The following is a 144179-nucleotide window of genomic DNA, read 5'->3' as shown; positions in this document are numbered from 1 at the left end:
CTCGGTTGTTGGAACCCCAACTGACGCCCAGTGTGACAATGGTGTGTTTATGCATAGTTTTGGGTTTGATTATAATGTCCACTACTTTTAAAGATTTTATGTTTTTGACCGCCACTGTTGGACTGATCTTTTCCTACTAGTATTAGATAAGAAATGAAAGAGTGAAAAAGAGACTCAATAACACGCAATCCATGATTTGCTCACTGTGACAAACTGTCATTGTTTATTGGAAGAAGTCCTGATTGGCTCAAAAATGGTGCCAATTTAAAATGACATTTCCTGACCAATTGAGTATGAATCTTTATAGAGTAAGGCTTTCAAAAAATGAGAAACAGTGTCTTCTCAGGGGCCAAAGTTCCAGCGGTGGTGGCAACCTTCATGGAATGATCCTTCTTCGGACAGGTAAGTGCTACTAACAGACGTCGACAAGCAGACACTTCCTGCTACAATACCAGGAATAGAATTTCTCATGCACCAAAATCATCCTAACGATCCTGGGGCTCCATAGAGTCCCACATAAGAAACCCTGCCACACCTCTGAAAGTATTACATTCATATGCACAATGCACATAAAGTGTTATATGACATAGTGATAAATAATTATAGGCAATGGATACGGTTTATATTGTACACAGCTGCAGTATTTTATTGCATTATAACAATATTTGGTAACAGTTACATCATATTAACTACCAAAGCATTTTGTACCTGGTCCAGGTTGCTCTCATCCATCAGTTACCTAAACGCTGCTGCAGTCCTGCTGTTTAAGTCCATTGCCACTCATGGAAGCGCTCACGGGGTCCCAGGTCGTAGAGGAGCTCCAGGTGCTAACAGCAGTTCAAGCAGACGTCTTCATTTCTTCAAAGTCCAAGTTCTTCAGTCTCGTCTTTCAATCGAAAACCACAGTCTTAATTTCTTCAAAGTCCAAGTTATTCAGCCTCGTCTTTCAATCAGAAACCAGTCTTCATTTCTTCAAAGTCCAAGTACTTCAGCCTTATCATGAAATCATTAAACACAGTCTTCATTTCTTCAAAGTCCAAGTTATTCAGCCTCATCTTTCAATCAGAAACCAGTCTTCATTTCTTCAAAGTCCAAGTACTTCAGCCTTATCATGAAATCATTAAACACAGTCTTCATTTCTTCAAAGTCCAAGTTCTTCAGCCTCGTCTTTTAATCATAAAACACAGTTTTCAGTTCTTCTTTACCGTAGTTCTTCAGCTTCACTCTTCAAATCATTTAACCATAGACTCTAATTCTTCCAGTATCTTCAATTTCTCCAATATTCGTGTACAGCCTGATTATTCATTAAAACTACAGTTATCTTCCTACAAAATACTCCTTTTCTTTATGCCCTCCGGACAATGTTAACATTTAGTATGGCTTCCACCCTATGAGGAGGAATTCATTCAGCCACCTCGTTTACTCTCCTCACAGGTAGCTGTCCCTTCAGCCAAAACTCGGTTGTTGGAACCCCAACTTACGCCGAGTGTGACAATGGTGTGTTTATGCATAGTTTTGGGTTTGATTATAATGTCCACTACTTTTAAAGATTTTATGTTTTTGACCGCCACTGTTGGTCTGATCTTTTCCTACTAGTATGAGATAAGAAATGAAAGAGTGAAAAAGAGACTCAATAACACGCAATCCATGATTTGCTCACTGTGACAAACTGTCATTGTTTATTGGAAGAAGTCCTGATTGGCTCAAAAATGGTGCCAATTTAAAATGATATTTCCTGACCAATTGAGTATGAATCTTTATAGAGTAAGGCTTTCAAAAAATGAGAAACAGTATCTGCTCAGGGGCCAAAGTTCCAGCGGTGGTGGCAACCTTCATGGAATGATCCTTCTTCGGACAGGTAAGTGCTACTAACAGACGTCGACAAGCAGACACTTCCTGCTACAATACCAGGAATAGAATTTCTCATGCACCAAAATCATCCTAACGATCCTGGGGCTCCATAGAGTCCCACATAAGGAACCCTGCCACACCTCTGAAAGTATTCCATTCATATGCACAATGTACATAAAGTGTTATATGACATAGTGATAAATAATTATAGGCAATGAATACGGTTTATATTGTACACAGCTGCAGTATTTTATTGCATTATAACAATATTTGGTAACAGTTACATCATATTAACTACCAAAGCATTTTGTACCTGGTCCAGGTTGCTCTCATCCATCAGTTACCTAAATGCTGCTGCAGTCCTGCTGTCTAAGTCCGTGGCCACTCATGGAAGCGCTCACGGGGTCCCAGGTCGCAGAGGAGCTCCAGGTGCTAACAGCAGTTCAAGCAGACGTCTTCATTTCTTCAAAGTCCAAGTTCTTCAGTCTCGTCTTTCAATCGACAACCACAGTCTTAATTTCTTCAAAGTCCAAATTATTCAGCCTCGTCTTTCAATCAGAAACCAGTCTTCATTTCTTCAAAGTCCAAGTACTTCAGCCTTATCTTTAAATCATTAAACACAGTCTTCATTTCTTCAAAGTCCAAGTTCTTCAGCCTCGTCTTTTAATCATAAAACACAGTTTTCAGTTCTACTTTACCGGAGTTCTTCAGCTTCACTCTTCAAGTCATTTAACCATAGACTCTAATTCTTCCAGTATCTTCAATTTCTCCAATATTCGTGTACAGCCTGATTATTCATTAAAACTACAGTTATCTTCCTACAAAATACTCCTTTTCTTTATGCCCTCCGGACAACGTTAACATTTAGTATGGCTTCCACCCTATGAGGAGGAATTCATTCAGCCACCTCGTTTACTCTCCTCACAGGTAGCTGTCCCTTTAGCCAAAACTCGGTTGTTGGAACCCCAACTTACGCCGAGTGTGACAATGGTGTGTTTATGCATAGTTTTGGGTTTGATTATAATGTCCACTACTTTTAAAGATTTTATGTTTTTGACCGCCACTGTTGGTCTGATCTTTTCCTACTAGTATGAGATAAGAAATGAAAGAGTGAAAAAGAGACTCAATAACACGCAATCCATGATTTGCTCACTGTGACAAACTGTCATTGTTTATTGGAAGAAGTCCTGATTGGCTCAAAAATGGTGCCAATTTAAAATGATATTTCCTGACCAATTGAGTATGAATCTTTATAGAGTAAGGCTTTCAAAAAATGAGAAACAGTATCTGCTCAGGGGCCAAAGTTCCAGCGGTGGTGGCAACCTTCATGGAATGATCCTTCTTCGGACAGGTAAGTGCTACTAACAGACGTCGACAAGCAGACACTTCCTGCTACAATACCAGGAATAGAATTTCTCATGCACCAAAATCATCCTAACGATCCTGGGGCTCCATAGAGTCCCACATAAGGAACCCTGCCACACCTCTGAAAGTATTACATTCATATGCACAATGCACATAAAGTGTTATATGACATAGTGATAAATATTTATAGGCAATGAATACGGTTTATATTGTACCCAGCTGCAGTATTTTATTGCATTATAACAATATTTGGTAACAGTTACATCATATTAACTACCAAAGCATTTTGTACCTGGTCCAGGTTGCTCTCATCCATCAGTTACCTAAACGCTGCTGCAGTCCTGCTGTTTAAGTCCATTGCCACTCATGGAAGCGCTCACGGGGTCCCAGGTCGTAGAGGAGCTCCAGGTGCTAACAGCAGTTCAAGCAGACGTCTTCATTTCTTCAAAGTCCAAGTTCTTCAGTCTCGTCTTTCAATCGAAAACCACAGTCTTCATTTCTTCAAAGTCCAAGTTATTCAGCCTCGTCTTTCAATCAGAAACCAGTCTTCATTTCTTCAAAGTCCAAGTACTTCAGCCTTATCTTTAAATCATTAAACACAGTCTTCATTTCTTCAAAGTCCAAGTTCTTCAGCCTCGTCTTTTAATCATAAAACACAGTTTTCAGTTCTTCTTTACCGTAGTTCTTCAGCTTCACTCTTCAAGTCATTTAACCATAGACTCTAATTCTTCCAGTATCTTCAATTTCTCCAATATTCGTGTACAGCCTGATTATTCATTAAAACTACAGTTATCTTCCTACAAAATACTCCTTTTCTTTATGCCCTCCGGACAACGTTAACATTTAGTATGGCTTCCACCCTATGAGGAGGAATTCATTCAGCCACCTCGTTTACTCTCCTCACAGGTAGCTGTCCCTTCAGCCAAAACTCGGTTGTTGGAACCCCAACTTACGCCGAGTGTGACAATGGTGTGTTTATGCATAGTTTTGGGTTTGATTATAATGTCCACTACTTTTAAAGATTTTATGTTTTTGACCGCCACTGTTGGTCTGATCTTTTCCTACTAGTATGAGATAAGAAATGAAAGAGTGAAAAAGAGACTCAATAACACGCAATCCATGATTTGCTCACTGTGACAAACTGTCATTGTTTATTGGAAGAAGTCCTGATTGGCTCAAAAATGGTGCCAATTTAAAATGACATTTCCTGACCAATTGAGTATGAATCTTTATAGAGTAAGGCTTTCAAAAAATGAGAAACAGTATCTGCTCAGGGGCCAAAGTTCCAGCGGTGGTGGCAACCTTCATGGAATGATCCTTCTTCGGACAGGTAAGTGCTACTAACAGACGTCGACAAGCAGACACTTCCTGCTACAATATCAGGAATAGAATTTCTCATGCACCAAAATCATCCTAACGATCCTGGGGCTCCATAGAGTCCCACATAAGGAACCATGCCACACCTCTGAAAGTATTACATTCATATGCACAATGTACATAAAGTGTTATATGACATAGTGATAAATAATTATAGGCAATGAATACGGTTTATATTGTACACAGCTGCAGTATTTTATTGCATTATAACAATATTTGGTAACAGTTACATCATATTAACTACCAAAGCATTTTGTACCTGGTCCAGGTTGTTCTCATCCATCAGTTACCTAAATGCTGCTGCAGTCCTGCTGTCTAAGTCCGTTGCCACTCATGGAAGCGCTCACGGGGTCCCAGGTCGCAGAGGAGCTCCAGGTGCTAACAGCAGTTCAAGCAGACGTCTTCATTTCTTCAAAGTCCAAGTTCTTCAGCCTCGTCTTTCAATCGAAAACCACAGTCTTAATTTCTTCAAAGTCCAAGTTATTCAGCCTCGTCTTTCAATCCGAAACCAGTCTTCATTTCTTCAAAGTCCAAGTACTTTAGCCTTGTCTTTAAATCATTAAACACAGTCTTCATTTCTTCAAAGTCCCATTTCTTCAGCCTCGTCTTTTAATCATAAAACACAGTTTTCAGTTCTTCTTTACCGGAGTTCTTCAGCTTCACTCTTCAAGTCATTTAACCATAGACTCTAATTCTTCCAGTATCTTCAATTTCTCCAATATTCGTGTACAGCCTGATTATTCATTAAAACTACAGTCATCTTCCTACAAAATACTCCTTTTCTTTATGCCCTCCGGACAACGTTAACATTTAGTATGGCTTCCACCCTATGAGGAGGAATTCATTCAGCCACCTCATTTACTCTCCTCACAGGTAGCTGTCCCTTCAGCCAAAACTCGGTTGTTGGAACCCCAACTGACGCCCAGTGTGACAATGGTGTGTTTATGCATAGTTTTGGGTTTGATTATAATGTCCACTACTTTTAAAGATTTTATGTTTTTGACCGCCACTGTTGGACTGATCTTTTCCTACTAGTATTAGATAAGAAATGAAAGAGTGAAAAAGAGACTCAATAACACGCAATCCATGATTTGCTCACTGTGACAAACTGTCATTGTTTATTGGAAGAAGTCCTGATTGGCTCAAAAATGGTGCCAATTTAAAATGACATTTCCTGACCAATTGAGTATGAATCTTTATAGAGTAAGGCTTTCAAAAAATGAGAAACAGTGTCTTCTCAGGGGCCAAAGTTCCAGCGGTGGTGGCAACCTTCATGGAATGATCCTTCTTCGGACAGGTAAGTGCTACTAACAGACGTCGACAAGCAGACACTTCCTGCTACAATACCAGGAATAGAATTTCTCATGCACCAAAATCATCCTAACGATCCTGGGGCTCCATAGAGTCCCACATAAGAAACCCTGCCACACCTCTGAAAGTATTACATTCATATGCACAATGCACATAAAGTGTTATATGACATAGTGATAAATAATTATAGGCAATGGATACGGTTTATATTGTACACAGCTGCAGTATTTTATTGCATTATAACAATATTTGGTAACAGTTACATCATATTAACTACCAAAGCATTTTGTACCTGGTCCAGGTTGCTCTCATCCATCAGTTACCTAAACGCTGCTGCAGTCCTGCTGTTTAAGTCCATTGCCACTCATGGAAGCGCTCACGGGGTCCCAGGTCGTAGAGGAGCTCCAGGTGCTAACAGCAGTTCAAGCAGACGTCTTCATTTCTTCAAAGTCCAAGTTCTTCAGTCTCGTCTTTCAATCGAAAACCACAGTCTTAATTTCTTCAAAGTCCAAGTTATTCAGCCTCGTCTTTCAATCAGAAACCAGTCTTCATTTCTTCAAAGTCCAAGTACTTCAGCCTTATCTTTAAATCATTAAACACAGTCTTCATTTCTTCAAAGTCCAAGTTCTTCAGCCTCGTCTTTTAATCATAAAACACAGTTTTCAGTTCTTCTTTACCGTAGTTCTTCAGCTTCACTCTTCAAGTCATTTAACCATAGACTCTAATTCTTCCAGTATCTTCAATTTCTCCAATATTCGTGTACAGCCTGATTATTCATTAAAACTACAGTTATCTTCCTACAAAATACTCCTTTTCTTTATGCCCTCCGGACAACGTTAACATTTAGTATGGCTTCCACCCTATGAGGAGGAATTCATTCAGCCACCTCGTTTATTCTCCTCACAGGTAGCTGTCCCTTCAGCCAAAACTCGGTTGTTGGAACCCCAACTTACGCCGAGTGTGACAATGGTGTGTTTATGCATAGTTTTGGGTTTGATTATAATGTCCACTACTTTTAAAGATTTTATGTTTTTGACCGCCACTGTTGGTCTGATCTTTTCCTACTAGTATGAGATAAGAAATGAAAGAGTGAAAAAGAGACTCAATAACACGCAATCCATGATTTGCTCACTGTGACAAACTGTCATTGTTTATTGGAAGAAGTCCTGATTGGCTCAAAAATGGTGCCAATTTAAAATGACATTTCCTGACCAATTGAGTATGAATCTTTATAGAGTAAGGCTTTCAAAAAATGAGAAACAGTATCTGCTCAGGGGCCAAAGTTCCAGCGGTGGTGGCAACCTTCATGGAATGATCCTTCTTTGGACAGGTAAGTGCTACTAACAGATGTCGACAAGCAGACACTTCCTGCTACAATACCAGGAATAGAATTTCTCATGCACCAAAATCATCCTAACGATCCTGGGGCTCCATAGAGTCCCACATAAGGAACCATGCCACACCTCTGAAAGTATTCCATTCATATGCACAATGTACATAAAGTGTTATATGACATAGTGATAAATAATTATAGGCAATGAATACGGTTTATATTGTACACAGCTGCAGTATTTTATTGCATTATAACAATATTTGGTAACAGTTACATCATATTAACTACCAAAGCATTTTGTACCTGGTCCAGGTTGCTCTCATCCATCAGTTACCTAAATGCTGCTGCAGTCCTGCTGTCTAAGTCCGTTGCCACTCATGGAAGCGCTCACGGGGTCCCAGGTCGCAGAGGAGCTCCAGGTGCTAACAGCAGTTCAAGCAGACGTCTTCATTTCTTCAAAGTCCAAGTTCTTCAGTCTCGTCTTTCAAGCGAAAACCACAGTCTTAATTTCTTCAAAGTCCAAGTTATTCAGCCTCGTCTTTCAATCAGAAACCAGTCTTCATTTCTTCAAAGTCCAAGTACTTCAGCCTTATCTTTAAATCATTAAACGCAGTCTTCATTTCTTCAAAGTCCAAGTTCTTCAGCCTCGTCTTTTAATCATAAAACACAGTTTTCAGTTCTACTTTACCAGAGTTCTTCAGCTTCACTCTTCAAGTCATTTAACCATAGACTCTAATTCTTCCAGTATCTTCAATTTCTCCAATATTCGTGTACAGCCTGATTATTCATTAAAACTACAGTTATCTTCCTACAAAATACTCCTTTTCTTTATGCCCTCCGGACAACGTTAACATTTAGTATGGCTTCCACCCTATGAGGAGGAATTCATTCAGCCACCTCGTTTACTCTCCTCACAGGTAGCTGTCCCTTCAGCCAAAACTCGGTTGTTGGAACCCCAACTTACGCCGAGTGTGACAATGGTGTGTTTATGCATAGTTTTGGGTTTGATTATAATGTCCACTACTTTTAAAGATTTTATGTTTTTGACCGCCACTGTTGGTCTGATCTTTTCCTACTAGTATGAGATAAGAAATGAAAGAGTGAAAAAGAGACTCAATAACACGCAATCCATGATTTGCTCACTGTGACAAACTGTCATTGTTTATTGGAAGAAGTCCTGATTGGCTCAAAAATGGTGCCAATTTAAAATGACATTTCCTGACCAATTGAGTATGAATCTTTATAGAGTGAGGATTTCAAGAAATGAGAAACAGTATCTGCTCAGGGGCCAAAGTTCCAGCGGTGGTGGCAACCTTCATGGAATGATCCTTCTTCGGACAGGTAAGTGCTACTAACAGACGTCGACAAGCAGACACTTCCTGCTACAATACCAGGAATAGAATTTCTCATGCACCAAAATCATCCTAACGATCCTGGGGCTCCATAGAGTCCCACATAAGGAACCCTGCCACACCTCTGAAAGTATTACATTCATATGCACAATGCACATAAAGTGTTATATGACATAGTGATATATAATTATAGGCAATGAATACGGTTTATATTGTACACAGCTGCAGTATTTTATTGCATTATAACAATATTTGGTAACAGTTACATCATATTAACTACCAAAGCATTTTGTACCTGGTCCAGGTTGCTCTCATCCATCAGTTACCTAAACGCTGCTGCAGTCCTGCTGTTTAAGTCCATTGCCACTCATGGAAGCGCTCACGGGGTCCCAGGTCGTAGAGGAGCTCCAGGTGCTAACAGCAGTTCAAGCAGACGTCTTCATTTCTTCAAAGTCCAAGTTCTTCAGTCTCGTCTTTCAATCGAAAACCACAGTCTTAATTTCTTCAAAGTCCAAGTTATTCAGCCTCGTCTTTCAATCAGAAACCAGTCTTCATTTCTTCAAAGTCCAAGTACTTCAGCCTTATCTTTAAATCATTAAACACAGTCTTCATTTCTTCAAAGTCCAAGTTCTTCAGCCTCGTCTTTTAATCATAAAACACAGTTTTCAGTTCTTCTTTACCGTAGTTCTTCAGCTTCACTCTTCAAGTCATTTAACCATAGACTCTAATTCTTCCAGTATCTTCAATTTCTCCAATATTCGTGTACAGCCTGATTATTCATTAAAACTACAGTTATCTTCCTACAAAATACTCCTTTTCTTTATGCCCTCCGGACAACGTTAACATTTAGTATGGCTTCCACCCTATGAGGAGGAATTCATTCAGCCACCTCGTTAACTCTCCTCACAGGTAGCTGTCCCTTCAGCCAAAACTCGGTTGTTGGAACCCCAACTTACGCCGAGTGTGACAATGGTGTGTTTATGCATAGTTTTGGGTTTGATTATAATGTCCACTACTTTTAAAGATTTTATGTTTTTGACCGCCACTGTTGGTCTGATCTTTTCCTACTAGTATGAGATAAGAAATGAAAGAGTGAAAAAGAGACTCAATAACACGCAATCCATGATTTGCTCACTGTGACAAACTGTCATTGTTTATTGGAAGAAGTCCTGATTGGCTCAAAAATGGTGCCAATTTAAAATGACATTTCCTGACCAATTGAGTATGAATCTTTATAGAGTAAGGCTTTCAAAAAATGAGAAACAGTATCTGCTCAGGGGCTAAAGTTCCAGCGGTGGTGGCAACCTTCATGGAATGATCCTTCTTCGGACAGGTAAGTGCTACTAACAGACGTCGACAAGCAGACACTTCCTGCTACAATACCAGGAATAGAATTTCTCATGCACCAAAATCATCCTAACGATCCTGGGGCTCCATAGAGTCCCACATAAGAAACCCTGCCACACCTCTGAAAGTATTACATTCATATGCACAATGCACATAAAGTGTTATATGACATAGTGATAAATAATTATAGGCAATGAATACGGTTTATATTGTACACAGCTGCAGTATTTTATTGCATTATAACAATATTTGGTAACAGTTACATCATATTAACTACCAAAGCATTTTGTACCTGGTCCAGGTTGCTCTCATCCATCAGTTACCTAAACGCTGCTGCAGTCCTGCTGTTTAAGTCCATTGCCACTCATGGAAGCGCTCACGGGGTCCCAGGTCGTAGAGGAGCTCCAGGTGCTAACAGCAGTTCAAGCAGACGTCTTCATTTCTTCAAAGTCCAAGTTCTTCAGTCTCGTCTTTCAATCGAAAACCACAGTCTTAATTTCTTCAAAGTCCAAGTTATTCAGCCTCGTCTTTCAATCAGAAACCAGTCTTCATTTCTTCAAAGTCCAAGTACTTCAGCCTTATCTTTAAATCATTAAACACAGTCTTCATTTCTTCAAAGTCCAAGTTCTTCAGCCTCGTCTTTTAATCATAAAACACAGTTTTCAGTTCTTTTTTACCGTAGTTCTTCAGCTTCACTCTTCAAGTCATTTAACCATAGACTCTAATTCTTCCAGTATCTTCAATTTCTCCAATATTCGTGTACAGCCTGATTATTCATTAAAACTACAGTTATCTTCCTACAAAATACTCCTTTTCTTTATGCCCTCCGGACAACGTTAACATTTAGTATGGCTTCCACCCTATGAGGAGGAATTCATTCAGCCACCTCGTTTACTCTCCTCACAGGTAGCTGTCCCTTCAGCCAAAACTCGGTTGTTGGAACCCCAACTTACGCCGAGTGTGACAATGGTGTGTTTATGCATAGTTTTGGGTTTGATTATAATGTCCACTACTTTTAAAGATTTTATGTTTTTGACCGCCACTGTTGGTCTGATCTTTTCCTACTAGTATGAGATAAGAAATGAAAGAGTGAAAAAGAGACTCAATAACACGCAATCCATGATTTGCTCACTGTGACAAACTGTCATTGTTTATTGGAAGAAGTCCTGATTGGCTCAAAAATGGTGCCAATTTAAAATGACATTTCCTGACCAATTGAGTATGAATCTTTATAGAGTAAGGCTTTCAAAAAATGAGAAACAGTATCTGCTCAGGGGCCAAAGTTCCAGCGGTGGTGGCAACCTTCATGGAATGATCCTTCTTTGGACAGGTAAGTGCTACTAACAGATGTCGACAAGCAGACACTTCCTGCTACAATACCAGGAATAGAATTTCTCATGCACCAAAATCATCCTAACGATCCTGGGGCTCCATAGAGTCCCACATAAGGAACCATGCCACACCTCTGAAAGTATTCCATTCATATGCACAATGTACATAAAGTGTTATATGACATAGTGATAAATAATTATAGGCAATGAATACGGTTTATATTGTACACAGCTGCAGTATTTTATTGCATTATAACAATATTTGGTAACAGTTACATCATATTAACTACCAAAGCATTTTGTACCTGGTCCAGGTTGCTCTCATCCATCAGTTACCTAAATGCTGCTGCAGTCCTGCTGTCTAAGTCCGTTGCCACTCATGGAAGCGCTCACGGGGTCCCAGGTCGCAGAGGAGCTCCAGGTGCTAACAGCAGTTCAAGCAGACGTCTTCATTTCTTCAAAGTCCAAGTTCTTCAGCCTCGTCTTTCAATCGAAAACCACAGTCTTAATTTCTTCAAAGTCCAAGTTATTCAGCCTCGTCTTTCAATCCGAAACCAGTCTTCATTTCTTCAAAGTCCAAGTACTTTAGCCTTGTCTTTAAATCATTAAACACAGTCTTCATTTCTTCAAAGTCCCATTTCTTCAGCCTCGTCTTTTAATCATAAAACACAGTTTTCAGTTCTTCTTTACCGGAGTTCTTCAGCTTCACTCTTCAAGTCATTTAACCATAGACTCTAATTCTTCCAGTATCTTCAATTTCTCCAATATTCGTGTACAGCCTGATTATTCATTAAAACTACAGTCATCTTCCTACAAAATACTCCTTTTCTTTATGCCCTCCGGACAACGTTAACATTTAGTATGGCTTCCACCCTATGAGGAGGAATTCATTCAGCCACCTCGTTTACTCTCCTCACAGGTAGCTGTCCCTTCAGCCAAAACTCGGTTGTTGGAACCCCAACTGACGCCCAGTGTGACAATGGTGTGTTTATGCATAGTTTTGGGTTTGATTATAATGTCCACTACTTTTAAAGATTTTATGTTTTTGACCGCCACTGTTGGACTGATCTTTTCCTACTAGTATTAGATAAGAAATGAAAGAGTGAAAAAGAGACTCAATAACACGCAATCCATGATTTGCCCACTGTGACAAACTGTCATTGTTTATTGGAAGAAGTCCTGATTGGCTCAAAAATGGTGCCAATTTAAAATGACATTTCCTGACCAATTGAGTATGAATCTTTATAGAGTAAGGCTTTCAAAAAATGAGAAACAGTGTCTTCTCAGGGGCCAAAGTTCCAGCGGTGGCAGGGCCGTCTTTTCATATGGGCTCAATGGGCTCTTGCCCAAGGGCCCCAGGAGTAAAAGGGACCTAGTCTGATAGCTGAGGGTCCCCTCTTTCCAGGGGTACCAGATTTTTGAAAATCGGCCCTGGGGAACCAGAGATAGCAGGCTTCAAAGCAGTGGTCCCCATCCAAACCTGTTAATTGTTTTTCACAGCCAGATATATAGGTTTCTTTTTGCCTTAGAGTTTTTCGGAGGGTATACTCCAAAAGCTGTGACTCCCCCCTTTCAGTGGACACTGGCAGCTTGCCTCTACTATGCCCAGAACCAGAGATATCAGCCTTCAAGCAGCTGTTCCCTGCTCCAGCTCCACACTCCTACTGTAATATGCAGTTTTATATTTTTGTCGGTGGATTGCTCTGGCTTCTAAAGTCTGATCCCCAAGTCCCCAGTACGTCCTGACAGGTGTCCCCAGTATCTCCTGACAAGTGTCCCCAGTACCTCCTGACAGGTGGGACTCTAGTTTTTTTTTTCCCCATTAGAGCTAAGAAATCTACAGTATTTCCAGGAACTGGAGATATCTGCAGTAAAGCACGCTGCCCTGACCCCCGGAAAATGATGAATATTAAGCCCACTCCATTATCCACTCCTCCCCTGTGTATTAAACACCCCCTACCACCCTGGAAGTCATGTACCAGGGCCCCTTCATTCAGCACAATGCCCCCTTCTACAGTTTAGTGTTCTCCTTCCAGCCCCATCTGTGCAGTAAAGGAATAATTAGCAGAAATTATTTCTCCAGGTCCTACTGTACATACTGAGCGAAAGATAGAACCCCCCCTATCCCTCGCGGAACATCAAAGCTGCCGCTGATAGCTCCCCCCACCCCTGCCGCTGGTGGGTGGGTAGGGGCCCCAGTGCATTGCTGTGTCCAGGGGCCCACACTGCTGTTAAGATGGCTCTGAGCGGTGGTGGCAACCTTCATGGAATGATCCTTCTTCGGACAGGTAAGTGCTACTAACAGACGTCGACAAGCAGACACTTCCTGCTACAATACCAGGAATAGAATTTCTCATGCACCAAAATCATCCTAACGATCCTGGGGCTCCATAGAGTCCCACATAAGAAACCCTGCCACACCTCTGAAAGTATTACATTCATATGCACAATGCACATAAAGTGTTATATGACATAGTGATAAATAATTATAGGCAATGGATACGGTTTATATTGTACACAGCTGCAGTATTTTATTGCATTATAACAATATTTGGTAACAGTTACAGTACATCATATTAACTACCAAAGCATTTTGTACCTGGTCCAGGTTGCTCTCATCCATCAGTTACCTAAACGCTGCTGCAGTCCTGCTGTTTAAGTCCATTGCCACTCATGGAAGCGCTCACGGGGTCCCAGGTCGTAGAGGAGCTCCAGGTGCTAACAGCAGTTCAAGCAGACGTCTTCATTTCTTCAAAGTCCAAGTTCTTCAGTCTCGTCTTTCAATCGAAAACCACAGTCTTAATTTCTTCAAAGTCCAAGTTATTCAGCCTCGTCTTTCAATCAGAAACCAGTCTTCATTTCTTCAAAGTCCAAGTACTTCAGCCTTATCTTTAAATCATTAAACACAGTCTTCATTTCTTCAAAGTCCAAGTTCTTCAGCCTCGTCTTTTAATCATAAAACACAGTTTTCAGTTCTTCTTTACCGTAGTTCTTCAGCTTCACTCTTCAAGTCATTTAACCATAGACTCTAATTCTTCCAGTATCTTCAATTTCTCCAATATTCGTGTACAGCCTGATTATTCATTAAAACTACAGTTATCTTCCTACAAAATACTCCTTTTCTTTATGCCCTCCGGACAACGTTAACATTTAGTATGGCTTCCACCCTATGAGGAGGAATTCATTCAGCCACCTCGTTTACTCTCCTCACAGGTAGCTGTCCCTTCAGCCAAAACTCGGTTGTTGGAACCCCAACTTACGCCGAGTGTGACAATGGTGTGTTTATGCATAGTTTTGGGTTTGATTATAATGTCCACTACTTTTAAAGATTTTATGTTTTTGACCGCCACTGTTGGTCTGATCTTTTCCTACTAGTATGAGATAAGAAATGAAAGAGTGAAAAAGAGACTCAATAACACGCAATCCATGATTTGCTCACTGTGACAAACTGTCATTGTTTATTGGAAGAAGTCCTGATTGGCTCAAAAAATGGTGCCAATTTAAAATGACATTTCCTGACCAATTGAGTATGAATCTTTATAGAGTAAGGCTTTCAAAAAATGAGAAACAGTATCTGCTCAGGGGCCAAAGTTCCAGCGGTGGTGGCAACCTTCATGGAATGATCCTTCTTTGGACAGGTAAGTGCTACTAACAGATGTCGACAAGCAGACACTTCCTGCTACAATACCAGGAATAGAATTTCTCATGCACCAAAATCATCCTAACGATCCTGGGGCTCCATAGAGTCCCACATAAGGAACCATGCCACACCTCTGAAAGTATTCCATTCATATGCACAATGTACATAAAGTGTTATATGACATAGTGATAAATAATTATAGGCAATGAATACGGTTTATATTGTACACAGCTGCAGTATTTTATTGCATTATAACAATATTTGGTAACAGTTACATCATATTAACTACCAAAGCATTTTGTACCTGGTCCAGGTTGCTCTCATCCATCAGTTACCTAAATGCTGCTGCAGTCCTGCTGTCTAAGTCCGTTGCCACTCATGGAAGCGCTCACGGGGTCCCAGGTCGCAGAGGAGCTCCAGGTGCTAACAGCAGTTCAAGCAGACGTCTTAATTTCTTCAAAGTCCAAGTTCTTCAGTCTCGTCTTTCAAGCGAAAACCACAGTCTTAATTTCTTCAAAGTCCAAGTTATTCAGCCTCGTCTTTCAATCAGAAACCAGTCTTCATTTCTTCAAAGTCCAAGTACTTCAGCCTTATCTTTAAATCATTAAACGCAGTCTTCATTTCTTCAAAGTCCAAGTTCTTCAGCCTCGTCTTTTAATCATAAAACACAGTTTTCAGTTCTACTTTACCGGAGTTCTTCAGCTTCACTCTTCAAGTCATTTAACCATAGACTCTAATTCTTCCAGTATCTTCAATTTCTCCAATATTCGTGTACAGCCTGATTATTCATTAAAACTACAGTTATCTTCCTACAAAATACTCCTTTTCTTTATGCCCTCCGGACAACGTTAACATTTAGTATGGCTTCCACCCTATGAGGAGGAATTCATTCAGCCACCTCGTTTACTCTCCTCACAGGTAGCTGTCCCTTCAGCCAAAACTCGGTTGTTGGAACCCCAACTTACGCCGAGTGTGACAATGGTGTGTTTATGCATAGTTTTGGGTTTGATTATAATGTCCACTACTTTTAAAGATTTTATGTTTTTGACCGCCACTGTTGGTCTGATCTTTTCCTACTAGTATGAGATAAGAAATGAAAGAGTGAAAAAGAGACTCAATAACACGCAATCCATGATTTGCTCACTGTGACAAACTGTCATTGTTTATTGGAAGAAGTCCTGATTGGCTCAAAAATGGTGCCAATTTAAAATGACATTTCCTGACCAATTGAGTATGAATCTTTATAGAGTGAGGCTTTCAAGAAATGAGAAACAGTATCTGCTCAGGGGCCAAAGTTCCAGCGGTGGTGGCAACCTTCATGGAATGATCCTTCTTCGGACAGGTAAGTGCTACTAACAGACGTCGACAAGCAGACACTTCCTGCTACAATACCAGGAATAGAATTTCTCATGCACCAAAATCATCCTAACGATCCTGGGGCTCCATAGAGTCCCACATAAGGAACCCTGCCACACCTCTGAAAGTATTACATTCATATGCACAATGCACATAAAGTGTTATATGACATAGTGATATATAATTATAGGCAATGAATACGGTTTATATTGTACACAGCTGCAGTATTTTATTGCATTATAACAATATTTGGTAACAGTTACATCATATTAACTACCAAAGCATTTTGTACCTGGTCCAGGTTGCTCTCATCCATCAGTTACCTAAACGCTGCTGCAGTCCTGCTGTTTAAGTCCATTGCCACTCATGGAAGCGCTCACGGGGTCCCAGGTCGTAGAGGAGCTCCAGGTGCTAACAGCAGTTCAAGCAGACGTCTTCATTTCTTCAAAGTCCAAGTTCTTCAGTCTCGTCTTTCAATCGAAAACCACAGTCTTAATTTCTTCAAAGTCCAAGTTATTCAGCCTCGTCTTTCAATCAGAAACCAGTCTTCATTTCTTCAAAGTCCAAGTACTTCAGCCTTATCTTTAAATCATTAAACACAGTCTTCATTTCTTCAAAGTCCAAGTTCTTCAGCCTCGTCTTTTAATCATAAAACACAGTTTTCAGTTCTTCTTTACCGTAGTTCTTCAGCTTCACTCTTCAAGTCATTTAACCATAGACTCTAATTCTTCCAGTATCTTCAATTTCTCCAATATTCGTGTACAGCCTGATTATTCATTAAAACTACAGTTATCTTCCTACAAAATACTCCTTTTCTTTATGCCCTCCGGACAACGTTAACATTTAGTATGGCTTCCACCCTATGAGGAGGAATTCATTCAGCCACCTCGTTAACTCTCCTCACAGGTAGCTGTCCCTTCAGCCAAAACTCGGTTGTTGGAACCCCAACTTACGCCGAGTGTGACAATGGTGTGTTTATGCATAGTTTTGGGTTTGATTATAATGTCCACTACTTTTAAAGATTTTATGTTTTTGACCGCCACTGTTGGTCTGATCTTTTCCTACTAGTATGAGATAAGAAATGAAAGAGTGAAAAAGAGACTCAATAACACGCAATCCATGATTTGCTCACTGTGACAAACTGTCATTGTTTATTGGAAGAAGTCCTGATTGGCTCAAAAATGGTGCCAATTTAAAATGACATTTCCTGACCAATTGAGTATGAATCTTTATAGAGTAAGGCTTTCAAAAAATGAGAAACAGTATCTGCTCAGGGGCTAAAGTTCCAGCGGTGGTGGCAACCTTCATGGAATGATCCTTCTTCGGACAGGTAAGTGCTACTAACAGACGTCGACAAGCAGACACTTCCTGCTACAATACCAGGAATAGAATTTCTCATGCACCAAAATCATCCTAACGATCCTGGGGCTCCATAGAGTCCCACATAAGAAACCCTGCCACACCTCTGAAAGTATTACATTCATATGCACAATGCACATAAAGTGTTATATGACATAGTGATAAATAATTATAGGCAATGAATACGGTTTATATTGTACACAGCTGCAGTATTTTATTGCATTATAACAATATTTGGTAACAGTTACATCATATTAACTACCAAAGCATTTTGTACCTGGTCCAGGTTGCTCTCATCCATCAGTTACCTAAACGCTGCTGCAGTCCTGCTGTTTAAGTCCATTGCCACTCATGGAAGCGCTCACGGGGTCCCAGGTCGTAGAGGAGCTCCAGGTGCTAACAGCAGTTCAAGCAGACGTCTTCATTTCTTCAAAGTCCAAGTTCTTCAGTCTCGTCTTTCAATCGAAAACCACAGTCTTAATTTCTTCAAAGTCCAAGTTATTCAGCCTCGTCTTTCAATCAGAAACCAGTCTTCATTTCTTCAAAGTCCAAGTACTTCAGCCTTATCTTTAAATCATTAAACACAGTCTTCATTTCTTCAAAGTCCAAGTTCTTCAGCCTCGTCTTTTAATCATAAAACACAGTTTTCAGTTCTTTTTTACCGTAGTTCTTCAGCTTCACTCTTCAAGTCATTTAACCATAGACTCTAATTCTTCCAGTATCTTCAATTTCTCCAATATTCGTGTACAGCCTGATTATTCATTAAAACTACAGTTATCTTCCTACAAAATACTCCTTTTCTTTATGCCCTCCGGACAACGTTAACATTTAGTATGGCTTCCACCCTATGAGGAGGAATTCATTCAGCCACCTCGTTTACTCTCCTCACAGGTAGCTGTCCCTTCAGCCAAAACTCGGTTGTTGGAACCCCAACTTACGCCGAGTGTGACAATGGTGTGTTTATGCATAGTTTTGGGTTTGATTATAATGTCCACTACTTTTAAAGATTTTATGTTTTTGACCGCCACTGTTGGTCTGATCTTTTCCTACTAGTATGAGATAAGAAATGAAAGAGTGAAAAAGAGACTCAATAACACGCAATCCATGATTTGCTCACTGTGACAAACTGTCATTGTTTATTGGAAGAAGTCCTGATTGGCTCAAAAATGGTGCCAATTTAAAATGACATTTCCTGACCAATTGAGTATGAATCTTTATAGAGTAAGGCTTTCAAAAAATGAGAAACAGTATCTGCTCAGGGGCCAAAGTTCCAGCGGGGGTGGCAACCTTCATGGAATGATCCTTCTTTGGACAGGTAAGTGCTACTAACAGATGTCGACAAGCAGACACTTCCTGCTACAATACCAGGAATAGAATTTCTCATGCACCAAAATCATCCTAACGATCCTGGGGCTCCATAGAGTCCCACATAAGGAACCATGCCACACCTCTGAAAGTATTCCATTCATATGCACAATGTACATAAAGTGTTATATGACATAGTGATAAATAATTATAGGCAATGAATACGGTTTATATTGTACACAGCTGCAGTATTTTATTGCATTATAACAATATTTTGTAACAGTTACATCATATTAACTACCAAAGCATTTTGTACCTGGTCCAGGTTGCTCTCATCCATCAGTTACCTAAATGCTGCTGCAGTCCTGCTGTCTAAGTCCGTTGCCACTCATGGAAGCGCTCACGGGGTCCCAGGTCGCAGAGGAGCTCCAGGTGCTAACAGCAGTTCAAGCAGACGTCTTCATTTCTTCAAAGTCCAAGTTCTTCAGTCTCGTCTTTCAATCGAAAACCACAGTCTTAATTTCTTCAAAGTCCAAGTTATTCAGCCTCGTCTTTCAATCAGAAACCAGTCTTCATTTCTTCAAAGTCCAAGTACTTCAGCCTTATCTTTAAATCATTAAACGCAGTCTTCATTTCTTCAAAGTCCAAGTTCTTCAGCCTCGTCTTTTAATCATAAAACACAGTTTTCAGTTCTACTTTACCGGAGTTCTTCAGCTTCACTCTTCAAGTCATTTAACCATAGACTCTAATTCTTCCAGTATCTTCAATTTCTCCAATATTCGTGTACAGCCTGATTATTCATTAAAACTACAGTTATCTTCCTACAAAATACTCCTTTTCTTTATGCCCTCCGGACAACGTTAACATTTAGTATGGCTTCCACCCTATGAGGAGGAATTCATTCAGCCACCTCGTTTACTCTCCTCACAGGTAGCTGTCCCTTCAGCCAAAACTCGGTTGTTGGAACCCCAACTTACGCCGAGTGTGACAATGGTGTGTTTATGCATAGTTTTGGGTTTGATTATAATGTCCACTACTTTTAAAGATTTTATGTTTTTGACCGCCACTGTTGGTCTGATCTTTTCCTACTAGTATGAGATAAGAAATGAAAGAGTGAAAAAGAGACTCAATAACACGCAATCCATGATTTGCTCACTGTGACAAACTGTCATTGTTTATTGGAAGAAGTCCTGATTGGCTCAAAAATGGTGCCAATTTAAAATGACATTTCCTGACCAATTGAGTATGAATCTTTATAGAGTAAGGCTTTCAAGAAATGAGAAACAGTATCTGCTCAGGGGCCAAAGTTCCAGCGGTGGTGGCAACCTTCATGGAATGATCCTTCTTCGGACAGGTAAGTGCTACTAACAGACGTCGACAAGCAGACACTTCCTGCTACAATATCAGGAATAGAATTTCTCATGCACCAAAATCATCCTAACGATCCTGGGGCTCCATAGAGTCCCACATAAGGAACCATGCCACACCTCTGAAAGTATTACATTCATATGCACAATGTACATAAAGTGTTATATGACATAGTGATAAATAATTATAGGCAATGAATACGGTTTATATTGTACACAGCTGCAGTATTTTATTGCATTATAACAATATTTAGTAACAGTTACATCATATTAACTACCAAAGCATTTTGTACCTGGTCCAGGTTGCTCTCATCCATCAGTTACCTAAACGCTGCTGCAGTCCTGCTGTTTAAGTCCATTGCCACTCATGGAAGCGCTCACGGGGTCCCAGGTCGTAGAGGAGCTCCAGGTGCTAACAGCAGTTCAAGCAGACGTCTTCATTTCTTCAAAGTCCAAGTTCTTCAGTCTCGTCTTTCAATCGAAAACCACAGTCTTAATTTCTTCAAAGTCCAAGTTATTCAGCCTCGTCTTTCAATCAGAAACCAGTCTTCATTTCTTCAAGGTCCAAGTACTTCAGCCTTATCTTTAAATCATTAAACACAGTCTTCATTTCTTCAAAGTCCAAGTTCTTCAGCCTCGTCTTTTAATCATAAAACACAGTTTTCAGTTCTTCTTTACCGTAGTTCTTCAGCTTCACTCTTCAAGTCATTTAACCATAGACTCTAATTCTTCCAGTATCTTCAATTTCTCCAATATTCGTGTACAGCCTGATTATTCATTAAAACTACAGTTATCTTCCTACAAAATACTCCTTTTCTTTATGCCCTCCGGACAACGTTAACATTTAGTATGGCTTCCACCCTATGAGGAGGAATTCATTCAGCCACCTCGTTTACTCTCCTCACAGGTAGCTGTCCCTTCAGCCAAAACTCGGTTGTTGGAACCCCAACTTACGCCGAGTGTGACAATGGTGTGTTTATGCATAGTTTTGGGTTTGATTATAATGTCCACTACTTTTAAAGATTTTATGTTTTTGACCGCCACTGTTGGTCTGATCTTTTCCTACTAGTATGAGATAAGAAATGAAAGAGTGAAAAAGAGACTCAATAACACGCAATCCATGATTTGCTCACTGTGACAAACTGTCATTGTTTATTGGAAGAAGTCCTGATTGGCTCAAAAATGGTGCCAATTTAAAATGACATTTCCTGACCAATTGAGTATGAATCTTTATAGAGTAAGGCTTTCAAGAAATGAGAAACAGTATCTGCTCAGGGGCCAAAGTTCCAGCGGTGGTGGCAACCTTCATGGAATGATCCTTCTTCGGACAGGTAAGTGCTACTAACAGACGTCGACAAGCAGACACTTCCTGCTACAATACCAGGAATAGAATTTCTCATGCACCAAAATCATCCTAACGATCCTGGGGCTCCATAGAGTCCCACACAAGGAACCCTGCCACACCTCTGAAAGTATTACATTCATATGCACAATGCACATAAAGTGTTATATGACATAGTGATAAATAATTATAGGCAATGAATACGGTTTATATTGTACACAGCTGCAGTATTTTATTGCATTATAACAATATTTGGTAACAGTTACATAATATTAACTACCAAAGCATTTTGTACCTGGTCCAGGTTGCTCTCATCCATCAGTTACCTAAACGCTGCTGCAGTCCTGCTGTCTAAGTCTGTTGCCACTCATGGAAGCGCTCACGGGGTCCCAGGTCGTAGAGGAGCTCCAGGTGCTAACAGCAGTTCAAGCAGACGTCTTCATTTCTTCAAAGTCCAAGTTCTTCAGTCTCGTCTTTCAATCGAAAACCACAGTCTTAATTTCTTCAAAGTCCAAGTTATTCAGCCTCGTCTTTCAATCAGAAACCAGTCTTCATTTCTTCAAAGTCCAAGTACTTCAGCCTTATCATTAAATCATTAAACACAGTCTTCATTTCTTCAAAGTCCAAGTTCTTCAGCTTCGTCTTTTAATCATAAAACACAGTTTTCAGTTCTTCTTTACCGGAGTTCTTCAGCTTCACTCTTCAAATCATTTAACCATAGACTCTAATTCTTCCAGTATCTTCAATTTCTCCAATATTCGTGTACAGCCTGATTATTCATTAAAACTACAGTTATCTTCCTACAAAATACTCCTTTTCTTTATGCCCTCCGGACAACGTTAACATTTAGTATGGCTTCCACCCTATGAGGAGGAATTCATTCAGCCACCTCGTTTACTCTCCTCACAGGTAGCTGTCCCTTCAGCCAAAACTCGGTTGTTGGAACCCCAACTTACGCCGAGTGTGACAATGGTGTGTTTATGCATAGTTTTGGGTTTGATTATAATGTCCACTACTTTTAAAGATTTTATGTTTTTGACCGCCACTGTTGGTCTGATCTTTTCCTACTAGTATGAGATAAGAAATGAAAGAGTGAAAAAGAGACTCAATAACACGCAATCCATGATTTGCTCACTGTGACAAACTGTCATTGTTTATTGGAAGAAGTCCTGATTGGCTCAAAAATGGTGCCAATTTAAAATGATATTTCCTGACCAATTGAGTATGAATCTTTATAGAGTAAGGCTTTCAAAAAATGAGAAACAGTATCTGCTCAGGGGCCAAAGTTCCAGCGGTGGTGGCAACCTTCATGGAATGATCCTTCTTCGGACAGGTAAGTGCTACTAACAGACGTCGACAAGCAGACACTTCCTGCTACAATACCAGGAATAGAATTTCTCATGCACCAAAATCATCCTAACGATCCTGGGGCTCCATAGAGTCCCACATAAGGAACCCTGCCACACCTCTGAAAGTATTCCATTCATATGCACAATGTACATAAAGTGTTATATGACATAGTGATAAATAATTATAGGCAATGAATACGGTTTATATTGTACACAGCTGCAGTATTTTATTGCATTATAACAATATTTGGTAACAGTTACATCATATTAACTACCAAAGCATTTTGTACCTGGTCCAGGTTGCTCTCATCCATCAGTTACCTAAATGCTGCTGCAGTCCTGCTGTCTAAGTCCGTGGCCACTCATGGAAGCGCTCACGGGGTCCCAGGTCGTAGAGGAGCTCCAGGTGCTAACAGCAGTTCAAGCAGACGTCTTCATTTCTTCAAAGTCCAAGTTCTTCAGTCTCGTCTTTCAATCGAAAACCACAGTCTTAATTTCTTCAAAGTCCAAGTTATTCAGCCTCGTCTTTCAATCAGAAACCAGTCTTCATTTCTTCAAGGTCCAAGTACTTCAGCCTTATCTTTAAATCATTAAACACAGTCTTCATTTCTTCAAAGTCCAAGTTCTTCAGCCTCGTCTTTTAATCATAAAACACAGTTTTCAGTTCTTCTTTACCGTAGTTCTTCAGCTTCACTCTTCAAGTCATTTAACCATAGACTCTAATTCTTCCAGTATCTTCAATTTCTCCAATATTCGTGTACAGCCTGATTATTCATTAAAACTACAGTTATCTTCCTACAAAATACTCCTTTTCTTTATGCCCTCCGGACAACGTTAACATTTAGTATGGCTTCCACCCTATGAGGAGGAATTCATTCAGCCACCTCGTTTACTCTCCTCACAGGTAGCTGTCCCTTCAGCCAAAACTCGGTTGTTGGAACCCCAACTTACGCCGAGTGTGACAATGGTGTGTTTATGCATAGTTTTGGGTTTGATTATAATGTCCACTACTTTTAAAGATTTTATGTTTTTGACCGCCACTGTTGGTCTGATCTTTTCCTACTAGTATGAGATAAGAAATGAAAGAGTGAAAAAGAGACTCAATAACACGCAATCCATGATTTGCTCACTGTGACAAACTGTCATTGTTTATTGGAAGAAGTCCTGATTGGCTCAAAAATGGTGCCAATTTAAAATGACATTTCCTGACCAATTGAGTATGAATCTTTATAGAGTAAGGCTTTCAAGAAATGAGAAACAGTATCTGCTCAGGGGCCAAAGTTCCAGCGGTGGTGGCAACCTTCATGGAATGATCCTTCTTCGGACAGGTAAGTGCTACTAACAGACGTCGACAAGCAGACACTTCCTGCTACAATACCAGGAATAGAATTTCTCATGCACCAAAATCATCCTAACGATCCTGGGGCTCCATAGAGTCCCACACAAGGAACCCTGCCACACCTCTGAAAGTATTACATTCATATGCACAATGCACATAAAGTGTTATATGACATAGTGATAAATAATTATAGGCAATGAATACGGTTTATATTGTACACAGCTGCAGTATTTTATTGCATTATAACAATATTTGGTAACAGTTACATAATATTAACTACCAAAGCATTTTGTACCTGGTCCAGGTTGCTCTCATCCATCAGTTACCTAAACGCTGCTGCAGTCCTGCTGTCTAAGTCTGTTGCCACTCATGGAAGCGCTCACGGGGTCCCAGGTCGTAGAGGAGCTCCAGGTGCTAACAGCAGTTCAAGCAGACGTCTTCATTTCTTCAAAGTCCAAGTTCTTCAGTCTCGTCTTTCAATCGAAAACCACAGTCTTAATTTCTTCAAAGTCCAAGTTATTCAGCCTCGTCTTTCAATCAGAAACCAGTCTTCATTTCTTCAAAGTCCAAGTACTTCAGCCTTATCATTAAATCATTAAACACAGTCTTCATTTCTTCAAAGTCCAAGTTCTTCAGCTTCGTCTTTTAATCATAAAACACAGTTTTCAGTTCTTCTTTACCGGAGTTCTTCAGCTTCACTCTTCAAATCATTTAACCATAGACTCTAATTCTTCCAGTATCTTCAATTTCTCCAATATTCGTGTACAGCCTGATTATTCATTAAAACTACAGTTATCTTCCTACAAAATACTCCTTTTCTTTATGCCCTCCGGACAACGTTAACATTTAGTATGGCTTCCACCCTATGAGGAGGAATTCATTCAGCCACCTCGTTTACTCTCCTCACAGGTAGCTGTCCCTTCAGCCAAAACTCGGTTGTTGGAACCCCAACTTACGCCGAGTGTGACAATGGTGTGTTTATGCATAGTTTTGGGTTTGATTATAATGTCCACTACTTTTAAAGATTTTATGTTTTTGACCGCCACTGTTGGTCTGATCTTTTCCTACTAGTATGAGATAAGAAATGAAAGAGTGAAAAAGAGACTCAATAACACGCAATCCATGATTTGCTCACTGTGACAAACTGTCATTGTTTATTGGAAGAAGTCCTGATTGGCTCAAAAATGGTGCCAATTTAAAATGATATTTCCTGACCAATTGAGTATGAATCTTTATAGAGTAAGGCTTTCAAAAAATGAGAAACAGTATCTGCTCAGGGGCCAAAGTTCCAGCGGTGGTGGCAACCTTCATGGAATGATCCTTCTTCGGACAGGTAAGTGCTACTAACAGACGTCGACAAGCAGACACTTCCTGCTACAATACCAGGAATAGAATTTCTCATGCACCAAAATCATCCTAACGATCCTGGGGCTCCATAGAGTCCCACATAAGGAACCCTGCCACACCTCTGAAAGTATTCCATTCATATGCACAATGTACATAAAGTGTTATATGACATAGTGATAAATAATTATAGGCAATGAATACGGTTTATATTGTACACAGCTGCAGTATTTTATTGCATTATAACAATATTTGGTAACAGTTACATCATATTAACTACCAAAGCATTTTGTACCTGGTCCAGGTTGCTCTCATCCATCAGTTACCTAAATGCTGCTGCAGTCCTGCTGTCTAAGTCCGTGGCCACTCATGGAAGCGCTCACGGGGTCCCAGGTCGCAGAGGAGCTCCAGGTGCTAACAGCAGTTCAAGCAGACGTCTTCATTTCTTCAAAGTCCAAGTTCTTCAGTCTCGTCTTTCAATCGAAAACCACAGTCTTAATTTCTTCAAAGTCCAAGTTATTCAGCCTCGTCTTTCAATCAGAAACCAGTCTTCATTTCTTCAAAGTCCAAGTACTTCAGCCTTATCTTTAAATCATTAAACACAGTCTTCATTTCTTCAAAGTCCAAGTTCTTCAGCCTCGTCTTTTTTTTTTTATTTATTTATATTTTTATTGAAGAGAAGTCAAATATGCTGGTACATGACAAACAGGAGATGATGACTCCAAATGAAATATTCAAAATTACATACACGTTATCCCGTGGGGAATAACCAAATGTAACAACAACAGGGAAGTACATCATCAATACCATATATATATATATCGACAACAATTTTTTTTTGTGTTTAAACATAAAAATGAAGAGAAGAATAGAAGGAGAAAAGAAGAGAATAAGAGAGAGAGGGGGAAAGGGGACGGGGGGAAGGGGGAGAGTGGGGGATCATCATAGTAACATACATACAAGGTAGAACCATGTCAAGGGAGGTAGCACCTCCTAACTGCACTCTTTACCAATTTTTCAACTGTGGACAGTATATTACTTCGTTTGCTTGTTGAGAACCATATGAGGGAGGGTATCACACTCCGGCATTAGAGGGCGTAGTATAGGTGAACCAAGGATCCCATATCCTCCTATATTTCTCTGACCTGTCCCGTAGGGAGGCCGTGATTTTCTCCATCATGGAAATATGCCATATTTTGGCTATCAACATGCTCCTAGGGGGGGAAATGGTTTTTTTCCAATTTTTAGCTATCACACATCTGGCGGCGTGTAGAATTTGGAGTGCCAGACTACTCGCCTGGGTGTCAAAGTTGGGCAGAGGTAGGCCCAGGAGGGCCGACCAAGGGCCCAATACTACTTGCGAGTGGAAAATGGAACCAATGAGGGTTTCCACCTGGGCCCAAAACGTGCATATTTTGGGGCAAGACCACCAGATGTGCTTAAAGTCTCCAGTCTGGCCACATCCGCGCCAACATAATGGGGATGACCCGGGGAAAATCTTATGCAGTGTTGCTGGGACCCGATACCATCTAGTATAGACTTTATAGGAATTTTCCTTCACTAAGGAGGAAATTGAGGACTGGGCTACATTTTGCCTGATGATTTCCCATGAGTCCTCTGCAGGGGGTGGGCCAAGGTCCTGTTCCCATTTACGCTCATGGGGAAGTATGTTCGCTGCTTTCAGAGAACGTAGTAAGCTATAGAGTATGGAGATAATACCCTGTCGCATAGGAGAATAAATACACAAACGTTCCAAGGGGGTAAGTTGACGTATGACTTGGGATTTTGAAAGGGAGCTTAGGAAAGAACGAATTTGTAAATACTCATAGAATACAGGTTGGGGGATATCATATTTGTCCCGTAGGGACTGAAGGGAGCACCAGGAGGAACCCTCTATGAAGTCAAACACCAGTCCCGGGCGCGGGCTCAGGTGGAACCATGGGTGGGACCGTAAGGTGGAACCCGGGGGAAATTCCTGATTGTCCCAAATGGAGGTGATGGGCGAGGGGAAAGTGGATAAACCATAATGCCGAATGCAGAAACACCACAGGGAGCAGGTAAATTTAGTGGGAGGGGGACATGTTTGCATTGTCTGGATTGACTTAGTCGGCGTTAGTAGGGAAACCAAATTGGAGACCCCGGCCGCTAGCCGCTCAATTCGAATCCAGGGTAGATGGGGCGCTGGGGAAAACCAGGCGACAGCCTGGCTCAGGTGAGTTGCATGATAATATTTACGAATGTCCGGCAAACCTCTGCCTCCAGCTAGTGGGTCCCGTACCAAAGTAGAGGTCTTAATTCTAGGAGGCTTGCCTGACCATATAAATTTTAGGAAGAGTCTCTGCATTCGGCCTAAGGCCTCAGCGGGAATGCGTACGGGAATTGTTTGAATCAGGTATAAGAGCCTGGGTAGGATGTTCATTTTTACTGAGACTATCCGTCCGAACCAGGCTATAATCTGCTTGTCCCATGCCCGAAGGTCCGACTCTATACACTTAAATAAGGCTGGAAAGTTCTCTGGGTATAGGGAGTCGTAGGAGTTTGTGATGAACACGCCTAGGTATTTAATTTTTTTGGAGCGCCAAGCAAAATTAAAGTTAGCAGCTAGGAGAGATCTGGTATCCTCATTGAGATGCAAAGGGAGGGCCTCAGATTTAGAATAGTTAATACGATATCCCGAATAATGCGAATATAATGATAGGGTTTTAAATAGGTTGGGGATAGAAATATTAGGTGAAGACAGAGTTAACAGAACATCGTCTGCAAATAATGACAGTTTGAACTCCTCGTCGCCTACAGTGATGCCCTTAATATCAGGATTAGCCCTAACCATGCACGCCAAGGGTTCGATGGTCATGGCAAAAATTAACGGAGACAGGGGGCACCCCTGGCGTGTACCGTTATTGATTTGGAAGAGGGGAGAGTCTTTACCATTAACCCGGACCCTGGCAGAAGGGTTGGAGTAGAGTGCCTGTATACCCTGAAGTAGGCTTCCCCCCAGGCCGAACCTACGCAAGGTAGCGAACATGAAAGGCCAAAGTATTTTATCAAAAGCCTTCTCCGCATCAAGCGAGAGAAGGACAGAGGGCAATTTAGCTTTATTGACCAGATGAACCAGGTCAATGGTTCTGCGGGTATTGTCCCTAGCTTGTCGGCCTGGGATGAAGCCCACCTGGTCCGCATGGATCAGACGCGGGAGAACTGAATTTAGTCTCAGGGCAAGAATTTTGGCAAAGATTTTAATGTCGTTATTTAGTAGAGAGATGGGGCGGTAGCTAGCACAGGAGTTGGGGTCCTTCCCAGGTTTGTGAATTAAAACTATGCGTGCCTCTAGAGCCCGGGGTGATAGAGGGTTACCTCTGAGGAAGCCATTGAAGAGCCTACAGAGATGGGGCAGTAGGATCCCTTTAAATTTCTTGTAATACATAATTGACATCCCGTCAGGGCCCGGGGCTTTACCAGATTTCTGAGTTTTAAGTGCGTTATCTAACTCTTCCACAGTTATTTCGGAGCCTAATTGAGAGACTGTCGCCCTGCTCAGTGACGGTAGGTCACACTTATCTAAGAGGGATTTGATCCCCTCCTCGAATCTCGGTGAGGGCGACGAAGGGACTGCCTCCGTGTTATACAATAGCTTATAAAATTCCTCGAATTCACCCAGAATGCGGTCGGGGTCGTGTGTTAGTGTTCCCTGTTTGGTGCGAATAGATAAGATATTTTTTGAGGAGATCTGAGCCCTCAACTTCCTGGCCAAGATTTTGTCTGCTTTATCCCCTTTTTCGTAATAAATCTGGTTGAGGCGTCTAAGGCATTGTTCAGTCTTATGAGACAACAGCATATTAAGTTCACCCCTAACTTTAAGTAGTTTGTCTAAGTCGGCAGGGTTTAGAGAAGACTTATGAACCTCCTCCAAAAGGTGGAGTTGGTCAGAAAGCTCTAAGATCTTTTGGGAGCGCTGTTTGGTGAGCCTGGCCGCAATCTGAATGAAATGGCCTCTAAGGACCGCTTTATGCGCCTCCCACAGGGTCATGTCCGATATACCAGGGGTTTGGTTATCATTAAAATAATCATTCAATGCCTGAGTAATTTGTTGCGGTACATCGGTCTGTTGGAGGAGGGCATCGTTAAGGGACCAAGAGGGGGGGGAAAGAGTGCGAGCCAGCCCAGACAGAGATAAGGATATCGGGGCATGGTCAGACCACGTAATTGGATGAATACAGCATTTCTGGATTCGAGAAGTGAGGTCTCTTCCTACCATAATCATATCAATTCTAGTGTATAGATTATGCACTGGGGAAAAGAATGTGTAATCTTTAACTAAGGGGTCGACCACCCTCCAGGAATCGAAGAGTAAGTGATTTTTAAGTAGGGACTGCAGGGCTCGGGAGTTGCGGGTATGTGTATGGGCCTGGGATGTTGGCAGGGAGCTGGAGCGATCAAGACTAGGATGGAGTATAGTGTTGAAATCTCCCGCCATTAAAATGTCACCTTTCCTATACTGAGCAATTTTAGAATCTAAGGAGGCGAAAAACGAGGCTTGATTGACATTGGGGGCATAGATATTGACCAAGGTGATGGGGACATTATTAAGCTTGCCTACTATAATGAGGAACCTTCCGCGCTTGTCCCTAACAATTTTTTCTGATTCTAAGTGTAGATGAGCGGGGATTAATATGGCGACCCCTCTTTTCTTCTGGGAATGATCACAGGCGTGTATGGCGACAGGATGGCGTCTAGAACGTAATTCAGGGTGGGAAGTACCTTTAAAATGTGTCTCCTGGAGGAATACCAGATCTCCCCCTACCTGTTTCAAAAAGAGAAATAGTTTGGTCCTCTTTTGGGGACTATTGAGACCCTTCACATTATAGGATATTATGTTAACAGACATGATTGCACAGGTGGAAAAAAAAACTCTAATGGCCCAAAGGGCCCATAAATGATCTCCCTGGGGGACAGGGGGGAGAAGAGGAGAGGAGTGGGGGGTAGAGAGAGAAAAGGAAAAAAGGAGGATAGAAACATAAAGAACAATGCAAAATGAAAAGAAATGAACATATATAACGTACCGAGCCAATGACCCATTGTACGTATCGTACGGGTCTGGATGTTTGAGCTCCCGTATGGGGTATTAAGGGAGAGGAATTCTCCCCTATGCTCAAAACTGACTATACTAGCTCGGTGGGGGGTATGGCCTCGAGTATCAAGGGGCCCACCGACCAAATATATGGGGGGAAGGCGACCTGGGGGGACATACCAACAATTAACCGTAATGAACCATTTTTGACTCTCATGAACAAAGAGAACATATGTTCAGATATATGAACACTGTAGCAAGAATTAACCTGTAAACCTCTAAGCTAGTATACAAAGCAGTAGAAAATAACATATAGTAACCCGGCAGTGCAGCTGTGAAGAAATGTTCACGAGGGGTCATGTCTCACAGAGGTTTTTGCCGGGACTGTCAACCAAAGGCGTCGAGGCGCCCGTTGCGGGAGGGGTGAGACTGGAGTACGTTGAAGAACTGGAGCTTCCCGTGTGGAGTCAGGTTTATCAGATTCCGGGGGGGAAAGGTTAAGTCTCAAAAGAAGCCGGTGAGCCTCCTCCCTCGAGCGTGCCAACAATCTCTTCCCATCGAGTTGCACAATAAGGGCAAAAGGGTAACCCCATCTGTAACGGATTTGGTTTTCCCTGAGGATTTGGGTGTACTCCCGCAGGTCGAAGCGCCTCTTAAGAGTGGTAGGGGATAAGTCCTGAAACACCATTAGCTTGTGGGTGTCAAATATACACATGTCTCTATTCCGGGCCGCTGTTAGGATTTTTTCCTTGGTTTTAAAGTAATGACATCGTAGAACTACGTCTCTTGGAGGGGACGAAGTCGAGGGTTTTTGGCGCAAGGCCCGGTGAGCCCTGTCCAGGAGGAACTGTTCCCGCGGGACGTCCGGAAGGAGGTGTTGGAAAAATCTAAGGAGGAAATCTTCCAATTGTGCTGGTTCCACCGACTCCGGAATGTGTTTAATGCGCAGGTTATTACGTCGTGCACGATTATCTGCGTCTTCCTGTTGGTCTTGGAGCAAGTAAATATCCTCCTGCATAACGTAGACTGAGTGTTCCAGTTCCTGCTGGAAAGCAATGACTTCGTCAATTTTTTGTTCAGCGTCATTAGTGCGGGCCCCAAGATCAGATATTTCCACCTTGAGCCCCGAGATGGCTTTATGGATCTCCGAGTGAAAAGCTTGTTTCAGCGACTTCATCTCCGCCAGGATAGAGGAAATGCAATCTTTCATGGAGGGGTCTGGGGCAGATGAATCTTCCTCAGATTCTGAAACCGGGGCGGGCGGTGGGACGGCCGGTATTTTAGTGGAACTAGGCTTCATCTTAGAAATAAAGGAGGAAATTTCCGCAGAAGACGTATTTTTCTTGGCTTTGGACTTAGGCATGATGTGTGACAGTCCCGGAATTAAGAGAGGTCATAGGGCATATCAGAGTAATAGCATAAATAGCTAGTGATCCATCACGAGACAGGAATTGAGAATTCACAGGAACAAGACCCCCATGGTCGCGCCCATATGCAGTCAGCAGCACATTTCTCTGCTAGGTAATAACATAGGAGACTAGAATATATATAGCAGGCGTAGTTACAGGCAGAGACCAGGAGATGGCGCTCACTGGCCTGTGATATTGTAATACAGAAAAGTCCAGCACAAAAGGGGAATATCAAAGGCCTTCAGCAAGTTATATGAAATTTTGATACTGGGGGGGTGTTGGAGCCTTCTGTGGCAGGAGGATGGCACTCTGTTTAGCCCAGTTGCACCTTAAGGCAGGGGGGGGGGGGAGGACCGACGTCAGCAACCGTGATGGTCGTCGAGTGGGGCCTCCCAGCGACCAGACAAGATCCGCAAACCGGGTGCCACCTAGCAGGCCAGGTAAGGAGAGGGCAGAGGGTCTCCAGAGCCCTCAAGCTTAATGTGGCTGGTGGTGCCCCTTATGAGGATTAGAAGGCTGCAGGGTTGGGACTGAGGGCCAGCCTCAGAGAAAAGAAGCTGGTGCAGGTGCGGTGTTGCTGCGGTGCTGTGTCTCCCTCCGGCGTCCAGCACGAGGAGACTGGCAGTGTCCGCCCGCTGGCGTGAAGTGCATGCAGCGGTAGGGGGGAGAGTGTATTGGGGGACCAGCTCACCTCTAGGTGCAGTGGAGGCCGCCGGGTCCCGAGTCCGCCGCTCTGTCCCGGGGTCAGAGGTCTAAAATGGCCGCCGTCTCCGGAGCTCCTGATCTCCGGCGTCCGCACCACGGCCAGTTCCCCGTTCTCCTGCCACCTCCCCCGGCCTGTCAGCACGGGGAGACGCAAGTCAGCTCCCAGGGGGTCCGCGTCGGGGCACTTGAGGGTGCTTCAGGGATGGTGCTGAGGCTCCGTAAGGCCCGCCGCCGCTGGAGACTCCAAAATTTAGGCCCCGGCTTCTGAGTGGTGGGTAGGCCGCAACCCGCAGGAGCCGGGAGACCGGCTCCCCGATTCCGCAGCACTACCCCACCACCGATGAATGTCCCCTCCGTCAGGGGGAACAAGTTTGGAGGGGTTTTTTCAGGCAGGGAGTGATTTTTAAAGGCAAAACTCCTTGATCTCTGAGGAGCTCTCAGAATGTGCTGCCTTTCAGTTCAGCCTCCAGGCCACGCCTCAGCCTCGTCTTTTAATCATAAAACACAGTTTTCAGTTCTACTTTACCGGAGTTCTTCAGCTTCACTCTTCAAGTCATTTAACCATAGACTCTAATTCTTCCAGTATCTTCAATTTATCCAATATTCGTGTACAGCCTGATTATTCATTAAAACTACAGTTATCTTCCTACAAAATACTCCTTTTCTTTATGCCCTCCGGACAACGTTAACATTTAGTATGGCTTCCACCCTATGAGGAGGAATTCATTCAGCCACCTCGTTTACTCTCCTCACAGGTAGCTGTCCCTTCAGCCAAAACTCGGTTGTTGGAACCCCAACTTACGCCGAGTGTGACAATGGTGTGTTTATGCATAGTTTTGGGTTTGATTATAATGTCCACTACTTTTAAAGATTTTATGTTTTTGACCGCCACTGTTGGTCTGATCTTTTCCTACTAGTATGAGATAAGAAATGAAAGAGTGAAAAAGAGACTCAATAACACGCAATCCATGATTTGCTCACTGTGACAAACTGTCATTGTTTATTGGAAGAAGTCCTGATTGGCTCAAAAATGGTGCCAATTTAAAATGATATTTCCTGACCAATTGAGTATGAATCTTTATAGAGTAAGGCTTTCAAAAAATGAGAAACAGTATCTGCTCAGGGGCCAAAGTTCCAGCGGTGGTGGCAACCTTCATGGAATGATCCTTCTTCGGACAGGTAAGTGCTACTAACAGACGTCGACAAGCAGACACTTCCTGCTACAATACCAGGAATAGAATTTCTCATGCACCAAAATCATCCTAACGATCCTGGGGCTCCATAGAGTCCCACATAAGGAACCCTGCCACACCTCTGAAAGTATTACATTCATATGCACAATGCACATAAAGTGTTATATGACATAGTGATAAATATTTATAGGCAATGAATACGGTTTATATTGTACCCAGCTGCAGTATTTTATTGCATTATAACAATATTTGGTAACAGTTACATCATATTAACTACCAAAGCATTTTGTACCTGGTCCAGGTTGCTCTCATCCATCAGTTACCTAAACGCTGCTGCAGTCCTGCTGTTTAAGTCCATTGCCACTCATGGAAGCGCTCACGGGGTCCCAGGTCGTAGAGGAGCTCCAGGTGCTAACAGCAGTTCAAGCAGACGTCTTCATTTCTTCAAAGTCCAAGTTCTTCAGTCTCGTCTTTCAATCGAAAACCACAGTCTTAATTTCTTCAAAGTCCAAGTTATTCAGCCTCGTCTTTCAATCAGAAACCAGTCTTCATTTCTTCAAAGTCCAAGTACTTCAGCCTTATCTTTAAATCATTAAACACAGTCTTCATTTCTTCAAAGTCCAAGTTCTTCAGCCTCGTCTTTTAATCATAAAACACAGTTTTCAGTTCTACTTTACCGGAGTTCTTCAGCTTCACTCTTCAAGTCATAACCATAGACTCTAATTCTTCCAGTATCTTCAATTTCTCCAATATTCGTGTACAGCCTGATTATTCATTAAAACTACAGTTATCTTCCTACAAAATACTCCTTTTCTTTATGCCCTCCGGACAACGTTAACATTTAGTATGGCTTCCACCCTATGAGGAGGAATTCATTCAGCCACCTCGTTTACTCTCCTCACAGGTAGCTGTCCCTTCAGCCAAAACTCGGTTGTTGGAACCAGGGCCGGTTCTATGTTTTGTGGCGCCCCGGGCAAAATATGGGGGCGTGGCTTCAATAGGGGGCGTGGTCAACGCGCTGAAAGAAAAAAGAAAAAGAAATAAAAAGTATACTTACCATCCCCGTTCCTGATCCAGACCCCCTCCGCCGGCGGCGCCGCTCTTCTGCTCTCCTCTTCGATCTATGGGAGAGACGTTATTACGTCTCTCCCATAGAACAGCGTAGACACTAGAGGTCAATTATGACCCCTAGTGTCTGTGCCACTGTGCTGTGCGGTGCGCGATGACGTCATCGCGCATCGCACAGCAAAGGTCCTCTAGACGAAGGGAAACTAGACCGTAGCATCTAGTTTCCCTTCATGGAGAGGACCTTTGCTGTGCGGTGCGCAATGACGTCATCGCGCACCGCACAACTAAGGTCCTCTCAATGAAGGGAAACTAGACGCTACGCGTCTGGTTCCCTTCCAAGCGGGGGGCACAGCAGGGCACTGCGGGGGGCACAGTGGCGGTTCTTGCCCTGGTGCGGCGCCCTCCGGATGGCGCCAGCGCCCTCCGGAAGGCGGCGCCCCGGGCAAAAGTACCGCTTGCCCGTGGCAAGAACCGCCACTGGTTGGAACCCCAACTTACGCCGAGTGTGACAATGGTGTGTTTATGCATAGTTTTGGGTTTGATTATAATGTCCACTACTTTTAAAGATTTTATGTTTTTGACCGCCACTGTTGGTCTGATCTTTTCCTACTAGTATGAGATAAGAAATGAAAGAGTGAAAAAGAGACTCAATAACACGCAATCCATAATTTGCTCACTGTGACAAACTGTCATTGTTTATTGGAAGAAGTCCTGATTGGCTCAAAAATGGTGCCAATTTAAAATGATATTTCCTGACCAATTGAGTATGAATCTTTATAGAGTAAGGCTTTCAAAAAATGAGAAACAGTATCTGCTCAGGGGCCAAAGTTCCAGCGGTGGTGGCAACCTTCATGGAATGATCCTTCTTCGGACAGGTAAGTGCTACTAACAGACGTCGACAAGCAGACACTTCCTGCTACAATACCAGGAATAGAATTTCTCATGCACCAAAATCATCCTAACGATCCTGGGGCTCCATAGAGTCCCACATAAGGAACCATGCCACACCTCTGAAAGTATTACATTCATATGCACAATGTACATAAAGTGTTATATGACATAGTGATAAATAATTATAGGCAATGAATACGGTTTATATTGTACACAGCTGCAGTATTTTATTGCATTATAACAATATTTGGTAACAGTTACATCATATTAACTACCAAAGCATTTTGTACCTGGTCCAGGTTGCTCTCATCCATCAGTTACCTAAACGCTGCTGCAGTCCTGCTGTCTAAGTCCGTTGCCACTCATGGAAGCGCTCACGTGGTCCCAGGTCGTAGAGGAGCTCCAGGTGCTAACAGCAGTTCAAGCAGACGTCTTCATTTCTTCAAAGTCCAAGTTCTTCAGCCTCGTCTTTCAATCGAAAACCACAGTCTCAATTTCTTCAAAGTCCAAGTTATTCAGCCTCGTCTTTCAATCAGAAACCAGTCTTCATTTCTTCAAAGTCCAAGTACTTCAGCCTTGTCTTTAAATCATAAAACACAGTCTTCATTTCTTCAAAGTCCAAGTTCTTCAGCCTCGTCTTTTAATCATAAAACACAGTTTTCAGTTCTTCTTTACCGGAGTTCTTCAGCTTCACTCTTCAAGTCATTTAACCATAGACTCTAATTCTTCCAGTATCTTCAATTTCTCCAATATTCGTGTACAGCCTGATTATTTATTAAAACTACAGTTATCTTCCTACAAAATCCTCCTTTTCTTTATGCCCTCCGGACAACGTTAACATTTAGTATGGTTTCCACCCTATGAGGAGGAATTCATTCAGCCACCTCGTTTACTCTCCTCACAGGTAGCTGTCCCTTCAGCCAAAACTCGGTTGTTGGAACCCCAACTTACGCAGAGTGTGACAATGGTGTGTTTATGCATAGTTTTGGGTTTGATTATAATGTCCACTACTTTTAAAGATTTTATGTTTTTGACCGCCACTGTTGGTCTGATCTTTTCCTACTAGTATGAGATAAGAAATGAAAGAGTGAAAAAGAGACTCAATAACACGCAATCCATGATTTGCTCACTGTGACAAACTGTCATTGTTTATTGGAAGAAGTCCTGATTGGCTCAAAAATGGTGCCAATTTAAAATGACATTTCCTGACCAATTGAGTATGAATCTTTATAGAGTAAGGCTTTCAAGAAATGAGAAACAGTATCTGCTCAGGGGCCAAAGTTCCAGCGGTGGTGGCAACCTTCATGGAATGATCCTTCTTCGGACAGGTAAGTGCTACTAACAGACGTCGACAAGCAGACACTTCCTGCTACAATACCAGGAATAGAATTTCTCATGCACCAAAATCATCCTAACGATCCTGGGGCTCCATAGAGTCCCACATAAGGAACCCTGCCACACCTCTGAAAGTATTACATTCATATGCACAATGCACATAAAGTGTTATATGACATAGTGATAAATATTTATAGGCAATGAATACGGTTTATATTGTACCCAGCTGCAGTATTTTATTGCATTATAACAATATTTGGTAACAGTTACATCATATTAACTACCAAAGCATTTTGTACCTGGTCCAGGTTGCTCTCATCCATCAGTTACCTAAACGCTGCTGCAGTCCTGCTGTTTAAGTCCATTGCCACTCATGGAAGCGCTCACGGGGTCCCAGGTCGTAGAGGAGCTCCAGGTGCTAACAGCAGTTCAAGCAGACGTCTTCATTTCTTCAAAGTCCAAGTTCTTCAGTCTCGTCTTTCAATCGAAAACCACAGTCTTAATTTCTTCAAAGTCCAAGTTATTCAGCCTCGTCTTTCAATCAGAAACCAGTCTTCATTTCTTCAAAGTCCAAGTACTTCAGCCTTATCTTTAAATCATTAAACGCAGTCTTCATTTCTTCAAAGTCCAAGTTCTTCAGCCTCGTCTTTTAATCATAAAACACAGTTTTCAGTTCTACTTTACCGGAGTTCTTCAGCTTCACTCTTCAAGTCATTTAACCATAGACTCTAATTCTTCCAGTATCTTCAATTTCTCCAATATTCGTGTACAGCCTGATTATTCATTAAAACTACAGTTATCTTCCTACAAAATACTCCTTTTCTTTATGCCCTCGGGACAACGTTAACATTTAGTATGGCTTCCACCCTATGAGGAGGAATTCATTCAGCCACCTCGTTTACTCTCCTCACAGGTAGCTGTCCCTTCAGCCAAAACTCGGTTGTTGGAACCAGGGCCGGTTCTATGTTTTGTGGCGCCCCGGGCAAAATATGGGGGCGTGGCTTCAATAGGGGGCGTGGTCAACGCGCTGAAAGAAAAAAGAAAAAGAAATAAAAAGTATACTTACCATCCCCGTTCCTGATCCAGACCCCCTCCGCCGGCGGCGCCGCTCTTCTGCTCTCCTCTTCGATCTATGGGAGAGACGTTATTACGTCTCTCCCATAGAACAGCGTAGACACTAGAGGTCAATTATGACCCCTAGTGTCTGTGCCACTGTGCTGTGCGGTGCGCGATGACGTCATCGCGCATCGCACAGCAAAGGTCCTCTAGACGAAGGGAAACTAGACCGTAGCGTCTAGTTTCCCTTCATGGAGAGGACCTTTGCTGTGCGGTGCGCAATGACGTCATCGCGCACCGCACAACTAAGGTCCTCTCAATGAAGGGAAACTAGACGCTACGCGTCTGGTTCCCTTCCAAGCGGGGGGCACAGCAGGGCACTGCGGGGGGCACAGTGGCGGTTCTTGCCCTGGTGCGGCGCCCTCCGGATGGCGCCAGCGCCCTCCGGAAGGCGGCGCCCCGGGCAAAAGTACCGCTTGCCCGTGGCAAGAACCGCCACTGGTTGGAACCCCAACTTACGCCGAGTGTGACAATGGTGTGTTTATGCATAGTTTTGGGTTTGATTATAATGTCCACTACTTTTAAAGATTTTATGTTTTTGACCGCCACTGTTGGTCTGATCTTTTCCTACTAGTATGAGATAAGAAATGAAAGAGTGAAAAAGAGACTCAATAACACGCAATCCATAATTTGCTCACTGTGACAAACTGTCATTGTTTATTGGAAGAAGTCCTGATTGGCTCAAAAATGGTGCCAATTTAAAATGATATTTCCTGACCAATTGAGTATGAATCTTTATAGAGTAAGGCTTTCAAAAAATGAGAAACAGTATCTGCTCAGGGGCCAAAGTTCCAGCGGTGGTGGCAACCTTCATGGAATGATCCTTCTTCGGACAGGTAAGTGCTACTAACAGACGTCGACAAGCAGACACTTCCTGCTACAATACCAGGAATAGAATTTCTCATGCACCAAAATCATCCTAACGATCCTGGGGCTCCATAGAGTCCCACATAAGGAACCATGCCACACCTCTGAAAGTATTACATTCATATGCACAATGTACATAAAGTGTTATATGACATAGTGATAAATAATTATAGGCAATGAATACGGTTTATATTGTACACAGCTGCAGTATTTTATTGCATTATAACAATATTTGGTAACAGTTACATCATATTAACTACCAAAGCATTTTGTACCTGGTCCAGGTTGCTCTCATCCATCAGTTACCTAAACGCTGCTGCAGTCCTGCTGTCTAAGTCCGTTGCCACTCATGGAAGCGCTCACGTGGTCCCAGGTCGTAGAGGAGCTCCAGGTGCTAACAGCAGTTAAAGCAGACGTCTTCATTTCTTCAAAGTCCAAGTTCTTCAGCCTCGTCTTTCAATCGAAAACCACAGTCTCAATTTCTTCAAAGTCCAAGTTATTCAGCCTCGTCTTTCAATCAGAAACCAGTCTTCATTTCTTCAAAGTCCAAGTACTTCAGCCTTGTCTTTAAATCATAAAACACAGTCTTCATTTCTTCAAAGTCCAAGTTCTTCAGCCTCGTCTTTTAATCATAAAACACAGTTTTCAGTTCTTCTTTACCGGAGTTCTTCAGCTTCACTCTTCAAGTCATTTAACCATAGACTCTAATTCTTCCAGTATCTTCAATTTCTCCAATATTCGTGTACAGCCTGATTATTTATTAAAACTACAGTTATCTTCCTACAAAATCCTCCTTTTCTTTATGCCCTCCGGACAACGTTAACATTTAGTATGGCTTCCACCCTATGAGGAGGAATTCATTCAGCCACCTCGTTTACTCTCCTCACAGGTAGCTGTCCCTTCAGCCAAAACTCGGTTGTTGGAACCCCAACTTACGCAGAGTGTGACAATGGTGTGTTTATGCATAGTTTTGGGTTTGATTATAATGTCCACTACTTTTAAAGATTTTATGTTTTTGACCGCCACTGTTGGACTGATCTTTTCCTACTAGTATTAGATAAGAAATGAAAGAGTGAAAAAGAGACTCAATAACACGCAATCCATGATTTGCTCACTGTGACAAACTGTCATTGTTTATTGGAAGAAGTCCTGATTGGCTCAAAAATGGTGCCAATTTAAAATGACATTTCCTGACCAATTGAGTATGAATCTTTATAGAGTAAGGCTTTCAAAAAATGAGAAACAGTGTCTTCTCAGGGGCCAAAGTTCCAGCGGTGGTGGCAACCTTCATGGAATGATCCTTCTTCGGACAGGTAAGTGCTACTAACAGACGTCGACAAGCAGACACTTCCTGCTACAATACCAGGAATAGAATTTCTCATGCACCAAAATCATCCTAACGATCCTGGGGCTCCATAGAGTCCCACATAAGGAACCCTGCCACACCTCTGAAAGTATTACATTCATATGCACAATGCACATAAAGTGTTATATGACATAGTGATAAATAATTATAGGCAATGAATACGGTTTATATTGTACACAGCTGCAGTATTTTATTGCATTATAACAATATTTGGTAACAGTTACATCATATTAACTACCAAAGCATTTTGTACCTGGTCCAGGTTGCTCTCATCCATCAGTTACCTAAACGCTGCTGCAGTCCTGCTGTTTAAGTCCGTTGCCACTCATGGAAGCGCTCACGGGGTCCCAGGTCGTAGAGGAGCTCCAGGTGCTAACAGCAGTTCAAGCAGACGTCTTCATTTCTTCAAAGTCCAAGTTCTTCAGTCTCGTCTTTCAATCGAAAACCACAGTCTTAATTTCTTCAAAGTCCAAGTTATTCAGCCTCGTCTTTCAATCCGAAACCAGTCTTCATTTCTTCAAAGTCCAAGTACTTCAGCCTTGTCTTTAAATCATTAAACACAGTCTTCATTTCTTCAAAGTCCAAGTTCTTCAGCCTCGTCTTTTAATCATAAAACACAGTTTTCAGTTCTTCTTTACCGGAGTTCTTCAGCTTCACTCTTCAAGTCATTTAACCATAGACTCTAATTCTTCCAGTATCTTCAATTTCTCCAATATTCGTGTACAGCCTGATTATTCATTAAAACTACAGTTATCTTCCTACAAAATACTCCTTTTCTTTATGCCCTCCGGACAACGTTAACATTTAGTATGGCTTCCACCCTATGAGGAGGAATTCATTCAGCCACCTCGTTTACTCTCCTCACAGGTAGCTGTCCCTTCAGCCAAAACTCGGTTGTTGGAACCCCAACTTACGCCGAGTGTGACAATGGTGCGTTTATGCATAGTTTTGGGTTTGATTATAATGTCCACTACTTTTAAAGATTTTATGTTTTTGACCGCCACTGTTGGACTGATCTTTTCCTACTAGTATTAGATAAGAAATGAAAGAGTGAAAAAGAGACTCAATAACACGCAATCCATGATTTGCTCACTGTGACAAACTGTCATTGTTTATTGGAAGAAGTCCTGATTGGCTCAAAAATGGTGCCAATTTAAAATGACATTTCCTGACCAATTGAGTATGAATCTTTATAGAGTAAGGCTTTCAAGAAATGAGAAACAGTATCTGCTCAGGGGCCAAAGTTCCAGCGGTGGTGGCAACCTTCATGGAATGATCCTTCTTCGGACAGGTAAGTGCTACTAACAGACGTCGACAAGCAGACACTTCCTGCTACAATACCAGGAATAGAATTTCTCATGCACCAAAATCATCCTAACGATCCTGGGGCTCCATAGAGTCCCACATAAGGAACCCTGCCACACCTCTGAAAGTATTACATTCATATGCACAATGCACATAAAGTGTTATATGACGTAGTGATAAATAATTATAGGCAATGAATACGGTTTATATTGTACACAGCTGCAGTATTTTATTGCATTATAACAATATTTGGTAACAGTTACATCATATTAACTACCAAAGCATTTTGTACCTGGTCCAGGTTGCTCTCATCCATCAGTTACCTAAACGCTGCTGCAGTCCTGCTGTTTAAGTCCATTGCCACTCATGGAAGCGCTCACGGGGTCCCAGGTCGTAGAGGAGCTCCAGGTGCTAACAGCAGTTCAAGCAGACGTCTTCATTTCTTCAAAGTCCAAGTTCTTCAGTCTCGTCTTTCAATCGAAAACCACAGTCTTAATTTCTTCAAAGTCCAAGTTATTCAGCCTCGTCTTTCAATCAGAAACCAGTCTTCATTTCTTCAAAGTCCAAGTACTTCAGCCTTATCTTTAAATCATTAAACACAGTCTTCATTTCTTCAAAGTCCAAGTTCTTCAGCCTCGTCTTTTAATCATAAAACACAGTTTTCAGTTCTTCTTTACCGTAGTTCTTCAGCTTCACTCTTCAAGTCATTTAACCATAGACTCTAATTCTTCCAGTATCTTCAATTTCTCCAATATTCGTGTACAGCCTGATTATTCATTAAAACTACAGTTATCTTCCTACAAAATACTCCTTTTCTTTATGCCCTCCGGACAACGTTAACATTTAGTATGGCTTCCACCCTATGAGGAGGAATTCATTCAGCCACCTCGTTTACTCTCCTCACAGGTAGCTGTCCCTTCAGCCAAAACTCGGTTGTTGGAACCCCAACTTACGCCGAGTGTGACAATGGTGTGTTTATGCATAGTTTTGGGTTTGATTATAATGTCCACTACTTTTAAAGATTTTATGTTTTTGACCGCCACTGTTGGTCTGATCTTTTCCTACTAATATGAGATAAGAAATGAAAGAGTGAAAAAGAGACTCAATAACACGCAATCCATGATTTGCTCACTGTGACAAACTGTCATTGTTTATTGGAAGAAGTCCTGATTGGCTCAAAAATGGTGCCAATTTAAAATGACATTTCCTGACCAATTGAGTATGAATCTTTATAGAGTAAGGCTTTCAAGAAATGAGAAACAGTATCTGCTCAGGGGCCAAAGTTCCAGCGGTGGTGGCAACCTTCATGGAATGATCCTTCTTCGGACAGGTAAGTGCTACTAACAGACGTCGACAAGCAGACACTTCCTGCTACAATACCAGGAATAGAATTTCTCATGCACCAAAATCATCCTAACGATCCTGGGGCTCCATAGAGTCCCACATAAGGAACCCTGCCACACCTCTGAAAGTATTACATTCATATGCACAATGCACATAAAGTGTTATATGACATAGTGATATATAATTATAGGCAATGAATACGGTTTATATTGTACACAGCTGCAGTATTTTATTGCATTATAACAATATTTGGTAACAGTTACATCATATTAACTACCAAAGCATTTTGTACCTGGTCCAGGTTGCTCTCATCCATCAGTTACCTAAACGCTGCTGCAGTCCTGTTGTTTAAGTCCATTGCCACTCATGGAAGCGCTCACGGGGTCCCAGGTCGTAGAGGAGCTCCAGGTGCTAACAGCAGTTCAAGCAGACGTCTTCATTTCTTCAAAGTCCAAGTTCTTCAGTCTCGTCTTTCAATCGAAAACCACAGTCTTAATTTCTTCAAAGTCCAAGTTATTCAGCCTCGTCTTTCAATCAGAAACCAGTCTTCATTTCTTCAAAGTCCAAGTACTTCAGCCTTATCTTTAAATCATTAAACACAGTCTTCATTTCTTCAAAGTCCAAGTTCTTCAGCCTCGTCTTTTAATCATAAAACACAGTTTTCAGTTCTTCTTTACCGTAGTTCTTCAGCTTCACTCTTCAAGTCATTTAACCATAGACTCTAATTCTTCCAGTATCTTCAATTTCTCCAATATTCGTGTACAGCCTGATTATTCATTAAAACTACAGTTATCTTCCTACAAAATACTCCTTTTCTTTATGCCCTCCGGACAACGTTAACATTTAGTATGGCTTCCACCCTATGAGGAGGAATTCATTCAGCCACCTCGTTTACTCTCCTCACAGGTAGCTGTCCCTTCAGCCAAAACTCGGTTGTTGGAACCCCAACTTACGCCGAGTGTGACAATGGTGTGTTTATGCATAGTTTTGGGTTTGATTATAATGTCCACTACTTTTAAAGATTTTATGTTTTTGACCGCCACTGTTGGTCTGATCTTTTCCTACTAGTATGAGATAAGAAATGAAAGAGTGAAAAAGAGACTCAATAACACGCAATCCATGATTTGCTCACTGTGACAAACTGTCATTGTTTATTGGAAGAAGTCCTGATTGGCTCAAAAATGGTGCCAATTTAAAATGACATTTCCTGACCAATTGAGTATGAATCTTTATAGAGTAAGGCTTTCAAAAAATGAGAAACAGTATCTGCTCAGGGGCCAAAGTTCCAGCGGTGGTGGCAACCTTCATGGAATGATCCTTCTTCGGACAGGTAAGTGCTACTAACAGACGTCGACAAGCAGACACTTCCTGCTACAATATCAGGAATAGAATTTCTCATGCACCAAAATCATCCTAACGATCCTGGGGCTCCATAGAGTCCCACATAAGGAACCATGCCACACCTCTGAAAGTATTACATTCATATGCACAATGTACATAAAGTGTTATATGACATAGTGATAAATAATTATAGGCAATGAATACGGTTTATATTGTACACAGCTGCAGTATTTTATTGCATTATAACAATATTTGGTAACAGTTACATCATATTAACTACCAAAGCATTTTGTACCTGGTCCAGGTTGCTCTCATCCATCAGTTACCTAAATGCTGCTGCAGTCCTGCTGTCTAAGTCCGTTGCCACTCATGGAAGCGCTCACGGGGTCCCAGGTCGCAGAGGAGCTCCAGGTGCTAACAGCAGTTCAAGCAGACGTCTTCATTTCTTCAAAGTCCAAGTTCTTCAGCCTCGTCTTTCAATCGAAAACCACAGTCTTAATTTCTTCAAAGTCCAAGTTATTCAGCCTCGTCTTTCAATCCGAAACCAGTCTTCATTTCTTCAAAGTCCAAGTACTTCAGCCTTGTCTTTAAATCATTAAACACAGTCTTCATTTCTTCAAAGTCCTATTTCTTCAGCCTCGTCTTTTAATCATAAAACACAGTTTTCAGTTCTTCTTTACCGGAGTTCTTCAGCTTCACTCTTCAAGTCATTTAACCATAGACTCTAATTCTTCCAGTATCTTCAATTTCTCCAATATTCGTGTACAGCCTGATTATTCATTAAAACTACAGTTATCTTCCTACAAAATACTCCTTTTCTTTATGCCCTCCGGACAACGTTAACATTTAGTATGGCTTCCACCCTATGAGGAGGAATTCATTCAGCCACCTTGTTTACTCTCCTCACAGGTAGCTGTCCCTTCAGCCAAAACTCGGTTGTTGGAACCCCAACTTACGCCGAGTGTGACAATGGTGTGTTTATGCATAGTTTTGGGTTTGATTATAATGTCCACTACTTTTAAAGATTTTATGTTTTTGACCGCCACTGTTGGACTGATCTTTTCCTACTAGTATTAGATAAGAAATGAAAGAGTGAAAAAGAGACTCAATAACACGCAATCCATGATTTGCTCACTGTGACAAACTGTCATTGTTTATTGGAAGAAGTCCTGATTGGCTCAAAAATGGTGCCAATTTAAAATGACATTTCCTGACCAATTGAGTATGAATCTTTATAGAGTAAGGCTTTCAAAAAATGAGAAACAGTGTCTTCTCAGGGGCCAAAGTTCCAGCGGTGGTGGCAACCTTCATGGAATGATCCTTCTTCGGACAGGTAAGTGCTACTAACAGACGTCGACAAGCAGACACTTCCTGCTACAATACCAGGAATAGAATTTCTCATGCACCAAAATCATCCTAACGATCCTGGGGCTCCATAGAGTCCCACATAAGGAACCATGCCACACCTCTGAAAGTATTACATTCATATGCACAATGCACATAAAGTGTTATATGACATAGTGATAAATAATTATAGGCAATGAATACGGTTTATATTGTACACAGCTGCAGTATTTTATTGCATTATAACAATATTTGGTAACAGTTACATCATATTAACTACCAAAGCATTTTGTACCTGGTCCAGGTTGCTCTCATCCATCAGTTACCTAAACGCTGCTGCAGTCCTGCTGTTTAAGTCCATTGCCACTCATGGAAGCGCTCACGGGGTCCCAGGTCGTAGAGGAGCTCCAGGTGCTAACAGCAGTTCAAGCAGACGTCTTCATTTCTTCAAAGTCCAAGTTCTTCAGTCTCGTCTTTCAATCGAAAACCACAGTCTTAATTTCTTCAAAGTCCAAGTTATTCAGCCTCGTCTTTCAATCAGAAACCAGTCTTCATTTCTTCAAAGTCCAAGTACTTCAGCCTTATCTTTAAATCATTAAACACAGTCTTCATTTCTTCAAAGTCCAAGTTCTTCAGCCTCGTCTTTTAATCATAAAACACAGTTTTCAGTTCTTCTTTACCGTAGTTCTTCAGCTTCACTCTTCAAGTCATTTAACCATAGACTCTAATTCTTCCAGTATCTTCAATTTCTCCAATATTCGTGTACAGCCTGATTATTCATTAAAACTACAGTTATCTTCCTACAAAATACTCCTTTTCTTTATGCCCTCCGGACAACGTTAACATTTAGTATGGCTTCCACCCTATGAGGAGGAATTCATTCAGCCACCTCGTTTACTCTCCTCACAGGTAGCTGTCCCTTCAGCCAAAACTCGGTTGTTGGAACCCCAACTTATGCCGAGTGTGACAATGGTGTGTTTATGCATAGTTTTGGGTTTGATTATAATGTCCACTACTTTTAAAGATTTTATGTTTTTGACCGCCACTGTTGGTCTGATCTTTTCCTACTAGTATGAGATAAGAAATGAAAGAGTGAAAAAGAGACTCAATAACACGCAATCCATGATTTGCTCACTGTGACAAACTGTCATTGTTTATTGGAAGAAGTCCTGATTGGCTCAAAAATGGTGCCAATTTAAAATGACATTTCCTGACCAATTGAGTATGAATCTTTATAGAGTAAGGCTTTCAAAAAATGAGAAACAGGGGGGCGTGGCCTAGCTTGCAAGCTGAGAGGAAGCGTTCTCTCTGAGCTCCTGCTGGCCTCGTCTATAAACCGAATATATAAAACCAATTAAAGGTCCTCAGGCACCTCCAATCAGGTACTCCTGCTCCCCTAAGCACGATACACCAGAGGGGCCAGGTTGCGGAGCCGGGGAGCCCTTCTCAGGGCTCCTGCAGGTTGCGGCCTTCCCCTCCCCAAGAAGCCGGGGACTGTGGTACGACCCCCCCCCTTCCCCCCCCTATCAGAAGCGCGGCTGGACGGATCGAGGAGCTGAAGAAAACGGGCGGACAGGTCCGGTGACCAGAAGGGATTAGACCCGTCACCCCCAACGCCGGAGACCCTCTACTTACTTGAAGGGGAAGCGGATGACGGAGACGGCTCCACGCGGCGGGTGAGTCCCCTCGTGCTGACGCACCCAGGACGGACATCGGAGCTCCGTACCTCCTCGCCCCGCGCCTCCCGCCTCTGCAGCGGCTCTGCGGGATATCACGTCCAGTCCCTGGGCTCCCGCGTACCGTGACCTCCCGGCGGCCCTCAGACCGGGGCCTCGCGCATCCGCCCAGCCCGAAGGGTCCCACGTCGGCCTACTTAGAAGTGAGGCCTCTCTCTCCCCGTCGCTGCACTCTGGAAGGGGCTCCCTGCCACTCATGCCAATCCCCTAGGCCGGTGTCCGGATCAAAACAGAGGCAGCCCGGCAGACTCAGGGGTAGCCCGGAGGCCATCTTGGGAGCAGCACACACCCCATTAAACCGGCTCACTGCGGCTCCATCTGGTCCCTTGGACCTCACTAAGTGCTCCCCTCCTTACTCCGTGGTTCCCACCTCTGCAGCAACACCAGCCGAGGCCTACAGGGTATCGCGAGCAGGCCTTGAGCCCCCGCGTGCTGCGGCCTCCCGGCGGCCCTCAGACCGGGGCCTCGCGTACCCGGCCAGCCCTACGTGTCCCACATTGAACACGACCTAAACGTGCGGCCCCCCCACCCGGTGCGGCACATTATAGGGTGCTCCCTGCTGTCGACACCAATCCCCCTAGGCCGGAGACCAAAACAAAAAGGGAAAAAATAAAAAATTAAAAAAGAAGGGACAGCACGGCAGACCCAGAAGAAATACGGCAGTACTTACCCCAGAAGACCGGCCCACTGTGGCCCTATCCCAACATCTGAACCTCACTCAGTGCTCCCCTGGGAGACCCCCCTGACATCAAACGGCGGGTCAGTTCACTGCCGGGTGGCTGAGGGAATACCTCACTCGGCTCTCACCTCTACCCCCTGAACATCCAACCGTGTTCTATAGGAGCTCTTACGAGCCGGTACTACTAGACCAGGCAGCACCTCGGAAACACCATTACCACTATATCGGTACTATATAAACACCCTGCGGAGTCGTCGACCCCCCCCTGGCATCCACACACACTACGCCGGCAGGGCCTTGGGCATCCCTAAAAGAAATCCCGGTCCCTGGTGGACCCCAAACCTGCTGGAACCTGAGAGCGTACATTCAATGTGCTGAGGCTCGACCATTACCTACAGGACATGGCACGCCCGACTGGGCCCGTCTGACCATCCTCTCCAAAGCGTCTAGCATGTGATCTCGATATGTACTACACTTGGTCTCGTGTGTGATCCTAATGATATAGGAGCTTCCCTCATCCTTCCCAGGTGTTGACAAGTAACCTACCTCACCTCCGCCACTATGCCTAAAGGGGGGAAAAAGCCGAACGCCCATAACCTGGTGGGCTACTTCAAGAATCCTGCTCCATCTTCCACCCGGAGAGCAACCTCACCACCACCCACTCCAGCAATATCTGACAAAGACTCAGACGATGACTCTTCCTCCACTCCCGCCACAAAGGCTGATGTCGCCCTTCTCCTATCCGAGATGCGTAATATTAAAAAATCAATACGTGCAGAAGTACAAGAGGCTATCTCGGGTCTAAAATCGGACGTGGATAACCTGGGCACCAGAGTAGATGCCATCGAAAGAAAACAGGAAGAGCTTATCGCCTTCCAACAAGAATCAGAACAGGAGATATCTCAAATGCGTACGGATGTTATGCTCCTAGCGGACAAACAAGAAGATTTGGACAACAGGGGGCGCCGGAACAATCTTAGAATTCGTAACGTCCCCGAGACGATAGAACAAAACCACCTCACGGACTATCTACTCCGCCTCTTCCGTTCTCTCGCTCCCTCCGTCCCAGACGATATGCTTCTTCTGGACAGGGCTCACAGGGCTCTACGTCCTAGATCCCAAGATGCTAAAACACCAAGAGACGTAATCCTCCGCTTTCATTATTTCGCGGTCAAAGACCAAGTCTACGCCAAAACTAGGAGGATGACGACGAACCCGTTCGAAGTCTCCGATCTCTTGATCTTCCAGGACTTGTCGCCGGTCACGCTGAACAGACGGAGGGAATTAAAAGACATAACCAAAGCTCTAAGAGATCATAATATCCGATACAGATGGGGCTTCCCCTTTGCACTCCAAGTCAGAGCAGATGGTAAATTCCTCTCCGCTAGATCCCCAGATGAGGCCCTTCAACTACTACACCAACTGAACATCTCCGGCCCTCCGACCACCCCTCATCACTCTCTCCCAGTCAACACCTCCCCTTCTCTCACAGCTCCAGCCTCAGAATGGACCACCGTCGGATCTGCATCACACACCTCCCCAGATACATGAATTACCATGTATAGATGTCCAGGATAGGACTTGTGACCACACGAGTCCACAACGGACTACAGGGGGTCTTTCCGCACTATGCCAAGATCCCCATACGGTGCAGAGCCTTGGGTTAAGATAATGTTTACCATTTAATGCCTTGTTGATCCTGTTGTGGGGGGACCTGTCCGGGCCCTCGGGGCCGGGGTTCTTCGTGGCTGGCCGCGTGGGCTTCGGTCCCGGGAGGCCCGTATAGGGTGAGTTTTGTTTTTTCTTGTTCTCCTTTTTTACCTCACACAGGTCTTAATATTATTGTTGTTAATATGCGTTCAGCATGCCATGTTTACCCCCAGTCCTACTAATGCTGTTACCCTCCCCCCCCCCCTTCCCCCCTCCCCTTTAAGCTCCCCTAGCTTATTGTTCGCACTGCGTACATTTAAATATAGTATGATCGCACACGGGACCCGGTCTCCTCTCTGAGCAGCTGGGTTCACCCACCCCCCATTCGACCTTTAGGGTCGACGTCGGACGACCTAGACCTGCGGGTCTGTCTCTCCCTTGGGTCCGACTGACGAGAATGGATTCCCTCCGCCCTTTAACCACTGATGCTAATATATGCTTGTTCTTCATCTGTTCTCCTACCCTCACTCTTCCCTTCTTCCTGATCCTCTTTCCTTTTCCTTCCCCCCTATCTTTCGGAACTCCGCTGGCGCGCTTCCACATGAAAAGTGCTCTGCTCTCAAACCATGGTCCTTAGGATAATCACATTGAACACGAAAGGTCTAAATAGCCCACGCAAACGCTCCCTTTTATTTCAATCCCTTAAGCAACTTAAAGGCGATATCGTTTTCCTACAGGAGACCCACTTCTCAGGTAAATCACACCCAGCACTTAAGTCCAAACACTTCCCGCACACTTTCCATGCTTGCGATCCCATACACAAGAAGAAAGGGGTCTCTGTACTCTTTGCTAATCATTTAGATTTCATCCCTTCTGAAATACTGAGCGACCCTGAAGGCAGATACTTGTTGCTGGTAGGGTTGTTAAACGGGACTCCCTATACATTCCTAAATGTCTATGCTCCAAACCAGACCCAGGCTCCCTTTTTCCACTCCTTAAATAGCCTCTTAGCCCTACACAGACGCGGTAATGTGGTATTAGGAGGGGATTTTAATGTGACTTTAGACAGCGCTCTGGACAGATCTAAACCTCTGCCCAGATCCATGCGCCCCTCACACACGCGCAATGCAACTGCCTTGAACCTCCTGCTGTCACGGCACCTTCTCTTCGATGCATGGAGAGTAAAAGAGCCGACTGCCAAAGACTACACTTACTATTCCCCCATATACGATGTTTACACGAGATTAGACATGATTTTCCTGAGTTCGGAGCCTGCACAAAGTATCATTGACACCTCCATGCACCCCAACACGTGGTCAGATCACGGTCCGGTCACCGTAGATGTCGCAGGCCCACACCCACCCGCTCGCCACCCTATGTGGAGATTGAACGATAGACTCCTTCTTAATCCCCAAACGAAAGCCCACATAGCCGCCGAAATCACCCACTACTTTGAGACAAACACATCCCCGTCTGTCCCCCCTATGTTACTTTGGGACGCTTACAAAGCGGTCATACGCGGATACCTGATCAGTGCCTCCTCTTATAACAAGAAGGCCAGATCCAAACGCATCCGGGAACTCACGGACATGCTTGGCTCCCTCTCACTGAAACACAAAAAAACAGGGTCCGAAACGGACCTCTCCGCCCTATCTGCGGTCAGAGGTGAGTTAAACATGCTCCTGACGACGAAGGTGGAGACCAGCTTGAAGTGGCTCAACCAATCCTTTTACGAAAAAGGAGATAAAGCTGATCGGCTGCTAGCCTCTAGACTCCGGGCTAAACTTACAAGGAATAACGTTATGTCTATCCAGCATCCCTCTGGTGTGAAGACTAGGGACCCCAAACGCATCACTGAAACTTTCTCTCGCTTCTACGAAAAACTATACAACGCCCATAAGACCACTCAGACGAAACCAGACTTTATTGGGGCTATTCGTACCTTCCTATCCCAATGCCATCTCCCTCGTCTAAGCTTATCGGTCTCAGCCGAATTGAATTCGGAGATATCCGAAGAAGAAATTGCCACTGTTGTCAAATCCCTAAAACTTAGCAAAGCTCCTGGCCCAGACGGCTTTACGGCCGCATATTACAAGACCTTTCTCCCCCAACTTACACCTCACCTCTCAGCCCTTTTCAATGCTGTCTTGCAGGGAGCTTCTTTCTCCAAAACGGCACTGGAGGCCAAGATAATAGTCATCCCTAAGGAGGGTAAGGACACATCTATTTGCGCTAACTATAGGCCTATATCATTACTTAACTCAGATATCAAGATCTATGCCAAAATATTAGCTCTCCGTCTAAATAGAGTCTTGCCCCACCTTATCCATAACGACCAGGTAGGATTTATCCCCGGCCGTCAAGCACGAGACAACACGAGACGAATTATTAGCCTGACCCACTATATCAACCTTACACACACCCCTGCTCTCTTGCTTTCTCTGGACGCGGAGAAAGCATTTGACAGAATAGGGTGGCCCTTTATGTTTGAAACTCTTGCACATCTGGGCTTTCAGGGGGAATTCCTTACAGGGATACAAGCCTTATATTCGACCCCTTCCGCTAGGGTATCTATAAACGGAGTACAATCTGACCCTTTGGACATCTCCAACGGTACCAGACAGGGCTGCCCACTCTCACCCCTGATCTTTGCCTTAGTGATAGAACCATTAGCAGCCCGAATCCGAGCCTCGCCCGACATCGGGGGGCTAGGAGTAGGGGACTCTGTCTACAAGATTTCCTTGTTCGCAGATGACGTCCTCCTATCACTTTCCTCACCTCACACCTCTCTGCCGAACCTTTTTACTCTCCTGTCTGAATACGGAAAGTTATCGGGCTACAAAGTCAACTGGTCCAAGACGGAAGCTCTTCCCTTCCACATCTCCCCTCCCCAAATAGCCAACATGCAAAACAACTTCAAATTCACCTGGTGCACCTCTAAAATTCGATATCTGGGGGTCTATATTACGAGCCGCTATGGAGACTTGTTTAAGGAAAATTTCTCGCCTTTGCTTAAAAATCTTAAGGCCGATCTCCATAAATGGCAATCATTAATCATATCTTGGTTAGGCCGTATCATAGCTCTGAAAATGAATATTATCCCCCGCCTCCTCTATCTATTTCAAACGCTACCAGTGAAAGTGCCGGACTCGGTACTGGCACAAATTCATACGTGGTTGCTACGTTTTGTGTGGAGAAATAAAACTCCTAGGATAGGGTTCTCTACCCTCCGCAGATCAGTACAAGAAGGGGGGAGAGGATTCCCAGATATCCGTCTTTACTATCTGGCTACCCATCTCAGCCAAGCGGTTGCATGGTTCGCCCCTATGCAGTCCATACGTTGGCTCCAGTTAGAGAGGACACTTAGCCGCACTCCTCTATCGTCTCTACTCCTATCCCCTCCTAAATCTAGGCCTCCCCATTTGCAACTCCACCCGGTTCTGGAATTCACCTGTCAGATCTGGGACTATTGTACACGCCATTTCCACATGCTATCAGCCCCTTCGGCACTTACTCCATTGTGGGGCAACCCTTCGTTCGTCCCAGGCCATTCCATGACCCGCTCGCACTCATGGTCGACACATAACATCCGCTTTGTTCTAGATGTATTGTCCGAAGGGGCCTGTACACCCTTACCAGAAATCGCGTCAAAATATGACTTCCCGGATGCGAATCCTTTTACCTATCTCCAGGTGAGACACTTTGTCTCGTCCTTAACAAGCACATCCCCATTCCAACCTCTCTCCACCCTGGAGTCCTATTGCTATTACAAACCGCTCGCTCGTGGAATCATCTCCCAACTGTATTCCCTTCTCCAGGTAGGGGATAAGGAGACGACCCCGGCTTTTATACTCAAGTGGGAACAGGACCTTGGCCCGATACCAGATGACTATGATTGGTCAGATGTCTTTGCGGCTGCCGCGAAATCCTCGATTTCAACCCTAGTTAAGGAAAACGCATATAAAATCTTATATCGGTGGTATCTAGTCCCCTCTAGACTTCACAAAATGTTTCCCTCCTCCCAGCCATTGTGCTGGAGAGGATGCGGCGGACACGGCTCTTTCCTCCATATATGGTGGACATGCCCTAAAATCGAGCTATTCTGGGATTCAGTCGCCCACTTGTTGAGTACAGTGCTCCAGACCCGGATATACAAAGATCCTTGGTCCTTTCTGCTAGGCCTCCCCACTGCCAATGCACCTCCGAACTCCGGTAAATTACTGACACAGATCTTGAACGCGGCTAGATGCGCAATTGCCCTAAACTGGAAAAAGAGGGAGTCCCCCCCTATACAACAGGTCATCAACAAAATATGGTACTTCGCAAGCATGGAAAAAAATCACTGCATACCTCCATAACAGATCTTTTCAGTTCCTTCAAATATGGGAACTTTGGTTTGACTCACAGGCCCCCGCACACGGAGCTCGACCCCCCGGGAGCTCGACGGCCCTACTATTATGACCCCTGTACTCTCCTAGCCTGACAAGTAGCTCAGAGGATATCCTCAACATATCCTTTTCGTGTTCCCCGAGTAGCACTTTCCATTTAGTACTAGCGCCATGCGCGTACCAGCGCAAAACGGGGGCGTACCAGCGGCATTTCCCTAACCCTGCCACCTCTCCTCCTACTCTATTCCCTCCCCATCTCCCCTGTCTCTTTTTCTCGCCTCTCAGGTTCTATCTCTTTAGTCTCTACCCTCCTACAGTCATAATTACGAACCTGTGTGTCGGTTCCCACCCATCTGAATAGTCTCTGTCTACCCTGAGACATAACTCTTTGCTGTTTCTTTGCATTGTGGGAACCACATGTTCCTTATTTTAAGGTTATATTTCTGTTATCGGTAATGTAATGTTAGACAGAACAGCCCATCCCATGTAAGGGGGAAGGCTGCAGTAATGTTTGTAACCTGTAAAGTTTATACCCTGAAAATTAAAATAAACAATTAAAAAAAAAAAATAACAAAATGCATATCAGATTAGGAGTTAAACTGTTAAAGTGTCTAGTAGCATTTTAACTCACTGAGGAAGAACTGGGCACAGAAGCAGACGAGAACTCCATATAATAACTTTATGCATGTACTGTAGAATATTTATACTAAGGAGACATCAGTCTGAAATGTGAATAGAAAAACTAATACTTACACTGTGTGGAGAAAAGTGATTGGACACTGACAGCAAATAGATAAATTAGATTTTATTGATGTCAGTACTTTCTAGGTCCACTATGAGTGTGATTACTGCAGACACCCTTCTTGGCAAACTGTCCATAAGTTCCTGGACAACAGCAGGCGGTATGTTTTGCCATTCCACCGTAAGAACAGTGACCAGCTGTGACACTGAAGAAGGTTGAATCGATCTAGAATGTACTCGTCATTCCAATTCGTCCCACAGGTTCTCAATGGGGTTAAGCTCTGGACTCTAAACTGACCAGTTCATCTGGGTTTCCGATTTTTCTGTATACCAGTACAGCGTCATCCTGGAAGCATGACATTTCACAACCTACAATGATCCCCTTTTCAAACCTGGGGGCAGATGTGTTGGGCCTGGAGAACTGATGGGGCGGTGGTGGGTGAGGGGTGATGGCGCACCGGCCAATCGTCTCCAATATGTAAATTGACAGTTAGCGGTTGATTGGCTGGTGTGTTGTCGCCTTGCACTTGTCGCTGCTTTGTCGTTACTCCGGGCTTGATACATCTGCTCCCTGGTTAGCTAATTCCAGCAAGCCATTTTGTAACCAAGTGATCTAATCAGTGCCCCTCTACTCAAAAGCACACCATGTTGCTTGAGCAGTAGAGGGGGGTGTCCAATCACTTTTGTCTACATACAGTGGTGTATTTTGAAATAAAAGACATCAACATATCAGAAAAGGAAAGAAAATGTTACACTTTTCATTACGCAAGGAGAAAAAAACGCACTACAGCAACAGTACCACAGACGATCCATGATAATAAGACCAAATATTGGACAAAGTCACAGTCATACCATACAAATCTGCAGTGTTTAAACAGGTAATGCAAATATTCTAACACAGTCTACGCTGCAAAAACTTCAATTATTTTTTCGTATTTAATCAATTTGCATTAACTACCTTTTCAGATGAGTCGGCATAACACTTTTCTCAATTATAGGGATGACATTGAGGCCAGAATACACAAGAAGGCTTCACAAGTACAAGTAAGAATAGTAACAGTACAGCGTAAAGCACAACAGAATATGTGGGTACTATATAAATAAATGCTAATACATAGTATAACAAAAGACACAACTACAGTAAGCCACAAATCATTTCTAGTGTAATGCATGCTTAATTTTCAGATATTACTGTATACATATCATTGAAGGCATTTTGCTCTTGTATTGTAATGAGAAAACCATTTTAAGAACTCTCATTGGGTGGCACCAAATGATTTCCAACCCAAATATTGTTCTTCTACTGGATCCTGCATTTCATTGTTACATTGTTTTCAATATGTTGGCTAAAGTTTAAAAATGTATAGAAAGAATTCCCCAATGATTGTGCCTGTCTGAATTCTAAATGCAAAATAATTTAGTCCTACGATGCATTAGTGTGAAGTTTCCAGTTTGTGTTTTGTAGTTGTGTATAGTAAACTGTGCTATGGGTTAAAAAAAAAAAAAAAAAATGAGAAACAGTATCTGCTCAGGGGCCAAAGTTCCAGCGGTGGTGGCAACCTTCATGGAATGATCCTTCTTTGGACAGGTAAGTGCTACTAACAGATGTCGACAAGCAGACACTTCCTGCTACAATACCAGGAATAGAATTTCTCATGCACCAAAATCATCCTAACGATCCTGGGGCTCCATAGAGTCCCACATAAGGAACCATGCCACACCTCTGAAAGTATTCCATTCATATGCACAATGTACATAAAGTGTTATATGACATAGTGATAAATAATTATAGGCAATGAATACGGTTTATATTGTACACAGCTGCAGTATTTTATTGCATTATAACAATATTTGGTAACAGTTACATCATATTAACTACCAAAGCATTTTGTACCTGGTCCAGGTTGCTCTCATCCATCAGTTACCTAAATGCTGCTGCAGTCCTGCTGTCTAAGTCCGTGGCCACTCATGGAAGCGCTCACGGGGTCCCAGGTCGCAGAGGAGCTCCAGGTGCTAACAGCAGTTCAAGCAGACGTCTTCATTTCTTCAAAGTCCAAGTTCTTCAGTCTCGTCTTTCAATCGAAAACCACAGTCTTAATTTCTTCAAAGTCCAAGTTATTCAGCCTCGTCTTTCAATCAGAAACCAGTCTTCATTTCTTCAAAGTCCAAGTACTTCAGCCTTATCTTTAAATCATTAAACACAGTCTTCATTTCTTCAAAGTCCAAGTTCTTCAGCCTCGTCTTTTAATCATAAAACACAGTTTTCAGTTCTACTTTACCGGAGTTCTTCAGCTTCACTCTTCAAGTCATTTAACCATAGACTCTAATTCTTCCAGTATCTTCAATTTCTCCAATATTCGTGTACAGCCTGATTATTCATTAAAACTACAGTTATCTTCCTACAAAATACTCCTTTTCTTTATGCCCTCCGGACAACGTTAACATTTAGTATGGCTTCCACCCTATGAGGAGGAATTCATTCAGCCACCTCGTTTACTCTCCTCACAGGTAGCTGTCCCTTCAGCCAAAACTCGGTTGTTGGAACCCCAACTTACGCCGAGTGTGACAATGGTGTGTTTATGCATAGTTTTGGGTTTGATTATAATGTCCACTACTTTTAAAGATTTTATGTTTTTGACCGCCACTGTTGGTCTGATCTTTTCCTACTAGTATGAGATAAGAAATGAAAGAGTGAAAAAGAGACTCAATAACACGCAATCCATAATTTGCTCACTGTGACAAACTGTCATTGTTTATTGGAAGAAGTCCTGATTGGCTCAAAAATGGTGCCAATTTAAAATGATATTTCCTGACCAATTGAGTATGAATCTTTATAGAGTAAGGCTTTCAAAAAATGAGAAACAGTATCTGCTCAGGGGCCAAAGTTCCAGCGGTGGTGGCAACCTTCATGGAATGATCCTTCTTCGGACAGGTAAGTGCTACTAACAGACGTCGACAAGCAGACACTTCCTGCTACAATACCAGGAATAGAATTTCTCATGCACCAAAATCATCCTAACGATCCTGGGGCTCCATAGAGTCCCACATAAGGAACCATGCCACACCTCTGAAAGTATTACATTCATATGCACAATGTACATAAAGTGTTATATGACATAGTGATAAATAATTATAGGCAATGAATACGGTTTATATTGTACACAGCTGCAGTATTTTATTGCATTATAACAATATTTGGTAACAGTTACATCATATTAACTACCAAAGCATTTTGTACCTGGTCCAGGTTGCTCTCATCCATCAGTTACCTAAACGCTGCTGCAGTCCTGCTGTCTAAGTCCGTTGCCACTCATGGAAGCGCTCACGTGGTCCCAGGTCGTAGAGGAGCTCCAGGTGCTAACAGCAGTTCAAGCAGACGTCTTCATTTCTTCAAAGTCCAAGTTCTTCAGCCTCGTCTTTCAATCGAAAACCACAGTCTCAATTTCTTCAAAGTCCAAGTTATTCAGCCTCGTCTTTCAATCAGAAACAGTCTTCATTTCTTCAAAGTCCAAGTACTTCAGCCTTGTCTTTAAATCATAAAACACAGTCTTCATTTCTTCAAAGTCCAAGTTCTTCAGCCTCGTCTTTTAATCATAAAACACAGTTTTCAGTTCTTCTTTACCGGAGTTCTTCAGCTTCACTCTTCAAGTCATTTAACCATAGACTCTAATTCTTCCAGTATCTTCAATTTCTCCAATATTCGTGTACAGCCTGATTATTTATTAAAACTACAGTTATCTTCCTACAAAATCCTCCTTTTCTTTATGCCCTCCGGACAACGTTAACATTTAGTATGGCTTCCACCCTATGAGGAGGAATTCATTCAGCCACCTCGTTTACTCTCCTCACAGGTAGCTGTCCCTTCAGCCAAAACTCGGTTGTTGGAACCCCAACTTACGCAGAGTGTGACAATGGTGTGTTTATGCATAGTTTTGGGTTTGATTATAATGTCCACTACTTTTAAAGATTTTATGTTTTTGACCGCCACTGTTGGACTGATCTTTTCCTACTAGTATTAGATAAGAAATGAAAGAGTGAAAAAGAGACTCAATAACACGCAATCCATGATTTGCTCACTGTGACAAACTGTCATTGTTTATTGGAAGAAGTCCTGATTGGCTCAAAAATGGTGCCAATTTAAAATGACATTTCCTGACCAATTGAGTATGAATCTTTATAGAGTAAGGCTTTCAAAAAATGAGAAACAGTGTCTTCTCAGGGGCCAAAGATCCAGCGGTGGTGGCAACCTTCATGGAATGATCCTTCTTCGGACAGGTAAGTGCTACTAACAGACGTCGACAAGCAGACACTTCCTGCTACAATACCAGGAATAGAATTTCTCATGCACCAAAATCATCCTAACGATCCTGGGGCTCCATAGAGTCCCACATAAGGAACCCTGCCACACCTCTGAAAGTATTACATTCATATGCACAATGCACATAAAGTGTTATATGACATAGTGATAAATAATTATAGGCAATGAATACGGTTTATATTGTACACAGCTGCAGTATTTTATTGCATTATAACAATATTTGGTAACAGTTACATCATATTAACTACCAAAGCATTTTGTACCTGGTCCAGGTTGCTCTCATCCATCAGTTACTTAAACGCTGCTGCAGTCCTGCTGTTTAAGTCCATTGCCACTCATGGAAGCGCTCACGGGGTCCCAGGTCGTAGAGGAGCTCCAGGTGCTAACAGCAGTTCAAGCAGACGTCTTCATTTCTTCAAAGTCCAAGTTCTTCAGTCTCGTCTTTCAATCGAAAACCACAGTCTTAATTTCTTCAAAGTCCAAGTTATTCAGCCTCGTCTTTCAATCAGAAACCAGTCTTCATTTCTTCAAAGTCCAAGTACTTCAGCCTTATCTTTAAATCATTAAACACAGTCTTCATTTCTTCAAAGTCCAAGTTCTTCAGCCTCGTCTTTTAATCATAAAACACAGTTTTCAGTTCTTCTTTACCGTAGTTCTTCAGCTTCACTCTTCAAGTCATTTAACCATAGACTCTAATTCTTCCAGTATCTTCAATTTCTCCAATATTCGTGTACAGCCTGATTATTCATTAAAACTACAGTTATCTTCCTACAAAATACTCCTTTTCTTTATGCCCTCCGGACAACGTTAACATTTAGTATGGCTTCCACCCTATGAGGAGGAATTCATTCAGCCACCTCGTTTACTCTCCTCACAGGTAGCTGTCCCTTCAGCCAAAACTCGGTTGTTGGAACCCCAACTTACGCCGAGTGTGACAATGGTGTGTTTATGCATAGTTTTGGGTTTGATTATAATGTCCACTACTTTTAAAGATTTTATGTTTTTGACCGCCACTGTTGGTCTGATCTTTTCCTACTAGTATGAGATAAGAAATGAAAGAGTGAAAAAGAGACTCAATAACACGCAATCCATGATTTGCTCACTGTGACAAACTGTCATTGTTTATTGGAAGAAGTCCTGATTGGCTCAAAAATGGTGCCAATTTAAAATGACATTTCCTGACCAATTGAGTATGAATCTTTATAGAGTAAGGCTTTCAAAAAATGAGAAACAGTATCTGCTCAGGGGCCAAAGTTCCAGCGGTGGTGGCAACCTTCATGGAATGATCCTTCTTCGGACAGGTAAGTGCTACTAACAGACGTCGACAAGCAGACACTTCCTGCTACAATATCAGGAATAGAATTTCTCATGCACCAAAATCATCCTAACGATCCCTGGGCTCCATAGAGTCCCACATAAGGAACCATGCCACACCTCTGAAAGTATTACATTCATATGCACAATGTACATAAAGTGTTATATGACATAGTGATAAATAATTATAGGCAATGAATACGGTTTATATTGTACACAGCTGCAGTATTTTATTGCATTATAACAATATTTGGTAACAGTTACATCATATTAACTACCAAAGCATTTTGTACCTGGTCCAGGTTGCCCTCATCCATCAGTTACCTAAATGCTGCTGCAGTCCTGCTGTCTAAGTCCGTTGCCACTCATGGAAGCGCTCACGGGGTCCCAGGTCGCAGAGGAGCTCCAGGTGCTAACAGCAGTTCAAGCAGACGTCTTCATTTCTTCAAAGTCCAAGTTCTTCAGCCTCGTCTTTCAATCGAAAACCACAGTCTTAATTTCTTCAAAGTCCAAGTTATTCAGCCTCGTCTTTCAATCCGAAACCAGTCTTCATTTCTTCAAAGTCCAAGTACTTCAGCCTTGTCTTTAAATCATTAAACACAGTCTTCATTTCTTCAAAGTCCCATTTCTTCAGCCTCGTCTTTTAATCATAAAACACAGTTTTCAGTTCTTCTTTACCGGAGTTCTTCAGCTTCACTCTTCAAGTCATTTAACCATAGACTCTAATTCTTCCAGTATCTTCAATTTCTCCAATATTCGTGTACAGCCTGATTATTCATTAAAACTACAGTTATCTTCCTACAAAATCCTCCTTTTCTTTATGCCCTCCGGACAACGTTAACATTTAGTATGGCTTCCACCCTATGAGGAGGAATTCATTCAGCCACCTCGTTTACTCTCCTCACAGGTAGCTGTCCCTTCAGCCAAAACTCGGTTGTTGGAACCCCAACTTACGCCGAGTGTGACAATGGTGAGTTTATGCATAGTTTTGGGTTTGATTATAATGTCCACTACTTTTAAAGATTTTATGTTTTTGACCGCCACTGTTGGACTGATCTTTTCCTACTAGTATTAGATAAGAAATGAAAGAGTGAAAAAGAGACTCAATAACACGCAATCCATGATTTGCTCACTGTGACAAACTGTCATTGTTTATTGGAAGAAGTCCTGATTGGCTCAAAAATGGTGCCAATTTAAAATGACATTTCCTGACCAATTGAGTATGAATCTTTATAGAGTAAGGCTTTCAAAAAATGAGAAACAGTGTCTTCTCAGGGGCCAAAGTTCCAGCGGTGGTGGCAACCTTCATGGAATGATCCTTCTTCGGACAGGTAAGTGCTACTAACAGACGTCGACAAGCAGACACTTCCTGCTACAATACCAGGAATAGAATTTCTCATGCACCAAAATCATCCTAACGATCCTGGGGCTCCATAGAGTCCCACATAAGGAACCCTGCCACACCTCTGAAAGTATTACATTCATATGCACAATGCACATAAAGTGTTATATGACATAGTGATAAATAATTATAGGCAATGAATACGGTTTATATTGTACACAGCTGCAGTATTTTATTGCATTATAACAATATTTGGTAACAGTTACATCATATTAACTACCAAAGCATTTTGTACCTGGTCCAGGTTGCTCTCATCCATCAGTTACCTAAACGCTGCTGCAGTCCTGCTGTTTAAGTCCATTGCCACTCATGGAAGCGCTCACGGGGTCCCAGGTCGTAGAGGAGCTCCAGGTGCTAACAGCAGTTCAAGCAGACGTCTTCATTTCTTCAAAGTCCAAGTTCTTCAGTCTCGTCTTTCAATCGAAAACCACAGTCTTAATTTCTTCAAAGTCCAAGTTATTCAGCCTCGTCTTTCAATCAGAAACCGGTCTTCATTTCTTCAAAGTCCAAGTACTTCAGCCTTATCTTTAAATCATTAAACACAGTCTTCATTTCTTCAAAGTCCAAGTTCTTCAGCCTCGTCTTTTAATCATAAAACACAGTTTTCAGTTCTTCTTTACCGTAGTTCTTCAGCTTCACTCTTCAAGTCATTTAACCATAGACTCTAATTCTTCCAGTATCTTCAATTTCTCCAATATTCGTGTACAGCCTGATTATTCATTAAAACTACAGTTATCTTCCTACAAAATACTCCTTTTCTTTATGCCCTCCGGACAACGTTAACATTTAGTATGGCTTCCACCCTATGAGGAGGAATTCATTCAGCCACCTCGTTTACTCTCCTCACAGGTAGCTGTCCCTTCAGCCAAAACTCGGTTGTTGGAACCCCAACTTACGCCGAGTGTGACAATGGTGTGTTTATGCATAGTTTTGGGTTTGATTATAATGTCCACTACTTTTAAAGATTTTATGTTTTTGACCGCCACTGTTGGTCTGATCTTTTCCTACTAGTATGAGATAAGAAATGAAAGAGTGAAAAAGAGACTCAATAACACGCAATCCATGATTTGCTCACTGTGACAAACTGTCATTGTTTATTGGAAGAAGTCCTGAATGGCTCAAAAATGGTGCCAATTTAAAATGACATTTCCTGACCAATTGAGTATGAATCTTTATAGAGTAAGGCTTTCAAAAAATGAGAAACAGTATCTGCTCAGGGGCCAAAGTTCCAGCGGTGGTGGCAACCTTCATGGAATGATCCTTCTTTGGACAGGTAAGTGCTACTAACAGATGTCGACAAGCAGACACTTCCTGCTACAATACCAGGAATAGAATTTCTCATGCACCAAAATCATCCTAACGATCCTGGGGCTCCATAGAGTCCCACATAAGGAACCATGCCACACCTCTGAAAGTATTCCATTCATATGCACAATGTACATAAAGTGTTATATGACATAGTGATAAATAATTATAGGCAATGAATACGGTTTATATTGTACACAGCTGCAGTATTTTATTGCATTATAACAATATTTGGTAACAGTTACATCATATTAACTACCAAAGCATTTTGTACCTGGTCCAGGTTGCTCTCATCCATCAGTTACCTAAATGCTGCTGCAGTCCTGCTGTCTAAGTCCGTGGCCACTCATGGAAGCGCTCACGGGGTCCCAGGTCGCAGAGGAGCTCCAGGTGCTAACAGCAGTTCAAGCAGACGTCTTCATTTCTTCAAAGTCCAAGTTCTTCAGTCTCGTCTTTCAATCGAAAACCACAGTCTTAATTTCTTCAAAGTCCAAGTTATTCAGCCTCGTCTTTCAATCAGAAACCAGTCTTCATTTCTTCAAAGTCCAAGTACTTCAGCCTTATCTTTAAATCATTAAACACAGTCTTCATTTCTTCAAAGTCCAAGTTCTTCAGCCTCGTCTTTTAATCATAAAACACAGTTTTCAGTTCTACTTTACCGGAGTTCTTCAGCTTCACTCTTCAAGTCATTTAACCATAGACTCTAATTCTTCCAGTATCTTCAATTTCTCCAATATTCGTGTACAGCCTGATTATTCATTAAAACTACAGTTATCTTCCTACAAAATACTCCTTTTCTTTATGCCCTCCGGACAACGTTAACATTTAGTATGGCTTCCACCCTATGAGGAGGAATTCATTCAGCCACCTCGTTTACTCTCCTCACAGGTAGCTGTCCCTTCAGCCAAAACTCGGTTGTTGGAACCCCAACTTACGCCGAGTGTGACAATGGTGTGTTTATGCATAGTTTTGGGTTTGATTATAATGTCCACTACTTTTAAAGATTTTATGTTTTTGACCGCCACTGTTGGTCTGATCTTTTCCTACTAGTATGAGATAAGAAATGAAAGAGTGAAAAAGAGACTCAATAACACGCAATCCATAATTTGCTCACTGTGACAAACTGTCATTGTTTATTGGAAGAAGTCCTGATTGGCTCAAAAATGGTGCCAATTTAAAATGATATTTCCTGACCAATTGAGTATGAATCTTTATAGAGTAAGGCTTTCAAAAAATGAGAAACAGTATCTGCTCAGGGGCCAAAGTTCCAGCGGTGGTGGCAACCTTCATGGAATGATCCTTCTTCGGACAGGTAAGTGCTACTAACAGACGTCGACAAGCAGACACTTCCTGCTACAATACCAGGAATAGAATTTCTCATGCACCAAAATCATCCTAACGATCCTGGGGCTCCATAGAGTCCCACATAAGGAACCATGCCACACCTCTGAAAGTATTACATTCATATGCACAATGTACATAAAGTGTTATATGACATAGTGATAAATAATTATAGGCAATGAATACGGTTTATATTGTACACAGCTGCAGTATTTTATTGCATTATAACAATATTTGGTAACAGTTACATCATATTAACTACCAAAGCATTTTGTACCTGGTCCAGGTTGCTCTCATCCATCAGTTACCTAAACGCTGCTGCAGTCCTGCTGTCTAAGTCCGTTGCCACTCATGGAAGCGCTCACGTGGTCCCAGGTCGTAGAGGAGCTCCAGGTGCTAACAGCAGTTCAAGCAGACGTCTTCATTTCTTCAAAGTCCAAGTTCTTCAGCCTCGTCTTTCAATCGAAAACCACAGTCTCAATTTCTTCAAAGTCCAAGTTATTCAGCCTCGTCTTTCAATCAGAAACAGTCTTCATTTCTTCAAAGTCCAAGTACTTCAGCCTTGTCTTTAAATCATAAAACACAGTCTTCATTTCTTCAAAGTCCAAGTTCTTCAGCCTCGTCTTTTAATCATAAAACACAGTTTTCAGTTCTTCTTTACCGGAGTTCTTCAGCTTCACTCTTCAAGTCATTTAACCATAGACTCTAATTCTTCCAGTATCTTCAATTTCTCCAATATTCGTGTACAGCCTGATTATTTATTAAAACTACAGTTATCTTCCTACAAAATCCTCCTTTTCTTTATGCCCTCCGGACAACGTTAACATTTAGTATGGCTTCCACCCTATGAGGAGGAATTCATTCAGCCACCTCGTTTACTCTCCTCACAGGTAGCTGTCCCTTCAGCCAAAACTCGGTTGTTGGAACCCCAACTTACGCAGAGTGTGACAATGGTGTGTTTATGCATAGTTTTGGGTTTGATTATAATGTCCACTACTTTTAAAGATTTTATGTTTTTGACCGCCACTGTTGGACTGATCTTTTCCTACTAGTATTAGATAAGAAATGAAAGAGTGAAAAAGAGACTCAATAACACGCAATCCATGATTTGCTCACTGTGACAAACTGTCATTGTTTATTGGAAGAAGTCCTGATTGGCTCAAAAATGGTGCCAATTTAAAATGACATTTCCTGACCAATTGAGTATGAATCTTTATAGAGTAAGGCTTTCAAAAAATGAGAAACAGTGTCTTCTCAGGGGCCAAAGTTCCAGCGGTGGTGGCAACCTTCATGGAATGATCCTTCTTCGGACAGGTAAGTGCTACTAACAGACGTCGACAAGCAGACACTTCCTGCTACAATACCAGGAATAGAATTTCTCATGCACCAAAATCATCCTAACGATCCTGGGGCTCCATAGAGTCCCACATAAGGAACCCTGCCACACCTCTGAAAGTATTACATTCATATGCACAATGCACATAAAGTGTTATATGACATAGTGATAAATAATTATAGGCAATGAATACGGTTTATATTGTACACAGCTGCAGTATTTTATTGCATTATAACAATATTTGGTAACAGTTACATCATATTAACTACCAAAGCATTTTGTACCTGGTCCAGGTTGCTCTCATCCATCAGTTACCTAAACGCTGCTGCAGTCCTGCTGTTTAAGTCCGTTGCCACTCATGGAAGCGCTCACGGGGTCCCAGGTCGTAGAGGAGCTCCAGGTGCTAACAGCAGTTCAAGCAGACGTCTTCATTTCTTCAAAGTCCAAGTTCTTCAGTCTCGTCTTTCAATCGAAAACCACAGTCTTAATTTCTTCAAAGTCCAAGTTATTCAGCCTCGTCTTTCAATCCGAAACCAGTCTTCATTTCTTCAAAGTCCAAGTACTTCAGCCTTGTCTTTACATCATTAAACACAGTCTTCATTTCTTCAAAGTCCAAGTTCTTCAGCCTCGTCTTTTAATCATAAAACACAGTTTTCAGTTCTTCTTTACCGGAGTTCTTCAGCTTCACTCTTCAAGTCATTTAACCATAGACTCTAATTCTTCCAGTATCTTCAATTTCTCCAATATTCGTGTACAGCCTGATTATTCATTAAAACTACAGTTATCTTCCTACAAAATCCTCCTTTTCTTTATGCCCTCCGGACAACGTTAACATTTAGTATGGCTTCCACCCTATGAGGAGGAATTCATTCAGCCACCTCGTTTACTCTCCTCACAGGTAGCTGTCCCTTCAGCCAAAACTCGGTTGTTGGAACCCCAACTTACGCCGAGTGTGACAATGGTGTGTTTATGCATAGTTTTGGGTTTGATTATAATGTCCACTACTTTTAAAGATTTTATGTTTTTGACCGCCACTGTTGGACTGATCTTTTCCTACTAGTATTAGATAAGAAATGAAAGAGTGAAAAAGAGACTCAATAACACGCAATCCATGATTTGCTCACTGTGACAAACTGTCATTGTTTATTGGAAGAAGTCCTGATTGGCTCAAAAATGGTGCCAATTTAAAATGACATTTCCTGACCAATTGAGTATGAATCTTTATAGAGTAAGGCTTTCAAAAAATGAGAAACAGTGTCTTCTCAGGGGCCAAAGATCCAGCGGTGGTGGCAACCTTCATGGAATGATCCTTCTTCGGACAGGTAAGTGCTACTAACAGACGTCGACAAGCAGACACTTCCTGCTACAATATCAGGAATAGAATTTCTCATGCACCAAAATCATCCTAACGATCCCTGGGCTCCATAGAGTCCCACATAAGGAACCATGCCACACCTCTGAAAGTATTACATTCATATGCACAATGTACATAAAGTGTTATATGACATAGTGATAAATAATTATAGGCAATGAATACGGTTTATATTGTACACAGCTGCAGTATTTTATTGCATTATAACAATATTTGGTAACAGTTACATCATATTAACTACCAAAGCATTTTGTACCTGGTCCAGGTTGCCCTCATCCATCAGTTACCTAAATGCTGCTGCAGTCCTGCTGTCTAAGTCCGTTGCCACTCATGGAAGCGCTCACGGGGTCCCAGGTCGCAGAGGAGCTCCAGGTGCTAACAGCAGTTCAAGCAGACGTCTTCATTTCTTCAAAGTCCAAGTTCTTCAGCCTCGTCTTTCAATCGAAAACCACAGTCTTAATTTCTTCAAAGTCCAAGTTATTCAGCCTCGTCTTTCAATCCGAAACCAGTCTTCATTTCTTCAAAGTCCAAGTACTTCAGCCTTGTCTTTAAATCATTAAACACAGTCTTCATTTCTTCAAAGTCCCATTTCTTCAGCCTCGTCTTTTAATCATAAAACACAGTTTTCAGTTCTTCTTTACCGGAGTTCTTCAGCTTCACTCTTCAAGTCATTTAACCATAGACTCTAATTCTTCCAGTATCTTCAATTTCTCCAATATTCGTGTACAGCCTGATTATTCATTAAAACTACAGTTATCTTCCTACAAAATCCTCCTTTTCTTTATGCCCTCCGGACAACGTTAACATTTAGTATGGCTTCCACCCTATGAGGAGGAATTCATTCAGCCACCTCGTTTACTCTCCTCACAGGTAGCTGTCCCTTCAGCCAAAACTCGGTTGTTGGAACCCCAACTTACGCCGAGTGTGACAATGGTGAGTTTATGCATAGTTTTGGGTTTGATTATAATGTCCACTACTTTTAAAGATTTTATGTTTTTGACCGCCACTGTTGGACTGATCTTTTCCTACTAGTATTAGATAAGAAATGAAAGAGTGAAAAAGAGACTCAATAACACGCAATCCATGATTTGCTCACTGTGACAAACTGTCATTGTTTATTGGAAGAAGTCCTGATTGGCTCAAAAATGGTGCCAATTTAAAATGACATTTCCTGACCAATTGAGTATGAATCTTTATAGAGTAAGGCTTTCAAAAAATGAGAAACAGTGTCTTCTCAGGGGCCAAAGTTCCAGCGGTGGTGGCAACCTTCATGGAATGATCCTTCTTCGGACAGGTAAGTGCTACTAACAGACGTCGACAAGCAGACACTTCCTGCTACAATACCAGGAATAGAATTTCTCATGCACCAAAATCATCCTAACGATCCTGGGGCTCCATAGAGTCCCACATAAGGAACCCTGCCACACCTCTGAAAGTATTACATTCATATGCACAATGCACATAAAGTGTTATATGACATAGTGATAAATAATTATAGGCAATGAATACGGTTTATATTGTACACAGCTGCAGTATTTTATTGCATTATAACAATATTTGGTAACAGTTACATCATATTAACTACCAAAGCATTTTGTACCTGGTCCAGGTTGCTCTCATCCATCAGTTACCTAAACGCTGCTGCAGTCCTGCTGTTTAAGTCCATTGCCACTCATGGAAGCGCTCACGGGGTCCCAGGTCGTAGAGGAGCTCCAGGTGCTAACAGCAGTTCAAGCAGACGTCTTCATTTCTTCAAAGTCCAAGTTCTTCAGTCTCGTCTTTCAATCGAAAACCACAGTCTTAATTTCTTCAAAGTCCAAGTTATTCAGCCTCGTCTTTCAATCCGAAACCAGTCTTCATTTCTTCAAAGTCCAAGTACTTCAGCCTTGTCTTTACATCATTAAACACAGTCTTCATTTCTTCAAAGTCCAAGTTCTTCAGCCTCGTCTTTTAATCATAAAACACAGTTTTCAGTTCTTCTTTACCGGAGTTCTTCAGCTTCACTCTTCAAGTCATTTAACCATAGACTCTAATTCTTCCAGTATCTTCAATTTCTCCAATATTCGTGTACAGCCTGATTATTCATTAAAACTACAGTTATCTTCCTACAAAATCCTCCTTTTCTTTATGCCCTCCGGACAACGTTAACATTTAGTATGGCTTCCACCCTATGAGGAGGAATTCATTCAGCCACCTCGTTTACTCTCCTCACAGGTAGCTGTCCCTTCAGCCAAAACTCGGTTGTTGGAACCCCAACTTACGCCGAGTGTGACAATGGTGTGTTTATGCATAGTTTTGGGTTTGATTATAATGTCCACTACTTTTAAAGATTTTATGTTTTTGACCGCCACTGTTGGACTGATCTTTTCCTACTAGTATTAGATAAGAAATGAAAGAGTGAAAAAGAGACTCAATAACACGCAATCCATGATTTGCTCACTGTGACAAACTGTCATTGTTTATTGGAAGAAGTCCTGATTGGCTCAAAAATGGTGCCAATTTAAAATGACATTTCCTGACCAATTGAGTATGAATCTTTATAGAGTAAGGCTTTCAAAAAATGAGAAACAGTGTCTTCTCAGGGGCCAAAGATCCAGCGGTGGTGGCAACCTTCATGGAATGATCCTTCTTCGGACAGGTAAGTGCTACTAACAGACGTCGACAAGCAGACACTTCCTGCTACAATATCAGGAATAGAATTTCTCATGCACCAAAATCATCCTAACGATCCCTGGGCTCCATAGAGTCCCACATAAGGAACCATGCCACACCTCTGAAAGTATTACATTCATATGCACAATGTACATAAAGTGTTATATGACATAGTGATAAATAATTATAGGCAATGAATACGGTTTATATTGTACACAGCTGCAGTATTTTATTGCATTATAACAATATTTGGTAACAGTTACATCATATTAACTACCAAAGCATTTTGTACCTGGTCCAGGTTGCCCTCATCCATCAGTTACCTAAATGCTGCTGCAGTCCTGCTGTCTAAGTCCGTTGCCACTCATGGAAGCGCTCACGGGGTCCCAGGTCGCAGAGGAGCTCCAGGTGCTAACAGCAGTTCAAGCAGACGTCTTCATTTCTTCAAAGTCCAAGTTCTTCAGCCTCGTCTTTCAATCGAAAACCACAGTCTTAATTTCTTCAAAGTCCAAGTTATTCAGCCTCGTCTTTCAATCCGAAACCAGTCTTCATTTCTTCAAAGTCCAAGTACTTCAGCCTTGTCTTTAAATCATTAAACACAGTCTTCATTTCTTCAAAGTCCCATTTCTTCAGCCTCGTCTTTTAATCATAAAACACAGTTTTCAGTTCTTCTTTACCGGAGTTCTTCAGCTTCACTCTTCAAGTCATTTAACCATAGACTCTAATTCTTCCAGTATCTTCAATTTCTCCAATATTCGTGTACAGCCTGATTATTCATTAAAACTACAGTTATCTTCCTACAAAATCCTCCTTTTCTTTATGCCCTCCGGACAACGTTAACATTTAGTATGGCTTCCACCCTATGAGGAGGAATTCATTCAGCCACCTCGTTTACTCTCCTCACAGGTAGCTGTCCCTTCAGCCAAAACTCGGTTGTTGGAACCCCAACTTACGCCGAGTGTGACAATGGTGAGTTTATGCATAGTTTTGGGTTTGATTATAATGTCCACTACTTTTAAAGATTTTATGTTTTTGACCGCCACTGTTGGACTGATCTTTTCCTACTAGTATTAGATAAGAAATGAAAGAGTGAAAAAGAGACTCAATAACACGCAATCCATGATTTGCTCACTGTGACAAACTGTCATTGTTTATTGGAAGAAGTCCTGATTGGCTCAAAAATGGTGCCAATTTAAAATGACATTTCCTGACCAATTGAGTATGAATCTTTATAGAGTAAGGCTTTCAAAAAATGAGAAACAGTGTCTTCTCAGGGGCCAAAGTTCCAGCGGTGGTGGCAACCTTCATGGAATGATCCTTCTTCGGACAGGTAAGTGCTACTAACAGACGTCGACAAGCAGACACTTCCTGCTACAATACCAGGAATAGAATTTCTCATGCACCAAAATCATCCTAACGATCCTGGGGCTCCATAGAGTCCCACATAAGGAACCCTGCCACACCTCTGAAAGTATTACATTCATATGCACAATGCACATAAAGTGTTATATGACATAGTGATAAATAATTATAGGCAATGAATACGGTTTATATTGTACACAGCTGCAGTATTTTATTGCATTATAACAATATTTGGTAACAGTTACATCATATTAACTACCAAAGCATTTTGTACCTGGTCCAGGTTGCTCTCATCCATCAGTTACCTAAACGCTGCTGCAGTCCTGCTGTTTAAGTCCATTGCCACTCATGGAAGCGCTCACGGGGTCCCAGGTCGTAGAGGAGCTCCAGGTGCTAACAGCAGTTCAAGCAGACGTCTTCATTTCTTCAAAGTCCAAGTTCTTCAGTCTCGTCTTTCAATCGAAAACCACAGTCTTAATTTCTTCAAAGTCCAAGTTATTCAGCCTCGTCTTTCAATCAGAAACCAGTCTTCATTTCTTCAAAGTCCAAGTACTTCAGCCTTATCTTTAAATCATTAAACACAGTCTTCATTTCTTCAAAGTCCAAGTTCTTCAGCCTCGTCTTTTAATCATAAAACACAGTTTTCAGTTCTTCTTTACCGTAGTTCTTCAGCTTCACTCTTCAAGTCATTTAACCATAGACTCTAATTCTTCCAGTATCTTCAATTTCTCCAATATTCGTGTACAGCCTGATTATTCATTAAAACTACAGTTATCTTCCTACAAAATACTCCTTTTCTTTATGCCCTCCGGACAACGTTAACATTTAGTATGGCTTCCACCCTATGAGGAGGAATTCATTCAGCCACCTCGTTTACTCTCCTCACAGGTAGCTGTCCCTTCAGCCAAAACTCGGTTGTTGGAACCCCAACTTACGCCGAGTGTGACAATGGTGTGTTTATGCATAGTTTTGGGTTTGATTATAATGTCCACTACTTTTAAAGATTTTATGTTTTTGACCGCCACTGTTGGTCTGATCTTTTCCTACTAGTATGAGATAAGAAATGAAAGAGTGAAAAAGAGACTCAATAACACGCAATCCATGATTTGCTCACTGTGACAAACTGTCATTGTTTATTGGAAGAAGTCCTGATTGGCTCAAAAATGGTGCCAATTTAAAATGACATTTCCTGACCAATTGAGTATGAATCTTTATAGAGTAAGGCTTTCAAAAAATGAGAAACAGTATCTGCTCAGGGGCCAAAGTTCCAGCGGTGGTGGCAACCTTCATGGAATGATCCTTCTTCGGACAGGTAAGTGCTACTAACAGACGTCGACAAGCAGACACTTCCTGCTACAATATCAGGAATAGAATTTCTCATGCACCAAAATCATCCTAACGATCCCTGGGCTCCATAGAGTCCCACATAAGGAACCATGCCACACCTCTGAAAGTATTACATTCATATGCACAATGTACATAAAGTGTTATATGACATAGTGATAAATAATTATAGGCAATGAATACGGTTTATATTGTACACAGCTGCAGTATTTTATTGCATTATAACAATATTTGGTAACAGTTACATCATATTAACTACCAAAGCATTTTGTACCTGGTCCAGGTTGCCCTCATCCATCAGTTACCTAAATGCTGCTGCAGTCCTGCTGTCTAAGTCCGTTGCCACTCATGGAAGCGCTCACGGGGTCCCAGGTCGCAGAGGAGCTCCAGGTGCTAACAGCAGTTCAAGCAGACGTCTTCATTTCTTCAAAGTCCAAGTTCTTCAGCCTCGTCTTTCAATCGAAAACCACAGTCTTAATTTCTTCAAAGTCCAAGTTATTCAGCCTCGTCTTTCAATCCGAAACCAGTCTTCATTTCTTCAAAGTCCAAGTACTTCAGCCTTGTCTTTAAATCATTAAACACAGTCTTCATTTCTTCAAAGTCCCATTTCTTCAGCCTCGTCTTTTAATCATAAAACACAGTTTTCAGTTCTTCTTTACCGGAGTTCTTCAGCTTCACTCTTCAAGTCATTTAACCATAGACTCTAATTCTTCCAGTATCTTCAATTTCTCCAATATTCGTGTACAGCCTGATTATTCATTAAAACTACAGTTATCTTCCTACAAAATCCTCCTTTTCTTTATGCCCTCCGGACAACGTTAACATTTAGTATGGCTTCCACCCTATGAGGAGGAATTCATTCAGCCACCTCGTTTACTCTCCTCACAGGTAGCTGTCCCTTCAGCCAAAACTCGGTTGTTGGAACCCCAACTTACGCCGAGTGTGACAATGGTGAGTTTATGCATAGTTTTGGGTTTGATTATAATGTCCACTACTTTTAAAGATTTTATGTTTTTGACCGCCACTGTTGGTCTGATCTTTTCCTACTAGTATGAGATAAGAAATGAAAGAGTGAAAAAGAGACTCAATAACACGCAATCCATGATTTGCTCACTGTGACAAACTGTCATTGTTTATTGGAAGAAGTCCTGAATGGCTCAAAAATGGTGCCAATTTAAAATGACATTTCCTGACCAATTGAGTATGAATCTTTATAGAGTAAGGCTTTCAAGAAATGAGAAACAGTATCTGCTCAGGGGCCAAAGTTCCAGCGGTGGTGGCAACCTTCATGGAATGATCCTTCTTCGGACAGGTAAGTGCTACTAACAGACGTCGACAAGCAGACACTTCCTGCTACAATACCAGGAATAGAATTTCTCATGCACCAAAATCATCCTAACGATCCTGGGGCTCCATAGAGTCCCACATAAGGAACCCTGCCACACCTCTGAAAGTATTACATTCATATGCACAATGCACATAAAGTGTTATATGACATAGTGATATATAATTATAGGCAATGAATACGGTTTATATTGTACACAGCTGCAGTATTTTATTGCATTATAACAATATTTGGTAACAGTTAAATCATATTAACTACCAAAGCATTTTGTACCTGGTCCAGGTTGCTCTCATCCATCAGTTACCTAAACGCTGCTGCAGTACTGCTGTTTAAGTCCATTGCCACTCATGGAAGCGCTCACGGGGTCCCAGGTCGTAGAGGAGCTCCAGGTGCTAACAGCAGTTCAAGCAGACGTCTTCATTTCTTCAAAGTCCAAGTTCTTCAGTCTCGTCTTTCAATCGAAAACCACAGTCTTAATTTCTTCAAAGTCCAAGTTATTCAGCCTCGTCTTTCAATCAGAAACCAGTCTTCATTTCTTCAAAGTCCAAGTACTTCAGCCTTATCTTTAAATCATTAAACACAGTCTTCATTTCTTCAAAGTCCAAGTTCTTCAGCCTCGTCTTTTAATCATAAAACACAGTTTTCAGTTCTTCTTTACCGTAGTTCTTCAGCTTCACTCTTCAAGTCATTTAACCATAGACTCTAATTCTTCCAGTATCTTCAATTTCTCCAATATTCGTGTACAGCCTGATTATTCATTAAAACTACAGTTATCTTCCTACAAAATACTCCTTTTCTTTATGCCCTCCGGACAACGTTAACATTTAGTATGGCTTCCACCCTATGAGGAGGAATTCATTCAGCCACCTCGTTTACTCTCCTCACAGGTAGCTGTCCCTTCAGCCAAAACTCGGTTGTTGGAACCCCAACTTACGCCGAGTGTGACAATGGTGTGTTTATGCATAGTTTTGGGTTTGATTATAATGTCCACTACTTTTAAAGATTTTATGTTTTTGACCGCCACTGTTGGACTGATCTTTTCCTACTAGTATTAGATAAGAAATGAAAGAGTGAAAAAGAGACTCAATAACACGCAATCCATGATTTGCTCACTGTGACAAACTGTCATTGTTTATTGGAAGAAGTCCTGAATGGCTCAAAAATGGTGCCAATTTAAAATGACATTTCCTGACCAATTGAGTATGAATCTTTATAGAGTAAGGCTTTCAAAAAATGAGAAACAGTATCTGCTCAGGGGCCAAAGTTCCAGCGGTGGTGGCAACCTTCATGGAATGATCCTTCTTTGGACAGGTAAGTGCTACTAACAGATGTCGACAAGCAGACACTTCCTGCTACAATACCAGGAATAGAATTTCTCATGCACCAAAATCATCCTAACGATCCTGGGGCTCCATAGAGTCCCACATAAGGAACCATGCCACACCTCTGAAAGTATTCCATTCATATGCACAATGTACATAAAGTGTTATATGACATAGTGATAAATAATTATAGGCAATGAATACGGTTTATATTGTACACAGCTGCAGTATTTTATTGCATTATAACAATATTTGGTAACAGTTACATCATATTAACTACCAAAGCATTTTGTACCTGGTCCAGGTTGCTCTCATCCATCAGTTACCTAAATGCTGCTGCAGTCCTGCTGTCTAAGTCCGTGGCCACTCATGGAAGCGCTCACGGGGTCCCAGGTCGCAGAGGAGCTCCAGGTGCTAACAGCAGTTCAAGCAGACGTCTTCATTTCTTCAAAGTCCAAGTTCTTCAGTCTCGTCTTTCAATCGAAAACCACAGTCTTAATTTCTTCAAAGTCCAAGTTATTCAGCCTCGTCTTTCAATCAGAAACCAGTCTTCATTTCTTCAAAGTCCAAGTACTTCAGCCTTATCTTTAAATCATTAAACACAGTCTTCATTTCTTCAAAGTCCAAGTTCTTCAGCCTCGTCTTTTAATCATAAAACACAGTTTTCAGTTCTACTTTACCGGAGTTCTTCAGCTTCACTCTTCAAGTCATTTAACCATAGACTCTAATTCTTCCAGTATCTTCAATTTCTCCAATATTCGTGTACAGCCTGATTATTCATTAAAACTACAGTTATCTTCCTACAAAATACTCCTTTTCTTTATGCCCTCCGGACAACGTTAACATTTAGTATGGCTTCCACCCTATGAGGAGGAATTCATTCAGCCACCTCGTTTACTCTCCTCACAGGTAGCTGTCCCTTCAGCCAAAACTCGGTTGTTGGAACCCCAACTTACGCCGAGTGTGACAATGGTGTGTTTATGCATAGTTTTGGGTTTGATTATAATGTCCACTACTTTTAAAGATTTTATGTTTTTGACCGCCACTGTTGGTCTGATCTTTTCCTACTAGTATGAGATAAGAAATGAAAGAGTGAAAAAGAGACTCAATAACACGCAATCCATAATTTGCTCACTGTGACAAACTGTCATTGTTTATTGGAAGAAGTCCTGATTGGCTCAAAAATGGTGCCAATTTAAAATGATATTTCCTGACCAATTGAGTATGAATCTTTATAGAGTAAGGCTTTCAAAAAATGAGAAACAGTATCTGCTCAGGGGCCAAAGTTCCAGCGGTGGTGGCAACCTTCATGGAATGATCCTTCTTCGGACAGGTAAGTGCTACTAACAGACGTCGACAAGCAGACACTTCCTGCTACAATACCAGGAATAGAATTTCTCATGCACCAAAATCATCCTAACGATCCTGGGGCTCCATAGAGTCCCACATAAGGAACCATGCCACACCTCTGAAAGTATTACATTCATATGCACAATGTACATAAAGTGTTATATGACATAGTGATAAATAATTATAGGCAATGAATACGGTTTATATTGTACACAGCTGCAGTATTTTATTGCATTATAACAATATTTGGTAACAGTTACATCATATTAACTACCAAAGCATTTTGTACCTGGTCCAGGTTGCTCTCATCCATCAGTTACCTAAACGCTGCTGCAGTCCTGCTGTCTAAGTCCGTTGCCACTCATGGAAGCGCTCACGTGGTCCCAGGTCGTAGAGGAGCTCCAGGTGCTAACAGCAGTTCAAGCAGACGTCTTCATTTCTTCAAAGTCCAAGTTCTTCAGCCTCGTCTTTCAATCGAAAACCACAGTCTCAATTTCTTCAAAGTCCAAGTTATTCAGCCTCGTCTTTCAATCAGAAACAGTCTTCATTTCTTCAAAGTCCAAGTACTTCAGCCTTGTCTTTAAATCATAAAACACAGTCTTCATTTCTTCAAAGTCCAAGTTCTTCAGCCTCGTCTTTTAATCATAAAACACAGTTTTCAGTTCTTCTTTACCGGAGTTCTTCAGCTTCACTCTTCAAGTCATTTAACCATAGACTCTAATTCTTCCAGTATCTTCAATTTCTCCAATATTCGTGTACAGCCTGATTATTTATTAAAACTACAGTTATCTTCCTACAAAATCCTCCTTTTCTTTATGCCCTCCGGACAACGTTAACATTTAGTATGGCTTCCACCCTATGAGGAGGAATTCATTCAGCCACCTCGTTTACTCTCCTCACAGGTAGCTGTCCCTTCAGCCAAAACTCGGTTGTTGGAACCCCAACTTACGCAGAGTGTGACAATGGTGTGTTTATGCATAGTTTTGGGTTTGATTATAATGTCCACTACTTTTAAAGATTTTATGTTTTTGACCGCCACTGTTGGACTGATCTTTTCCTACTAGTATTAGATAAGAAATGAAAGAGTGAAAAAGAGACTCAATAACACGCAATCCATGATTTGCTCACTGTGACAAACTGTCATTGTTTATTGGAAGAAGTCCTGATTGGCTCAAAAATGGTGCCAATTTAAAATGACATTTCCTGACCAATTGAGTATGAATCTTTATAGAGTAAGGCTTTCAAAAAATGAGAAACAGTGTCTTCTCAGGGGCCAAAGTTCCAGCGGTGGTGGCAACCTTCATGGAATGATCCTTCTTCGGACAGGTAAGTGCTACTAACAGACGTCGACAAGCAGACACTTCCTGCTACAATACCAGGAATAGAATTTCTCATGCACCAAAATCATCCTAACGATCCTGGGGCTCCATAGAGTCCCACATAAGGAACCCTGCCACACCTCTGAAAGTATTACATTCATATGCACAATGCACATAAAGTGTTATATGACATAGTGATAAATAATTATAGGCAATGAATACGGTTTATATTGTACACAGCTGCAGTATTTTATTGCATTATAACAATATTTGGTAACAGTTACATCATATTAACTACCAAAGCATTTTGTACCTGGTCCAGGTTGCTCTCATCCATCAGTTACCTAAACGCTGCTGCAGTCCTGCTGTTTAAGTCCGTTGCCACTCATGGAAGCGCTCACGGGGTCCCAGGTCGTAGAGGAGCTCCAGGTGCTAACAGCAGTTCAAGCAGACGTCTTCATTTCTTCAAAGTCCAAGTTCTTCAGTCTCGTCTTTCAATCGAAAACCACAGTCTTAATTTCTTCAAAGTCCAAGTTATTCAGCCTCGTCTTTCAATCCGAAACCAGTCTTCATTTCTTCAAAGTCCAAGTACTTCAGCCTTGTCTTTACATCATTAAACACAGTCTTCATTTCTTCAAAGTCCAAGTTCTTCAGCCTCGTCTTTTAATCATAAAACACAGTTTTCAGTTCTTCTTTACCGGAGTTCTTCAGCTTCACTCTTCAAGTCATTTAACCATAGACTCTAATTCTTCCAGTATCTTCAATTTCTCCAATATTCGTGTACAGCCTGATTATTCATTAAAACTACAGTTATCTTCCTACAAAATCCTCCTTTTCTTTATGCCCTCCGGACAACGTTAACATTTAGTATGGCTTCCACCCTATGAGGAGGAATTCATTCAGCCACCTCGTTTACTCTCCTCACAGGTAGCTGTCCCTTCAGCCAAAACTCGGTTGTTGGAACCCCAACTTACGCCGAGTGTGACAATGGTGTGTTTATGCATAGTTTTGGGTTTGATTATAATGTCCACTACTTTTAAAGATTTTATGTTTTTGACCGCCACTGTTGGACTGATCTTTTCCTACTAGTATTAGATAAGAAATGAAAGAGTGAAAAAGAGACTCAATAACACGCAATCCATGATTTGCTCACTGTGACAAACTGTCATTGTTTATTGGAAGAAGTCCTGATTGGCTCAAAAACGGTGCCAATTTAAAATGACATTTCCTGACCAATTGAGTATGAATCTTTATAGAGTAAGGCTTTCAAAAAATGAGAAACAGTGTCTTCTCAGGGGCCAAAGATCCAGCGGTGGTGGCAACCTTCATGGAATGATCCTTCTTCGGACAGGTAAGTGCTACTAACAGACGTCGACAAGCAGACACTTCCTGCTACAATACCAGGAATAGAATTTCTCATGCACCAAAATCATCCTAACGATCCTGGGGCTCCATAGAGTCCCACATAAGGAACCCTGCCACACCTCTGAAAGTATTACATTCATATGCACAATGCACATAAAGTGTTATATGACATAGTGATAAATAATTATAGGCAATGAATACGGTTTATATTGTACACAGCTGCAGTATTTTATTGCATTATAACAATATTTGGTAACAGTTACATCATATTAACTACCAAAGCATTTTGTACCTGGTCCAGGTTGCTCTCATCCATCAGTTACTTAAACGCTGCTGCAGTCCTGCTGTTTAAGTCCATTGCCACTCATGGAAGCGCTCACGGGGTCCCAGGTCGTAGAGGAGCTCCAGGTGCTAACAGCAGTTCAAGCAGACGTCTTCATTTCTTCAAAGTCCAAGTTCTTCAGTCTCGTCTTTCAATCGAAAACCACAGTCTTAATTTCTTCAAAGTCCAAGTTATTCAGCCTCGTCTTTCAATCAGAAACCAGTCTTCATTTCTTCAAAGTCCAAGTACTTCAGCCTTATCTTTAAATCATTAAACACAGTCTTCATTTCTTCAAAGTCCAAGTTCTTCAGCCTCGTCTTTTAATCATAAAACACAGTTTTCAGTTCTTCTTTACCGTAGTTCTTCAGCTTCACTCTTCAAGTCATTTAACCATAGACTCTAATTCTTCCAGTATCTTCAATTTCTCCAATATTCGTGTACAGCCTGATTATTCATTAAAACTACAGTTATCTTCCTACAAAATACTCCTTTTCTTTATGCCCTCCGGACAACGTTAACATTTAGTATGGCTTCCACCCTATGAGGAGGAATTCATTCAGCCACCTCGTTTACTCTCCTCACAGGTAGCTGTCCCTTCAGCCAAAACTCGGTTGTTGGAACCCCAACTTACGCCGAGTGTGACAATGGTGTGTTTATGCATAGTTTTGGGTTTGATTATAATGTCCACTACTTTTAAAGATTTTATGTTTTTGACCGCCACTGTTGGTCTGATCTTTTCCTACTAGTATGAGATAAGAAATGAAAGAGTGAAAAAGAGACTCAATAACACGCAATCCATGATTTGCTCACTGTGACAAACTGTCATTGTTTATTGGAAGAAGTCCTGATTGGCTCAAAAATGGTGCCAATTTAAAATGACATTTCCTGACCAATTGAGTATGAATCTTTATAGAGTAAGGCTTTCAAAAAATGAGAAACAGTATCTGCTCAGGGGCCAAAGTTCCAGCGGTGGTGGCAACCTTCATGGAATGATCCTTCTTCGGACAGGTAAGTGCTACTAACAGACGTCGACAAGCAGACACTTCCTGCTACAATATCAGGAATAGAATTTCTCATGCACCAAAATCATCCTAACGATCCCTGGGCTCCATAGAGTCCCACATAAGGAACCATGCCACACCTCTGAAAGTATTACATTCATATGCACAATGTACATAAAGTGTTATATGACATAGTGATAAATAATTATAGGCAATGAATACGGTTTATATTGTACACAGCTGCAGTATTTTATTGCATTATAACAATATTTGGTAACAGTTACATCATATTAACTACCAAAGCATTTTGTACCTGGTCCAGGTTGCCCTCATCCATCAGTTACCTAAATGCTGCTGCAGTCCTGCTGTCTAAGTCCGTTGCCACTCATGGAAGCGCTCACGGGGTCCCAGGTCGCAGAGGAGCTCCAGGTGCTAACAGCAGTTCAAGCAGACGTCTTCATTTCTTCAAAGTCCAAGTTCTTCAGCCTCGTCTTTCAATCGAAAACCACAGTCTTAATTTCTTCAAAGTCCAAGTTATTCAGCCTCGTCTTTCAATCCGAAACCAGTCTTCATTTCTTCAAAGTCCAAGTACTTCAGCCTTGTCTTTAAATCATTAAACACAGTCTTCATTTCTTCAAAGTCCCATTTCTTCAGCCTCGTCTTTTAATCATAAAACACAGTTTTCAGTTCTTCTTTACCGGAGTTCTTCAGCTTCACTCTTCAAGTCATTTAACCATAGACTCTAATTCTTCCAGTATCTTCAATTTCTCCAATATTCGTGTACAGCCTGATTATTCATTAAAACTACAGTTATCTTCCTACAAAATCCTCCTTTTCTTTATGCCCTCCGGACAACGTTAACATTTAGTATGGCTTCCACCCTATGAGGAGGAATTCATTCAGCCACCTCGTTTACTCTCCTCACAGGTAGCTGTCCCTTCAGCCAAAACTCGGTTGTTGGAACCCCAACTTACGCCGAGTGTGACAATGGTGAGTTTATGCATAGTTTTGGGTTTGATTATAATGTCCACTACTTTTAAAGATTTTATGTTTTTGACCGCCACTGTTGGACTGATCTTTTCCTACTAGTATTAGATAAGAAATGAAAGAGTGAAAAAGAGACTCAATAACACGCAATCCATGATTTGCTCACTGTGACAAACTGTCATTGTTTATTGGAAGAAGTCCTGATTGGCTCAAAAATGGTGCCAATTTAAAATGACATTTCCTGACCAATTGAGTATGAATCTTTATAGAGTAAGGCTTTCAAAAAATGAGAAACAGTGTCTTCTCAGGGGCCAAAGTTCCAGCGGTGGTGGCAACCTTCATGGAATGATCCTTCTTCGGACAGGTAAGTGCTACTAACAGACGTCGACAAGCAGACACTTCCTGCTACAATACCAGGAATAGAATTTCTCATGCACCAAAATCATCCTAACGATCCTGGGGCTCCATAGAGTCCCACATAAGGAACCCTGCCACACCTCTGAAAGTATTACATTCATATGCACAATGCACATAAAGTGTTATATGACATAGTGATAAATAATTATAGGCAATGAATACGGTTTATATTGTACACAGCTGCAGTATTTTATTGCATTATAACAATATTTGGTAACAGTTACATCATATTAACTACCAAAGCATTTTGTACCTGGTCCAGGTTGCTCTCATCCATCAGTTACCTAAACGCTGCTGCAGTCCTGCTGTTTAAGTCCATTGCCACTCATGGAAGCGCTCACGGGGTCCCAGGTCGTAGAGGAGCTCCAGGTGCTAACAGCAGTTCAAGCAGACGTCTTCATTTCTTCAAAGTCCAAGTTCTTCAGTCTCGTCTTTCAATCGAAAACCACAGTCTTAATTTCTTCAAAGTCCAAGTTATTCAGCCTCGTCTTTCAATCAGAAACCAGTCTTCATTTCTTCAAAGTCCAAGTACTTCAGCCTTATCTTTAAATCATTAAACACAGTCTTCATTTCTTCAAAGTCCAAGTTCTTCAGCCTCGTCTTTTAATCATAAAACACAGTTTTCAGTTCTTCTTTACCGTAGTTCTTCAGCTTCACTCTTCAAGTCATTTAACCATAGACTCTAATTCTTCCAGTATCTTCAATTTCTCCAATATTCGTGTACAGCCTGATTATTCATTAAAACTACAGTTATCTTCCTACAAAATACTCCTTTTCTTTATGCCCTCCGGACAACGTTAACATTTAGTATGGCTTCCACCCTATGAGGAGGAATTCATTCAGCCACCTCGTTTACTCTCCTCACAGGTAGCTGTCCCTTCAGCCAAAACTCGGTTGTTGGAACCCCAACTTACGCCGAGTGTGACAATGGTGTGTTTATGCATAGTTTTGGGTTTGATTATAATGTCCACTACTTTTAAAGATTTTATGTTTTTGACCGCCACTGTTGGTCTGATCTTTTCCTACTAGTATGAGATAAGAAATGAAAGAGTGAAAAAGAGACTCAATAACACGCAATCCATGATTTGCTCACTGTGACAAACTGTCATTGTTTATTGGAAGAAGTCCTGATTGGCTCAAAAATGGTGCCAATTTAAAATGACATTTCCTGACCAATTGAGTATGAATCTTTATAGAGTAAGGCTTTCAAAAAATGAGAAACAGTATCTGCTCAGGGGCCAAAGTTCCAGCGGTGGTGGCAACCTTCATGGAATGATCCTTCTTCGGACAGGTAAGTGCTACTAACAGACGTCGACAAGCAGACACTTCCTGCTACAATATCAGGAATAGAATTTCTCATGCACCAAAATCATCCTAACGATCCCTGGGCTCCATAGAGTCCCACATAAGGAACCATGCCACACCTCTGAAAGTATTACATTCATATGCACAATGTACATAAAGTGTTATATGACATAGTGATAAATAATTATAGGCAATGAATACGGTTTATATTGTACACAGCTGCAGTATTTTATTGCATTATAACAATATTTGGTAACAGTTACATCATATTAACTACCAAAGCATTTTGTACCTGGTCCAGGTTGCCCTCATCCATCAGTTACCTAAATGCTGCTGCAGTCCTGCTGTCTAAGTCCGTTGCCACTCATGGAAGCGCTCACGGGGTCCCAGGTCGCAGAGGAGCTCCAGGTGCTAACAGCAGTTCAAGCAGACGTCTTCATTTCTTCAAAGTCCAAGTTCTTCAGCCTCGTCTTTCAATCGAAAACCACAGTCTTAATTTCTTCAAAGTCCAAGTTATTCAGCCTCGTCTTTCAATCCGAAACCAGTCTTCATTTCTTCAAAGTCCAAGTACTTCAGCCTTGTCTTTAAATCATTAAACACAGTCTTCATTTCTTCAAAGTCCCATTTCTTCAGCCTCGTCTTTTAATCATAAAACACAGTTTTCAGTTCTTCTTTACCGGAGTTCTTCAGCTTCACTCTTCAAGTCATTTAACCATAGACTCTAATTCTTCCAGTATCTTCAATTTCTCCAATATTCGTGTACAGCCTGATTATTCATTAAAACTACAGTTATCTTCCTACAAAATCCTCCTTTTCTTTATGCCCTCCGGACAACGTTAACATTTAGTATGGCTTCCACCCTATGAGGAGGAATTCATTCAGCCACCTCGTTTACTCTCCTCACAGGTAGCTGTCCCTTCAGCCAAAACTCGGTTGTTGGAACCCCAACTTACGCCGAGTGTGACAATGGTGAGTTTATGCATAGTTTTGGGTTTGATTATAATGTCCACTACTTTTAAAGATTTTATGTTTTTGACCGCCACTGTTGGACTGATCTTTTCCTACTAGTATTAGATAAGAAATGAAAGAGTGAAAAAGAGACTCAATAACACGCAATCCATGATTTGCTCACTGTGACAAACTGTCATTGTTTATTGGAAGAAGTCCTGATTGGCTCAAAAATGGTGCCAATTTAAAATGACATTTCCTGACCAATTGAGTATGAATCTTTATAGAGTAAGGCTTTCAAAAAATGAGAAACAGTGTCTTCTCAGGGGCCAAAGTTCCAGCGGTGGTGGCAACCTTCATGGAATGATCCTTCTTCGGACAGGTAAGTGCTACTAACAGACGTCGACAAGCAGACACTTCCTGCTACAATACCAGGAATAGAATTTCTCATGCACCAAAATCATCCTAACGATCCTGGGGCTCCATAGAGTCCCACATAAGGAACCCTGCCACACCTCTGAAAGTATTACATTCATATGCACAATGCACATAAAGTGTTATATGACATAGTGATAAATAATTATAGGCAATGAATACGGTTTATATTGTACACAGCTGCAGTATTTTATTGCATTATAACAATATTTGGTAACAGTTACATCATATTAACTACCAAAGCATTTTGTACCTGGTCCAGGTTGCTCTCATCCATCAGTTACCTAAACGCTGCTGCAGTCCTGCTGTTTAAGTCCATTGCCACTCATGGAAGCGCTCACGGGGTCCCAGGTCGTAGAGGAGCTCCAGGTGCTAACAGCAGTTCAAGCAGACGTCTTCATTTCTTCAAAGTCCAAGTTCTTCAGTCTCGTCTTTCAATCGAAAACCACAGTCTTAATTTCTTCAAAGTCCAAGTTATTCAGCCTCGTCTTTCAATCAGAAACCAGTCTTCATTTCTTCAAAGTCCAAGTACTTCAGCCTTATCTTTAAATCATTAAACACAGTCTTCATTTCTTCAAAGTCCAAGTTCTTCAGCCTCGTCTTTTAATCATAAAACACAGTTTTCAGTTCTTCTTTACCGTAGTTCTTCAGCTTCACTCTTCAAGTCATTTAACCATAGACTCTAATTCTTCCAGTATCTTCAATTTCTCCAATATTCGTGTACAGCCTGATTATTCATTAAAACTACAGTTATCTTCCTACAAAATACTCCTTTTCTTTATGCCCTCCGGACAACGTTAACATTTAGTATGGCTTCCACCCTATGAGGAGGAATTCATTCAGCCACCTCGTTTACTCTCCTCACAGGTAGCTGTCCCTTCAGCCAAAACTCGGTTGTTGGAACCCCAACTTACGCCGAGTGTGACAATGGTGTGTTTATGCATAGTTTTGGGTTTGATTATAATGTCCACTACTTTTAAAGATTTTATGTTTTTGACCGCCACTGTTGGTCTGATCTTTTCCTACTAGTATGAGATAAGAAATGAAAGAGTGAAAAAGAGACTCAATAACACGCAATCCATGATTTGCTCACTGTGACAAACTGTCATTGTTTATTGGAAGAAGTCCTGATTGGCTCAAAAATGGTGCCAATTTAAAATGACATTTCCTGACCAATTGAGTATGAATCTTTATAGAGTAAGGCTTTCAAGAAATGAGAAACAGTATCTGCTCAGGGGCCAAAGTTCCAGCGGTGGTGGCAACCTTCATGGAATGATCCTTCTTCGGACAGGTAAGTGCTACTAACAGACGTCGACAAGCAGACACTTCCTGCTACAATACCAGGAATAGAATTTCTCATGCACCAAAATCATCCTAACGATCCTGGGGCTCCATAGAGTCCCACATAAGGAACCCTGCCACACCTCTGAAAGTATTACATTCATATGCACAATGCACATAAAGTGTTATATGACATAGTGATATATAATTATAGGCAATGAATACGGTTTATATTGTACACAGCTGCAGTATTTTATTGCATTATAACAATATTTGGTAACAGTTAAATCATATTAACTACCAAAGCATTTTGTACCTGGTCCAGGTTGCTCTCATCCATCAGTTACCTAAACGCTGCTGCAGTACTGCTGTTTAAGTCCATTGCCACTCATGGAAGCGCTCACGGGGTCCCAGGTCGTAGAGGAGCTCCAGGTGCTAACAGCAGTTCAAGCAGACGTCTTCATTTCTTCAAAGTCCAAGTTCTTCAGTCTCGTCTTTCAATCGAAAACCACAGTCTTAATTTCTTCAAAGTCCAAGTTATTCAGCCTCGTCTTTCAATCAGAAACCAGTCTTCATTTCTTCAAAGTCCAAGTACTTCAGCCTTATCTTTAAATCATTAAACACAGTCTTCATTTCTTCAAAGTCCAAGTTCTTCAGCCTCGTCTTTTAATCATAAAACACAGTTTTCAGTTCTTCTTTACCGTAGTTCTTCAGCTTCACTCTTCAAGTCATTTAACCATAGACTCTAATTCTTCCAGTATCTTCAATTTCTCCAATATTCGTGTACAGCCTGATTATTCATTAAAACTACAGTTATCTTCCTACAAAATACTCCTTTTCTTTATGCCCTCCGGACAACGTTAACATTTAGTATGGCTTCCACCCTATGAGGAGGAATTCATTCAGCCACCTCGTTTACTCTCCTCACAGGTAGCTGTCCCTTCAGCCAAAACTCGGTTGTTGGAACCCCAACTTACGCCGAGTGTGACAATGGTGTGTTTATGCATAGTTTTGGGTTTGATTATAATGTCCACTACTTTTAAAGATTTTATGTTTTTGACCGCCACTGTTGGACTGATCTTTTCCTACTAGTATTAGATAAGAAATGAAAGAGTGAAAAAGAGACTCAATAACACGCAATCCATGATTTGCTCACTGTGACAAACTGTCATTGTTTATTGGAAGAAGTCCTGATTGGCTCAAAAATGGTGCCAATTTAAAATGACATTTCCTGACCAATTGAGTATGAATCTTTATAGAGTAAGGCTTTCAAAAAATGAGAAACAGTGTCTTCTCAGGGGCCAAAGTTCCAGCGGTGGTGGCAACCTTCATGGAATGATCCTTCTTCGGACAGGTAAGTGCTACTAACAGACGTCGACAAGCAGACACTTCCTGCTACAATACCAGGAATAGAATTTCTCATGCACCAAAATCATCCTAACGATCCTGGGGCTCCATAGAGTCCCACATAAGGAACCCTGGCACACCTCTGAAAGTATTACATTCATATGCACAATGCACATAAAGTGTTATATGACATAGTGATAAATAATTATAGGCAATGAATACGGTTTATATTGTACACAGCTGCAGTATTTTATTGCATTATAACAATATTTGGTAACAGTTACATCATATTAACTACCAAAGCATTTTGTACCTGGTCCAGGTTGCTCTCATCCATCAGTTACCTAAACGCTGCTGCAGTCCTGCTGTTTAAGTCCATTGCCACACATGGAAGCGCTCACGGGGTCCCAGGTCGTAGAGGAGCTCCAGGTGCTAACAGCAGTTCAAGCAGACGTCTTCATTTCTTCAAAGTCCAAGTTCTTCAGTCTCGTCTTTCAATCGAAAACCACAGTCTTAATTTCTTCAAAGTCCAAGTTATTCAGCCTCGTCTTTCAATCAGAAACCGGTCTTCATTTCTTCAAAGTCCAAGTACTTCAGCCTTATCTTTAAATCATTAAACACAGTCTTCATTTCTTCAAAGTCCAAGTTCTTCAGCCTCGTCTTTTAATCATAAAACACAGTTTTCAGTTCTTCTTTACCGTAGTTCTTCAGCTTCACTCTTCAAGTCATTTAACCATAGACTCTAATTCTTCCAGTATCTTCAATTTCTCCAATATTCGTGTACAGCCTGATTATTCATTAAAACTACAGTTATCTTCCTACAAAATACTCCTTTTCTTTATGCCCTCCGGACAACGTTAACATTTAGTATGGCTTCCACCCTATGAGGAGGAATTCATTCAGCCACCTCGTTTACTCTCCTCACAGGTAGCTGTCCCTTCAGCCAAAACTCGGTTGTTGGAACCCCAACTTACGCCGAGTGTGACAATGGTGTGTTTATGCATAGTTTTGGGTTTGATTATAATGTCCACTACTTTTAAAGATTTTATGTTTTTGACCGCCACTGTTGGTCTGATCTTTTCCTACTAGTATGAGATAAGAAATGAAAGAGTGAAAAAGAGACTCAATAACACGCAATCCATGATTTGCTCACTGTGACAAACTGTCATTGTTTATTGGAAGAAGTCCTGAATGGCTCAAAAATGGTGCCAATTTAAAATGACATTTCCTGACCAATTGAGTATGAATCTTTATAGAGTAAGGCTTTCAAAAAATGAGAAACAGTATCTGCTCAGGGGCCAAAGTTCCAGCGGTGGTGGCAACCTTCATGGAATGATCCTTCTTTGGACAGGTAAGTGCTACTAACAGATGTCGACAAGCAGACACTTCCTGCTACAATACCAGGAATAGAATTTCTCATGCACCAAAATCATCCTAACGATCCTGGGGCTCCATAGAGTCCCACATAAGGAACCATGCCACACCTCTGAAAGTATTCCATTCATATGCACAATGTACATAAAGTGTTATATGACATAGTGATAAATAATTATAGGCAATGAATACGGTTTATATTGTACACAGCTGCAGTATTTTATTGCATTATAACAATATTTGGTAACAGTTACATCATATTAACTCCCAAAGCATTTTGTACCTGGTCCAGGTTGCTCTCATCCATCAGTTACCTAAATGCTGCTGCAGTCCTGCTGTCTAAGTCCGTTGCCACTCATGGAAGCGCTCACGGGGTCCCAGGTCGCAGAGGAGCTCCAGGTGCTAACAGCAGTTCAAGCAGACGTCTTCATTTCTTCAAAGTCCAAGTTCTTCAGTCTCGTCTTTCAATCGAAAACCACAGTCTTAATTTCTTCAAAGTCCAAGTTATTCAGCCTCGTCTTTCAATCAGAAACCAGTCTTCATTTCTTCAAAGTCCAAGTACTTCAGCCTTATCTTTTAATCATTAAACACAGTCTTCATTTCTTCAAAGTCCAAGTTCTTCAGCCTCGTCTTTTAATCATAAAACACAGTTTTCAGTTCTTCTTTACCGTAGTTCTTCAGCTTCACTCTTCAAGTCATTTAACCATAGACTCTAATTCTTCCAGTATCTTCAATTTCTCCAATATTCGTGTACAGCCTGATTATTCATTAAAACTACAGTTATCTTCCTACAAAATACTCCTTTTCTTTATGCCCTCCGGACAACGTTAACATTTAGTATGGCTTCCACCCTATGAGGAGGAATTCATTCAGCCACCTTGTTTACTCTCCTCACAGGTAGCTGTCCCTTCAGCCAAAACTCGGTTGTTGGAACCCCAACTTACGCCGAGTGTGACAATGGTGTGTTTATGCATAGTTTTGGGTTTGATTATAATGTCCACTACTTTTAAAGATTTTATGTTTTTGACCGCCACTGTTGGACTGATCTTTTCCTACTAGTATTAGATAAGAAATGAAAGAGTGAAAAAGAGACTCAATAACACGCAATCCATGATTTGCTCACTGTGACAAACTGTCATTGTTTATTGGAAGAAGTCCTGATTGGCTCAAAAATGGTGCCAATTTAAAATGACATTTCCTGACCAATTGAGTATGAATCTTTATAGAGTAAGGCTTTCAAAAAATGAGAAACAGTGTCTTCTCAGGGGCCAAAGTTCCAGCGGTGGTGGCAACCTTCATGGAATGATCCTTCTTCGGACAGGTAAGTGCTACTAACAGACGTCGACAAGCAGACACTTCCTGCTACAATACCAGGAATAGAATTTCTCATGCACCAAAATCATCCTAACGATCCTGGGGCTCCATAGAGTCCCACATAAGGAACCATGCCACACCTCTGAAAGTATTACATTCATATGCACAATGCACATAAAGTGTTATATGACATAGTGATAAATAATTATAGGCAATGAATACGGTTTATATTGTACACAGCTGCAGTATTTTATTGCATTATAACAATATTTGGTAACAGTTAAATCATATTAACTACCAAAGCATTTTGTACCTGGTCCAGGTTGCTCTCATCCATCAGTTACCTAAACGCTGCTGCAGTACTGCTGTTTAAGTCCATTGCCACTCATGGAAGCGCTCACGGGGTCCCAGGTCGTAGAGGAGCTCCAGGTGCTAACAGCAGTTCAAGCAGACGTCTTCATTTCTTCAAAGTCCAAGTTCTTCAGTCTCGTCTTTCAATCGAAAACCACAGTCTTAATTTCTTCAAAGTCCAAGTTATTCAGCCTCGTCTTTCAATCAGAAACCAGTCTTCATTTCTTCAAAGTCCAAGTACTTCAGCCTTATCTTTAAATCATTAAACACAGTCTTCATTTCTTCAAAGTCCAAGTTCTTCAGCCTCGTCTTTTAATCATAAAACACAGTTTTCAGTTCTTCTTTACCGTAGTTCTTCAGCTTCACTCTTCAAGTCATTTAACCATAGACTCTAATTCTTCCAGTATCTTCAATTTCTCCAATATTCGTGTACAGCCTGATTATTCATTAAAACTACAGTTATCTTCCTACAAAATACTCCTTTTCTTTATGCCCTCCGGACAACGTTAACATTTAGTATGGCTTCCACCCTATGAGGAGGAATTCATTCAGCCACCTCGTTTACTCTCCTCACAGGTAGCTGTCCCTTCAGCCAAAACTCGGTTGTTGGAACCCCAACTTACGCCGAGTGTGACAATGGTGTGTTTATGCATAGTTTTGGGTTTGATTATAATGTCCACTACTTTTAAAGATTTTATGTTTTTGACCGCCACTGTTGGTCTGATCTTTTCCTACTAGTATGAGATAAGAAATGAAAGAGTGAAAAAGAGACTCAATAACACGCAATCCATGATTTGCTCACTGTGACAAACTGTCATTGTTTATTGGAAGAAGTCCTGATTGGCTCAAAAATGGTGCCAATTTAAAATGACATTTCCTGACCAATTGAGTATGAATCTTTATAGAGTAAGGCTTTCAAGAAATGAGAAACAGTATCTGCTCAGGGGCCAAAGTTCCAGCGGTGGTGGCAACCTTCATGGAATGATCCTTCTTCGGACAGGTAAGTGCTACTAACAGACGTCGACAAGCAGACACTTCCTGCTACAATACCAGGAATAGAATTTCTCATGCACCAAAATCATCCTAACGATCCTGGGGCTCCATAGAGACCCACATAAGGAACCCTGCCACACCTCTGAAAGTATTACATTCATATGCACAATGCACATAAAGTGTTATATGACATAGTGATATATAATTATAGGCAATGAATACGGTTTATATTGTACACAGCTGCAGTATTTTATTGCATTATAACAATATTTGGTAACAGTTACATCATATTAACTACCAAAGCATTTTGTACCTGGTCCAGGTTGCTCTCATCCATCAGTTACCTAAACGCTGCTGCAGTCCTGCTGTTTAAGTCCGTTGCCACTCATGGAAGCGCTCACGGGGTCCCAGGTCGTAGAGGAGCTCCAGGTGCTAACAGCAGTTCAAGCAGACGTCTTCATTTCTTCAAAGTCCAAGTTCTTCAGTCTCGTCTTTCAATCGAAAACCACAGTCTTAATTTCTTCAAAGTCCAAGTTATTCAGCCTCGTCTTTCAATCCGAAACCAGTCTTCATTTCTTCAAAGTCCAAGTACTTCAGCCTTGTCTTTACATCATTAAACACAGTCTTCATTTCTTCAAAGTCCAAGTTCTTCAGCCTCGTCTTTTAATCATAAAACACAGTTTTCAGTTCTTCTTTACCGGAGTTCTTCAGCTTCACTCTTCAAGTCATTTAACCATAGACTCTAATTCTTCCAGTATCTTCAATTTCTCCAATATTCGTGTACAGCCTGATTATTCATTAAAACTACAGTTATCTTCCTACAAAATCCTCCTTTTCTTTATGCCCTCCGGACAACGTTAACATTTAGTATGGCTTCCACCCTATGAGGAGGAATTCATTCAGCCACCTCGTTTACTCTCCTCACAGGTAGCTGTCCCTTCAGCCAAAACTCGGTTGTTGGAACCCCAACTTACGCCGAGTGTGACAATGGTGTGTTTATGCATAGTTTTGGGTTTGATTATAATGTCCACTACTTTTAAAGATTTTATGTTTTTGACCGCCACTGTTGGACTGATCTTTTCCTACTAGTATTAGATAAGAAATGAAAGAGTGAAAAAGAGACTCAATAACACGCAATCCATGATTTGCTCACTGTGACAAACTGTCATTGTTTATTGGAAGAAGTCCTGATTGGCTCAAAAATGGTGCCAATTTAAAATGACATTTCCTGACCAATTGAGTATGAATCTTTATAGAGTAAGGCTTTCAAAAAATGAGAAACAGTGTCTTCTCAGGGGCCAAAGATCCAGCGGTGGTGGCAACCTTCATGGAATGATCCTTCTTCGGACAGGTAAGTGCTACTAACAGACGTCGACAAGCAGACACTTCCTGCTACAATACCAGGAATAGAATTTCTCATGCACCAAAATCATCCTAACGATCCTGGGGCTCCATAGAGTCCCACATAAGGAACCCTGCCACACCTCTGAAAGTATTACATTCATATGCACAATGCACATAAAGTGTTATATGACATAGTGATAAATAATTATAGGCAATGAATACGGTTTATATTGTACACAGCTGCAGTATTTTATTGCATTATAACAATATTTGGTAACAGTTACATCATATTAACTACCAAAGCATTTTGTACCTGGTCCAGGTTGCTCTCATCCATCAGTTACTTAAACGCTGCTGCAGTCCTGCTGTTTAAGTCCATTGCCACTCATGGAAGCGCTCACGGGGTCCCAGGTCGTAGAGGAGCTCCAGGTGCTAACAGCAGTTCAAGCAGACGTCTTCATTTCTTCAAAGTCCAAGTTCTTCAGTCTCGTCTTTCAATCGAAAACCACAGTCTTAATTTCTTCAAAGTCCAAGTTATTCAGCCTCGTCTTTCAATCAGAAACCAGTCTTCATTTCTTCAAAGTCCAAGTACTTCAGCCTTATCTTTAAATCATTAAACACAGTCTTCATTTCTTCAAAGTCCAAGTTCTTCAGCCTCGTCTTTTAATCATAAAACACAGTTTTCAGTTCTTCTTTACCGTAGTTCTTCAGCTTCACTCTTCAAGTCATTTAACCATAGACTCTAATTCTTCCAGTATCTTCAATTTCTCCAATATTCGTGTACAGCCTGATTATTCATTAAAACTACAGTTATCTTCCTACAAAATACTCCTTTTCTTTATGCCCTCCGGACAACGTTAACATTTAGTATGGCTTCCACCCTATGAGGAGGAATTCATTCAGCCACCTCGTTTACTCTCCTCACAGGTAGCTGTCCCTTCAGCCAAAACTCGGTTGTTGGAACCCCAACTTACGCCGAGTGTGACAATGGTGTGTTTATGCATAGTTTTGGGTTTGATTATAATGTCCACTACTTTTAAAGATTTTATGTTTTTGACCGCCACTGTTGGTCTGATCTTTTCCTACTAGTATGAGATAAGAAATGAAAGAGTGAAAAAGAGACTCAATAACACGCAATCCATGATTTGCTCACTGTGACAAACTGTCATTGTTTATTGGAAGAAGTCCTGATTGGCTCAAAAATGGTGCCAATTTAAAATGACATTTCCTGACCAATTGAGTATGAATCTTTATAGAGTAAGGCTTTCAAAAAATGAGAAACAGTATCTGCTCAGGGGCCAAAGTTCCAGCGGTGGTGGCAACCTTCATGGAATGATCCTTCTTCGGACAGGTAAGTGCTACTAACAGACGTCGACAAGCAGACACTTCCTGCTACAATATCAGGAATAGAATTTCTCATGCACCAAAATCATCCTAACGATCCCTGGGCTCCATAGAGTCCCACATAAGGAACCATGCCACACCTCTGAAAGTATTACATTCATATGCACAATGTACATAAAGTGTTATATGACATAGTGATAAATAATTATAGGCAATGAATACGGTTTATATTGTACACAGCTGCAGTATTTTATTGCATTATAACAATATTTGGTAACAGTTACATCATATTAACTACCAAAGCATTTTGTACCTGGTCCAGGTTGCCCTCATCCATCAGTTACCTAAATGCTGCTGCAGTCCTGCTGTCTAAGTCCGTTGCCACTCATGGAAGCGCTCACGGGGTCCCAGGTCGCAGAGGAGCTCCAGGTGCTAACAGCAGTTCAAGCAGACGTCTTCATTTCTTCAAAGTCCAAGTTCTTCAGCCTCGTCTTTCAATCGAAAACCACAGTCTTAATTTCTTCAAAGTCCAAGTTATTCAGCCTCGTCTTTCAATCCGAAACCAGTCTTCATTTCTTCAAAGTCCAAGTACTTCAGCCTTGTCTTTAAATCATTAAACACAGTCTTCATTTCTTCAAAGTCCCATTTCTTCAGCCTCGTCTTTTAATCATAAAACACAGTTTTCAGTTCTTCTTTACCGGAGTTCTTCAGCTTCACTCTTCAAGTCATTTAACCATAGACTCTAATTCTTCCAGTATCTTCAATTTCTCCAATATTCGTGTACAGCCTGATTATTCATTAAAACTACAGTTATCTTCCTACAAAATCCTCCTTTTCTTTATGCCCTCCGGACAACGTTAACATTTAGTATGGCTTCCACCCTATGAGGAGGAATTCATTCAGCCACCTCGTTTACTCTCCTCACAGGTAGCTGTCCCTTCAGCCAAAACTCGGTTGTTGGAACCCCAACTTACGCCGAGTGTGACAATGGTGAGTTTATGCATAGTTTTGGGTTTGATTATAATGTCCACTACTTTTAAAGATTTTATGTTTTTGACCGCCACTGTTGGACTGATCTTTTCCTACTAGTATTAGATAAGAAATGAAAGAGTGAAAAAGAGACTCAATAACACGCAATCCATGATTTGCTCACTGTGACAAACTGTCATTGTTTATTGGAAGAAGTCCTGATTGGCTCAAAAATGGTGCCAATTTAAAATGACATTTCCTGACCAATTGAGTATGAATCTTTATAGAGTAAGGCTTTCAAAAAATGAGAAACAGTGTCTTCTCAGGGGCCAAAGTTCCAGCGGTGGTGGCAACCTTCATGGAATGATCCTTCTTCGGACAGGTAAGTGCTACTAACAGACGTCGACAAGCAGACACTTCCTGCTACAATACCAGGAATAGAATTTCTCATGCACCAAAATCATCCTAACGATCCTGGGGCTCCATAGAGTCCCACATAAGGAACCCTGCCACACCTCTGAAAGTATTACATTCATATGCACAATGCACATAAAGTGTTATATGACATAGTGATAAATAATTATAGGCAATGAATACGGTTTATATTGTACACAGCTGCAGTATTTTATTGCATTATAACAATATTTGGTAACAGTTACATCATATTAACTACCAAAGCATTTTGTACCTGGTCCAGGTTGCTCTCATCCATCAGTTACCTAAACGCTGCTGCAGTCCTGCTGTTTAAGTCCATTGCCACTCATGGAAGCGCTCACGGGGTCCCAGGTCGTAGAGGAGCTCCAGGTGCTAACAGCAGTTCAAGCAGACGTCTTCATTTCTTCAAAGTCCAAGTTCTTCAGTCTCGTCTTTCAATCGAAAACCACAGTCTTAATTTCTTCAAAGTCCAAGTTATTCAGCCTCGTCTTTCAATCAGAAACCAGTCTTCATTTCTTCAAAGTCCAAGTACTTCAGCCTTATCTTTAAATCATTAAACACAGTCTTCATTTCTTCAAAGTCCAAGTTCTTCAGCCTCGTCTTTTAATCATAAAACACAGTTTTCAGTTCTTCTTTACCGTAGTTCTTCAGCTTCACTCTTCAAGTCATTTAACCATAGACTCTAATTCTTCCAGTATCTTCAATTTCTCCAATATTCGTGTACAGCCTGATTATTCATTAAAACTACAGTTATCTTCCTACAAAATACTCCTTTTCTTTATGCCCTCCGGACAACGTTAACATTTAGTATGGCTTCCACCCTATGAGGAGGAATTCATTCAGCCACCTCGTTTACTCTCCTCACAGGTAGCTGTCCCTTCAGCCAAAACTCGGTTGTTGGAACCCCAACTTACGCCGAGTGTGACAATGGTGTGTTTATGCATAGTTTTGGGTTTGATTATAATGTCCACTACTTTTAAAGATTTTATGTTTTTGACCGCCACTGTTGGTCTGATCTTTTCCTACTAGTATGAGATAAGAAATGAAAGAGTGAAAAAGAGACTCAATAACACGCAATCCATGATTTGCTCACTGTGACAAACTGTCATTGTTTATTGGAAGAAGTCCTGATTGGCTCAAAAATGGTGCCAATTTAAAATGACATTTCCTGACCAATTGAGTATGAATCTTTATAGAGTAAGGCTTTCAAGAAATGAGAAACAGTATCTGCTCAGGGGCCAAAGTTCCAGCGGTGGTGGCAACCTTCATGGAATGATCCTTCTTCGGACAGGTAAGTGCTACTAACAGACGTCGACAAGCAGACACTTCCTGCTACAATACCAGGAATAGAATTTCTCATGCACCAAAATCATCCTAACGATCCTGGGGCTCCATAGAGTCCCACATAAGGAACCCTGCCACACCTCTGAAAGTATTACATTCATATGCACAATGCACATAAAGTGTTATATGACATAGTGATATATAATTATAGGCAATGAATACGGTTTATATTGTACACAGCTGCAGTATTTTATTGCATTATAACAATATTTGGTAACAGTTAAATCATATTAACTACCAAAGCATTTTGTACCTGGTCCAGGTTGCTCTCATCCATCAGTTACCTAAACGCTGCTGCAGTACTGCTGTTTAAGTCCATTGCCACTCATGGAAGCGCTCACGGGGTCCCAGGTCGTAGAGGAGCTCCAGGTGCTAACAGCAGTTCAAGCAGACGTCTTCATTTCTTCAAAGTCCAAGTTCTTCAGTCTCGTCTTTCAATCGAAAACCACAGTCTTAATTTCTTCAAAGTCCAAGTTATTCAGCCTCGTCTTTCAATCAGAAACCAGTCTTCATTTCTTCAAAGTCCAAGTACTTCAGCCTTATCTTTAAATCATTAAACACAGTCTTCATTTCTTCAAAGTCCAAGTTCTTCAGCCTCGTCTTTTAATCATAAAACACAGTTTTCAGTTCTTCTTTACCGTAGTTCTTCAGCTTCACTCTTCAAGTCATTTAACCATAGACTCTAATTCTTCCAGTATCTTCAATTTCTCCAATATTCGTGTACAGCCTGATTATTCATTAAAACTACAGTTATCTTCCTACAAAATACTCCTTTTCTTTATGCCCTCCGGACAACGTTAACATTTAGTATGGCTTCCACCCTATGAGGAGGAATTCATTCAGCCACCTCGTTTACTCTCCTCACAGGTAGCTGTCCCTTCAGCCAAAACTCGGTTGTTGGAACCCCAACTTACGCCGAGTGTGACAATGGTGTGTTTATGCATAGTTTTGGGTTTGATTATAATGTCCACTACTTTTAAAGATTTTATGTTTTTGACCGCCACTGTTGGACTGATCTTTTCCTACTAGTATTAGATAAGAAATGAAAGAGTGAAAAAGAGACTCAATAACACGCAATCCATGATTTGCTCACTGTGACAAACTGTCATTGTTTATTGGAAGAAGTCCTGATTGGCTCAAAAATGGTGCCAATTTAAAATGACATTTCCTGACCAATTGAGTATGAATCTTTATAGAGTAAGGCTTTCAAAAAATGAGAAACAGTGTCTTCTCAGGGGCCAAAGTTCCAGCGGTGGTGGCAACCTTCATGGAATGATCCTTCTTCGGACAGGTAAGTGCTACTAACAGACGTCGACAAGCAGACACTTCCTGCTACAATACCAGGAATAGAATTTCTCATGCACCAAAATCATCCTAACGATCCTGGGGCTCCATAGAGTCCCACATAAGGAACCCTGGCACACCTCTGAAAGTATTACATTCATATGCACAATGCACACAAAGTGTTATATGACATAGTGATAAATAATTATAGGCAATGAATACGGTTTATATTGTACACAGCTGCAGTATTTTATTGCATTATAACAATATTTGGTAACAGTTACATCATATTAACTACCAAAGCATTTTGTACCTGGTCCAGGTTGCTCTCATCCATCAGTTACCTAAACGCTGCTGCAGTCCTGCTGTTTAAGTCCATTGCCACACATGGAAGCGCTCACGGGGTCCCAGGTCGTAGAGGAGCTCCAGGTGCTAACAGCAGTTCAAGCAGACGTCTTCATTTCTTCAAAGTCCAAGTTCTTCAGTCTCGTCTTTCAATCGAAAACCACAGTCTTAATTTCTTCAAAGTCCAAGTTATTCAGCCTCGTCTTTCAATCAGAAACCGGTCTTCATTTCTTCAAAGTCCAAGTACTTCAGCCTTATCTTTAAATCATTAAACACAGTCTTCATTTCTTCAAAGTCCAAGTTCTTCAGCCTCGTCTTTTAATCATAAAACACAGTTTTCAGTTCTTCTTTACCGTAGTTCTTCAGCTTCACTCTTCAAGTCATTTAACCATAGACTCTAATTCTTCCAGTATCTTCAATTTCTCCAATATTCGTGTACAGCCTGATTATTCATTAAAACTACAGTTATCTTCCTACAAAATACTCCTTTTCTTTATGCCCTCCGGACAACGTTAACATTTAGTATGGCTTCCACCCTATGAGGAGGAATTCATTCAGCCACCTCGTTTACTCTCCTCACAGGTAGCTGTCCCTTCAGCCAAAACTCGGTTGTTGGAACCCCAACTTACGCCGAGTGTGACAATGGTGTGTTTATGCATAGTTTTGGGTTTGATTATAATGTCCACTACTTTTAAAGATTTTATGTTTTTGACCGCCACTGTTGGTCTGATCTTTTCCTACTAGTATGAGATAAGAAATGAAAGAGTGAAAAAGAGACTCAATAACACGCAATCCATGATTTGCTCACTGTGACAAACTGTCATTGTTTATTGGAAGAAGTCCTGAATGGCTCAAAAATGGTGCCAATTTAAAATGACATTTCCTGACCAATTGAGTATGAATCTTTATAGAGTAAGGCTTTCAAAAAATGAGAAACAGTATCTGCTCAGGGGCCAAAGTTCCAGCGGTGGTGGCAACCTTCATGGAATGATCCTTCTTTGGACAGGTAAGTGCTACTAACAGATGTCGACAAGCAGACACTTCCTGCTACAATACCAGGAATAGAATTTCTCATGCACCAAAATCATCCTAACGATCCTGGGGCTCCATAGAGTCCCACATAAGGAACCATGCCACACCTCTGAAAGTATTCCATTCATATGCACAATGTACATAAAGTGTTATATGACATAGTGATAAATAATTATAGGCAATGAATACGGTTTATATTGTACACAGCTGCAGTATTTTATTGCATTATAACAATATTTGGTAACAGTTAAATCATATTAACTACCAAAGCATTTTGTACCTGGTCCAGGTTGCTCTCATCCATCAGTTACCTAAACGCTGCTGCAGTCCTGCTGTTTAAGTCCATTGCCACACATGGAAGCGCTCACGGGGTCCCAGGTCGTAGAGGAGCTCCAGGTGCTAACAGCAGTTCAAGCAGACGTCTTCATTTCTTCAAAGTCCAAGTTCTTCAGTCTCGTCTTTCAATCGAAAACCACAGTCTTAATTTCTTCAAAGTCCAAGTTATTCAGCCTCGTCTTTCAATCAGAAACCGGTCTTCATTTCTTCAAAGTCCAAGTACTTCAGCCTTATCTTTAAATCATTAAACACAGTCTTCATTTCTTCAAAGTCCAAGTTCTTCAGCCTCGTCTTTTAATCATAAAACACAGTTTTCAGTTCTTCTTTACCGTAGTTCTTCAGCTTCACTCTTCAAGTCATTTAACCATAGACTCTAATTCTTCCAGTATCTTCAATTTCTCCAATATTCGTGTACAGCCTGATTATTCATTAAAACTACAGTTATCTTCCTACAAAATACTCCTTTTCTTTATGCCCTCCGGACAACGTTAACATTTAGTATGGCTTCCACCCTATGAGGAGGAATTCATTCAGCCACCTCGTTTACTCTCCTCACAGGTAGCTGTCCCTTCAGCCAAAACTCGGTTGTTGGAACCCCAACTTACGCCGAGTGTGACAATGGTGTGTTTATGCATAGTTTTGGGTTTGATTATAATGTCCACTACTTTTAAAGATTTTATGTTTTTGACCGCCACTGTTGGTCTGATCTTTTCCTACTAGTATGAGATAAGAAATGAAAGAGTGAAAAAGAGACTCAATAACACGCAATCCATGATTTGCTCACTGTGACAAACTGTCATTGTTTATTGGAAGAAGTCCTGAATGGCTCAAAAATGGTGCCAATTTAAAATGACATTTCCTGACCAATTGAGTATGAATCTTTATAGAGTAAGGCTTTCAAAAAATGAGAAACAGTATCTGCTCAGGGGCCAAAGTTCCAGCGGTGGTGGCAACCTTCATGGAATGATCCTTCTTTGGACAGGTAAGTGCTACTAACAGATGTCGACAAGCAGACACTTCCTGCTACAATACCAGGAATAGAATTTCTCATGCACCAAAATCATCCTAACGATCCTGGGGCTCCATAGAGTCCCACATAAGGAACCATGCCACACCTCTGAAAGTATTCCATTCATATGCACAATGTACATAAAGTGTTATATGACATAGTGATAAATAATTATAGGCAATGAATACGGTTTATATTGTACACAGCTGCAGTATTTTATTGCATTATAACAATATTTGGTAACAGTTACATCATATTAACTACCAAAGCATTTTGTACCTGGTCCAGGTTGCTCTCATCCATCAGTTACCTAAACGCTGCTGCAGTACTGCTGTTTAAGTCCATTGCCACTCATGGAAGCGCTCACGGGGTCCCAGGTCGTAGAGGAGCTCCAGGTGCTAACAGCAGTTCAAGCAGACGTCTTCATTTCTTCAAAGTCCAAGTTCTTCAGTCTCGTCTTTCAATCGAAAACCACAGTCTTAATTTCTTCAAAGTCCAAGTTATTCAGCCTCGTCTTTCAATCAGAAACCAGTCTTCATTTCTTCAAAGTCCAAGTACTTCAGCCTTATCTTTAAATCATTAAACACAGTCTTCATTTCTTCAAAGTCCAAGTTCTTCAGCCTCGTCTTTTAATCATAAAACACAGTTTTCAGTTCTTCTTTACCGTAGTTCTTCAGCTTCACTCTTCAAGTCATTTAACCATAGACTCTAATTCTTCCAGTATCTTCAATTTCTCCAATATTCGTGTACAGCCTGATTATTCATTAAAACTACAGTTATCTTCCTACAAAATACTCCTTTTCTTTATGCCCTCCGGACAACGTTAACATTTAGTATGGCTTCCACCCTATGAGGAGGAATTCATTCAGCCACCTTGTTTACTCTCCTCACAGGTAGCTGTCCCTTCAGCCAAAACTCGGTTGTTGGAACCCCAACTTACGCCGAGTGTGACAATGGTGTGTTTATGCATAGTTTTGGGTTTGATTATAATGTCCACTACTTTTAAAGATTTTATGTTTTTGACCGCCACTGTTGGACTGATCTTTTCCTACTAGTATTAGATAAGAAATGAAAGAGTGAAAAAGAGACTCAATAACACGCAATCCATGATTTGCTCACTGTGACAAACTGTCATTGTTTATTGGAAGAAGTCCTGATTGGCTCAAAAATGGTGCCAATTTAAAATGACATTTCCTGACCAATTGAGTATGAATCTTTATAGAGTAAGGCTTTCAAAAAATGAGAAACAGTGTCTTCTCAGGGGCCAAAGTTCCAGCGGTGGTGGCAACCTTCATGGAATGATCCTTCTTCGGACAGGTAAGTGCTACTAACAGACGTCGACAAGCAGACACTTCCTGCTACAATACCAGGAATAGAATTTCTCATGCACCAAAATCATCCTAACGATCCTGGGGCTCCATAGAGTCCCACATAAGGAACCATGCCACACCTCTGAAAGTATTACATTCATATGCACAATGCACATAAAGTGTTATATGACATAGTGATAAATAATTATAGGCAATGAATACGGTTTATATTGTACACAGCTGCAGTATTTTATTGCATTATAACAATATTTGGTAACAGTTAAATCATATTAACTACCAAAGCATTTTGTACCTGGTCCAGGTTGCTCTCATCCATCAGTTACCTAAACGCTGCTGCAGTACTGCTGTTTAAGTCCATTGCCACTCATGGAAGCGCTCACGGGGTCCCAGGTCGTAGAGGAGCTCCAGGTGCTAACAGCAGTTCAAGCAGACGTCTTCATTTCTTCAAAGTCCAAGTTCTTCAGTCTCGTCTTTCAATCGAAAACCACAGTCTTAATTTCTTCAAAGTCCAAGTTATTCAGCCTCGTCTTTCAATCAGAAACCAGTCTTCATTTCTTCAAAGTCCAAGTACTTCAGCCTTATCTTTAAATCATTAAACACAGTCTTCATTTCTTCAAAGTCCAAGTTCTTCAGCCTCGTCTTTTAATCATAAAACACAGTTTTCAGTTCTTCTTTACCGTAGTTCTTCAGCTTCACTCTTCAAGTCATTTAACCATAGACTCTAATTCTTCCAGTATCTTCAATTTCTCCAATATTCGTGTACAGCCTGATTATTCATTAAAACTACAGTTATCTTCCTACAAAATACTCCTTTTCTTTATGCCCTCCGGACAACGTTAACATTTAGTATGGCTTCCACCCTATGAGGAGGAATTCATTCAGCCACCTCGTTTACTCTCCTCACAGGTAGCTGTCCCTTCAGCCAAAACTCGGTTGTTGGAACCCCAACTTACGCCGAGTGTGACAATGGTGTGTTTATGCATAGTTTTGGGTTTGATTATAATGTCCACTACTTTTAAAGATTTTATGTTTTTGACCGCCACTGTTGGTCTGATCTTTTCCTACTAGTATGAGATAAGAAATGAAAGAGTGAAAAAGAGACTCAATAACACGCAATCCATGATTTGCTCACTGTGACAAACTGTCATTGTTTATTGGAAGAAGTCCTGATTGGCTCAAAAATGGTGCCAATTTAAAATGACATTTCCTGACCAATTGAGTATGAATCTTTATAGAGTAAGGCTTTCAAGAAATGAGAAACAGTATCTGCTCAGGGGCCAAAGTTCCAGCGGTGGTGGCAACCTTCATGGAATGATCCTTCTTCGGACAGGTAAGTGCTACTAACAGACGTCGACAAGCAGACACTTCCTGCTACAATACCAGGAATAGAATTTCTCATGCACCAAAATCATCCTAACGATCCTGGGGCTCCATAGAGACCCACATAAGGAACCCTGCCACACCTCTGAAAGTATTACATTCATATGCACAATGCACATAAAGTGTTATATGACATAGTGATATATAATTATAGGCAATGAATACGGTTTATATTGTACACAGCTGCAGTATTTTATTGCATTATAACAATATTTGGTAACAGTTACATCATATTAACTACCAAAGCATTTTGTACCTGGTCCAGGTTGCTCTCATCCATCAGTTACCTAAATGCTGCTGCAGTCCTGCTGTCTAAGTCCGTTGCCACTCATGGAAGCGCTCACGGGGTCCCAGGTCGCAGAGGAGCTCCAGGTGCTAACAGCAGTTCAAGCAGACGTCTTCATTTCTTCAAAGTCCAAGTTCTTCAGTCTCGTCTTTCAATCGAAAACCACAGTCTTAATTTCTTCAAAGTCCAAGTTATTCAGCCTCGTCTTTCAATCAGAAACCAGTCTTCATTTCTTCAAAGTCCAAGTACTTCAGCCTTATCTTTAAATCATTAAACACAGTCTTCATTTCTTCAAAGTCCAAGTTCTTCAGCCTCGTCTTTTAATCATAAAACACAGTTTTCAGTTCTTCTTTACCGTAGTTCTTCAGCTTCACTCTTCAAGTCATTTAACCATAGACTCTAATTCTTCCAGTATCTTCAATTTCTCCAATATTCGTGTACAGCCTGATTATTCATTAAAACTACAGTTATCTTCCTACAAAATACTCCTTTTCTTTATGCCCTCCGGACAACGTTAACATTTAGTATGGCTTCCACCCTATGAGGAGGAATTCATTCAGCCACCTTGTTTACTCTCCTCACAGGTAGCTGTCCCTTCAGCCAAAACGCGGTTGTTGGAACCCCAACTTACGCCGAGTGTGACAATGGTGTGTTTATGCATAGTTTTGGGTTTGATTATAATGTCCACTACTTTAAAAGATTTTATGTTTTTGACCGCCACTGTTGGACTGATCTTTTCCTACTAGTATTAGATAAGAAATGAAAGAGTGAAAAAGAGACTCAATAACACGCAATCCATGATTTGCTCACTGTGACAAACTGTCATTGTTTATTGGAAGAAGTCCTGATTGGCTCAAAAATGGTGCCAATTTAAAATGACATTTCCTGACCAATTGAGTATGAATCTTTATAGAGTAAGGCTTTCAAAAAATGAGAAACAGTGTCTTCTCAGGGGCCAAAGTTCCAGCGGTGGTGGCAACCTTCATGGAATGATCCTTCTTCGGACAGGTAAGTGCTACTAACAGACGTCGACAAGCAGACACTTCCTGCTACAATACCAGGAATAGAATTTCTCATGCACCAAATTCATCCTAACGATCCTGGGGCTCCATAGAGTCCCACATAAGGAACCATGCCACACCTCTGAAAGTATTACATTCATATGCACAATGCACATAAAGTGTTATATGACATAGTGATAAATAATTATAGGCAATGAATACGGTTTATATTGTACACAGCTGCAGTATTTTATTGCATTATAACAATATTTGGTAACAGTTACATCATATTAACTACCAAAGCATTTTGTACCTGGTCCAGGTTGCTCTCATCCATCAGTTACCTAAACGCTGCTGCAGTCCTGCTGTTTAAGTCCATTGCCACTCATGGAAGCGCTCACGGGGTCCCAGGTCGTAGAGGAGCTCCAGGTGCTAACAGCAGTTCAAGCAGACGTCTTCATTTCTTCAAAGTCCAAGTTCTTCAGTCTCGTCTTTCAATCGAAAACCACAGTCTTAATTTCTTCAAAGTCCAAGTTATTCAGCCTCGTCTTTCAATCAGAAACCAGTCTTCATTTCTTCAAAGTCCAAGTACTTCAGCCTTATCTTTAAATCATTAAACACAGTCTTCATTTCTTCAAAGTCCAAGTTCTTCAGCCTCGTCTTTTAATCATAAAACACAGTTTTCAGTTCTTCTTTACCGTAGTTCTTCAGCTTCACTCTTCAAGTCATTTAACCATAGACTCTAATTCTTCCAGTATCTTCAATTTCTCCAATATTCGTGTACAGCCTGATTATTCATTAAAACTACAGTTATCTTCCTACAAAATACTCCTTTTCTTTATGCCCTCCGGACAACGTTAACATTTAGTATGGCTTCCACCCTATGAGGAGGAATTCATTCAGCCACCTCGTTTACTCTCCTCACAGGTAGCTGTCCCTTCAGCCAAAACTCGGTTGTTGGAACCCCAACTTACGCCGAGTGTGACAATGGTGTGTTTATGCATAGTTTTGGGTTTGATTATAATGTCCACTACTTTTAAAGATTTTATGTTTTTGACCGCCACTGTTGGTCTGATCTTTTCCTACTAGTATGAGATAAGAAATGAAAGAGTGAAAAAGAGACTCAATAACACGCAATCCATGATTTGCTCACTGTGACAAACTGTCATTGTTTATTGGAAGAAGTCCTGATTGGCTCAAAAATGGTGCCAATTTAAAATGACATTTCCTGACCAATTGAGTATGAATCTTTATAGAGTAAGGCTTTCAAGAAATGAGAAACAGTATCTGCTCAGGGGCCAAAGTTCCAGCGGTGGTGGCAACCTTCATGGAATGATCCTTCTTCGGACAGGTAAGTGCTACTAACAGACGTCGACAAGCAGACACTTCCTGCTACAATACCAGGAATAGAATTTCTCATGCACCAAAATCATCCTAACGATCCTGGGGCTCCATAGAGACCCACATAAGGAACCCTGCCACACCTCTGAAAGTATTACATTCATATGCACAATGCACATAAAGTGTTATATGACATAGTGATATATAATTATAGGCAATGAATACGGTTTATATTGTACACAGCTGCAGTATTTTATTGCATTATAACAATATTTGGTAACAGTTACATCATATTAACTACCAAAGCATTTTGTACCTGGTCCAGGTTGCTCTCATCCATCAGTTACCTAAACGCTGCTGCAGTCCTGCTGTTTAAGTCCATTGCCACTCATGGAAGCGCTCACGGGGTCCCAGGTCGTAGAGGAGCTCCAGGTGCTAACAGCAGTTCAAGCAGACGTCTTCATTTCTTCAAAGTCCAAGTTCTTCAGTCTCGTCTTTCAATCGAAAACCACAGTCTTAATTTCTTCAAAGTCCAAGTTATTCAGCCTCGTCTTTCAATCAGAAACCAGTCTTCATTTCTTCAAAGTCCAAGTACTTCAGCCTTATCTTTAAATCATTAAACACAGTCTTCATTTCTTCAAAGTCCAAGTTCTTCAGCCTCGTCTTTTAATCATAAAACACAGTTTTCAGTTCTTCTTTACCGTAGTTCTTCAGCTTCACTCTTCAAGTCATTTAACCATAGACTCTAATTCTTCCAGTATCTTCAATTTCTCCAATATTCGTGTACAGCCTGATTATTCATTAAAACTACAGTTATCTTCCTACAAAATACTCCTTTTCTTTATGCCCTCCGGACAACGTTAACATTTAGTATGGCTTCCACCCTATGAGGAGGAATTCATTCAGCCACCTCGTTTACTCTCCTCACAGGTAGCTGTCCCTTCAGCCAAAACTCGGTTGTTGGAACCCCAACTTACGCCGAGTGTGACAATGGTGTGTTTATGCATAGTTTTGGGTTTGATTATAATGTCCACTACTTTTAAAGATTTTATGTTTTTGACCGCCACTGTTGGTCTGATCTTTTCCTACTAGTATGAGATAAGAAATGAAAGAGTGAAAAAGAGACTCAATAACACGCAATCCATGATTTGCTCACTGTGACAAACTGTCATTGTTTATTGGAAGAAGTCCTGATTGGCTCAAAAATGGTGCCAATTTAAAATGACATTTCCTGACCAATTGAGTATGAATCTTTATAGAGTAAGGCTTTCAAAAAATGAGAAACAGTATCTGCTCAGGGGCCAAAGTTCCAGCGGTGGTGGCAACCTTCATGGAATGATCCTTCTTCGGACAGGTAAGTGCTACTAACAGACGTCGACAAGCAGACACTTCCTGCTACAATATCAGGAATAGAATTTCTCATGCACCAAAATCATCCTAACGATCCTGGGGCTCCATAGAGTCCCACATAAGGAACCATGCCACACCTCTGAAAGTATTACATTCATATGCACAATGTACATAAAGTGTTATATGACATAGTGATAAATAATTATAGGCAATGAATACGGTTTATATTGTACACAGCTGCAGTATTTTATTGCATTATAACAATATTTGGTAACAGTTACATCATATTAACTACCAAAGCATTTTGTACCTGGTCCAGGTTGCTCTCATCCATCAGTTACCTAAATGCTGCTGCAGTCCTGCTGTCTAAGTCCGTTGCCACTCATGGAAGCGCTCACGGGGTCCCAGGTCGCAGAGGAGCTCCAGGTGCTAACAGCAGTTCAAGCAGACGTCTTCATTTCTTCAAAGTCCAAGTTCTTCAGCCTCGTCTTTCAATCGAAAACCACAGTCTTAATTTCTTCAAAGTCCAAGTTATTCAGCCTCGTCTTTCAATCAGAAACCAGTCTTCATTTCTTCAAAGTCCAAGTACTTCAGCCTTATCTTTAAATCATTAAACACAGTCTTCATTTCTTCAAAGTCCAAGTTCTTCAGCCTCATCTTTTAATCATAAAACACAGTTTTCAGTTCTTCTTTACCGTAGTTCTTCAGCTTCACTCTTCAAGTCATTTAACCATAGACTCTAATTCTTCCAGTATCTTCAATTTCTCCAATATTCGTGTACAGCCTGATTATTCATTAAAACTACAGTTATCTTCCTACAAAATACTCCTTTTCTTTATGCCCTCCGGACAACGTTAACATTTAGTATGGCTTCCACCCTATGAGGAGGAATTCATTCAGCCACCTCGTTTACTCTCCTCACAGGTAGCTGTCCCTTCAGCCAAAACTCGGTTGTTGGAACCCCAACTTACGCCGAGTGTGACAATGGTGTGTTTATGCATAGTTTTGGGTTTGATTATAATGTCCACTACTTTTAAAGATTTTATGTTTTGGACCGCCACTGTTGGTCTGATCTTTTCCTACTAGTATGAGATAAGAAATGAAAGAGTGAAAAAGAGACTCAATAACACGCAATCCATGATTTGCTCACTGTGACAAACTGTCATTGTTTATTGGAAGAAGTCCTGATTGGCTCAAAAATGGTGCCAATTTAAAATGACATTTCCTGACCAATTGAGTATGAATCTTTATAGAGTAAGGCTTTCAAGAAATGAGAAACAGTATCTGCTCAGGGGCCAAAGTTCCAGCGGTGGTGGCAACCTTCATGGAATGATCCTTCTTCGGACAGGTAAGTGCTACTAACAGACGTCGACAAGCAGACACTTCCTGCTACAATACCAGGAATAGAATTTCTCATGCACCAAAATCATCCTAACGATCCTGGGGCTCCATAGAGTCCCACATAAGGAACCCTGCCACACCTCTGAAAGTATTACATTCATATGCACAATGCACATAAAGTGTTATATGACATAGTGATATATAATTATAGGCAATGAATACGGTTTATATTGTACACAGCTGCAGTATTTTATTGCATTATAACAATATTTGGTAACAGTTACATCATATTAACTACCAAAGCATTTTGTACCTGGTCCAGGTTGCTCTCATCCATCAGTTACCTAAACGCTGCTGCAGTCCTGCTGTTTAAGTCCATTGCCACTCATGGAAGCGCTCACGGGGTCCCAGGTCGTAGAGGAGCTCCAGGTGCTAACAGCAGTTCAAGCAGACGTCTTCATTTCTTCAAAGTCCAAGTTCTTCAGTCTCGTCTTTCAATCGAAAACCACAGTCTTAATTTCTTCAAAGTCCAAGTTATTCAGCCTCGTCTTTCAATCAGAAACCAGTCTTCATTTCTTCAAAGTCCAAGTACTTCAGCCTTATCTTTAAATCATTAAACACAGTCTTCATTTCTTCAAAGTCCAAGTTCTTCAGCCTCGTCTTTTAATCATAAAACACAGTTTTCAGTTCTTCTTTACCGTAGTTCTTCAGCTTCACTCTTCAAGTCATTTAACCATAGACTCTAATTCTTCCAGTATCTTCAATTTCTCCAATATTCGTGTACAGCCTGATTATTCATTAAAACTACAGTTATCTTCCTACAAAATACTCCTTTTCTTTATGCCCTCCGGACAACGTTAACATTTAGTATGGCTTCCACCCTATGAGGAGGAATTCATTCAGCCACCTCGTTTACTCTCCTCACAGGTAGCTGTCCCTTCAGCCAAAACTCGGTTGTTGGAACCCCAACTTACGCCGAGTGTGACAATGGTGTGTTTATGCATAGTTTTGGGTTTGATTATAATGTCCACTACTTTTAAAGATTTTATGTTTTTGACCGCCACTGTTGGTCTGATCTTTTCCTACTAGTATGAGATAAGAAATGAAAGAGTGAAAAAGAGACTCAATAACACGCAATCCATGATTTGCTCACTGTGACAAACTGTCATTGTTTATTGGAAGAAGTCCTGATTGGCTCAAAAATGGTGCCAATTTAAAATGACATTTCCTGACCAATTGAGTATGAATCTTTATAGAGTAAGGCTTTCAAGAAAAGAGAAACATTATCTGCTCAGGGGCCAAAGTTCCAGCGGTGGTTGCAACCTTCATGGAATGATCCTTCTTCGGACAGGTAAGTGCTACTAACAGACGTCGACAAGCAGACACTTCCTGCTACAATACCAGGAATAGAATTTCTCATGCACCAAAATCATCCTAACGATCCTGGGGCTCCATAGAGTCCCACATAAGGAACCCTGCCACACCTCTGAAAGTATTACATTCATATGCACAATGTACATAAAGTGTTATATGACATAGTGATAAATAATTATAGGCAATGAATACGGTTTATATTGTACACAGCTGCAGTATTTTATTGCATTATAACAATATTTGGTAACAGTTACATCATATTAACTACCAAAGCATTTTGTACCTGGTCCAGGTTGCTCTCATCCATCAGTTACCTAAATGCTGCTGCAGTCCTGCTGTTTAAGTCCGTTGCCACTCATGGAAGCGCTCACGGGGTCCCAGGTCGCAGAGGAGCTCCAGGTACTAACAGCAGTTCAAGCAGACGTCTTCATTTCTTCAAAGTCCAAGTTCTTCAGCCTCGTCTTTCAATCGAAAACCACAGTCTTAATTTCTTCAAAGTCCAAGTTATTCAGCCTCGACTTTCAATCCGAAACCAGTCTTCATTTCTTCAAAGTCCAAGTACTTCAGCCTTGTCTTTAAATCATTAAACACAGTCTTCATTTCTTCAAAGTCCCATTTCTTCAGCCTCGTCTTTTAATCATAAAACACAGTTTTCAGTTCTTCTTTACCGGAGTTCTTCAGCTTCACTCTTCAAGTCATTTAACCATAGACTCTAATTCTTCCAGTATCTTCAATTTCTCCAATATTCGTGTACAGCCTGATTATTCATTAAAACTACAGTTATCTTCCTACAAAATACTCCTTTTCTTTATGCCCTCCGGACAACGTTAACATTTAGTATGGCTTCCACCCTATGAGGAGGAATTCATTCAGCCACCTTGTTTACTCTCCTCACAGGTAGCTGTCCCTTCAGCCAAAACTCGGTTGTTGGAACCCCAACTTACGCAGAGTGTGACAATGGTGTGTTTATGCATAGTTTTGGGTTTGATTATAATGTCCACTACTTTTAAAGATTTTATGTTTTTGACCGCCACTGTTGGACTGATCTTTTCCTACTAGTATTAGATAAGAAATGAAAGAGTGAAAAAGAGACTCAATAACACGCAATCCATGATTTGCTCACTGTGACAAACTGTCATTGTTTATTGGAAGAAGTCCTGATTGGCTCAAAAATGGTGCCAATTTAAAATGACATTTCCTGACCAATTGAGTATGAATCTTTATAGAGTAAGGCTTTCAAAAAATGAGAAACAGTGTCTTCTCAGGGGCCAAAGTTCCAGCGGTGGTGGCAACCTTCATGGAATGATCCTTCTTCGGACAGGTAAGTGCTACTAACAGACGTCGACAAGCAGACACTTCCTGCTACAATACCAGGAATAGAATTTCTCATGCACCAAAATCATCCTAACGATCCTGGGGCTCCATAGAGTCCCACATAAGGAACCATGCCACACCTCTGAAAGTATAACATTCATATGCACAATGCACATAAAGTGTTATATGACATAGTGATAAATAATTATAGGCAATGAATACGGTTTATATTGTACACAGCTGCAGTATTTTATTGCATTATAACAATATTTGGTAACAGTTACATCATATTAACTACCAAAGCATTTTGTACCTGGTCCAGGTTGCTCTCATCCATCAGTTACCTAAACGCTGCTGCAGTCCTGCTGTTTAAGTCCATTGCCACTCATGGAAGCGCTCACGGGGTCCCAGGTCGTAGAGGAGCTCCAGGTGCTAACAGCAGTTCAAGCAGACGTCTTCATTTCTTCAAAGTCCAAGTTCTTCAGTCTCGTCTTTCAATCGAAAACCACAGTCTTAATTTCTTCAAAGTCCAAGTTATTCAGCCTCGTCTTTCAATCAGAAACCAGTCTTCATTTCTTCAAAGTCCAAGTACTTCAGCCTTATCTTTAAATCATTAAACACAGTCTTCATTTCTTCAAAGTCCAAGTTCTTCAGCCTCGTCTTTTAATCATAAAACACAGTTTTCAGTTCTTCTTTACCGTAGTTCTTCAGCTTCACTCTTCAAGTCATTTAACCATAGACTCTAATTCTTCCAGTATCTTCAATTTCTCCAATATTCGTGTACACCTGATTATTCATTAAAACTACAGTTATCTTCCTACAAAATACTCCTTTTCTTTATGCCCTCCGGACAACGTTAACATTTAGTATGGCTTCCACCCTATGAGGAGGAATTCATTCAGCCACCTCGTTTACTCTCCTCACAGGTAACTGTCCCTTCAGCCAAAACTCGGTTGTTGGAACCCCAACTTACGCCGAGTGTGACAATGGTGTGTTTATGCATAGTTTTGGGTTTGATTATAATGTCCACTACTTTTAAAGATTTTATGTTTTTGACCGCCACTGTTGGTCTGATCTTTTCCTACTAGTATGAGATAAGAAATGAAAGAGTGAAAAAGAGACTCAATAACACGCAATCCATGATTTGCTCACTGTGACAAACTGTCATTGTTTATTGGAAGAAGTCCTGATTGGCTCAAAAATGGTGCCAATTTAAAATGACATTTCCTGACCAATTGAGTATGAATCTTTATAGAGTAAGGCTTTCAAAAAATGAGAAACAGTGTCTTCTCAGGGGCCAAAGTTCCAGCGGTGGTGGCAACCTTCATGGAATGATCCTTCTTCGGACAGGTAAGTGCTACAAACAGACGTCGACAAGCAGACACTTCCTGCTACAATACCAGGAATAGAATTTCTCATGCACCAAAATCATCCTAACGATCCTGGGGCTCCATAGAGTCCCACATAAGGAACCATGCCACACCTCTGAAAGTATTCCATTCATATGCACAATGTACATAAAGTGTTATATGACATAGTGATAAATAATTATAGGCAATGAATACGGTTTATATTGTACACAGCTGCAGTATTTTATTGCATTATAACAATATTTGGTAACAGTTACATCATATTAACTACCAAAGCATTTTGTACCTGGTCCAGGTTGCTCTCATCAATCAGTTACCTAAATGCTGCTGCAGTCCTGCTGTCTAAGTCCGTTGCCACTCATGGAAGCGCTCACGGGGTCCCAGGTCGCAGAGGAGCTCCAGGTGCTAACAGCAGTTCAAGCAGACGTCTTCATTTCTTCAAAGTCCAAGTTCTTCAGTCTCGTCTTTCAATCGAAAACCACAGTCTTAATTTCTTCAAAGTCCAAGTTATTCAGCCTCGTCTTTCAATCAGAAACCAGTCTTCATTTCTTCAAAGTCCAAGTACTTCAGCCTTATCTTTAAATCATTAAACACAGTCTTCATTTCTTCAAAGTCCAAGTTCTTCAGCCTCGTCTTTTAATCATAAAACACAGTTTTCAGTTCTACTTTACCGGAGTTCTTCAGCTTCACTCTTCAAGTCATTTAACCATAGACTCTAATTCTTCCAGTATCTTCAATTTCTCCAATATTCGTGTACAGCCTGATTATTCATTAAAACTACAGTTATCTTCCTACAAAATACTCCTTTTCCTTATGCCCTCCGGACAACGTTAACATTTAGTATGGCTTCCACCCTATGAGGAGGAATTCATTCAGCCACCTCGTTTACTCTCCTCACAGGTAGCTGTCCCTTCAGCCAAAACTCGGTTGTTGGAACCCCAACTTACGCCGAGTGTGACAATGGTGTGTTTATGCATAGTTTTGGGTTTGATTATAATGTCCACTACTTTTAAAGATTTTATGTTTTTGACCGCCACTGTTGGTCTGATCTTTTCCTACTAGTATGAGATAAGAAATGAAAGAGTGAAAAAGAGACTCAATAACACGCAATCCATGATTTGCTCACTGTGACAAACTGTCATTGTTTATTGGAAGAAGTCCTGATTGGCTCAAAAATGGTGCCAATTTAAAATGACATTTCCTGACCAATTGAGTATGAATCTTTATAGAGTAAGGCTTTCAAGAAATGAGAAACAGTATCTGCTCAGGGGCCAAAGTTCCAGCGGTGGTGGCAACCTTCATGGAATGATCCTTCTTCGGACAGGTAAGTGCTACTAACAGACGTCGACAAGCAGACACTTCCTGCTACAATACCAGGAATAGAATTTCTCATGCACCAAAATCATCCTAACGATCCTGGGGCTCCATAGAGTCCCACATAAGGAACCCTGCCACACCTCTGAAAGTATTACATTCATATGCACAATGCACATAAAGTGTTATATGACATAGTGATATATAATTATAGGCAATGAATACGGTTTATATTGTACACAGCTGCAGTATTTTATTGCATTATAACAATATTTGGTAACAGTTACATCATATTAACTACCAAAGCATTTTGTACCTGGTCCAGGTTGCTCTTATTTATCAGTTACCTAAACGCTGCTGCAGTCCTGCTGTTTAAGTCCATTGCCACTCATGGAAGCGCTCACGGGGTCCCAGGTCGTAGAGGAGCTCCAGGTGCTAACAGCAGTTCAAGCAGACGTCTTCATTTCTTCAAAGTCCAAGTTCTTCAGTCTCGTCTTTCAATCGAAAACCACAGTCTTAATTTCTTCAAAGTCCAAGTTATTCAGCCTCGTCTTTCAATCAGAAACCAGTCTTCATTTCTTCAAAGTCCAAGTACTTCAGCCTTATCTTTAAATCATTAAACACAGTCTTCATTTCTTCAAAGTCCAAGTTCTTCAGCCTCGTCTTTTAATCATAAAACACAGTTTTCAGTTCTTCTTTACCGTAGTTCTTCAGCTTCACTCTTCAAGTCATTTAACCATAGACTCTAATTCTTCCAGTATCTTCAATTTCTCCAATATTCGTGTACAGCCTGATTATTCATTAAAACTACAGTTATCTTCCTACAAAATACTCCTTTTCTTTATGCCCTCCGGACAACGTTAACATTTAGTATGGCTTCCACCCTATGAGGAGGAATTCATTCAGCCACCTCGTTTACTCTCCTCACAGGTAGCTGTCCCTTCAGCCAAAACTCGGTTGTTGGAACCCCAACTTACGCCGAGTGTGACAATGGTGTGTTTATGCATTGTTTTGGGTTTGATTATAATGTCCACTACTTTTAAAGATTTTATGTTTTTGACCGCCACTGTTGGTCTGATCTTTTCCTACTAGTATGAGATAAGAAATGAAAGAGTGAAAAAGAGACTCAATAACACGCAATCCATGATTTGCTCACTGTGACAAACTGTCATTGTTTATTGGAAGAAGTCCTGATTGGCTCAAAAATGGTGCCAATTTAAAATGACATTTCCTGACCAATTGAGTATGAATCTTTATAGAGTAAGGCTTTCAAAAAATGAGAAACAGTGTCTGCTCAGGGGCCAAAGTTCCAGCGGTGGTGGCAACCTTCATGGAATGATCCTTCTTCGGACAGGTAAGTGCTACTAACAGACATCGACAAGCAGACACTTCCTGCTACAATACCAGGAATAGAATTTCTCATGCACCAAAATCATCCTAACGATCCTGGGGCTCCATAGAGTCCCACATAAGGAACCATGCCACACCTCTGAAAGTATTACATTCATATGCACAATGTACATAAAGTGTTATATGACATAGTGATAAATAATTATAGGCAATGAATACGGTTTATATTGTACACAGCTGCAGTATTTTATTGCATTATAACAATATTTGGTAACAGTTACATCATATTAACTACCAAAGCATTTTGTACCTGGTCCAGGTTGCTCTCATCCATCAGTTACCTAAATGCTGCTGCAGTCCTGCTGTCTAAGTCCGTTGCCACTCATGGAAGCGCTCACGGGGTCCCAGGTCGCAGAGGAGCTCCAGGTGCTAACAGCAGTTCAAGCAGACGTCTTCATTTCTTCAAAGTCCAAGTTCTTCAGTCTCGTCTTTCAATCAAAAACCACAGTCTTAATTTCTTCAAAGTCCAAGTTATTCAGCCTCGTCTTTCAATCCGAAACCAGTCTTCATTTCTTCAAAGTCCAAGTACTTCAGCCTTATCTTTAAATCATTAAACACAGTCTTCATTTCTTCAAAGTCCAAGTTCTTCAGCCTCGTCTTTTAATCATAAAACACAGTTTTCAGTTCTTCTTTACCGTAGTTCTTCGGCTTCACTCTTCAAGTCATTTAACCATAGACTCTAATTCTTCCAGTATCTTCAATTTCTCCAATATTCGTGTACAGCCTGATTATTCATTAAAACTACAGTTATCTTCCTACAAAATACTCCTTTTCTTTATGCCCTCCGGACAACGTTAACATTTAGTATGGCTTCCACCCTATGAGGAGGAATTCATTCAGCCACCTCGTTTACTCTCCTCACAGGTAGCTGTCCCTTCAGCCAAAACTCGGTTGTTGGAACCCCAACTTACGCCGAGTGTGACAATGGTGTGTTTATGCATTGTTTTGGGTTTGATTATAATGTCCACTACTTTTAAAGATTTTATGTTTTTGACCGCCACTGTTGGTCTGATCTTTTCCTACTAGTATGAGATAAGAAATGAAAGAGTGAAAAAGAGACTCAATAACACGCAATCCATGATTTGCTCACTGTGACAAACTGTCATTGTTTATTGGAAGAAGTCCTGATTGGCTCAAAAATGGTGCCAATTTAAAATGACATTTCCTGACCAATTGAGTATGAATCTTTATAGAGTAAGGCTTTCAAAAAATGAGAAACAGTGTCTGCTCAGGGGCCAAAGTTCCAGCGGTGGTGGCAACCTTCATGGAATGATCCTTCTTCGGACAGGTAAGTGCTACAAACAGACGTCGACAAGCAGACACTTCCTGCTACAATACCAGGAATAGAATTTCTCATGCACCAAAATCATCCTAACGATCCTGGGGCTCCATAGAGTCCCACATAAGGAACCATGCCACACCTCTGAAAGTATTCCATTCATATGCACAATGTACATAAAGTGTTATATGACATAGTGATAAATAATTATAGGCAATGAATACGGTTTATATTGTACACAGCTGCAGTATTTTATTGCATTATAACAATATTTGGTAACAGTTACATCATATTAACTACCAAAGCATTTTGTACCTGGTCCAGGTTGCTCTCATCAATCAGTTACCTAAATGCTGCTGCAGTCCTGCTGTCTAAGTCCGTTGCCACTCATGGAAGCGCTCACGGGGTCCCAGGTCGCAGAGGAGCTCCAGGTGCTAACAGCAGTTCAAGCAGACGTCTTCATTTCTTCAAAGTCCAAGTTCTTCAGTCTCGTCTTTCAATCGAAAACCACAGTCTTAATTTCTTCAAAGTCCAAGTTATTCAGCCTCGTCTTTCAATCAGAAACCAGTCTTCATTTCTTCAAAGTCCAAGTACTTCAGCCTTATCTTTAAATCATTAAACACAGTCTTCATTTCTTCAAAGTCCAAGTTCTTCAGCCTCGTCTTTTAATCATAAAACACAGTTTTCAGTTCTACTTTACCGGAGTTCTTCAGCTTCACTCTTCAAGTCATTTAACCATAGACTCTAATTCTTCCAGTATCTTCAATTTCTCCAATATTCGTGTACAGCCTGATTATTCATTAAAACTACAGTTATCTTCCTACAAAATACTCCTTTTCTTTATGCCCTCCGGACAACGTTAACATTTAGTATGGCTTCCACCCTATGAGGAGGAATTCATTCAGCCACCTCGTTTACTCTCCTCACAGGTAGCTGTCCCTTCAGCCAAAACTCGGTTGTTGGAACCCCAACTTACGCCGAGTGTGACAATGGTGTGTTTATGCATAGTTTTGGGTTTGATTATAATGTCCACTACTTTTAAAGATTTTATGTTTTTGACCGCCACTGTTGGTCTGATCTTTTCCTACTAGTATGAGATAAGAAATGAAAGAGTGAAAAAGAGACTCAATAACACGCAATCCATGATTTGCTCACTGTGACAAACTGTCATTGTTTATTGGAAGAAGTCCTGATTGGCTCAAAAATGGTGCCAATTTAAAATGACATTTCCTGACCAATTGAGTATGAATCTTTATAGAGTAAGGCTTTCAAGAAATGAGAAACAGTATCTGCTCAGGGGCCAAAGTTCCAGCGGTGGTGGCAACCTTCATGGAATGATCCTTCTTCGGACAGGTAAGTGCTACTAACAGACGTCGACAAGCAGACACTTCCTGCTACAATACCAGGAATAGAATTTCTCATGCACCAAAATCATCCTAACGATCCTGGGGCTCCATAGAGTCCCACATAAGGAACCCTGCCACACCTCTGAAAGTATTACATTCATATGCACAATGCACATAAAGTGTTATATGACATAGTGATATATAATTATAGGCAATGAATACGGTTTATATTGTACACAGCTGCAGTATTTTATTGCATTATAACAATATTTGGTAACAGTTACATCATATTAACTACCAAAGCATTTTGTACCTGGTCCAGGTTGCTCTCATTTATCAGTTACCTAAACGCTGCTGCAGTCCTGCTGTTTAAGTCCATTGCCACTCATGGAAGCGCTCACGGGGTCCCAGGTCGTAGAGGAGCTCCAGGTGCTAACAGCAGTTCAAGCAGACGTCTTCATTTCTTCAAAGTCCAAGTTCTTCAGTCTCGTCTTTCAATCGAAAACCACAGTCTTAATTTCTTCAAAGTCCAAGTTATTCAGCCTCGTCTTTCAATCCGAAACCAGTCTTCATTTCTTCAAAGTCCAAGTACTTCAGCCTTATCTTTAAATCATTAAACACAGTCTTCATTTCTTCAAAGTCCAAGTTCTTCAGCCTCGTCTTTTAATCATAAAACACAGTTTTCAGTTCTTCTTTACCGTAGTTCTTCAGCTTCACTCTTCAAGTCATTTAACCATAGACTCTAATTCTTCCAGTATCTTCAATTTCTCCAATATTCGTGTACAGCCTGATTATTCATTAAAACTACAGTTATCTTCCTACAAAATACTCCTTTTCTTTATGCCCTCCGGACAACGTTAACATTTAGTATGGCTTCCACCCTATGAGGAGGAATTCATTCAGCCACCTCGTTTACTCTCCTCACAGGTAGCTGTCCCTTCAGCCAAAACTCGGTTGTTGGAACCCCAACTTACGCCGAGTGTGACAATGGTGTGTTTATGCATTGTTTTGGGTTTGATTATAATGTCCACTACTTTTAAAGATTTTATGTTTTTGACCGCCACTGTTGGTCTGATCTTTTCCTACTAGTATGAGATAAGAAATGAAAGAGTGAAAAAGAGACTCAATAACACGCAATCCATGATTTGCTCACTGTGACAAACTGTCATTGTTTATTGGAAGAAGTCCTGATTGGCTCAAAAATGGTGCCAATTTAAAATGACATTTCCTGACCAATTGAGTATGAATCTTTATAGAGTAAGGCTTTCAAAAAATGAGAAACAGTGTCTGCTCAGGGGCCAAAGTTCCAGCGGTGGTGGCAACCTTCATGGAATGATCCTTCTTCGGACAGGTAAGTGCTACTAACAGACATCGACAAGCAGACACTTCCTGCTACAATACCAGGAATAGAATTTCTCATGCACCAAAATCATCCTAACGATCCTGGGGCTCCATAGAGTCCCACATAAGGAACCATGCCACACCTCTGAAAGTATTACATTCATATGCACAATGTACATAAAGTGTTATATGACATAGTGATAAATAATTATAGGCAATGAATACGGTTTATATTGTACACAGCTGCAGTATTTTATTGCATTATAACAATATTTGGTAACAGTTACATCATATTAACTACCAAAGCATTTTGTACCTGGTCCAGGTTGCTCTCATCCATCAGTTACCTAAATGCTGCTGCAGTCCTGCTGTCTAAGTCCGTTGCCACTCATGGAAGCGCTCACGGGGTCCCAGGTCGCAGAGGAGCTCCAGGTGCTAACAGCAGTTCAAGCAGACGTCTTCATTTCTTCAAAGTCCAAGTTCTTCAGTCTCGTCTTTCAATCAAAAACCACAGTCTTAATTTCTTCAAAGTCCAAGTTATTCAGCCTCGTCTTTCAATCCGAAATCAGTCTTCATTTCTTCAAAGTCCAAGTACTTCAGCCTTATCTTTAAATCATTAAACACAGTCTTCATTTCTTCAAAGTCCAAGTTCTTCAGCCTCGTCTTTTAATCATAAAACACAGTTTTCAGTTCTTCTTTACCGTAGTTCTTCGGCTTCACTCTTCAAGTCATTTAACCATAGACTCTAATTCTTCCAGTATCTTCAATTTCTCCAATATTCGTGTACAGCCTGATTATTCATTAAAACTACAGTTATCTTCCTACAAAATACTCCTTTTCTTTATGCCCTCCGGACAACGTTAACATTTAGTATGGCTTCCACCCTATGAGGAGGAATTCATTCAGCCACCTCGTTTACTCTCCTCACAGGTAGCTGTCCCTTCAGCCAAAACTCGGTTGTTGGAACCCCAACTTACGCCGAGTGTGACAATGGTGTGTTTATGCATAGTTTTGGGTTTGATTATAATGTCCACTACTTTTAAAGATTTTATGTTTTTGACCGCCACTGTTGGTCTGATCTTTTCCTACTAGTATGAGATAAGAAATGAAAGAGTGAAAAAGAGACTCAATAACACGCAATCCATGATTTGCTCACTGTGACAAACTGTCATTGTTTATTGGAAGAAGTCCTGATTGGCTCAAAAATGGTGCCAATTTAAAATGACATTTCCTGACCAATTGAGTATGAATCTTTATAGAGTAAAGGTGCATACACACGGAGAGATTTTGGCTATGAGAGATTTTGACTAACTTTTCCCTTGAACTGGCAGTAGGAGATTTTGACTAACTTTACCAGAGATTTTGTCTAACTATGCAAGAGATTTTGGCTATGGGAGATTTTGGCTATGGGAGATTTTGACTATCTTATTTAAATAAGGGGATGAGTGTCATATATAGGACGATTTTACAGGGTGGCTGGTATTTAAATAGCTGAAAGTTAAAAAAAAATTTGCGTGGGGTCCCCCCCCCTATGTAAAACCAGCCTCGGGCTCTTTGAGCCAGTCCTGGTTGTTAAAATACAGAGGAAAAAATGAGTAGGGTTCCCCCATATTTAGACAACCAGCACCGGGCTCTGCGTCCGGTCCTGGTTTAAAAAATACGGGGGACAAAAGACATAGGGGTCCCCCATATTTTCCAAACCAGCACCGGGCTCCACTAGCCAGGGAGATAATGCCACAGCCGGGGGACACTTTTATATTGGTCCCTGCGGCCGTGCCATTACCCCCCCAACTAGTCACCCCTGGCCGGGGTACACTGGAGGAGTGAGTACCCCTTAAATCAAGGAGTCCCCCCCTCCAGCCACCCAAGGGCCAGGGGTGAAGCCCGAGGCTGTCCCCCCCATCCGTGGCCCGGTGGATGGGAGGCTGATAGCCTTTCAATAGTAATATTGTTCTTTACAGGAGGCCTACAGGTCCCAGCAAGCTTGCCCCAGCATGTTGGCACTTGGAGAACCACAAGTGCCAGCATGCCCGGACATAAAGGGCCCGCTGGCACCTGTAGTCCACCTGTAAAGAAAATATTAAAAAAACAACAACACATTCTTTTAAAAATCCTTTATTAAACTGGGTCTTCACCTGGGGGCGGCTGCCTTTAAGCTCTTTTGCATGGCCGCCGCCTTCCCAGGGCTTCCGGCGTCTTCACCTGGGGGGGCGCCACCTCCCCAGGGCTTCTGGGGTCTTGCTCCGGCGTCTTCACCTGGTGGGCGGCGGCTGCTAAGCTCTTTTGCATAGCCGCCGCCCATCCAGGACTTCCACGACGTCTTCACCTGGGAGGCGGCGGCCTTTAAGCTCTTTTGCATGGCCGCCGCCTTCCCAGGACTTCCAGCATCTTCACCTGGTGGGCGGCGGCTGCTAAGCTCTTTTGCATAGCCGCCGCCCATCCAGGACTTCCACGGCGTCTTCAGGAGCTCTTCTCCGCTCCTCCTCCGCCGTCGGACTGACAGCCGCTGCCTCGCGCTGACTTATATAAGTCAGCGGGAGGGGGCGGGGCGATGACGCGGCGAGCCGTGATTGGCTCGCGGCGGCCATCTTGAATTTCAAAAATGACGCTGAGGCGCCATTTTTGAAACTGGTACCGCTCCGCTGCCAAACTCTGCAATAGAAAGGTAAATTTCCCCCGCCCGCACCGCTGCCGCAACCCGCCGCCGCCCGCACCGCCGCCGCCCACACCACCACCGCAACCCACCGCCGCCGCAACCCGCCGTCGCCCACACCGCCACCGCAACCCGCCCCCGCCCGCACCGCCGCCACAACCCGCCGCCACAACCCGCCGCCGCCCGCACCACCGCCGCCTGCACATCGCTATCGCTGGGAAAAATCGCTGGCCTCTTAAAGTGTTAGCGATTTTGACTAACTTTTGCAGCGACATAGCCAAAATTGACTTGCCTGCACTGACTATTTTTCCCAGCGATAGCGACCTAGCGGGGACGCGCATCGCTATCGCTGGCTGTGTACACACGGAGCGATCTGCACTAACTTTCTGAGCGATTTTGACTATATAGTCAAAATCGCTCAGTTATATCGCTCCGTGTGTATGCACCTTTAGGCTTTCAAAAAATGAGAAACAGTATCTGCTCAGGGGCCAAAGTTCCAGCGGTGGTGGCAACCTTCATGGAATGATCCTTCTTCGGACAGGTAAGTGCTACTAACAGACGTCGACAAGCAGACACTTCCTGCTACAATACCAGGAATAGAATTTCTCATGCACCAAAATCATCCTAACGATCCTGGGGCTCCATAGAGTCCCACATAAGGAACCCTGCCACACCTCTGAAAGTATTACATTCATATGCACAATGCACATAAAGTGTTATATGACATAGTGATAAATAATTATAGGCAATGAATACGGTTTATATTGTACACAGCTGCAGTATTTTATTGCATTATAACAATATTTGGTAACAGTTACATCATATTAACTACCAAAGCATTTTGTACCTGGTCCAGGTTGCTCTCATCCATCAGTTACCTAAACGCTGCTGCAGTCCTGCTGTTTAAGTCCATTGCCACTCATGGAAGCGCTCACGGGGTCCCAGGTCGTAGAGGAGCTCCAGGTGCTAACAGCAGTTCAAGCAGACGTCTTCATTTCTTCAAAGTCCAAGTTCTTCAGTCTCGTCTTTCAATCGAAAACCACAGTCTTAATTTCTTCAAAGTCCAAGTTATTCAGCCTCGTCTTTCAATCAGAAACCAGTCTTCATTTCTTCAAAGTCCAAGTACTTCAGCCTTGTCTTTAAATCATTAAACACAGTCTTCATTTCTTCAAAGTCCAAGTTCTTCAGCCTCGTCTTTTAATCATAAAACACAGTTTTCAGTTCTTCTTTACCGGAGTTCTTCAGCTTAACTCTTCAAGTCATTTAACCATAGACTCTAATTCTTCCAGTATCTTCAATTTCTCCCAATATTCGTGTACAGCCTGATTATTCATTAAAACTACAGTTATCTTCCTACAAAATACTCCTTTTCTTTATGCCCTCCGGACAACGTTAATATTTAGTATGGCTTCCACCCTATGAGGAGGAATTCATTCAGCCACCTCGTTTACTCTCCTCACAGGTAGCTGTCCCTTCAGCCAAAACTCGGTTGTTGGAACCCCAACTTACGCCGAGTGTGACAATGGTGTGTTTATGCTAGAGATGAGCGGGTTCGGTTTCTCTGAATCCGAACCCGCACGAACTTCATGTTTTTTTTCACGGGTCCGAGCGACTCGGATCTTCCCGCCTTGCTCGGTTAACCCGAGCGCGCCCGAACGTCATCATGACGCTGTCGGATTCTCGCGAGGCTCGGATTCTATCGCGAGACTCGGATTCTATATAAGGAGCCGCGCGTCGCCGCCATTTTCACACGTGCATTGAGATTGATAGGGAGAGGACGTGGCTGGCGTCCTCTCCATTTAGATTAGGGTTGAGAGAGAGAGAGAGAGATTGACCTGAGGCTGTGATACTGTAGAAGAGAGTGCAGAGTTTAGTGACTGACGACCACAGTGACCACCAGACAGTGCAGTTGTTTGTTTTATTTAATATATCCGTTCTCTGCCTGAAAAAAACGATACACACAGTGACTCAGTCACATACCATATCTGTGTGCACTGCTCAGCCCAGTGTGCTGCATCAATGTATATATATATCTGACTGTGCTCAGCTCACACAGCTTATAATTGTGGGGGAGACTGGGGAGCACTGCAGTGCCAGTTATAGGTTATAGCAGGAGCCAGGAGTACATAATATTATATTAAAATTAAACAGTGCACACTTTTGCTGCAGGAGTGCCACTGCCAGTGTGACTATTGACCAGTGACCTGACCACCAGTATATATAATATTAGTAGTATACTATCTCTTTATCAACCAGTCTATATTAGCAGCAGACACAGTACAGTGCGGTAGTTCACGGCTGTGGCTACCTCTGTGTCGGCACTCGGCAGCCCGTCCATAATTGTATATACCACCTAACCGTGGTTTTTTTTTCTTTCTTTATAGTCATACTAGTTACGAGTATACTATCTCTTTATCAACCAGTCTATATTAGCAGCAGACACAGTACAGTGCGGTAGTTCACGGCTGTGGCTACCTCTGTGTCGGCACTCGGCAGCCCGTCCATAATTGTATATACCACCTAACCGTGTTTTTTTTTTCTTTCTTTATACATACATACTAGTTACGAGTATACTATCTCTTTATCAACCAGTCTATATTAGCAGCAGACACAGTACAGTGCGGTAGTTCACGGCTGTGGCTACCTCTGTGTCGGCACTCGGCAGCCCGTCCATAATTGTATATACCACCTAACCGTGGTTTTTTTTTCTTTCTTTATACATACATACTAGTTACGAGTATACTATCTCTTTATCAACCAGTCTATATATTAGCAGCAGACACAGTACAGTGCGGTAGTTCACGGCTGTGGCTACCTCTGTGTCGGCACTCGGCAGCCCGTCCATAATTGTATATACCACCTAACCGTGGTTTTTTTTTCTTTCTTTATAGTCATACTAGTTACGAGTATACTATCTCTTTATCAACCAGTCTATATTAGCAGCAGACACAGTACAGTGCGGTAGTTCACGGCTGTGGCTACCTCTGTGTCGGCACTCGGCAGCCCGTCCATAATTGTATATACCACCTAACCGTGGTTTTTTTTTCTTTCTTTATACATACATACTAGTTACGAGTATACTATCTCTTTATCAACCAGTCTATATTAGCAGCAGACACAGTACAGTGCGGTAGTTCACGGCTGTGGCTACCTCTGTGTCGGCACTCGGCAGCCCGTCCATAATTGTATATACCACCTAACCGTGGTTTTTTTTTCTTTCTTTATACATACATACTAGTTACGAGTATACTATCTCTTTATCAACCAGTCTATATATTAGCAGCAGACACAGTACAGTGCGGTAGTTCACGGCTGTGGCTACCTCTGTGTCGGCACTCGGCAGCCCGTCCATAATTGTATATACCACCTAACCGTGGTTTTTTTTTCTTTCTTTATACATACATACTAGTTACGAGTATACTATCTCTTTATCAACCAGTCTATATTAGCAGCAGACACAGTACAGTGCGGTAGTTCACGGCTGTGGCTACCTCTGTGTCGGCACTCGGCAGCCCGTCCATAATTGTATATACCACCTAACCGTGGTTTTTTTTTCTTTCTTTATACATACATACTAGTTACGAGTATACTATCTCTTTATCAACCAGTCTATATATTAGCAGCAGACACAGTACAGTGCGGTAGTTCACGGCTGTGGCTACCTCTGTGTCGGCACTCGGCAGCCCGTCCATAATTGTATATACCACCTAACCGTGTTTTTTTTTTCTTTCTTTATACATACATACTAGTTACGAGTATACTATCTCTTTATCAACCAGTCTATATATTAGCAGCAGACACAGTACAGTGCGGTAGTTCACGGCTGTGGCTACCTCTGTGTCGGCACTCGGCAGCCCGTCCATAATTGTATATACCACCTAACCGTGGTTTTTTTTTCTTTCTTTATACATACATACTAGTTACGAGTATACTATCTCTTTATCAACCAGTCTATATTAGCAGCAGACACAGTACGGTGCGGTAGTTCACGGCTGTGGCTACCTCTGTGTCGGCACTCGGCAGCCCGTCCATAATTGTATACTAGTATCCAATCCATCCATCTCCATTGTTTACCTGAGGTGCCTTTTAGTTGTGCCTATTAAAATATGGAGAACAAAAATGTTGAGGTTCCAAAATTAGGGAAAGATCAAGATCCACTTCCACCTCGTGCTGAAGCTGCTGCCACTAGTCATGGCCGAGACGATGAAATGCCAGCAACGTCGTCTGCCAAGGCCGATGCCCAATGTCATAGTACAGAGCATGTCAAATCCAAAACACCAAATATCAGTAAAAAAAGGACTCCAAAACCTAAAATAAAATTGTCGGAGGAGAAGCGTAAACTTGCCAATATGCCATTTACCACACGGAGTGGCAAGGAACGGCTGAGGCCCTGGCCTATGTTCATGGCTAGTGGTTCAGCTTCACATGAGGATGGAAGCACTCAGCCTCTCGCTAGAAAAATGAAAAGACTAAAGCTGGCAAAAGCAGTAGCACCGCAAAGAACTGTGCGTTCTTCGAAATCCCAAATCCACAAGGAGAGTCCGACTCCAATTGTGTCGGTTGCGATGCCTGACCTTCCCAACACTGGACGTGAAGAGCATGCGCCTTCCACCATTTGCACGCCCCCTGCAAGTGATGGAAGGAGCACCCGCAGTCCAGTTCCTGATAGTCAGATTGAAGATGTCAGTGTTGAAGTACACCAGGATGAGGAGGATATGGGTGTTGCTGGCGCTGGGGAGGAAATTGACCAGGAGGATTCTGATGGTGAGGTGGTTTGTTTAAGTCAGGCACCCGGGGAGACACCTGTTGTCCGTGGTAGGAATATGGCCGTTGACATGCCTGGTGAAAATACCAAAAAAATCAGCTCTTCGGTGTGGAAGTATTTCACCAGAAATGCGGACAACAGGTGTCAAGCCGTGTGTTCCCTTTGTCAAGCTGTAATAAGTAGGGGTAAGGACGTTAACCACCTCGGAACATCCTCCCTTATACGTCACCTGCAGCGCATTCATAATAAGTCAGTGACAAGTTCAAAAACTTTGGGTGACAGCGGAAGCAGTCCACTGACCAGTAAATCCCTTCCTCTTGTAACCAAGCTCACGCAAACCACACCACCAACTCCCTCAGTGTCAATTTCCTCCTTCCCCAGGAATGCCAATAGTCCTGCAGGCAATGTCACTGGCAATTCTGACGAGTCCTCTCCTGCCTGGGATTTCTCCGATGCATCCTTGCGTGTAACGCCTACTGCTGCTGGCGCTGCTGTTGTTGCTGCTGGGAGTCGATGGTCATCCCAGAGGGGAAGTCGTAAGCCCACTTGTACTACTTCCAGTAAGCAATTGACTGTTCAACAGTCCTTTGCGAGGAAGATGAAATATCACAGCAGTCATCCTGCTGCAAAGCGGATAACTGAGGCCTTGACAACTATGTTGGTGTTAGACGTGCGTCCGGTATCCGCCGTTAGTTCACAGGGAACTAGACAATTTATTGAGGCAGTGTGCCCCCGTTACCAAATACCATCTAGGTTCCACTTCTCTAGGCAGGCGATACCGAGAATGTACACGGACGTCAGAAAAAGACTCACCAGTGTCCTAAAAAATGCTGTTGTACCCAATGTCCACTTAACCACGGACATGTGGACAAGTGGAGCAGGGCAGACTGAGGACTATATGACTGTGACAGCCCACTGGGTAGATGTATGGACTCCCGCCGCAAGAACAGCAGCGGCGGCACCAGTAGCAGCATCTCGCAAACGCCAACTCTTTCCTAGGCAGGCTACGCTTTGTATCACCGCTTTCCAGAATACGCACACAGCTGAAAACCTCTTACGGCAACTGAGGAAGATCATCGCGGAATGGCTTACCCCAATTGGACTCTCCTGTGGATTTGTGGCATCGGACAACGCCAGCAATATTGTGTGTGCATTAAATATGGGCAAATTCCAGCACGTCCCATGTTTTGCACATACCTTGAATTTGGTGGTGCAGAATTTTTTAAAAAACGACAGGGGCGTGCAAGAGATGCTGTCGGTGGCCAGAAGAATTGCGGGACACTTTCGGCGTACAGGCACCACGTACAGAAGACTGGAGCACCACCAAAAACTACTGAACCTGCCCTGCCATCATCTGAAGCAAGAAGTGGTAACGAGGTGGAATTCAACCCTCTATATGCTTCAGAGGTTGGAGGAGCAGCAAAAGGCCATTCAAGCCTATACAATTGAGCACGATATAGTAGGTGGAATGCACCTGTCTCAAGCGCAGTGGAGAATGATTTCAACGTTGTGCAAGGTTCTGATGCCCTTTGAACTTGCCACACGTGAAGTCAGTTCAGACACTGCCAGCCTGAGTCAGGTCATTCCCCTCATCAGGCTTTTGCAGAAGAAGCTGGAGACATTGAAGGAGGAGCTAACACGGAGCGATTCCGCTAGGCATGTGGGACTTGTGGATGGAGCCCTTAATTCGCTTAACAAGGATTCACGGGTGGTCAATCTGTTGAAATCAGAGCACTACATTTTGGCCACCGTGCTCGATCCTAGATTTAAAGCCTACCTTGGATCTCTCTTTCCGGCAGACACAAGTCTGCTGGGGTTGAAAGACCTGCTGGTGACAAAATTGTCAAGTCAAGCGGAACGCGACCTGTCAACATCTCCTCCTTCACATTCTCCCGCAACTGGGGGTGCGAGGAAAAGGCTCAGAATTCCGAGCCCACCCGCTGGCGGTGATGCAGGGCAGTCTGGAGCGACTGCTGATGCTGACATCTGGTCCGGACTGAAGGACCTGACAACGATTACGGACATGTCGTCTACTGTCACTGCATATGATTCTCTCAACATTGATAGAATGGTGGAGGATTATATGAGTGACCGCATCCAAGTAGGCACGTCACACAGTCCGTACTTATACTGGCAGGAAAAAGAGGCAATTTGGAGGCCCTTGCACAAACTGGCTTTATTCTACCTAAGTTGCCCTCCCACAAGTGTGTACTCCGAAAGAGTGTTTAGTGCCGCCGCTCACCTTGTCAGCAATCGGCGTACGAGGTTACATCCAGAAAATGTGGAGAAGATGATGTTCATTAAAATGAATTATAATCAATTCCTCCGCGGAGACATTGACCAGCAGCAATTGCCTCCACAAAGTACACAGGGAGCTGAGATGGTGGATTCCAGTGGGGACGAATTGATAATCTGTGAGGAGGGGGATGTACACGGTGATATATCGGAGGGTGAAGATGAGGTGGACATCTTGCCTCTGTAGAGCCAGTTTGTGCAAGGAGAGATTAATTGCTTCTTTTTTGGGGGGGGGGTCCAAACCAACCCGTCATATCAGTCACAGTCGTGTGGCAGACCCTGTCACTGAAATGATGGGTTGGTTAAAGTGTGCAAGTCCTGTTTTGTTTATACAACATAAGGGTGGGTGGGAGGGCCCAAGGACAATTCCATCTTGCACCTTGTGAGGATATTGGGTTCAAAATCACTCAGTCACGGTGGTAGATGAAAAACCAACAGTGGTTTATTAACAGAATAGGTTATAACACAGTTCAGCACACTTCTGTGATCCAATTCTACACGACAATTCCCTCCTGGAGCTCTTGACAGAACATTACTTCTTAGTCAGTCTCCTGCCTCTCTCTCACCTTCTGTCTCAGATCTCTCTCACCGCCCCTGTTTGCTATTATCAAAACCCTTTGTCTTTTCTACAATAAGGCGACACCCACAGAACTACTGTCACATGTCCAGACATGTTCCCTAGGCCACAATAGATGTTAACTAAAGTAACCTTACTTAATCTGATTGTGTGGCCTGGAATCCATTGTGTGGGGAAGAATGAGGGGGGTGAATGGCCTGACATCTGAGACTAGCTGTATCTTCCCAGACAGAGCAAATACACAGGTTATCTGATCGTCACATGGGGAAACATTATTTTACAAACTATAGCAGAATAACCAATACATTCATATATATACATTGAAAACATAACTGTACCCTTGTAACAATAATATCATACAATATAATACAATAATGCCTAACATATAACTAATAACATATTGGCAATTGGTGAAGTCCATGTGTAGGACCAGGGCTAGGGAAGTAGCTGCGTGTCTTTAACCACTGTGTGACACAACGCGCCGGCTGTGTTGTCACATTTCCTCCCTCTACTTCCTAGCCCGGTGTCCTGGGTGGCTTAAGCTTGCTGAGAGTAATGGTATTCTCCTGTACCCTGGGTATTTGTAGCGAGGGATTTCCTGGGCTTGCTCGGCGCTTGGTCTGGTTCCTGCTGACGGGACAGGCCATCTGCGTTCCCGTGATCTCTGCCCTTTTTGTGAGAGATAGTGAAATTGTATAGTTGTAGGGCTAAGCTCCATCTCAGCAGTCGTCCATTGTCTCCGGCAGTACGCTGTAACCAACTAAGGGGACTGTGGTCTGTTACCACTGAGAACTCGCGCCCGTACACATATGCCTGCAATTTCTTGAGTGCCCAGACTATGGCCAGGCACTCCTTTTCAATAGTGGCATAGGCTATCTCACGGTCCAGAAGTTTTCGGGAGAGAAAGGCAACTGGGTGTTCACAACCATCCTCCCCTACTTGGCTCAAGACAGCTCCTATTCCACAACCTGAGGCATCTGTTTGCACAATGAACCGCCGGCGGAAGTCGGGGGCTGCTAACACTGGGGATTGGGACAAAATGTCCTTCAGCTGGGAAAAAGCCTGCTCACACTCTGGGCTCCAGTCAATTTGTCGGGTGTACTTTTTTGTCGTTAGGTCAGTCAGGGGTTTGGCAATGGTGCTGTACTGGGGCACAAATTTACGGTAGTACCCTGCTGTTCCAAGGAAGGCACGTACCTGTTTTTGGTTAGTGGGCCGAGGCCATTTCAGGATGGCCTCAATTTTAGCTGGCTCTGGACGAATATGGCCTCCGCCAACCCTATGCCCGAGGTACAACACCTCTGCCATCCCCATCTGACATTTGTCAGGTCTGATTGTTAACCCTGCCTTGCTGATCCGTGCCAACACCTGGGCCACATGCTGCAGATGCTCCTCCCATGTCTGACTAAAAATGGCTATGTCATCAAGGTATGCCTGGGCAAAGTCCTGACACCCTGTCAGTAGGTGATCTATGGTACGCTGAAAGGTGGCTGGGGCATTCTTCATCCCAAAGGGCATGGCAGTAAATTCAAAGAGCCCAAATGGGGTGCTGAATGCAGACCTCTCCTGTGCCTCCCTGGTAAGGGGTATCTGCCAGTATCCTTTGCTAAGATCCAGAGTGGATACATAGCGTGCCATTCCCAACCTGTCTAACAGCTCATCTACCCGGGGCATGGGGTATGCGTCTGTCACTGTCACCTCGTTCAGCCTCCTATAGTCCACGCAGAAGCGGGTACTGCCATCTTTCTTGGGCACTAGGACTACGCTGGCGGCCCAGGGACTATGGGACGGTACAATAACACCAAGCGCCAGCATTTCATCGACCTCCCTTTTGATCATATCAATCACCCTGGGGTTCACCCGATAAGCGGGTTGCCTAGTGGGCCGAGCCTCCCCGGTGTTGACATGATGGGACACTACATGAGTGCGCCCTGGCCTGCTTGTGAATTGTGGCCTCTCTACCTCCAATACCTCCCTCATCTGTAGGGCCTGGGTTTCTGTTAATTGCGAGCCTATGGGCACTGCCTCCACTCCTAGGTCCCTCTTGGTGGCTGCTAGAATATCAGGGATGGGGTCAGTCTCTGGGTCATCCATAGGTGGGCAACAGATTGCCACCGCCCCTATCTCCCTGGTGACATATTTCTTTAACCTATTTATGTGGTAGGTACCCACCCGCTTCCCTGTTTGGTCTAGGGCAATAATATAATCTACCCGTCCCTGCCGATCCACTACTGTATAAGGCCCTGCCCAGGTCGCCTGTAACTTATGCTTTCGGGCAGGTACTAGCACCATCACTTTCTGTCCAACCTCTAGTTCCCTGTCCTGCGCTCGTTGGTTATAGTACCGGCACTGTCTTTCCTGCGCGCCCAGGGTGTGGTCATGCGCAAGCTGCATCAGCCTGTGCAGTTTCTCCTTCATTTGGACTACATATTCCAAGATGGGAACCTCAGGTTCCTGAAATGACCCTTCCCAGCTTTCCCTGACTAGGTCAAGTGGTCCCCTTACCCTTCGGGCATATAGTAACTCAAAAGGAGAGAATCCGGTTGAATCCTGCGGCACTTCGCGGTACGCGAATAATAGCTGTTGCAAGGACTTCTCCCAGTCTCCCCCCTCCGATTCAGCAAATGCACGCAGCAACTGCTTTAGGGTCGAATTGAATCTCTCACAGAGACCATTAGTCTGGGGGTGATAAGGGGTGGTGCGTAAGGGATGGACCCCAAAGTTGTCCCATACTGTCTGCAGCAATTCCCCTTGAAATTGCGTACCCTGATCAGTAACTACTTCTTGGGGGAATCCTACGCGACTAAAAATATCCATAAGAGCCTGGGCGATATGTTCAGCATCTATGGATGCCAGTGCCACTGCCTCAGGGTATCTAGTCGCGTAATCAACTACAATCAGTATGTATCTCTTTCCTGTTCGGCTCGGTTTCTTAAAAGGCCCCACAATGTCCATGGCCACTCTCTTAAATGGCTCACTTATGACAGGCATGGGTTGTAGGGGAACCCGGCGTGGGGGTCCCCCGAGGCGTTGGCAGACCTCACATGACTCTCTATACTGTTTTACCTCCTGGTTAACCCCAGACCAGAAGAAATGTCGCAGCAGCCGGGCACGGGTTTTCCGAACCCCTAAGTGGCCTGCTAAGGGAATGTCATGGGCAAGGGCCAGCAACCGGGCACGGTACTGCTGTGGAACAATCAACTGTTTTCTTAGGACCCCGGGCTCTAATGGGTCTGCTTTTGCTGGCACCCGGTACAGTCTCCCCTCCTCCCACATAATGCGATCCTCCTGAGGCCCCCAATCTGTTCGTCCCGCTGCCCTGCGGAGGCTAGCTAGGGAGGGGTCGGTCCGTTGGGCTTCCCTAAAGGCTATCCTATCTACTTCCCCCAGATTCTCATCACAGTCAGGCAAGTCCGGGACAGGGTTACTTACCGCCAACGGTTCACGGTTTGTGGCTGTCACTTCCACAGGGACTCCTGGTGCTGGCATGAGAGGGTCCTCATGCACTGTCTCCAATGCCTGTGCTTGGCTTCGGGTGATAGCTCCCACAAAGTAACTAGCCAATCCAGCACTCAGATCGTTGCCCAGAATGACGTGAGTGGGTAATCCATCCAAAAGTCCCACATTTACCTCTCCAGAGTCCAGGCCCCAGTCCAGGTGTACCCTTGCCATAGGTATTACAGTGATCTGCCCTCCTGCCATGGAAATTTTAACTTTCCTTTTCTTCAGTATCTGGCAGGGGGGAATTAATTCTGGCCGTATAAGGGTGATAGAAGCCCCAGAGTCTCTCAACCCTTGCAGCTCCTTCCCATTAACTTTAACAGGTTGTAGGTGGGTCTTCATATTATCCGGGGTGGATTTCCCAATAGCTGCTACCACCTCTACTTGGTATGCTACTTCCTCCGCCTCTGGCGCATCAGGAAAGTAGTCCACCTCGCCCGTTCCAAATGATTCGTGGCACACAGCCACCCGCGACATGGCAGATTGGGTACCTGGGAATGGCCGTTTTACCCGTGTACAGTCACGAAGTAAATGCCCCACCTGGTCACAGTTGTAGCAGCGTCGGCTTGCAGGTGACGCTGGTCCCCGAGACCTTGAATTTCTGGCTAGGGAAGCTGGGGTATGTATTGGGGCCAGCCGGTGGGGAAGCAATGGTAGATCACGATCCTGCTGGGGCCGTCGGAGGGTTGTCCTCTCCTCTGTATTGGCACCTCTCCACCGAGGCCTGTTAGCTGTGAACTCATCTGCTAGGTGTGCTGCTTTTTCCGGAGTGGTAGGGTTCCGGTCTGCCACCCACTCCCTGATCTCTGGAGGCATCTTGTTTAGCAGCTGCTCCAAAATAAAAGCATTTTTAATGTCTGCTACAGTAAGGGCCTTCTTCACAGCCAGCCACTTATCACAGTTCCTCCGCAGCAAGTTATTGAACTCTATAAATGAGACATCTCCTTTCCGCGCCATAGACCGGAACTTTATGCGATACGATTCAGCGGTCACCGCATATCTGGCAAGCAGCACACTCCGTACCTCCTCATATACCAGGATCTGCTCTGGACTCAGGGCATGGAATGCCTCCAGTGCCCGCCCTCTCAGACTGGGTACCAAATATCGAGGCCACTCTGTTGCCTCAATTCCATGCATTATCATAACAGATTCAAACATCTGCAAATGAGTATCAATATCCGAACTGACCTCATCAAAAGGTGGGACCTCATTATACCTCAGCCGGGAGGTCTGCCTTACCGCCACTGCCGGGGCGGTTATACCGGTCTGCGCCCCCAATGCGGCTCCCAGTACTGATGCTCCTTGCCCCAGTGCTGCCAGCAACTCCCGCAACTGATCTGTACTTCCAACGACCAGTGCAGGGCCTGTTGTAGCGGTTCCAGTGGTTCCTTGACCATCGGCCTGCTCTGGGATGCAGTCCTCATCATCCTCCTGCCCAGGGTGTTCTTGGTCCCATTCAGCTAGCTTTGCCATTAAGACTGCTCTGGTGTCCGATGCATTAAACTCAATCCGTCTTGTTCGACAGAGGTCCTGTAGTTGATCCTTCTTGCTGTATCGGTAGCATAGCGGGGCAGAATCCATTGCCTGCTGTGGTTTATACCTTTCTGCTGGTGTCTTGAGTGATCCCACCGCTGCCGCCAAATGTGAGGATATTGGGTTCAAAATCACTCAGTCACGGTGGTAGATGAAAAACCAACAGTGGTTTATTAACAGAATAGGTTATAACACAGTTCAGCACACTTCTGTGATCCAATTCTACACGACAATTCCCTCCTGGAGCTCTTGACAGAACATTACTTCTTAGTCAGTCTCCTGCCTCTCTCTCACCTTCTGTCTCAGATCTCTCTCACCGCCCCTGTTTGCTATTATCAAAACCCTTTGTCTTTTCTACAATAAGGCGACACCCACAGAACTACTGTCACATGTCCAGACATGTTCCCTAGGCCACAATAGATGTTAACTAAAGTAACCTTACTTAATCTGATTGTGTGGCCTGGAATCCATTGTGTGGGGAAGAATGAGGGGGGTGAATGGCCTGACATCTGAGACTAGCTGTATCTCCCCAGACAGAGCAAATACACTGGTTATCTGATCGTCACATGGGGAAACATTATTTTACAAACTATAGCAGAATAACCAATACATTCATATATATACATTGAAAACATAACTGTACCCTTGTAACAATAATATCATACAATATAATACAATAATGCCTAACATATAACTAATAACATATTGGCAATTGGTGAAGTCCATGTGTAGGACCAGGGCTAGGGAAGTAGCTGCGTGTCTTTAACCACTGTGTGACACAACGCGCCGGCTGTGTTGTCACACACCTCTTTTTTCTTTTCTTTTTCTTTGCGTCATGTGCTGTTTGGGGAGGGTTTTTTGGAAGGGACATCCTGCGTGACACTGCAGTGCCACTCCTAGATGGGCCCGGTGTTTGTGTCGGCCACTAGGGTCGCTTATCTTACTCACACAGCTACCTCATTGCGCCTCTTTTTTTCTTTGCGTCATGTGCTGTTTGGGGAGGGTTTTTTGGAAGGGACATCCTGCGTGACACTGCAGTGACACTCCTAGATGGGCCCGGTGTTTGTGTCGGCCACTAGGGTCGCTTATCTTACTCACACAGCTACCTCATTGCGCCTCTTTTTTTCTTTGCGTCATGTGCTGTTTGGGGAGGGTTTTTTGGAAGGGACATCCTGCGTGACACTGCAGTGCCACTCCTAGATGGGCCCGGTGTTTGTGTCGGCCACTAGGGTCGCTAATCTTACTCACACAGCTACCTCATTGCGCCTCTTTTTTTCTTTGCGTCATGTGCTGTTTGGGGAGGGTTTTTTGGAAGGGCCATCCTGCGTGACACTGCAGTGCCACTCCTAGATGGGCCCGGTGTTTGTGTCGGCCACTAGGGTCGCATATCTTACTCACACAGCGACCTCGGTGCAAATTTTAGGACTAAAAATAATATTGTGAGGTGTGAGGTATTCAGAATAGACTGAAAATGAGTGGAAATTATGGTTTTTGAGGTTAATAATACTTTGGGATCAAAATGACCGCCAAATTCTATGATTTAAGCTGTTTTTTAGGTTTTTTGGAAAAAAACACCCGAATCCAAAACACACCCGAATCCGACAAAAAAAATTTGGTGAGGTTTTGCCAAAACGCGGTCGAACCCAAAACACGGCCGCGGAACCGAACCCAAAACCAAAACACAAAACCCGAAAAATTTCCGGCGCTCATCTTTGGTTTATGCATAGTTTTGGGTTTGATTATAATGTCCACTACTTTTAAAGATTTTATGTTTTTGACCGCCACTGTTGGACTGATCTTTTCCTACTAGTATTAGGTAAGAAATGAAAGAGTGAAAAAGAGACTCAATAACACGCAATCCATGATTTGCTCACTGTGACAAACTGTCATTGTTTATTGGAAGAAGTCCTGATTGGCTCAAAAATGGTGCCAATTTAAAATGACATTTCCTGACCAATTGAGTATGAATCTTTATAGAGTAAGGCTTTCAAAAAATGAGAAACAGTGTCTTCTCAGGGGCCAAAGTTCCAGCGGTGGTGGCAACCTTCATGGAATGATCCTTCTTCGGACAGGTAAGTGCTACTAACAGACGTCGACAAGCAGACACTTCCTGCTACAATACCAGGAATAGAATTTCTCATGCACCAAAATCATCCTAACGATCCTGGGGCTCCATAGAGTCCCACATAAGGAACCCTGCCACACCTCTGAAAGTATTACATTCATATGCACAATGCACATAAAGTGTTATATGACATAGTGATAAATAATTATAGGCAATGAATACGGTTTATATTGTACACAGTTGCAGTATTTTATTGCATTATAACAATATTTGGTAACAGTTACATCATATTAACTACCAAAGCATTTTGTACCTGGTCCAGGTTGCTCTCATCCATCAGTTACCTAAACGCTGCTGCAGTCCTGCTGTTTAAGTCCATTGCCACTCATGGAAGCGCTCACGGGGTCCCAGGTCGTAGAGGAGCTCCAGGTGCTAACAGCAGTTCAAGCAGACGTCTTCATTTCTTCAAAGTCCAAGTTCTTCAGTCTCGTCTTTCAATCGAAAACCACAGTCTTAATTTCTTCAAAGTCCAAGTTATTCAGCCTCATCTTTCAATCAGAAACCAGTCTTCATTTCTTCAAAGTCCAAGTACTTCAGCCTTATCTTTAAATCATTAAACGCAGTCTTCATTTCTTCAAAGTCCAAGTTCTTCAGCCTCGTCTTTTAATCATAAAACACAGTTTTCAGTTCTTCTTTACCGTAGTTCTTCAGCTTCACTCTTCAAGTCATTTAACCATAGACTCTAATTCTTCCAGTATCTTCAATTTCTCCAATATTCGTGTACAGCCTGATTATTCATTAAAACTACAGTTATCTTCCTACAAAATACTCCTTTTCTTTATGCCCTCCGGACAACGTTAACATTTAGTATGGCTTCCACCCTATGAGGAGGAATTCATTCAGCCACCTCGTTTACTCTCCTCACAGGTAGCTGTCCCTTCAGCCAAAACTCGGTTGTTGGAACCCCAACTTACGCTGAGTGTGACAATGGTGTGTTTATGCATAGTTTTGGGTTTGATTATAATGTCCACTACTTTTAAAGATTTTATGTTTTTGACCGCCACTGTTGGTCTGATCTTTTCCTACTAGTATGAGATAAGAAATGAAAGAGTGAAAAAGAGACTCAATAACACGCAATCCATGATTTGCTCACTGTGACAAACTGTCATTGTTTATTGGAAGAAGTCCTGATTGGCTCAAAAATGGTGCCAATTTAAAATGACATTTCCTGACCAATTGAGTATGAATCTTTATAGAGTAAGGCTTTCAAAAAATGAGAAACAGTATCTGCTCAGGGGCCAAAGTTCCAGCGGTGGTGGCAACCTTCATGGAATGATCCTTCTTCGGACAGGTAAGTGCTACTAACAGACGTCGACAAGCAGACACTTCCTGCTACAATATCAGGAATAGAATTTCTCATGCACCAAAATCATCCTAACGATCCTGGGGCTCCATAGAGTCCCACATAAGGAACCATGCCACACCTCTGAAAGTATTACATTCATATGCACAATGTACATAAAGTGTTATATGACATAGTGATAAATAATTATAGGCAATGAATACGGTTTATATTGTACACAGCTGCAGTATTTTATTGCATTATAACAATATTTGGTAACAGTTACATCATATTAACTACCAAAGCATTTTGTACCTGGTCCAGGTTGCTCTCATCCATCAGTTACCTAAATGCTGCTGCAGTCCTGCTGTCTAAGTCCGTTGCCACTCATGGAAGCGCTCACGGGGTCCCAGGTCGCAGAGGAGCTCCAGGTGCTAACAGCAGTTCAAGCAGACGTCTTCATTTCTTCAAAGTCCAAGTTCTTCAGCCTCGTCTTTCAATCGAAAACCACAGTCTTAATTTCTTCAAAGTCCAAGTTATTCAGCCTCGTCTTTCAATCCGAAACCAGTCTTAATTTCTTCAAAGTCCAAGTACTTCAGCCTTGTCTTTAAATCATTAAACACAGTCTTCATTTCTTCAAAGTCCCATTTCTTAAGCCTCGTCTTTTAATCATAAAACACAGTTTTCAGTTCTTCTTTACCGGAGTTCTTCAGCTTCACTCTTCAAGTCATTTAACCATAAACTCTAATTCTTCCAGTATCTTCAATTTCTCCAATATTCGTGTACAGCCTGATTATTCATTAAAACTACAGTTATCTTCCTACAAAATACTCCTTTTCTTTATGCCCTCCGGACAACGTTAACATTTAGTATGGCTTCCACCCTATGAGGAGGAATTCATTCAGCCACCTCGTTTACTCTCCTCACAGGTAGCTGTCCCTTCAGCCAAAACTCGGTTGTTGGAACCCCAACTTACGCCGAGTGTGACAATGGTGTGTTTATGCATAGTTTTGGGTTTGATTATAATGTCCACTACTTTTAAAGATTTTATGTTTTTGACCGCCACTGTTGGACTGATCTTTTCCTACTAGTATTAGATAAGAAATGAAAGAGTGAAAAAGAGACTCAATAACACGCAATCCATGATTTGCTCACTGTGACAAACTGTCATTGTTTATTGGAAGAAGTCCTGATTGGCTCAAAAATGGTGCCAATTTAAAATGACATTTCCTGACCAATTGAGTATGAATCTTTATAGAGTAAGGCTTTCAAAAAATGAGAAACAGTGTCTTCTCAGGGGCCAAAGTTCCAGCGGTGGTGGCAACCTTCATGGAATGATCCTTCTTCGGACAGGTAAGTGCTACTAACAGACGTCGACAAGCAGACACTTCCTGCTACAATACCAGGAATAGAATTTCTCATGCACCAAAATCATCCTAACGATCCTGGGGCTCCATAGAGTCCCACATAAGGAACCCTGCCACACCTCTGAAAGTATTACATTCATATGCACAATGCACATAAAGTGTTATATGACATAGTGATAAATAATTATAGGCAATGAATACGGTTTATATTGTACACAGCTGCAGTATTTTATTGCATTATAACAATATTTGGTAACAGTTACATCATATTAACTACCAAAGCATTTTGTACCTGGTCCAGGTTGCTCTCATCCATCAGTTACCTAAATGCTGCTGCAGTCCTGCTGTCTAAGTCAGTTGCCACTCATGGAAGCGCTCACGGGGTCCCTGGTCGCAGAGGAGCTCCAGGTGCTAACAGCAGTTCAAGCAGACGTCTTCATTTCTTCAAAGTCCAAGTTCTTCAGCCTCGTCTTTCAATCGAAAACCACAGTCTTAATTTCTTCAAAGTCCAAGTTATTCAGCCTCGTCTTTCAATACGAAACCAGTCTTCATTTCTTCAAAGTCCAAGTACTTCAGCCTTGTCTTTAAATCATTAAACACAGTCTTCATTTCTTCAAAGTCCAAGTTCTTCAGCCTCGTCTTTTAATCATAAAACACAGTTTTCAGTTCTTCTTTACCAGAGTTCTTCAGCTTCACTCTTCAAGTCATTTAACCATAGACTCTAATTCTTCCAGTATCTTCAATTTCTCCCAATATTCGTGTACAGCCTGATTATTCATTAAAACTACAGTTATCTTCCTACAAAATACTCCTTTTCTTTATGCCCTCCGGACAACGTTAACATTTAGTATGGCTTCCACCCTATGAGGAGGAATTCATTCAGCCACCTCATTTACTCTCCTCACAGGTAGCTGTCCCTTCAGCCAAAACTCGGTTGTTGGAACCCCAACTTACGCCGAGTGTGACAATGGTGTGTTTATGCATAGTTTTGGGTTTGATTATAATGTCCACTACTTTTAAAGATTTTATGTTTTTGACCGCCACTGTTGGACTGATCTTTTCCTACTAGTATTAGATAAGAAATGAAAGAGTGAAAAAGAGACTCAATAACACGCAATCCATGATTTGCTCACTGTGACAAACTGTCATTGTTTATTGGAAGAAGTCCTGATTGGCTCAAAAATGGTGCCAATTTAAAATGACATTTCCTGACCAATTGAGTATGAATCTTTATAGAGTAAGGCTTTCAAAAAATGAGAAACAGTGTCTTCTCAGGGGCCAAAGTTCCAGCGGTGGTGGCAACCTTCATGGAATGATCCTTCTTCGGACAGGTAAGTGCTACTAACAGACGTCGACAAGCAGACACTTCCTGCTACAATACCAGGAATAGAATTTCTCATGCACCAAAATCATCCTAACGATCCTGGGGCTCCATAGAGTCCCACATAAGGAACCCTGCCACACCTCTGAAAGTATTACATTCATATGCACAATGCACATAAAGTGTTATATGACATAGTGATAAATAATTATAGGCAATGAATACGGTTTATATTGTACACAGCTGCAGTATTTTATTGCATTATAACAATATTTGGTAACAGTTACATCATATTAACTACCAAAGCATTTTGTACCTGGTCCAGGTTGCTCTCATCCATCAGTTACCTAAACGCTGCTGCAGTCCTGCTGTTTAAGTCCATTGCCACTCATGGAAGCGCTCACGGGGTCCCAGGTCATAGAGGAGCTCCAGGTGCTAACAGCAGTTCAAGCAGACATCTTCATTTCTTCAAAGTCCAAGTTCTTCAGTCTCGTCTTTCAATCGAAAACCACAGTCTTAATTTCTTCAAAGTCCAAGTTATTCAGCCTCGTCTTTCAATCAGAAACCAGTCTTCATTTCTTCAAAGTCCAAGTACTTCAGCCTTATCTTTAAATCATTAAACAGAGTCTTCATTTCTTCAAAGTCCAAGTTCTTCAGCCTCGTCTTTTAATCATAAAACACAGTTTTCAGTTCTTCTTTACCGTAGTTCTTCAGCTTCACTCTTCAAGTCATTTAACCATAGACTCTAATTCTTCCAGTATCTTCAATTTCTCCAATATTCGTGTACAGCCTGATTATTCATTAAAACTACAGTTATCTTCCTACAAAATACTCCTTTTCTTTATGCCCTCCGGACAACGTTAACATTTAGTATGGCTTCCACCCTATGAGGAGGAATTAATTCAGCCACCTCGTTTACTCTCCTCACAGGTAGCTGTCCCTTCAGCCAAAACTCGGTTGTTGGAACCCCAACTTACGCCGAGTGTGACAATGGTGTGTTTATGCATAGTTTTGGGTTTGATTATAATGTCCACTACTTTTAAAGATTTTATGTTTTTGACCGCCACTGTTGGTCTGATCTTTTCCTACTAGTATGAGATAAGAAATGAAAGAGTGAAAAAGAGACTCAATAACACGCAATCCATGATTTGCTCACTGTGACAAACTGTCATTGTTTATTGGAAGAAGTCCTGATTGGCTCAAAAATGGTGCCAATTTAAAATGACATTTCCTGACCAATTGAGTATGAATCTTTATAGAGTAAGGCTTTCAAAAAATGAGAAACAGTATCTGCTCAGGGGCCAAAGTTCCAGCGGTGGTGGCAACCTTCATGGAATGATCCTTCTTCGGACAGGTAAGTGCTACTAACAGACGTCGACAAGCAGACACTTCCTGCTACAATACCAGGAATAGAATTTCTCATGCACCAAAATCATCCTAACGATCCTGGGGCTCCATAGAGTCCCACATAAGGAACCATCCCACAACTCTGAAAGTATTCCATTCATATACACAATGTACATAAAGTGTTATATGACATAGTGACAAATAATTATAGGCAATGAATACGGTTTATATTGTACACAGCTGCAGTATTTTATTGCATTATAACAATATTTGGTAACAGTTACATCATATTAACTACCAAAGCATTTTGTACCTGGTCCAGGTTGCTCTCATCCATCAGTTACCTAAATGCTGCTGCAGTCCTGCTGTCTAAGTCCGTTGCCACTCATGGAAGCGCTCACGGGGTCCCAGGTCGCAGAGGAGCTCCAGGTGCTAACAGCAGTTCAAGCAGACGTCTTCATTTCTTCAAAGTCCAAGTTCTTCAGCCTCGTCTTTCAATCGAAAACCACAGTCTTAATTTCTTCAAAGTCCAAGTTATTCAGCCTCGTCTTTCAATCCGAAACCAGTCTTCATTTCTTCAAAGTCCAAGTACTTCAGCCTTGTCTTTAAATCATTAAACACAGTCTTCATTTCTTCAAAGTCCAAGTTCTTCAGCCTCGTCTTTTAATCATAAAACACAGTTTTCAGTTCTTCTTTACCGGAGTTCTTCAGCTTAACTCTTCAAGTCATTTAACCATAGACTCTAATTCTTCCAGTATCTTCAATTTCTCCAATATTCGTGTACAGCCTGATTATTCATTAAAACTACAGTTATCTTCCTACAAAATACTCCTTTTCTTTATGCCGTCCGGACAACGTTAACATTTAGTATGGCTTCCACCCTATGAGGAGGAATTCATTCAGCCACCTCGTTTACTCTCCTCACAGGTAGCTGTCCCTTCAGCCAAAACTCGGTTGTTGGAACCCCAACTTACGCCGAGTGTGACAATGGTGTGTTTATGCATAGTTTTGGGTTTGATTATAATGTCCACTACTTTTAAAGATTTTATGTTTTTGACCGCCACTGTTGGACTGATCTTTTCCTACTAGTATTAGATAAGAAATGAAAGAGTGAAAAAGAGACTCAATAACACGCAATCCATGATTTGCTCACTGTGACAAACTGTCATTGTTTATTGGAAGAAGTCCTGATTGGCTCAAAAATGGTGCCAATTTAAAATGACATTTCCTGACCAATTGAGTATGAATCTTTATAGAGTAAGGCTTTCAAAAAATGAGAAACAGTGTCTTCTCAGGGGCCAAAGTTCCAGCGGTGGTGGCAACCTTCATGGAATGATCCTTCTTCGGACAGGTAAGTGCTACTAACAGACGTCGACAAGCAGACACTTCCTGCTACAATACCAGGAATAGAATTTCTCATGCACCAAAATCATCTTAACGATCCTGGGGCTCCATAG

Source organism: Pseudophryne corroboree, chromosome 2 (assembly GCF_028390025.1).
Source record: "Pseudophryne corroboree isolate aPseCor3 chromosome 2, aPseCor3.hap2, whole genome shotgun sequence".
In the NCBI taxonomy this organism is placed as follows: domain Eukaryota; kingdom Metazoa; phylum Chordata; class Amphibia; order Anura; family Myobatrachidae; genus Pseudophryne; species Pseudophryne corroboree.
Note: the sequence above shows the minus strand (reverse complement) of the source record.